At 47.3% G+C, this 143,557-nt stretch overlaps 1 protein-coding gene and 1 long non-coding RNA gene across 4 annotated transcripts in view; one reads left to right on the top strand and one right to left on the bottom strand.

The window, feature by feature from the left end:
- LOC128105874 (uncharacterized) overlaps window positions 1–787 on the bottom strand; it is a 3,325-nt gene extending 2,538 nt beyond the window's left edge. Inside the window, exon 1 of the long non-coding RNA XR_008216526.1 lies at window positions 505–787. This is a non-coding gene — a long non-coding RNA (uncharacterized LOC128105874). The remainder of the gene's footprint in view (window positions 1–504) is intronic.
- A 48,029-nt stretch (window positions 788–48,816) lies between these two features.
- Ptgfrn (prostaglandin F2 receptor inhibitor) lies at window positions 48,817–123,197 on the top strand. 3 transcript variants are annotated; one of them, XM_052730499.1, is made up of 9 exons: window positions 48,817–48,874; window positions 81,550–81,918; window positions 84,588–85,001; window positions 89,244–89,624; window positions 102,070–102,495; window positions 106,825–107,244; window positions 112,981–113,088; window positions 117,587–117,892; window positions 119,933–123,197. In XM_052730499.1, the coding sequence occupies exons 1-9, from the start codon at window positions 48,832–48,834 to the stop codon at window positions 120,097–120,099; spliced, it is 2,634 nt and encodes an 877-aa protein (XP_052586459.1). In that variant the 5' UTR covers window positions 48,817–48,831; the 3' UTR covers window positions 120,100–123,197. The 3 variants fall into 3 exon arrangements, with proteins under 3 accessions (XP_052586459.1, XP_052586457.1, XP_052586458.1); XM_052730497.1 differs by lacking the exon at window positions 48,817–48,874 and adding an exon at window positions 49,070–49,124; XM_052730498.1 differs by lacking the exon at window positions 48,817–48,874 and adding an exon at window positions 49,373–49,652.
- Window positions 123,198–143,557: the final 20,360 nt, after the last annotated feature.

The raw sequence follows: 143,557 nt of genomic DNA, 5'->3' as shown, positions 1-143,557 counted from the left end.
GTTCAGTGAGAAATCCCATCCCCACCCACAGGAAGACACCACTGTCAACTCCTGGCCTCTACACCATGCCAGCACATGTACACACTCCACCCACCCACACATCCACAAATAAACACATTTTTAAAGCTGTAATGGTCGACCACAGTGCTTAGCTCATCCAGGGCCTTCACTAGACAGTGACTCATCATGGCTTGGGAACTTTGGAACATCAATCTCATAAGTCCAAATCAGACAGGAGTGTGAGTCGCCCAGATAAACAACCGACTCTCAGGTCTCCTGCAGGAATTGGAGGGCTGACCCATGCCTGGACTCGCCATGTAAACAAAAGTCACAGCCATTTACTAACAGTGAAGATCTACTTCCCACTGAGCACTTGCAGTCGGGGCTCCAGGGCAAGGGGTCAAACATGCTCACGTGGAACCTGCTTTTTCTTCCCACCAGGTTCCGAGTTGCAAAGGCTCCCGGGCTACAATGTCATTTGAATGAGACACAGAGATTCCTCACCTGCCAGAAGCTGGACAGAGCTTTTGAGATGCAAACCATATCGGCCCTCTGAGATGAGAAGTGAAACCAGAGAGAGAGAGAGAAGTCACTTTCAAAGCACTGCCCACCTCCTTCTATACACACACGCTAAGCATACACCGCTTGCTCAATCTGCTACGAAAACAGAATTCTAAAATAAGCCGTAGTCTACCCTCTCGAGTTGGGAATCTGGAAGAAGATGGATTCCTGTATTTGGGTGAGCGTCACCCTGATGCGTGCATTCTCTACCCCCACCTCCGTTCCCACAAAGGTTGGCAGAACCAGTTAAGAACAGGAGAGAGACACCAATAATTACAAGGGCAGGCTGCAAGGGCCGTGAAAATAGAATGCACAGAAGCCAGCAGATGGCACTTAATCATAATTTTTCCAACAATTTCTATTAATTGTCGAAGATCCTTCATTCTGTCTACCCATAAGATGAATGATAGGCTAATGTGGCATAGTAAGTAATGTTTCCCCTTTGAGATATTAAATAAGCTTGTTACATAAAGGTTCCCCTCCCACATAACCAGCCCCAGACCCGCTTTTCTCATGCATATATTTATCATATCATAGCATGTCATGCATATGCATGCCCATATATCTGTGCACTTCCCAGCACGCTGCGAGCTTGATCAATGTATAAAGTCAAAGCTAACGCCTGGGTTTATCTCCAGAAGCGAGACTGAATCAAGGAACGGTTGTTTCTAAAACAGTGCCGAGAAACCATTTAAACCACATTGTTGGACAGAAATAGCAATGCGGAAATACCTTAGGGAGGCCACTGGGGCAGTTTCCTCCAAGGCTCTTATTACAAGCATTAACAAGGTGTGTGACCCCTTCCAGGCTGTTCTGCCTCACCTGCCAATCCTTCCCCCTCCCTCTCCTTACATTTCCACAATGCCTCTCCTTTTCTGACGTCTCGTTCCCTTCAATCTGCTTCTCCTGTTTTCTTTTGCACCCGTGTGTGTGTGTGTGTGTGTGTGTGTGTGTGTGTGTGTGTGTGTGTGTGTGTGCGCGCGCGAGAGTCTTGCAGGGACAGATGCTGTACCAGGCAGGGTTCTTGATTTCCAACACTACAAATCGACTCTTGGTAGAAAAAAAGAAAAATTATTGGACAGCACTCAAGTAGTTCACAGAATCGATGGGAAGCCTGGGAAATTTGGCTCAGTAAACAGGCAAGAACCAAAAGGATCTGGCACCCAAGAGCAGAGCCAAGGTCACACCACTGAAAACTACCCAGCGTGGCTGCCACTGGCATCCAGGCCACCAGTCACTAATGACCACCGCTGCCAGTTGACTCTGCGGAAGGGTGATCTACACACCTGAGTGAGGCCTTGCCTCGCCTCCTGCAATTCCCAGTCTGGGCTGGAGACCAATGCCAAGGTCTAGAGGGAGAGGCTTGCGCACAGCTTTCCAAGAGCAGGGTCAGGGCACGCAGCCCAGTGGCTGAGAGGCTAGCAGAGTGCAGGACACATTGGGTCTGGAGGGGCATTAGGTGTCACTGGCAGGGCCCAGGTTAAAGTCACCCCCACCCCAACCCCTCCCCGCCCCACGCACGTTCAAAGGTGTGGAGATCTGCACTTTCTAGCTGATGATAACTCTGGGGAGAGGTATTTGGCCAGACACATCAGGATTAGTGATGCCTCCTCTGGAAAGATAATGTCTAGTGAAATCCTGCTGAAGCTGAGGCCCTCCCAGCCCACTCAGTCTCTCCACACATACTCAGGCCCAGGCTGAGCAAGGCGCTGCAGCCGCTGGGCTGGGATGTGAACGCTCTTTGTTCTCAGGTTCGCTTAGCCACTTTCCAGTCCTGCTCTCAAGGACTGCTCTCCTGACCTCCCCACATTTTAACCCTTAATGGAGATGAGTTTCTTTCTAGGGAGTGAATGAATTTGCAACCAGATTCCTGGCCCAGCCCAGGGCCTTGCTCTCTCCTGCCAGCTGTTTTCAATTAGGAGCTGGTTTAAGTAATTTGAGCGACTGAGGGTGTCAGTCAACAGGAGTATTTGTTAGTACCTAGTTTCCCTTAGGATCCCAGCCCCACAACTAATAGATTCTCTAATATCCTGAATTACGGGGTGATTTTTGTTGGTTTTCCAAGGAAGGAGAATAAAATATATGAATAAAGTCTCTAAGCTGTGGGCCTGATGGTCTCTGCCGCTGCAGGGTGAGTGATGGAGGCAGTTCTCTGTGTTATTCTGACAAGGCTCTGACTTGGCCTACATTTCTCGGGCCGTTACCTCAATTCTCCTCCATGTTTTAACTGAGGGTCTCTGTGTTGCAAGAAGCTTCCTGGAAAAGGACACCCAGGCAGGGCTCTGGGGGAGCTCCGGCATAGCGTGAAAAGGACTCCACACACACCCGTGTTCACTTGGTTTCAGCCTAGTGTTTATTGAGCATCTATTACAGCTGAAATACTTGCATATTTTGGAATTCAGAATGACATGAAAGTCACAATTTGGTAATACGGACCCCTTCCAACCAGTGTCATTTTTAGCGGATAGAAGACCAGCCTTTGGCTATATTTGTCGCCAACTGTTTGCAATTGCCATGGCCATGGTGATGATATAGACCAGATGGCTTTTAGTTGGTTTTAGTATTATTTTTAAACTCTACAGACTAATATGGCCCTTATTGCCTGCACCTGGCTGGCTCCTTCCCCTGACTCCCTTCCAGTACTCACTGCTTTCAATCACTCTTCCAATTGACAGCAGCAGAGAAATGGAGGGAGAATAAATGTCGCCGGAAGGCGAGGGCCCTGGCTAAGTGGACTGTGCTGCTTGGCTGGTTAAACCGCTTTCTGTTGCTTTGGATCTGCATTTGGGAAGCTATCTGAGGCACTCCCTCCATCTCTACAAGCTGCTCCTATTAAGTACAGATGTATGCTCTGGGGACAGTCCACTCTTCTGGCGACACTCACATGTCCTCGAGGCACATTGTGAGCGGTTTACAAGTCAGCTCCTTTTGTCTTTTATTGTTTACTGTCTTTGGGCCTACACTGGTCTCACTGGTGGAATGTGCCTAAGCATGGTCTCTCCTGGAAGGACTCTTGTCAGGAGTCAGTCAAGGAGCAAATACTCGTGAGATGACCAAGTCTGGGCAGGGGCTCCGTGAACGAAAGCTGTTGTTACATCAGCATTCTGTCAGAAGATGTAATGCTGTGCTTACAGTTAAGGAGCGGTTTAAGAAAGCTGTAGAACTCAATTCAAGGTCATAAAGACAGGGCTCAGGAGTGATAGAGACAGCCTGGGGGACACACGGGACTGTGGACCCAGGTCAGCTGTCTAGATGACAAAGACACAGTTCTGAAAGATGGAGGCGGAGTGGGTGGATCATGGTCCCAAGTCTGGCCTCAACCACAGGGCCCCATAGTCACTGTCTTCTATTAACATTTCTGGCCTTTGGTACCACAATGACGCCCCTCAGAGGGGGGCTTTCTCCTGCCTTCATCTGCTCTGTATTTATTAATAGACCTTGCACTTTGAGAAATACTTTCTGCATGTATTGGTTCATTCATAGAGTTGTATCTGGGTAAGCACATGTGTTTGTATTTTATCAATGGATCTTTACTATTATTGTGACCCTCAGATTGTTTCAGATTTAGCCAGTAGAAGTCCCTTAAAGGCCGGGCGGTGGTAGCATACGCCTTTAATCCCAGCACTTGGGAGGCAGAGCCAGGAGGATCTCTATGAGTTCCAGGGCAGCCTGGTCTACAGAGCGAGATCCAGGACAGGCACCAAAACAACACAGAGAAACCCTGTCTCCAAAGAAAAAGTCCCTTAAAGCTGGTTTCAGTGTCCTTGTAATATTGTCGTCATTTGGGGGGAAACCTTTACAACATACAATCATGTGGTTTGTTGTTGTTGTTTTCTAATGTGTAGCTGAGAGGTAGACTGTCTGTCTGTCTCCCTGTCTATCTCATTATTTGCACTAGCAGCTTCAACTTTAATCCAGTACTAGTTGAGGTTCCGTCAACTGGCTTTCCCTTTTCTACATCTGTGCCTCCCTTCTCCAGTCCTGGGAAAGCAGGCTCCCACCATGTCAATCTGTTTGTACACAGCCAGTCTCCAGCACCCCGGGCATGCCCCAGCCTCGGTGGGTGGCATCCTCTGAACTGGCTATCTACTTCCTTCGGATTTGTTTTCATGAAGAAAGAGGCAAGGATTCTGAGAGTGGAAAGGTCTATATGGCGGTAGTGCCAGGGAGATTGGGAAAAGGAGAGGGTGTGGGGAGGTTGACCAAAACTAAGGATATATGGAAAGCTTTATGGAAACCCACTACTTTGTAAGCTAATTTTACAAATATAAGTAAAAAGGAAAAAAGTTTAAATGGCAGTATCCTGACTGAATGCATAATGCTGCTCCTATACAAGCTGTAGGTCATTAGACAAAACCCCAGTGTTGGGAGTGGATACCTCCCTATGGTCAGAGGGGTCCCAGAGGCTCCCCCAAACAACAGAGGCCATTGCTATTGTTTTGCTAGCTCGCCAGAATGAGATGGGAAGACCCGATTGCCGGCCTGGACAATTCCTTGTTAGTGAGCTCTCGTAGAGCCAGAATGTGCCACTGAGGCCGCTGAAGAAGAACAGTCATGGATGGGCTTACCACAGTGGTGGGCCATGCATGCTGTACTACTGACCTGCTAGGCAAGATGGACCTACTGGTGGAACAGAGACAACGGTTGTGAGGCTAACCAGCCACATTCTGGGTAGATATGAGGCCTGCTTCACAGGAGGGAATTCATGCCTGCTGCTGGAAACCTGCTCAAAAGCCCGTGGCTAGGAAGTCACAGGCTCTAGTGAGGGCCTGATGACTGTTGTTTTGTTAAATGGCCGTGTTGTTAGCTGCCTTCTCCATGTTAATGTTTATACTGATGTATTAGTGCTACTCTCAGCCTTGGTTAGAGAAGCTTCCTAGTGGCTGAAATGTTGAGAACAAGTGAGTACGGAGTGCTCAGTCCTACCAGAGCATCTACTTACCCCCTCCTCCCCGAAGACTCAAGGAACGTCCAGGAGGAGGGGTGGAAAAGGTGTTAGAGCTGGAAGACGGTGAGCGGTACAGTGACATGTCATCCTCTGGACATGACATGGGGGTGGCACACATGAACTCACAGCGCTGTGGATACCTGCACCAAGCCCATTAATAGTCCAGCATGGATGAAGGAGGGGCATATGAAACCCCGCCCCCAGCTGAGTTAGTTAATAGTTTCCTGAGGAGGGGGAGTCATTTTTCTTTGGAGGTACAGCCACTGGTGAATTACCCATGATGTAGGAAAACAAACAAACGAACATCTCACACCCATGCACATGCCAGCGACCTTAACTAGACTCTGACTTTGTTTGTTTATTTTAAAGACATGGACATAGGAACAGGAAGGTTCTGGGAAGAAGGGGTCCAGAGGAAGCAGGTTCAAAGTACATTATTTATATACATGTATCAAATCCTTAAATACTCAATAAGAAATTAATGGTCAAAAAATAAACAAGGAGCCAGTAAATGCTTTTTAAAGAGAAGAAGAGCAGGAGAAAAGTCTGAAGAGAACAGGAAGAAAAGAAAGGAAAGTGAACGACCTGAGCAGCAGGAGAGGGAAGGAGTGAGGAGGAGGGGGAGGGGGAGGGGGAAGGGAGATCTAGGTTCCATTTGCCTTTGCGTTTTTGAAGGGCATCCTGGAGGTTCTGAAGAGAAGGAATTGAAGGGTAAGTTCTCCTCATACTTATTTTCTCACTTTGTAGCCTGTTCTGTGGAAGGCACTGTCTGTCTAAGGATGGAAGGCAGAATCGCGTCTCCACGGTGGAGAACTCACAAGACAAAACCGTACTCAGTGTGTGTCTTCCTTGGGCTGTCAAGACCCTCTTAAGTGGCTTCCCGTGGTTTCTGGTGTAAGATTGGACCCATTGTCTGTGGAAGGGTACATCATTTTGGAGTAGATATTCTTTGCTCGGTGGCAAAGCGCTCATAGTCTGTTAGTTATATACATGTAGGTCAGATACAAGCTTTGTCCTGGGAGACATTTTGGCAGGGTTTTGTTTTTTTTTTTTTTCTCCCCTCAATCTATTTCTGGTCAATAGATTTTTCTTTTCTCTTTCTTTTCTACAAAAAGCTCACATTCCAGAAGTGGAGACCTATTTCCTTGAGAGCCCAGCGATCCTGGAAGAGAGAGGGTTAAAGTTCAGGGTCCTGCTCCCTGAGTTCTAAGCTGGTAGACAGCACAAAGTGCGGCTCACGCTGAGGCTAGAGTGACTAGGAAGCTGTAAGTCTGTGGTGTTTGGGAGCTGGCTGGCTGGGTCCTGTGAACTGAAGTTCTCCAAGGAAGCCCTGTCTCTACTGAAGACCTTTGGAACTGATTTATCTTGTGTGGCTGACATTCCTTCCAGAAGAGAGTTAGAAACAACATCTACCCCTCCTCCTAGGGTCCCAAGGGCAAACTAAAGCACCGATGAGTTCACTGGGCTTACTTAACAGAGCAATGGGTGAGGGGTTGTGGGCAGGAGCACGGGTGACCTGAGGGTAGTCACACTGGAAGGTCTGCACCCATCAGGGATGACAACTTCCCCAGGACTAGGTAGACGGGACTCCCTTTTTTCATCTTCCCCCACCTATATTCTCTAGTCCCTCCCCCAAGACAGAATTCCATCCAACTGGTTGGGAAGGGTGGCTAGAGTCTCAGGTGAGATTTCCATGACCCTCCCTGGCCCCTCCTTCTATGAGGGACCCAGCAGACTCCTGAAGACAGTGGCAGTTTGCCCAGAGGACAGTCTTGTACAACACCTTGGCTGACCATCTTGACTGTAGAGAGATGGACTATTGTAAATGGAGAGCTGAAGTCATCTTGGGCCCTCTTAGTCATTTACTATCAACTTCTGTTTCTGACCTAACATCATCCTGACCACTAGATAACATTCCTAGAATGTACCACTAAGCCTGCTAGACCTCTAGGCTCCACCAGGCCCCAAAGTAAGAATGCATCGAGATAATATCTGACGTCCAGAGAACACATCGCCTCACCTTGCTGTAATTGGCCCAGCTGATATTCCCACCGTTATAACTGATAAATGTATTCATTCCTGGCTTTCTTTTATTCTGTGACTACAAAGATTACATATAACATCTTCCATGGTGGGAGATGTCACTCAAGGTAAGTTGAACCTGTGTTCTTATATCACTGTCTTACTTCCTTTAACACAGGGTACACATTGACACTTATATGAACTCTTACATTTTCTTAAATTTAGAAAGCTCCTTGTTAAACGTATCCTTTAGTAATTGTCGAATTATGTAAACTTTCAACTAAATAACTAATTTCAAGCTGTGAGTGGATAAAGGTTCTGGCTGCTTACTACTCGGAAGCCAGTATTTAGTAGCTGAGAGCTAGTTAAAGGAACTGGGATTTTTAAAGGGACAGTAATATTGAGGAGATGGGGGTGGGTAACCTTTTCAAAGTTCTTTCTATCTTGGGTGTCTTTAGGGACAGGTCATAAAGGGCTTTTCCAGGAAGGGAAAGGAGGAACAGGAAGGCCACACACTGAGTGGGTCTCCATCATCATCATCATCATCATCATCATCAAAGCCCGTGTCTCTTTCGTTTTTCACTGGAGCATTGCAAGGGACTAACTTCCTCAAGCAAGTTCCTATACTTTACAGACAGATATATGTATAGAAAAAGACTTAAGGAAGGGTGCTGGAGAGCGAGCTCAGGTGGTGCAGTGCTTGCTACGTGTGCCGGCTAGTTTCACGTCAACTGGACACAAGGTAGAGTTATCTGAAATGAGGAAACCTCAATTGAGAAAATGCCTCCATAAGATTTGGTTGCAAGGCATCTTCTTAATCAGTGATTGCTAGAGGAGGATCCAGCCCATGGTGGGTAGTGACATCCCTGGGCTGGTGGTCCTGGGTTCTATAAGAAAGCAGACTGAGCAAGCCAGTAAGCAGCACCCCTCCATGGCCTCTACATCAACTCCTGCCTCCAGGTTCCCGCCCTGTGTGAGTTCTTGCCCTCGTTGCTTTTAATGACAAACTGCTATATGAAACTGTGAGTGAAATAAACCCTTTCCTCCCCAAATTGCTTCTGGCCATGATGTTTCATCACAGCAATGGTAACCTTAACCAAGACACCATACAAGCGTGAGGACCCGCCCTAGCTTGGATACTCTTGCTGTGATAAACACCATGACCCAAAGCAACTTGGGGAGGAAGGGGTTAATTTCATCTTACACTTTATAGCCTATCATCAAGAGAAGTGGTAGCCAGAACTCAAGTCAGGAACCTGGAGGCATAAACGGAAGCAGAGGCCGTGGAGGACGCTGCTTACTGGCTTGCTCTCCATTGCTTGTTCAGTTTGCTTTCTTACACACCTCAGGACAGCAGCTCAGGGGTAGCACCACCCACAGTGGGCTAGATCCTCCCATACCAGGAAAATTCCCCACAGACTTGCCTACAGGCCATCCGATGGAGGCATTTTCTCAGCTGAGTTCCCTCTTCCCAGATGAGTACAGTTATTGTTAATTACCATCATTCAGGTCTATAGTGAATCAAAAACAAGCGGAGAGGAAAGATGTGGGAAATGTGCAGTTCACCGAGGACAGGAGCGCAAGCCAGTTAAGGCTGCAGACCAGGGTGCAAACCAGCCAGAATTGTCCAGGATGTTAGTACCACTAAAGAGAAGCCTTGTGTTCCATGCTGGGAAAATAGCAGAGCTGGTCTGAGGACAAAACCCCAACCATGGACGAGTCCAACTTGTGAAAATAGAGATGAATTTAAAAGGAGAAAATCTATACTGAGCATGCCACCACGGGGTTGGGGGGGGTAGAGGGGGGTCTATTCTCAAAACACGTGTGTAGAAGCGCTTCCCCAGGATCAGCCTCAAAGGCATGCAGAGGCCACTGTATCTTATCGGCAGCAGAACTCGGCAGCATTGCCCACATGGTACTCAACTGATTTTTGCAGGCATGAAAGCTACAGTGGTTTACAGGGGGTGGGGACTTGCACCAATATTCTAGAAAACCCTTGAGCCAGAGTCAGATTTCCTGAGAGGAGCCCCCCCTCAATAGACCATTGCATGAACTTGGGAAGGTGAAACCCAAGTTTCAGTGAAGATCCTGGGATGTTGGAGATGCCTGGGATTGTGAGATGTATGTCCAGGAAGGCGACAGGCAGGAAGGGCAGCTGGTGGCCTAAGGGAGAGTTTGCATGTGTGGTAGGTGGCAGAACTGGAGGGCCAGGCATGTCCAAGCCATTGGAGTCCAGATGATTCCATCACAAGGACAGATATGGAACTTCAGGGTTTGGTATGTACCTTGTTGGATATGGATCTATCTTTGAGTCAATATTTTCTTGATGTGCCTCTATTCCTCCATTTTGGAATAAGAAATTTATTCTGGGCCATTGTATACCAGAGTATGTAAGCTATCTTTTTTTTAATTTTATAGTAGCTTATAGTTAAGAAGTTGTCTTGAGTTTCAGAAGAATCTACTTTTGAACAGTGATTGAAACCATTAAAGACTGTGAAGTCTTAAAAATGAACTAATTGCTTTCTGCATTACAAGCTGAAATTGAGTCCTTTGGGTCTTGGGATGGAATGTAAGATTTTAAGTGTTGTGTTTGGGTGTCAAGTGGACAGTGGGTAAGGTTGTGATGGCTGTTCTTCATTGTCAAATTGGCTGGATTTAGAACCATCATAGAAACACAGTTCTGGGTGTGACTTTATGGGGGTATTTCCAGAAAATTCTGACCAAGGAGGGAAGACCCCTCTGCCGAGTGTCAGCCACCCCTTCCCATGGTCTGGGGCCCTGGACTAAATAGAAAGGAGAAAGTTTGCTGAAGACCAGCATTCATCTCTCTCTGCTTCCTGACTCAGTGTGATGAGCTGTTTCACATCCCTGCCGTGGCCATCATGATGGCCTGGAATGTGAGCCAAAGCACGGCTTTCCTTCCTTTAGTTGTTTCTTCTCGGGCATTTGGTCACAACAGGGAGAAAAGTTACCAATGCATTGTTCCTTCACTACACGAGAGAAGCTGTCACTTCAGAGTCTGTGTGGTCAATGTCTGTTCCCTAAGACAATCTTCCCCTGGACAGCCACGTACCTAGCCCCCAACTTCTCTTTGCCCTTAATTCAAAAAGCCTGTTCTCAAGGGTTGGAGAGACGCTCAGCAGCTAAGAGCACTTGTTGCTCTTGCAGAGGACCCAGGTTAGGTTCCCGGCACCCACATGGCAGCTTACAACCATCCGTAACTCCAGTTCCAGGAGATCCAATGCCTCTTCTGATCTCCAAGGGCATGCATGCAGTACATAGATATACATGCAAGCAAAACACTTATACACATAAAAAATTAAATCTTCTCAGGGAGCCCTACCCTAGCTACTCACTCTTCCTATTCAACTTTTCCTCCCTATTTTTTTACTACACTGAGTGTGTGTGGGCGGGGGCACACATTGATTGGCTGTCTCTCTCTCACTAGCACGTGACTTCATAGGGCACATTTGTTTATTATCTGGGTTCTAAAACATTGCCTCGTTCATGGGAAGCATGCATTTCAACTCTCTACTGCTACATCATAAACTATCCCGAGACATAGGGACTTAAGGCAATAGTTTATCATCATCTCAAAGTCCCATGGGTTGAGAAGGATCAGCTGGGAAGTTCTTCCTTGGGGATGCTATGTAGTTGGGGTCAGATGACCACAGGGAGTAGAGTCACCTGAAACACATGGCCGTCCGTCACAGAATGCTAGCTGTTGAGTAGAGTTGACTAAAGTCTGTAGTGGCTGCATGAGGTGCTGCTAAGTCCATCAGAGGAACCATGCCTAAGAGTTGGTCACAAAACATCAGTGAGCATTTGGGGGAGGAAGGAAGGCAGGAAGGAAGGGGGTGCAGGAAGGAAGAAGGAATCTGAAAGATTGGAAACAAAGAAATAAGGAAGGAGGGGAGGAAGAGAAGGTGCAGAAAGGGGTTTCTGAGCCAACGGTAGCCTGGTAGCCCTGGAGTACAAGCCCTGATTGCCTGGCTCTATTTCCCATCTCCCTCAAGTTACACAACGCACTGGCTTAGAGGCAGAAATTCATCTCATATGGCCGATCAGAACTGGAGTGCTCTTGGCAGAATCTTTTACAATCTATGCCCCACGTTGAAAATCAAGCCAAGGCATAACTCCAGGGGAAGAACAACAGAGCACTTCATCTTGAGGTTGCTCCTTCCCCTTGATAAATTCAAGGCAGTTTTATAAACAAGTGCTATCATTGTCTGGGGAGGAAACGGAAAGGAACTGGTAATATTTAGGTAACGAATAACAAAATGCTTGAATCAACATACTGACATGATTAAGTAATTATGTGGAATCAGAGGCAGGCTACCAACTGCAGCAAATTAATAAAATATAATTTGGAGGAAAGAAAATGTTGGAAATTACACACACACACACACACACACACAAGTCAGTGGGCGAGGGAAGGAGCGAGACAGCAAAAGTAGACTTATATACAACCAGGTAGAGAGAAATGTAAACGGTGGAATGTTTAAAATGGACTAACTTTTAAAACAGTTTGGAAAGAGTCCGTCATTTTCCAGAGCCTCAGAGGGTCTCTGCCAGCTGGAGGCTTCTTCCTAAGCCAGCCTGGCAGGCGGTCCTCTAATAAGAGGCTTCGCAGACAAGCTTCTGGCTAACTTTCAGAGACCGTGGGCCTGAAGATCTCAGGTTTCACGGTCAAGATGGTGGATGTTCTCGGAGCTGCAGCCCTCCTCTGCCCTGGACGTACCCAAGATGCAGTGTTATTGTGCTTACTCTAACCTTTGTTCCTACTGCTCAAATAGGCTCATTTTGGGGAAAGTGGAGCAATTTTAAAAATATCAACTTCTCTTGTTTTAACATTAGACTTGGGGGTATGAGGGAGGACTCTATCCATAGGTCATTCACCCCATCCATCTCTGCAAAAACAAGACAAAACACCACAAACAAACAAACAAAAAACAGTGGATTAAGTAACTTACAAAGACTTCTCTTTCATACAAGCCTGGATATGAGACACAGACTATATTTTTCTTTTCTATCTAATCTGCATTTTCTAATCATCTGTGGCCCAGCGTGACTATGTGAGCCCCAGCTCTCATTTCCTCCTTCTATTCAGGAGAAAGAAGACATAGGTAAAGAGAAGGGACTACCTCCTTTAAAAAACAGTTGCTGTGAGCTACTCACATTACTGCCCCAGGCATCCCTGTGCCCACACCTCCATCACCTCACCTTACCTGACTGGCAGGGAGTCTGGAAGCCCAGGAAGTAGGGTCTTTGTGGTATCCTGCACCTGGCAAAGCATGAAGGATTATCATATTACAGAATAGAGAAAAATGGAACAAATATTTGCTTGGGAGATGGAGACAGGAAGATCAAGAGTTCAAGGCCAGTCTCAGCCATGTAGCAAGTTTGAAGGCCAGCCTGCCTTTTATAAGAACCCATCTCAAAAAAACTGAGAAAAGGTGGGGGAGGGGCACAGATCCAACAGCCTCTGCCACAGTTCTACCCTTTGTCATCTTAAAAATTCTTCTCCAAATAGGGCACACCCCCTCCCCAAGAGAGGAAATCACAAAATCCTATCAAGAGTAAGATGATGATGATGATGGCGAAGAGCAAACTTTTAGATACTGTTTCATCTCCCTCCTTGAGTCCAGACCACGATGTTATGCAAACCATCTTAGTCTTTTCAAGCTGCTTTAATAAAATGCCCTAGACTAGGTGACCTCTTATGCATACTAGAACTTTATTTCTCACAGTTCTGAAGACTGACAAATCCAAGATCAAAATGGCAGCAGATCTGGAGTTTGGTGAGGTCTCGATACTTCAAAGACAATGGCCTCACGGAGCCTTTAGTCAACAGCTGCCATCCTGTGACAACCATGTGCTCAGGTGCTCAGGTGACCCAGTCCTAGCTGCTATTTGATCCCAACTACATAGAGATTCCTAAGGAAAAACTCTCAGCTGATTTTACTATACCCACGGGACTGTGAGATTATGATAAACTGTTATCTTGTCATTGTATAGTAGGATAGTCTATGGTGTAGCAATAGATCTCTGAAAAGTGGCCAAACAGACCTCCTTATGCCCTCCATAATAAGAGTGGTCCTATTCACAAGGATTAAGCTCTCACAGGTGTGTTCAACCTTTTGACATTGCAGCATGCAACCAACACCCCCCCCAAAAAAAAAATTTATAATATATTAAGTGAGATTACAATTTTGGATTAGGCCATATCTATAACTATCCCTGGACACACGTGGCCCCAGGACTGCAGGTTAAACACATCTGAAAGTCTCCTTCTTATACTGTTGAATTGAGGATTAAGTTCTATGTGGATTTGGGAGAGAAAACATATAAACCATAATACAAACCATAAACCAAAAGACCAGTAATTTGTCCTCTGGTCCACTACATATACTGTAAGACAGGAAAACTATAGTTAAAGTTACCCTTCAGAAAATGCAAACCCCCAGAATGATCAGATACCTGGGGAATCTTAAAATAATGATCAAACTCTGCTGGTAAAGAACAAAGGGAGTCCTTCTAACAGCTGACTGCCCTGGGGGAGGTGCTCAGAGTCCAGCATCCTCTACTGCCATGTTTGAAGCAGGAAGTAGAAAGTTTGCTCTCTTGGGACTTCATAGTTTCCAGAGCCCACTTCCTGCTGATAGAGATTTCTTGGCACCGGGGCTGCCTGAGGTATAGAAACACCTTGGGCTCCAGTAGGTTAGACTTATGGATTTGGGTTCATTTGGCTCTCCTAAAATTCAAGAGGCACCTCTTCCATTTGCCTCCCATTATTTCCATGCATGATTAACAACATCCAAAGACCTTGTATAAAAATATTTTCTGAGCTTAAAGACTCAAGTCTTTTATCTATAGTTGTGTGCCCTCTGATCACCTTCCCCCAAGTGTGATGCTAGTAAGTTGAGACTATCTTTAGCAACAGGATTTGGAAGGGAAGCAACAGCTTTAATTGGATAGTTGCCATGAAGCTGTCACCCATCACCTCACAGAGAGATTTTCATGCCACTTGGATGGAATTTAGCTTTGGAGCTGCTACCTATGAATGTATCTTTTCAGGGTCAGCACATCTATCTTTTTTTACTTTGAAGTTCTCAGATCACTGAATTGCTAGTCAGTTTAGGTGACAGTTAAGACAGAGAGCATAACCTGTGTCACCTCCCTAACATAAAAATTGGGAGGTTTAGCTTTTGTTTCTTACCCTCCTGCTGCTCACAGATTTTAGGGTTTCATAATGATATTTCTCCATTTATTTTAGGATTTTGTAATGATACTTTACCACCCCACTCCTGGTACCAATTTATGTTTTGATTAGAGTAAACTAAATTGCTCCAGTAATAGACCCAAGGGCTTAATTGCTCTTCTACAAAATGAAAGTATCTCCTTTTTATGTAACTGTCCAGGATAGGTACTTGAGAGATTCAGCAACTCTGACTGCTAGAGTCAGTGTCTTCATACTGTGGATGATTGATTGATAAATAAAACGCTGATTGGCCAGTAGCCAGGCAGGAAGTATAGGCAGGACAAAGAGAGAGGAGAATTCTGGGAACAGGAGTGCTGAGGCAGAGAGACCCTGTCAGCTGCCGCCATGACAAGAGAGATGTAAGGTATCAGTAAGCCACTAGCCACCTGGCAACTTATAGACTAATAGATATGGGTTAATTTGAGATATAGGAACTAGATAGCAAGAAGCCTGAGCCATTAGGCCAAACAGTTTAAATAATATAAGCATCTGTGTGTTTATTTTATAAGTGGGCTGAGGGACTGCCAGGGCTTGGCAGGAGCTGGAGAGAAACTCTCTAGCTACATCTTCACAAGCAAATCACCTCATATAATGTCTGATGAAGGCCTCCTGTCAGACTTATGATTTATCTAGATTTAAGAAATCTAGATCTGTGATCTACACAGCAGGAAAATAGATTTCACTAAGTAGACAGTAAATAGAGTTTCATGCATTGACAATGAAGTGTCTGTATTTAAAAAAATGCCCATTTAACACTTCTCTCAGTCTCCTAATCTGAACCCCCAGCCTCATGGTGCTTTGAATAGACCTGCATTCAAATATCCACCCTATTACTTACTAGCTGTGTCTTTGGGCAAATTAGTTAACTCTTTTGAACTTCTGTTCTTAAATGTGGAATGCCGTTTAAGAAACCTACTCTCTCTGCAAATTTGACATCATACCCCTCAAATATACACATATTATTTACTATTTCATAAATGTTGAATAAGTGATTCTTACCCATCAAAGGAACACATGCTTAAGATGATAGAACTAGAGTTTAAATTTTTACAGACATGGGATGGATTCTCATCCTTCCCTCCCTTGTTTTATGGCCCTGGGAAAAACTCTCCTCTTGTCTTCTTCTCGTCTATAAAATAGCAACCATGATATCCATTTTTGGGGTCCATTCTTGTTTTTATCTTTTGTTTTCTAGTTAATAGGGCAATGTTTAGAAAACATAAATGTTATGGAAACATAGAGTCCTACTGAACACCAACTGCTTGGATGGAACTGGCACTATTATAGCTTTGTGATTTCATTTCCATCGTCCTTGGCTCCCAGGCTGTTACTTTTTACAGCTGAAGACCATGAGATGCCCTTTGGTTCTCAGTGAGTTCCTTACTCTGTGCTATGAAAGAGGAGCCAGAAGTCCCTGCCAGTGTGGAAAGAACTACCTAAAGGCTCCGGTTAATATATGTAGGGGCTCCCATTGAAGAGAGCCTCAGTTTGTCTAGACGGCCAGCCATCTTGGAAAGAGAAACTGGCCCATATGGGAATAGGAGATCCAGGGTTGAGTGTGAGTCTGTAACTCCTGAGAACAGACATTTGCCCAATTCACAGCCTCGCCTTGGGCTAGTTCTGCAAAGGGAACAGCTAGTGCTTATTCCACTCAATGGGGGTATTCTCATCACAGAGGGATTGTGAGATTTGGCAAAGATCACAAAGGGGGAAAAATGCCGACGGAAATACTCAAGAATTGCAACTCGGGATGGGACAGAAATAAAGCCCTGATTTTGATTCACATATTCTGTCATACCCAGTTGATCTGGAACAAAGATCAAAAATTTAAATTGGACACTTCCCAGCCAGAACTTATTTCCTTCCCAATGGGCTGTGTAGTATTAACAACCAAGGAATATCTTTTATAATCACCAGTGATAAGCTGATAATGGAAAAGCAGACACATTTGTCGTTTGTAATTTCTATACCTCCCCTTTTTATTATCAGAACCTCGACATTTTGCACCCATCTTTAAAATGTAAATTTACCTACAGCTTTTCATCCCGCCTGTCCTAATGCCTGTCAAACTGAGATGAAAGAAAGCTGTACCAAGGCAAGGCTGAGATCCTCCTCTCAATCAGTAAAATCTTCCATGGAACCTTGCATTACTCAAGCAAGACAGATCTGAGCTCTTGATACAGTCAGAAGAGGTGACCTACTTAAAAAGCCAGCAGCGTGTGTGTGTGTGTGTGTGTGTGTGTGTGTGTGTGTGTGTGTGTGTGTGATGAAACGAAAGTGAATTGTTTTGCTGAAATCTGACACTAAAAATAGGGCACTGGATCCTTCCCCTGCTGGAAAAAAAAAAAAAAAAGCATTAAAATGAGTGTGTCTGTATGTCTGGGAATATGTTTCCATAGCAACCATTGTCCCACCTCCCCTATCAGCAGCATTACCCTTCTCTACGAAAAGAGGGCATATGCACGCCTTTCCCAGCACCCCTCCCAATCCCTTACTCCATGAAATCTAATTAAAGAGTGAAATGAATTTTAGCGATGGTCCTAGAGGCTGGGAGAAGTCCAAGGCTGGGGAGGGAGGCACTTGGGAGGAGGCATAGGGAGACCTGCCCTTCCACACTGGAGGAGCGGCATGCAACTCCTTCCTCATTTTTAAAAAGAGCCACAGCTTCCAGGCTGAGGGGCTGCAAGGGAGCGATAAAGCCGCCATGCAATGATGTTATTACTTTAATGGATGCAGGACCGGTTGAGCACTTTATTTCCACCAGGGCTTCTTAGTTTGCAGCTTCTTCTCTTTATGCAGCATCTAGTTTTCCTCAGACCCTCCTTCTGTTATTAGTGAACGTTGTCCCCATTTCTTATGACACTTGGGCGAGGGAAGAGGAAGCATCATTGGAGAAAATACATCTGTCTCTAGAGTGAGGTGAGTCCATCACCGTTAGGAACCTCCCCCACCTCCAACCTTAAACACTCTTCATTTAGATTGCGCATAGAGGGGCACATAGGGCAGATACCCCAGGAGGTAGAAGCTGCTTTATAGGCAAAAGCTGCAAGGTAGATTTTAGCATCTGCTAGGGACATTCCTTCAAGTCCTTCTAGGAACCTGCTTCACCTCCTTCCTTCTCCCTCCATCACCCACCTCAATGTCTAGCCACCAGCAACCCAGCACCCCACCACTCCCTCTGAATATCCCTGCCCTTGGCTCTGTGGTCACATGGTCCTGATCCTTACATTCAAAAGTTGGCTGCTGGTCTGACTTTTGTTGTATAGGTCCCCTCAGAAGCAAAATGGCCCTCACACAAGCACTCGGTCAGGTCTGGACGCGTCCCCTTGACAAGCAGAAGTCTGTGGGGTCTTCTGGGGTGCAGGGGAGAGTTAGTTACTCATAGCACACAAGCTGGCATGTTTCAGAGCTGAGAGGCGCCACAGTCAGGAGAGCGGCTAGGCCCTGTCCTCCTTCCCGGTGGAATGGGCCCAGCGAGCTGTGTGCACAGGAAAAGTCAAAAGCTGTGATCTCACGCGGGGATGGAGTGGTTGGCACAGGGCAGCCGGCATGTGACTCCGAGCTCTGGGCAGAGCCAGCTGTGGCATCTGCGGTAGCGTCCACCTCAGCTGCCAGCCCTGCAGCTGCAGCAGCAGGCCTCTCCCGTCCTTGGATGGGATAACCAGCCTCCCTGCTGGGGCCACTGGAGCCTCCCTTCTTGGCAGCCAGCTGAGGCAGCAAGAGCCCCTTGATTGCCAAATACCTGTGAAGCCTCCTGGAAAAAAAAAAAAAGGATGAAAGACCCAGAAGAACAGGTCCCTGTCAGGCCAGAGAAAGTCCGATGACCTCAGTGCTTTTACCCAGGCTGACGTGGCTTAGAGCTCAGTGCTTGCTTGCAGTAGAATCGTGAGAACTAACATTTACTGAGCACTCACTCTGGGCCAGGAGTTTCTCTGAGCACGTCTAAGGGTGATTTACAAAGAGGGAAACAGTTATCATTCTTATCTGTGTTTGACAGACACGGCAAGATGAAGGCTAAGTTCTCAGCCCAGACAGTTTGAAGCCAGAGCACACAAGCAGTCCGAGAAAGCTGGTGAGGGAGAGACAGCAAGAGAATGCTGCCCATCCACTGGCAAGAAATCTTCAGTTTTCAGACCATCTTCATTTTTTTTCTCCCCCAAAGTGCTGAGGAATTTTTTGATATCCCCAAAAAATCATCATATAATCATTATGTAAATAATGTCATTAAATATTAGTGTTTGAATGAGAAGAAGTCACCATGAAGCTAACCATCCTGAAGCATCCATTGCCACCCCCACCACTTGCTTGTGCGTTCATGTTTCACACAGTGAAATATAATTCTCTACTCTATTTCCCACTGGTTTTATAACAGAGTGCTATAAGCGCATTTTCACAGGGTTGTATTTTAATTGCTGTATCATACTCATTCCTTCAAGTTCATGTACCGAAACTGACTCAGCCAGTCTCTTATTTTGGACTTTTAGATGATTTCCAGCTTGTCACCATATAAAAGTTACAAAAGCAAATCCTTTGCTTTTTTTTTTTCTTCTTTTTTATAGATTCTTTACAGATTGGGGAGGGCTATTCACTCTGTGCATTCCGGTGACTTTGATAACCTTTGGCCTACAGTCAAGGTTAACTCGAAGGTTAGAAGTACTCAGGCTGGAGGATTTCACTCAGTGCTGCCCATTGCCGAAGGTCTTGGAAGGAATGAAGGCGTGAACAGAATTACCCTCAGCACCACAGCACTACTGCCAACATGCTAGAAACGGCGTACACACCAGTCCCAGGTTGAGCAGCCATCCTGCCGAGGCCACATTGAACTTAGTAATAGATAGCCTGAGCTCAAAAGGCCAGGGCTCCTAAAATCAGCAGAACACAAGTATGTGATTCAAATATTCTCTCTGTAACCAGAGGGACGGACATTGTCCACTTGCCAAGGGCTGTTGTGGCCAGCGGTGATGCTACGGAAGCAAATACATGGCTCTGTGTGTGTGTGTGTGTGTGTGTGTGTGTGAGAGAGAGAGAGAGAGAGAGAGAGAGAGAGAGAGAGAGAGAGAGAGAGAGAGAGAGCTTTGGGATGTTCAGCTTAGCAATAACTTCTCTTTCTACAGCTCTTTCCTATCCTAAGTTGGGGCTCTTCAAAGTAAAGGACCATGAACGGGGTCCTAGCCCCAGCTGAGTTCAGTCCTTATGAGAAACCTCAAGATCCAGTATATACCTGGATCAAATGGGACTCAGCTTAAACCTCAGTGACAATCCATCTCCCCCTGTTCTCAAGCTCAGTTCTGGACAGTACATCAGTCTAAAGAGGCAGAGGGTCAAACTGAGTCAAAATGAGGCACATACAAGTGTGTCTAGTGCTCAAATCTTACTTTTAAAATGTGCTTATTTTTATTTTCTGTGTATGTGTACTTTACTGCACGTATGTCTGTGTACCATATGCAGATAGTACCTGTAGAGGTCAGAAGAGGGAGGTGGATTCCCTAGGACTGGAGTTAGACAGTTGCTAGCCACCGAGTAAGCACTAAGAATTGAACCCAGGTCCTCTGCAAGAGCAGCAAGTGCTCTTAACCTCTGATCCATCTCTTCAGCCCGACAGTATTCAGTTTTTAAAGAAGCCTCCTTTGCAGGTACTGACCCTATACCCGTGTGACCCTGAGTGTGAAAGTCATTTAAACTTTGTGTCTTAGGCATGACCTCACTTGCCTCAGCCCTGTCCTGGCCTTGCCCTAAAGTCACAGCAAGGCTCTGACTTGTACATTGCTGCATTTACCAAGTCCCTGCCCCGTTGGACTCTGAATAGCTCAGTAAACCTGGCTTCCTGGCATCAGCAGGTTAAAAAAAAGTAATAATAAAATAAAATAAAAAGAAAGAAAGAAAGAAATAGGTGGCTGCATCTATAACAGTAAGACAAAGGACGAGGCTGACCTCCTTTGCATGGTCAGCTGGGAAATGAAAACCCATGGACTTCAAGTGGCAGCCCAGGCCAATTGACAAAAGGACCAGACAACCCAAACCGTGAGTTCAGTATGGACTGGCACTTGTGCTCTTAATCCTGCTGAGGGAATTAGCATTGAGCAGCTGTGCGTATTCACACTGCTGAATGAGTATTGCACAATATTATCAGATGTCCTCCTACGCAGAGCGGCAGTATTGGCCTGTTGGGTGATTCACCAGGATCCCACACAAGCTGCCAGAGAAAGGGAACCATCCAGACTTGGGTGAGGAGAGAAACCAGAACACATGGTCGCAGAGAAAGGCAGGCCGGGTGGCTTTCCAGGCTGGAGCAAGAAAAAGCTTTGATAGGATGCATAACTTTCCTTTATCTAAATTGCTTCAGCTCCACAGATCCGTAGTCCGGTGTTTGGACCAATTCGAGGAGTTACTCAATCCTCAATAGCTGAGAAAGGAGAGGGCTATGAAAACTGAGGAGGGAGACAGTAAACTCAGGTCTGAATAATAGATAGCCTGCTAATATAAGTGCAGAGAAAGCCAGGGCTGACCCAGCTTTAGTCTCCCCCAGCTTAGACTCCTAAATAGGCCACAGAGAGCAAGGCTACTCTAAGACAAGACCCTTCAGCTCTCCCCTGTCGCCTGAGTCAGTGACCCACGGTGTGGGCAGTGTGCACCTGAATCTTCGAGAGCGGGGAGGACATCAGGGTTCTTTCACTCACTGCCTCAAGTCCTATTCTTGAATATTTTACACCGCACCTTTCCTTCATACAGGAGGAAGGAGAGTCCTCTGGACAGAAGGCAGGAATGAGATTCATTTTGACGGAAGTACTCCAAAAACTTCATGCTAATGGATTTCATGATCAAACATGTTTGGAAATCCCCCTTCTGATAAGAAGATGAAACCTCTTAGCCTGATGATGTTCAAAGTCCTCTGGATTTTACCCATTCAAACTCCTCTCTGGTTGATTCACTTCTCGGACCATCTAGTGCAATAAAAGGAATCTGGTTCTAGACCTATCTTCTTCAACAACAACGAACCAGTTTCTTGTTCTTTTTCTTTAAGATTTATTTATTCTTATTTTACATGTGTGAGGGCTTGTCTGGATGTATGTGGGTATGTGTGCTCTGTGTGCGCCTGTGCCTGCAGAGTCAGCCGAGGGTGTCAGATCCTTTGGAACAAGAGTTATAGATGGTTGTGAGTCACCCTGTGGGGGCTGTGAGTCAACTCTGGGTCTTCTGCAAGTGTCCTTAGCTGCCGAGCCATCTCTCCAGCCCCCGCTTGCCTGTTCTAACTCTTGGCCAATGGAACAGCAACAGATGAGGTCACACTGACAGATGCATTGAGCTCCCATCCATTTTACTCAGAGGAGTACCACTCTTGTCATTGGACACTCCTTCATGGATGAGCTGTCCAGGGGAAAGTACCACTATTGCTCAATGAAACACAGCCCGCCATTGTCTGCTCAGGGGGCCCAGGTGTAAGAACTTGCATACATAAACTTAACTTCTGCCTCCTCCATTGGCAGCTGTCCTACTTCTGATAGGCTAGAATCATCAGATTAATATCAATCGTGTACCACCACCACTCATCAGCATTGCTGCTAGGACTTGGGCAATGCCAAGCAAGAATGGTTCCAGATGGTATGGGATGGGGATCCAGAGAGCAGTTCCCCTACCTCTGTAGTTCACATCAGTGGATCTCCCAAATCAAAACTGCTGAGGGGGTCAGTGGTCCCTGCTCTGCAGACCTCTCATTACATAATGGTTCCAGGCAGACAACAGATGAACTCCTCCATCTACTGCTGTTTCCCCAAGGAACCTGGAAGAAAGGTGCTTCTTCCCAAGATGGCAGCCTCAATGGACCTCTCTTTCAAGATCTCTGACAGTGTGGCATTGACACTCTTCTTATGGAGTGCTGAGGTCAAGTACCACCTCTCTTTCTACTTGAGGATCTTATAATGCTTGGCGAAGATGAGAATGTGACTTCCAAGGCTGGCCATTAAAATGCCACGGCCTCTACAAAGGCTTCCCCCGTAACCACTGTCTGTGGCCGTTAGTGCTGTCTGCTCCTGAGGAGCTGTGTGACTGTGGGTCCACCACCTATGATAGCGGGCCTTCACTTTCCTCTCCGTAAACTGGGGATAATATTGACCTCTATTTCCTGAGGATTGAATAGTTAACCCATGCAAGCCTGAAGTATACTGTCTAGCATACCGTAGCTACACACTTTTAACAAGTGGTATCACTTCTTGACATTTGGGAGGGGACCAGTTAATATCTGTTCATTGTTTAGTCAAAATTCACAGTGTATACGTGGAAAAAAAAGGGTGAAGATCCAATCTGGAGACAGTGGCATGGAAGACTGCTTGTGTTCAGGTCCCGTCAGTGTCTCTGGTCTCAAGCCATGTACTAAGTGCCTTATACTAGTCACTGAAGGACATCTCTCATCCTAACCCCTTCTAGTTTTCTCTGGATTTCCCTCCAAATTCTATTTTGCAGGACTATTTGCTTTGTGGTTCTCTCCTCCCAGAAGGTTCCCTTCAAGCCCCCATCCCCCCTTCTGCGGATGCTCACTGGTGCTTCAGCCCACACACGGCCTTGGAAGCCTTTCCAGACCTTAGGAGTAAATAAAGTGTCTATGTTAGTAACTTTTCTCATGCCGTGACCTGAAAAGAAACTTCGGGGAGGAAGAGCTCATTTTGGCTTGCAATTTAAGAAGGAATGCAGCCCATCATGGTGGTGGTGGGGTGGTGGGGTGGTGGTAGGTGTGGTAGCAGGAGTGGGGAGCAGCTGGCTACACCGCCTCTGTTTTCTGGGGAGCAAAGAGCAAGTGGAGAGTGGGGCCACACTATCAAGCCTCAAGACCCCAGTGACTCACTTCTTCCAGCTAGACTCTACTTCTTAGAGGTTCCACGGCCCCTCCCAAACAGCGTTTGGGCCTCGGGGGGGACATTCACATCCAAACCTCAGTGGTGTTCTCCACCAGCAGCTGTTTATCACAGAGCAGCTGTGGCTCCTATCTATTTCCACCTTCTCCATTTTCTGGACGGACGTGGAGGACAGGGTTGACAGATTGCCTTTGGCACTGCTCTCCTGGAACTTAGGAATGCACAGTCAATAGAAGTCACTCAGCAAACACTTGACTAAATGGCTGCAGATGAACAACTATCCTAAAACATAAAAGAACGTTTAAAGAAAACTAACAGGGTCCGGTATCATCACCATGGTAGCTCTGTTTTTAATTTTTTTGAGAGATCTTCACACTGATCTCCATAATGGCTATATTAATCTGTACCCTCACCAATAGTAACTAAGGTTTCTTCCTCTCCACTCCCTCTCCAACATTTGTTGATGATAGCCATTCTGAGTGAGGAGAGGATTATATCAACATACTTTTTATTTGCATTATCCCATTGGCTTGGGATAGTGAACACTTAAAAATAATTTTTCACCATTTGGACTTATTCGTTTGCAAACTTTCTATTTAGTTAACTTGCCCATTCATTGACTGGCAGTTTGATTTCCTTGGTAGTTCATTTCTGGTGTTCTCTGTAAATTCCGCATATTAGCCCTTGTCTGAAGTGTAGTTGCTGAAGACTCTCTCCCGTCCTGTGGGCTGTCTGTTAACTCTGCTGATGGTTTCCTTGATGAACAGAACTGTTTGTTTTCATGTCGTTTCGTCTGCTGGTGCTCAGGATTAGTTCCTGTGCTGTTGGTGTTCTGTCTCACCCGCGCTTGCCTACCCCTAAAAGCTTGTGTTTTCTTCTCAAAGTTTCGGTGTGTCAGGTTTTGAATTGTACAAGGCGAAAGAAAGATACAGATCTAGTTTCCTTCTTCTGCAGGTGGAAACCCAGTTTTGCCAGCACCAGTTGTTGGAAATCTCTTTTCCAAAGCAGTTTTTGCCTTTTTGGTCAACATTTTTGTGAGCACAGCTCTACCCTCTTATTTGAGGGTTCTCTTTTCTATGCCGTTGCTCTGTCTGTTTTCATACCAGCCTGTCTTTATCCCTGTAGCTCCATGGTATAATTTGAGGTAGGGCATTGTAACACCTCCAGCAGTGTTCTTACTCTTTGGGATTGCTTGCTGTTCATGGTCATTTGTGGTTCCAGATGAATTCTTGTATTGTGTTTTCTAAACCTATGAAATATGACTCGGGAATTCTGACAGGTATTGCATTAATTCTGCAAATTGATTTTGACAGTATCGACATTTTCCCAATATTAATTATGCCTATCTAGGAACATGGGATATTTTTGCATTATCTGGTATCTTCTGGGATTTTGTTTTTCAATAACTCGATTTTTTTTTTTTTTTGGTTTTTTGAGACAGGGTTTCTCTGTGTAGCTTTGCGCCTTTTTCCTGGATCTCGCTCTGTAGACCAGGCTGGCCTCGAACTCACAAAGATCCACCTGCCTCTGCCTCCCGAGTGCTGGGATTAAAGGCGTGTGCCACCACCGCCCGGCTTCAATTTTTTATTATAGAGATCTTTCACTTCTTTGGTTAGATATCCTAAATACTTAAATTTGGGGGTTTTACTTTGAATGGAGTATTTTTATTAATTTCTTTCTCAGGGAGTAGAATGTTACTATAAAAGAAGGCTACTGGTTATGTGTATATATATTTATGTATAATATATTCTTACATATAATATATTTATATGTATCTATATAAGATAAATATATAGATACATATAAATATATAAGTATATATTTATATATGATCTATCACTAAATATATTTATTTATATATAACAGTAGCCTTCTTTTATAGTATAGTATTATATATAAATTTATATATATCTTATCTTATATAAATATATAATTTATTATATATAAATTTCTCATATAAATATATGTAAAAATAAAATATAAATAGATATTATACATGTGTTATGTATAATACATATATATATAAAACAGTAGCCTTCTTTTATAGTAACATTCTACTCTCTGAGAAAGAAATTATTCATATTTTTTTGGGATCCTGCCTAATTTACCATTATCACTTTTAAGGTGATGGGTAACATATTTTTAAAAGATTTGCATCAAAACAGATTCAAATATAATCTTGGCACATAATAGAGTAAGCTTTGGCTGTCTGGAGAAGACATTCACCTGCAGGGCTTCAGCAGAAGATGGGAGGTGAAGGAGGATGTTATTCTCTTGGTTTCTCACTGGCGCATCAGGTAGGCCTTGGAGGACAGGGCTGGGAGGAGTCGCTGCTGTCTGAGTGGTGCCACAGTTCAGGTCTTGAACGCTGCCTTGCCCTGTGAATATTTGATGACTGAAACCTAAGTTTGAAGTTGAAATGAACCTTGATGACCAGCTGAAGATTGATTGAGAACTGAACCATTACAACCCTGGGGGATGGACCACAGAGCTGTTCCTGCCTCATAGAGGAAAGGGACTCATCCCTCTACGCCAGTGATCTGACCCCAGGTGTCTGCACTGAGTGGCTTTCCAGGAACCCAGACGCCCTGCCAAGCCTGTGTTCTCCCATTTGACACTAAGGATCTTCATATGGAACAAGGAACTGTGCAGTGGTTTTTGTTGAAGTGTGTGTAGCACAGCATTCTGTGACATTCCTTTCCAAGGAAAGCATATCATACTTCACCTGCGAGAACACCCAGAATTTCCATTGTGAGAGATCCACCAGGGCAGAGCAAACAGCATTTGCTGACACCCCACAGAAGGTTCTGCCTGAGTTTGTCTGACCAGAGCCCGCTGGAGCACTGCATGTCAGGACCTGAGCTCCTTGATCTGCTGCTTGTTCTATTAACAAAATCCCAAGACTATGGCATAGTGGCAGTGACCTTTAGAATGAACAGTGAGGTTTCCTCCTAGCCTGGGAAAGTCTTCTGCTACACAGGCTAGCACGTGCCAGTTAGGACTCGTTTTATCTGCTTCTGCCCACGGATACTGTGGAGGCAGGTGTGTCCACTTACGACCCCACCTATCAATTCTAAACCTTCCTTCCTTTCTTTTCCAACAGTGCACACCTCCAGTGACAGTTCCACCCAATGCAGTCTCTGGCAGGTGATTCAGACACAAAGTCAAGTATCACTAAGTACACTATGGAGAGATGCCTGACATCCCAAGGGATGAGCGCGGCTGTTGTACAACACAGGGTCACCCTTCACACAGGCTATTCCGTCAGTGACCTGGGTTTGGGTGTTTCCCATTGTTGCTCAGTTCTCTTGGCACAACCATAAAGTCTCAAATGTTTGATTCCTGGCTGCTTCTCACCGTAGTCCACATCTCCTTCTCCAAGGCTCTGAACTTGGGAATTGACATTCCTGCTGGCATAAAATGATAGCGTCTGACTTTCTCTTGTGCATTTTATAACACGTGCATCCAGCAGTCTCCTGAGAGGTGGGCAGTTACGACTACCCTGGTTTTTTACTTTTTATTTTATTTTTAATTATGTGTGTTTGTGTATAGACTTGCACATATGAGCACGGTGTCCACAGAGGTCAGAAGAGGGCATCAGATTCCCTAGAGTTGCAGTTAAAAAGCAATTGTGAGCTGCCCAGTGTGGGCCCTGGAAATGGATTACAAGTGGGTGCTGGAAATTGGGTCCTCTGCAAGAGCAGTACACATTCTTAACCTCTGAGCCATCTCTCCAGTCTTAATATAATCCTGTTTTACAAAGTGAGAGAGGCCAGGGTAAAAGATGTCATAACTGGCCAGTGGTCCCCCAACTAAGTGAGAGCAGAGGTCTTGACTTCTAGTGTGTAATTTATTCAATTTGCACTATAAAAAGAATTATCCCAATGGTGCTGTGGCTGGGTTTCCAGTCACCCTGTCTTTCCTGCTTATTTTTAAGCCCCTAGGGGAACCGATGCATACATGTGAACAAGAGCCATCAGTGGTCACGTGACACGTGCCATCCTGTTGTTCCTCTGGTCCTCTGTCAGTGCTGCCCATTGCTGCTGCCTGCAGCAAGGAAGACTGAGCTGCTGCTGGGTCAGTCCTTTCCCACAGGGAGCAGGAGAAGGGAGGGCACCAGGAAACGTCCTCAAGCCCCTGCTGTTGTAGGCATGTAGAGAATGCCAGGTCCCATGACAAGCCTGTGTCTGACTCATCCGAAAGTCTCTCCTTCCAGAACCCTTCTCAGCCCTTCTTGTCAAAAGCCTACTGGTGGCCACCTCCATCTGGATTTCAACCAGAGCAGGAAGAAGAGGCCCTGGAGTGACTGCCGGCATACCAAAACTGGTGCCAGAGGTACCGGTGTGACCTGCGAGCCACAGCCACTTGATTCTCCCAGTGGTGTGAATACCGGTTCTTTCCCGGTAGTGCACAGCACCCTTGACAGGAAACGTACAACACGGTCGTGTTTCCTTTATCTCTGTGGACTACATGCCAGTGTACGTGGAAACGGCTTAGTGCAACTGTTCTGAAGCCATAACCCACCCTCAGGTACATTGTGAACCAGAATAGGGGCAGCGGTACTACACTCAATGAGACCGGATCATCCCATTCTTCTCATGTGTATTTAGACCCTTTCGTATTCACGTTGTGAAAGTGTCTTTCTTGCTTGGGAAACTGTGAAAGAAAGCTGCATTGAGAGCAACATTTAAAAACAGGATTGTACCTTGCCAAGTGTACCCAGTCAGTACCCAGACTCTGTTTGGGCCAGTGGAAATGGATCAATAGGAAAATCTCCTATAAAGAGCTTTTATCGATAGAAAAGTAATTTATTCTTGGGGTCACAAGCTAAATGTTGAACAAATATTTCAAGTATATGAACAAAATCAGGCTGAGCATGATGGCACACACCTTTGATCCTAGCACTCAGGCAGAGGCAGGTGGATCTCTGTGAGTCTGAGTCCAGCCTGGGCTCCATAGCAAGTTCCAGCTAGCCAAAGCTGCATAGACGAGATTGTCTTTTCTTTTCCTTTATTCCTTTATTCCTTTATTCCCTTCCCTTCTTCCTTCCTTCCTTCCTTCCTTCCCTTCCCTTCTCTTCCCCTTCCTTCCTTCCTTTCTCTTTCTTTCTTTCTTTCTTTCTTTCTTTCTTTCTTTCTTTCTTTCTTTCTTTCTTTCTTTCTTTCTTTCCTCTCTCTTCCTTTCTCTCTCTCTCTCTCTCTCTCTCTCTCTCTCTCTCTCTCTCTCTCTCTCTCTCTCTCTCTCTCTCTCTCATAGTTCCGTTTGTTTGATCCAGCCCTGGACAAGGGAGTGTGTCAGGGAAACTGCCTCCAGACTCACCTGGCCCCTCACTTGCTCTGGCATGACAAGAAGGAATGAAGATGGAGCTTAATCAGCATCTGGTAATGGAGTACCTTTAGAACCACAGGCATCACTGAGGTTCTTCCAGAAAGAAGCCCTCAGCTGGAGTCCAGAAATGTCCTGTGTGAGGGATTTCCATGGCAGTGTTGCTGTGGTAATGAGATCTGAGTGTAAGAAGCAGCCATGGTCCACTGCCCCACCCAGGGGGCCTGGATTCCTCACCTTATGAAAAACAAAAACCCAAACAACAATAACCGGCCTGGAGATGGAGCTCGATTGTGGTAGAGCAAGTACCAGCTGCTGGGTTACATGTTTGGTCCCCGACACTGAAAGACAAAGGCCTGAAACTCAGTTTCCATTTGTGCCTTTATGGGTTCTCTTGACAAGGAAGGGAAGGAGGGAAGCTGATTGTTATGATTTGAATGTGGGATGTCCCCTAGAAACGCTTGTTTGAACACTTGGTCCCCAGCTGGTGGCAGTGTTGGGGGAGGGTGTGGGGCCTTTGGGAAGTGGAGCCCAGCTGGAGGAGGTAGGTTGGTGGTAGCAGGCCTTGAGGTTTCTAGCCTGACCCTGCTTCTTGATCTGGCTCTGTTCCTGGTCTGCCCAGATGTGAGCAAGCAGCCTCATTCTCCATGTCTTCCCCACCATGACAGACAGTAAGTACTTTCAAACTATATGCCCTAGTAAACCCTTCCTCCACTACGAAGTATGGTGGTGCATTCCAATAATCCTAGCACTGGGGAGGTGGAGGCAGGAGGATCAGAAGTTCAAAATCGGCCTTGACTATAGCTTGGGCTACATAAGACCTTGTCTCAAAAACAAAAAATAGACCGTGAGGAGGATCCTGGGGGTGCCCACAACCCCCTTCAGAGACATGATCCCAATGACCTATACACCTCTCATGAAGTCCAACCTCTTGGAGGTTCTACTACCTCCCAAAACTGCCACCCCAGAGACTTTGGGCCCATCCATGGGTCTTTGGGGACATTCAAGATCCACACTACAGAAAGTGGCAGCATCTCTGGGAGACACAAATGTCCTTTACTCACTTCTGTATCCTCTGTCTAGTACGATGTTGGCATTTAAGGTCTCCACCGGAGCTTGCTGACAAAATGGATCAACCAATTGTGACATTCCACTTTTTTTTTCTGCAGTAGAATAAATGTAGCAAACATTTACCATTTAAAACACTTCAAGTGGAGAATTCAGTGGCGGTAAGAACAGCGTACAGCCAGCACCGTGTCTGTCCCCGGAAGTTTTCATTGCCCCAAACTGGCACTATTTCTGTCAAACAGTACAACCTGTTCCCGACTGCCCCTGCCCCTGCCCCTGTCTTCCATCTCCCGTCCCTGTGTCTGGCTCTTCCAACTACACCAAACAAGCTGGATTATACACTACCCATCCTTTCAGCATTGGCCCAGTTCAATTAGCTTGTCTTCAGCGTTCATCCATGTTGTGCATGGTAGAGGTCTATGCTGGGTAACCTCAGTACTTGGGAGGCTCGGACCAGAGGGTGACTTCACATTCAATTTCAGCTTGGGCTACGTAGTGAGTTCCGGGTCAGCCGGGCCTGCATAACCAGACCCCGTTTTAAGACACTTAGCCTGAATACTACTCTGTGGCATGCCCATGGTACACCTTGTTTGCCACTCAGTCATCCAGGGGTCCTTTGGCCACTTGCACCTTTGAACTGTTGGGAGGAACGCTGAGTCCCTGCCTTCACATCTTTTCAGTATAGTCCTGGGAGTGGGTTATGGGCTCATACGTTAATTTTCTGTTTAGTGTTCTCAGGAACTTCCTCATTATTTCAGTTTTGTTTTGGTGGCGTTCGGAGGCAGGGTCTTTCTACACACTTCACCATGGACCATCCTCTTTTTTCTGCCTCCCAAGTGCTAGGATCATCAACATGCCCTGCCCTACTTGGCTCTCTATTTTGTTGGTTTAGGACAGGTTTTCATTCACTCTGTAGCCCAACCTGGCCTGGAACTCACTCTGCAGTCCAGACTGGCCTGGAACTCCTAATTCTTCCCACTCAGCCTCTAGTGTGCTGGAATGACCGGTGTGAGCCACCATTCCCAGCTCTCAATTTTTTTTTTTTTTTTTTTTTTTTTTGGTTTTTCGAGACAGGGTTTCTCTGTGTAGCTTTGCGCCTTTCCTGGAACTCGCTTTGGAGACCAGGCTGGCCTCGAACTCACAGAGATCCACCTGGCTCTGCCTCCCGAGTGCTGGGACTAAAGGCGTGCGCCACCACCGCCCGGCCCCCAGCTCTCAATTTTAAATTCTAAAAATATCAGTATTTGCGTAGTCCAGGAGTTGGGAAAGTCAGTAGATTCTCTTTGCCTGGAGAGGCCTTCAAATGTGCTGATTGGTCCGAAGGTTCCCTCTTTTGGACCCTGCCCTGAGATGCAATGGTGACACTGGTAGGTTGGCTGTGGTGGTGAGACTGTGTGGGTCACAAGGTTTTCTCCACACCGGACAGGCCACTCCTCACAATGTCAGGTGGCCCCTGCCGAGTCAGGGTTTTCAGCAGCCAGCTCGGAGAGTCCCCCACCCTGAGAAGGAACAGGATGGATTTCTCTCACAGAACACCCGAAGAGCAGAGCCAGCCTGGATCCTGGAGCCAACGGCGGGATGTTTTCTACAAGCGGCAGCCCTGGCGGGAACATTTTTCCAGGGGCCGAGGCATTGTACTCGCAGACAGCCAAGACAGGCGCACAGCTGCCCAGAAGCTTGGGGAGGGCGTGGCTGAGGCTCCTGCAGGCCGGAAAGGCTGATCCACAGCTGGAGGCCCTTAAAATGTGGCATGGGCTCTCTTCTTTGTTCTCAGGGTAAGTTTAAAGCGCTACCAGCCTGTAGGGCAGGGAGTGAGATTCCAGGAACAAATGGGGAGACTGAGGGATATCCTGACAAAATCCAGACTTTGAAACACAGCATGCCGTTCTTCTAAAAGCTATTTATTGAAACAACAGACGTTTTAGAAAGCATCCAAAATACCAACCTTAGGTTTTTGGGTGATGGTGGTGATGGTGGGGTGTGTGGGTGTGTGGGTGTGTGTGTGACAGTGTTTTCATATATCCTGCTGCTGCCTCAAACTCGACTATGTAGCTGAGAATGACCTTGAACTCACGGTTCTCCTGTTTCCATCTGGGCCTTCTACAAGTTACCTTTCCTGTCTCCCCTTATGTCTGAGGTGGTTTTATTTACACTCTCATCATCTTTGGCTTTCTGGGATTGAAGGGGAAGAAGGTAAGACCCTTGGCTGCTGTTTCCAGCTGCGTGGGTGCTTTGTCCGAGTTCTGTGGGGAAGGTACCAGGTAGGGAGGAAATATGCCGGTTCAGCTTTATGCTGGGTCTCCAGTCTGCCTGGAGTGATCATTACCAAAGCCATGAGGGGCGGGGGAGACGCCTCAGACCCCTGACACGTACAGGAAAAAGCTGGCCAAGGTGAGCGTTCTGGAACCCTGTGTGGGTAGTAGAGACAGGCAGATCCCTGAGGCTTGCTGGCCAGATTGCTGTTGGCAATCCTGACGACCCGAGTTCCATCCCCAGGTCCCACATGTTGAAAGGAGCAAACCAGCTCCCACAAGCTGGGCTCGGACCTCCACCATGGCGTGCACGCACCCACATACATGCACAAATAAATCAATGGAGTTTAAATTGTTTAATAAGGTAAAGAGCAGTAGAGGAAAGCCCCAATGTCCACCTCTGATACACACACACACACACACACACCACACACACACACACACACACACACACACACACACACACGAGACGTGGGGACGTTCTCTTGCAGCTCAGTGCCAACCATTCCACACTGTATCAGAAGAACCCTTTTCCCGATCCTGATTGTGGATTTTTTTTTTTTCTTCTCGTCTTTTTTTTTTCCCCTTGAGACAGGGTCTCTCTGTGTGGTCCTGGCTGTCCCGGGACTTACTCTATAGAACAGGCTGTCCTCGATCTCACAGAGATCTGTCTGCCTCTGCCTCCCGAGTGCTGGGATTAAAAGCGTGTGCCACCCTCCCACCCCCCAGTGGTCCTGAGTTTTTTGAGTGACAGTTCAGGACAGAAAAACGAAGATGAAGATGCTCCTGACACCAGACGGGACTAAGAGCAGAAGTGAGCAGTAGGAGCGTCCAGTGAATCCCTGGGAGCCCTCAGCTTCCACCTACCAGAAGCAGGGACCAAAAAAAATCTGCAAGGATGAGACAAGCTTTTGAAGGGCCATAAAAAAATGCAGGCTCCGGCAGCTCAGCACACCGGTGGTCCCCAACATTCCTCAACATACAGGAGCCACTTGTCCTAGCAACAGGGGACCCTTCCCGATCTCTGCCTCTGGCCTGGCTCTGGCTTTGGTGTCCAGCACTGTGGTTGACCTGACTGAGTGCAACTGAGGCCATGACCAGCAATCCTCCATTGCTTTCATCTGCTGCAGAGCCCGTACCCATTCACTGTCCTTCCCATCAGTGGATGTGGATGTGGTGACATTGGACAATCGGACTTGTGACCCACTTGTGCCCCCTCTGCCTGCTGTCCCTGAGTGAACTCTGTTTCTAGATATCAGTGGCATCCCTTAGAGCTGGATTTTTAGGCTGTTAGTGACATTTGCTCTGTGCACTGTTTCTCTTTTCCTAATGTGTGAACGATAAACCGTGGGTTTGAAAAAGATAGCTATCAGCCTCTGTGATGTGGAAGTCACGTTCAGGGAGGGTTTCTTCCTCCCTTCCTCTCTGTGACAGCAGCTCTCAGAAGCTCCTCTTGCACTGAGTGGCTGAGCCTTTGCAAGAAGAATTACAGTGTTTGCACACGGCCATAACATAGTTCGTTTTTCACGTCTCCCAACGTCTTAAAACTGTGACTTTGGCGGCATTCCGAGCAGAGACCAGGAAAGATTTAGGGGCCATAGGCTCTTTCTAGCACCTCCAAGCTAGCATCATGCAGGTCTTGTGCAGAGCAGAGTCAGCACACAGGGCCTGGGGCATCCCCCCGTGGCTTTTGCCGCCCGTGTGTCTGACTCTGACCTTTCTTCAGTAGCACCCACATGCCCTGGCTACTTTATTTCATCCTCCATGCAAGGATTGGGGCCTGTCAACCCAGAAAAACACAGTTCTTACCTCAAAGGAAATAGGAGATGGTTTATTCTTAAGGCAAACGTGAGAGGCCATGGTCCAGGAATACAGATTCATATTGCTGGATCGATACATTCCAATGTAGACAAATTTTCATGAAGTTTTTATACTGCCTGAACAAAACAAAGTCATAAATCAGGTTATTTTCCAAATGCATTTGTGACACACCCAGTGAAGGAGCTTTAGCAAAGCAGGGGAGAGTGTCCTTTGAGAGTTCCAGGTGTTAGTTTATGATGCTTAGGTCTTGGGTCGGCGGAAGTAGTAATCTGCTAAGAACACAGTCTAAAGGTTTTACCCAATAAATGAAAGCATGTTAAGTCAGACACAGAGGTGGTCAATCAATGGCTACTAAAGAGACTAAAAATAATTTGGCTCTGGATTTGCAACATTCCAACTCTCCACAATTATGACGTTCTTGTAAATCATCCCTGTAGAACCTCAACATGGATTTAGCCTCTTTTCTTTCTTAAAGTTTACAAGACCTAACATTAGCTCCTGGTTGCTTATTCCTTCTGCGTGGGCTCAATTCACAAATCTCTCTCCTCAGAAGTGCCCAGGCAGGTTTAAGTTAGGAGAAATGGCACAGGCTAGAACTTTCTCTGTGTTAACACTCATTTGTAAAGTTCCCTTTTCTCGATCAAATTTTCTTCGAAGTAAAAAGAACTATGTTTCTGAGATTCAGAGAAAAGTAAAAGTTCATCTGGGGTCGGAGCCTGACTATGCCATCGATTAAACTTTGTAAGCTTGGAAATGTGTGGTTTCCTCAGCCTTGATGTGTGTGCACTGGGGTTAACACGGTTACCACCATACTAGGCCTGTTAGGAATTGGGAAGCAAAGGTGTGTGGCCCTCAGTATGCTGTCTGTTCGGTGTTCTGTCATAGTATCCAGAATTAGTTGCTAACGATGATCAAGTTAACACACTAATTTGTACTAAGTGGTGTGGTGATATTGTGTTCCCCAAAATATTGGGCACTCTAATAAACTTATCTGGGGTCAGAGAACAGAAAGCCACAATATTAAACATAGAGGTTAGGCAGTGGTAGCACATGCCTTTAATCCTAGCATTCCAGATGCAGAGATCCACCTGGATCTCTGTGAGTTCAAGGCCACACTGGAAACAGCCAGTCATCGTGACTCATGCCTTTAATCCCAGGAAGTGATGGCAGGAGGCAGAAAGATATTTAAGGTGTGAGGACGAGGAACTATAGGCTGGTTAAGCTTTTAGGCTTTTGAGCAGCACAGTTCAGCTGAGAGGCATCCAGTCTGAGGAAACAGAATCACCTGAGGAATTGGCGAAGTGAGGAAGCTGTGGCTTGTTCTGCTTCTCTGATTTTCCAGCATTCACCCTAATACCAGGCCCTGGGTTTGATTTTATTAATAAGACCTTTTAAGATTCATGCAACAAAGTGGGGTATGTTTTATTGCAAATAAAACCCAGTTCAATTGGCTGAAAACTTAAGAAGTTTTTTCTTACTCTGCCATGATTTTCCATGGCAGGATGGCTCAGTGTATACTTGTTGTCTTTAAAAACATAGGTAACGTCAGGCATGGCCACACGTGCCTTAGTCCAACCTGATACCTGGAGTTTAGGGCAAGAGGATTGTGGAGAATTTGAGGTTAGTCTGGGCTACATAGCAATATCCTCTCAAAAATAGACACACAGTACCTGATGGTGGTGGCACATGCCTTTAGCACCACTCGGGAGGCAGAGGCAGGCAGATCTCTGAGTTTGAGATCAGCCTGGTATACAGAGCTGGTTCTAGGACAGCCAAGGCTACACAGAGTAACCCTGTCAAGAAGAAAAGAAAAAAAGGAAAGAAAAGAAAGAAAGAAAGAAAGAAAGGAAGGAAGGAAGGAAGGAAGGAAGGAAGGAAGGAAGGAAGGAAGAAAGAAAGAAAAGGACATGCTTCTGTCTTTGAGCATGAAGAGTTGCCAGGGTCATACATGCCCTCCTGACAAAACAACTTGGAAACTAGACAGAGCAAGCGAACCCTTGGTAGGGGCTCTCAGGGCCACCCCAACAGACAGGCACCATACCAGTGGCCTTCTACCACCTGGTTTTCTTCATGAAGTCATTTCCTAGACTACAGAGAGGTGCAAAGTCCCCTGGGGAGCACTGTAGTTCTAAATTTGGGGTGAGAAACCAGGGTTTGGAGAGGTTTTAAAATACACAGTTCTGCCATTTTTCAGTTTCTGGGCTTGTAGGAGGGGAGTCCCTTCTTGCTCTGTTTGTAATGTGTTTTTATCTATCTCTCTGTGGGGATGGAGGCTGGAGAGGAAGTTTCACAGGAAGAGAAATCCAAGGACCATGCATAAAGGGAAGCTTGGAGTGTTTGGCTTAATATGAAGTTGGACCAATTCCAGCTGAAACCGCATAGGATAAGAAATCAAAATGTCTCACCATCTCTCTGTTCATACAGGAAAGAGAATTATTTGTATTTCATCTAGGTAAAAAGGAGAGCTGAGCATTCTCTAAGGGCCCCGAAGGGTCACATCTTCAAAGAGAGCTTCAGTTAACCCTACAGTAGAGGCCATCTTCCTCAACAAAGCTCAGCAACGATCCTGAAGAGAATCTAGACGCTGACCTGCAGGCCACTCGACTGTCCGCCCAGCAAAGCCTTTACCCTTTAAAGGAAGATAACCAAGTTCAGATAATCTGCAGTAACAGTTGCGATGCTTAGCAACCAAGAGCTGCCACATACACAAAGAAGCAGGAAAATAGGACCTGGACCAGGAGAAGAGGCCAATAGGAACAAACTTGGTTTTGAGAAGTCCCTCCCTAGAGAGATTTAAACACTGTCTACCCCCCCTCCTAAACTCCCAACGACCGACTAATGTAACACTCCACCAAAGGTCACTCTGAGAACCAATGAGTCTCTTGGGTTTACTTACAGAGCATGGGAGAGGAGCAGGAACATGGGTGACCCCCTAACAACACGCTAGAAGTCTTCACCTAGTGTGGGTGATGGCTTCCCTCCATAGCCACACACACACACACACACACACACACACACACACACACACACAGCCTTCCCCAGTCTGAGTACTCTGCTCCTCCAGAGTCTCTGAAGCCACCTGCAGTTAGGAATTGCATACAAATGCCTGGGATGAAAGGCTGGAGTCTTGTGAAGGGTTCAGTGATGTTCCCCATGTCAAACATATTCTATGAAGGGATGTCAGCAGCCAACACGACAGTTTGTGATGGACTCTTGAAAGCAGCCCAACTGACGTGACAAAAATGGTGAGTGTTCTCAGAGGGTCCTGTCCTACAACAGACTAAAAGTGACCCATAGAGGAATTCTCCGAAGAGCAAAGAGACACAGCACAGAGACAAGATGACCACAAACTTCCTGTCATAAGTCCCCAAAGCTAGACAACAATGAAACTATATCTTCAAAAAGCTGAAAGGAAAAGAACCCCCCCCCACACACACACGGTTTGTACATGTATTATAGATGCCACATATATAATATTACAAACTATAATTCTACATTCAGGGGAAATAGATTTAAAAAGTGACGACAGAGGCATCTTCAGGCAAACAAAAGCTGAAGGGAATTCTTCAAGCAGAAGGAGAATAAGCAGATGGAATTTGGGAATCACACAAAGAAACAAAGAGCTCTGCAAACGGAAACATTTTAATGACTACAAAAGATTTTTCAATGTGTTAAAGTTTCTGACTTTTTGACTGCTTAAAACAAAAACAGCATTAACATAGTCTGAGATCGACGTTCTATGTAGAAGGAACTTAAAGGAGGACAGTCCTAGAAGGAAAGACACAGGTCAGGGGTGCAGCCTCCCATCTGACCTGAGAAGGAGACCGGGACTGTGGAGAGGTAGGACTGCAGCCTGTAGACACAGAGGCCAGGTTATAAATGCGGAGGGATGGGTAAAGCCCAAGTGAGAACCCAGTGAACTACAAAACAGAACAAAGCTGCATCCAAGGAGAGGCAGAGAAGGAACAGATGGGGCATACGGAAAAAGTCATAGACCCAGAGATGTAAACATTCATCAGCAACTACGTTAAAGGTGAGTGTTTTAAATACTCCACTTACAAAAGAAAGCAAAATCCAACTACACAGTATTTACTAGACTCGAATTTTTATATCCATCTATTTATTTGTGTACTACTCCCATATCCCTCGTGTGTGTGTGTGTGTGTGTGTGTGTGTGTGTGTGTGTGTGTGTGTGTATGTGTGTGTGTACCCTGTACATGCAGATGTGAATACTATGCATGCAAAAGTCAGAGGACAACTTGCAGGAATCAGTGCTCTCCCTCTATCATGCGGGTCCTGGGGATTGAACTCAGGCTGCCGGGCTTGGCAGCAAGCTCCTTTACCTGCTGAGCCAAGAAAACACCTGCAAAATGTATCTTATTTTTTTTTCCAGTAGTGAGGATTGAACGCATGCTAGGCACATACTCAATCACTGGGCTACACTCCAACCCCCTGACAAATGGTTTATATTCAAAATATATAATGAACTCATAACTTATTAATAATAAACCAATTAAAAGTGGGAAATATTTTAACAGACATTTCCCCAAGGAAAATATCTAGATGGCAAAAAGCACACAAAAGGATGCTACACATAATTAGTCACAAGGGGGAATGCAAATCAAAGCCACAATGAGATCCCATGCTGTACCACAGAGTCCTTTAAAACTATCTGACAATACCAAGTGTTGACAAGGGGCAGAAGGGCTAAAATGTTCATACATTTCCACTGATAATGCTCAATAATATATTCCAAAATGTTACTTGGGGGGAATGTGTTATAAATCTAAATGTAAACCTACTACGTGGTCCTATGATTTCCACTCCCAAGGTTCTTCCTAGGAGAGTATGTGTTCACACACAAACTTGCTTACAAGCATTCATAATATCCTGGTTCATAGAACCAGAAGGAATCTAAATCTGCATCATCCAGTGAATGGATGAGCCAAGTGTGTGGCAGCTGCAGATGGGAATAACTCTGAGCACTAATAAGGAACGGTGCATAGAACAGCATTGGTAAACCTCCAGGCAGGTACGGGGAAGAGGGCCAGGTTCTAGGCCAGTGTGAGCTACACAGTAAGTTCCAGGTGGCCCGGGAGACCATTCGAGACCCTGACTCAAACAAAAATAAGTATATCTACATGAGTTGATTTATATAAAATGTTAGAAAAGAAAGAAACAAACAAACAACAACAACAACCAAAAAAAAAAAAAACCCCATGGTGATAGCAAACCAACAGTGTTTTCAGGGACTGGGTGTGGAGGCAGGGTGTTGACTATAATCAGGTGCAGGGAACTTCAGGGAGGAATAGAGATTCCTTATAACTGCGGCAGTAAGACTACATTTATCAAAATTTGTCAAACATTTAAACTGATAGATTTTATCTTGTATCATGCTTCACAATGAAAAAGAAAGCAAAGAACAAACTCCCCTCCTTGAAAAAAATAAAACAAAACTCCAACGGTCGTAGGGAAGCTAAAGAGCCATACAACAGAAGGCAAAGGCCTCTCTAAGAATCCTTCCTAGGAGACATCTCAAATCTCAGCGCCCGCATTCCCTCCCACGTCCACGCTTAAGCCGGTCACCGGCAAGGAATGAGGATTAACCTCTCTGTGTACAGTGCTCAGGTATATAAAAGTCAAAAATCACACCCCGGGCTGGGAAGGGAGCCAACCTCCCTTGAGTAGAGCTGAGCGGATCTGTGAAGAACACTGAGGCCCCGTTAGGAAAGAAGGAGGTTTGTTCCTGAGGTGACCGTAGCCATTGTAACAAGGGAGCCCCGGGTTTTGGTTGCTTACCACCAAGAAAACTTTGCAGGCCCCGTGTGACAGAACAGTCCCTGCAATCTTGACAGGACCAGCTTTCTTCTGTGTGGACTCTCAGGGGGCTCTGAGGAGTCGTCATCCTAGGCCTCTGGTTCCACCTAGTAGACCAAGGGTGTGAAGAAGCCAAAGAACTCTTTCTTAGCGTGGCCATCTTGAAGTTAATGCATACAACTTCTGCTCGACGCTGTGGCAAGAAGAACCCTATCCGGTCGCATCAAGGGGGTGGGAACTACTGCTTCTGGCAGGAAAGCTAGTTCCCAGTGAGGACTGCACATACTAAATGCCCGAATTACTGACAAAGCAACAGCTCCTACTATAGACTTTATCCTTCCTCAGTCATCCCCTAAGCCTTCATTATGTGGTCACTTTACACATGTGTGGCTTGAGGCCCAGGGGAGCTAAATAAGGTATCCAAGGTTGGATAGTTTACCCAACTGGCTGAGCTGGGGCATGCTTCCCAGGGTTCTGAGACCCAATGCTTTCTTCTATTAACCTCCTTTTTTTTTTTTTTTTTTTTTTTTTTTTTGGTGGTTTGGGAGTGGGGTAGAGCTTTACCATTTCTCTTCATCATTTGACATCATGGTTCCACTCAGGTCAGTGTCAGAAGGAAATCTTTTGGGGCTGGGCCACACAGACAGGGCTGGGCATCTGCCTCCCACTCCCTAACTGCTTTTGTATCAGCTACTCTTTTCCAGAGTAATGCTGACCCTTGTCTGTGCAAATAAAACAAGCTTAGTATGAGTGTGTCTGTCCAGATAAATCCTACTTCTCTCATTTGGCAGGAACAACTAGTCCCCAGGACTCTCAGGGAAACCCCCACCATCACTGTTTATTCCCCTGGCCTTTTATGCAAGCATACAGGGAGAAGTGGCATACCTTTTATTTTGGTAGGTTTGTGTGGAGAGAGAGAAAGTGTGTGTGTGTGTGTGTGTGTGTGTGTGTGTGTGTGTGTGTGTGTGTGTGCATGTGGGCATGTTATGAGTGTGCATATAGAGGTCAGAAATTGACTTTGTGTCTTCCTCAGTTATTCTCTTTTGAAACATACATATTTTTTTTTAAATTACGTGTATGTGTGTGTATCTATGTGTGAGTGTGTGCGTGTATGAGTGCAGGTGCCCTTAGAGTCCAGAAGAGGGTCTCAGAGCCCCTGGAGTTGGAGTTACAGGCAGGTGTGAGCTGCCCAGTGCGGGTGCTGGGAACCAAACTTGGGTCCTCTACAAATGAAGTATAGCATGCACTACTCTAAACCACTAAGCCCTCTCTCCAGCCCCCACCTTAGTTTTTGAAAGGGGGCCTCTTACTGAACCTGGAGCTCACCAATTTGGCCAAACCAACTAGCCATCAAGCTCCCCAGGTCTACCTCTCTACCACTCCTGCAGTGAGATTTTGGGTATGTGCTGCACATGTTTTTTTCCTAACCCTCTGAATTTTTGGTTTCCCTGTAATCTTTGAAAGTCCCTGGCATTGTGTGTCTTACAAATGTGTTAAAGGTAACAGGGGAAGGACACAGATGTAGGAAAGGGTCAGCATACTGAGGAGGTGGGAGACTCTAGAGGGATGTTCTTAGTGGAACATTCTAGAACTTCAATTTGACTTTAAACAAAGCCACCACTGTCTCCATGCTGCCATTGTCGCTAAACAAGTTGGAGGAAGAGAACTCTCAGAGAGTTTGCACTCATTCAAAATCCATGCTGCCTTACCTAGCATACTGTCCTGGTCACTGTTCCATTGCTGTGAAGAGACACCATGACCAAGGCAACTTTTACAAAAGAGAGCATTTAAGTGAGGCTTGCTTACAGTTCAGAGGTTTCATTTACTATCATGGCAGAGAACATGGTGGCACGCAGGAAGACATGGTGCTGGAGAGGTAGCTGAGAGCTTTACAACCATATCCGCAGGCAGGCCGGCAGGTAGAGAGAGAGCCACTGGGCCTGGCTTGGGCTTTTGAAACCTCAAAGCCCATCCCCAGTAATACAATTCCACCAACAAGGCCACACCTACTCCAATAAAACCACACCTCCTAGTCCTTCTCAAATAGTGCTACTCCCTGATGACTGAACATTCAAATATATGAGCCTACTGGGGCCATATTTATTCAAACCACCACACTTATAGAGGGTGAATGTCTTCCTCTTGGAGGGAAAGCCTCACTCATATTGCTCATCTCCTTAATCAGAGCTCAGGAACTTTCCAAGTTCATTTATTTCAAGCAATTTCCTGTTGGAAATTCAGCAGAGAGGTGGTCAAACCGTCCATCTCAAGTGTTAACAGCGCACACTGCAGCTCCAATTGGCTCCCTGATCTGCCTTTGGCTTGCTTTGTGGACTCATTTTAATATTCCACAATTACTTTAATGTGCTGTGTAATCTCAGATAAGTTGCTTAGGTTCTCTGAGCCTCACTTGGGCAAATTTAGTGGTTTCAGATGATTTCTCTCCCCACCACCCCCAAACCAACATCCATGTAGCACTCTGGTCTATAAAAATGATAAAAGCAGAACTCATAGCCAGACCTGAAGCATTTACTGAGCAGACCTACTGTGTGTTGGGCATGGTGCCAGAAGTGCAGGACACAGCCTCTTCTATCATCCCAGTGGAGGAGGGGTCAGACAACTTCTGGGTGCTGGGCTCAGGAGGATGCTGACCAGAGGGAGGAGAGTTGGTGCCACTGTGAGCTAACCTCAGAAGCAGAGTGGGGACCAGAGTCAAAGCCTGCAAAGGATGCTGCCAGGGCCCCTTTACAGGGTGGGGGCCCAGCAGGGCACACTTCCACAGCACACCTCATTGGTTCTCCAGCTTTCTGTCCTGCTTCCCTGCCGTCTCCTTGCTGATTTCTGAGATCGTTTCTTAAGGGAAGGACACAACCACATGGCCATGTGAAGAGGGAAAGAGGCACTGTCAAGGCAGGGGACAACGAGAGACAGCAGGGAGCAGGAAGGAGGTCTGGGCAGCTTCACACCGGCCAGACCGTCCTGATTCTGTGCTGTTAGCAGTGTGGAATTGGACTAGCTTGCCACCCATTGGCCTGGACACTCAGGCCACTCCAACCCCTCCATGACTGTGTGCTTAGAGAAAGCAAACCACTCCTAACATTTACTCACCCCTTGCAGATGGATAACTGTGCACGCTCTTAGGTTAGAAGAGGCACAGCCACTTTTGGCTGCTCCTGGAAACGAGGCTCTTTGTCCAGAGCTTGGTGGCCCTCTGTGGGTCCCAGTGCCCTCCTCACCACACAGGCCTCATCTCACGGCAGCCCTTCCCAGCCAAGCAGAGCTCATTGAGATGATTACCTCATTGCATGTCCTCTGCAAATGGGGAGTTCTGATTTAAAATGTCTTTTGAAGGGCAGGAGCTGAGGACTGGATTTTACAACAAAGAGCAGAGCAAGACAGCACCTACACAAGGAAACGGGAGTAAAATGGGGGGAGGGGACGCAAGGGCGGCGTGTGTGTGTGTGTGTGTGTGTGTGTGTGTGTGTGTGTGTGTGTGTGTGTGTAGGAGCTGGAAGGGAGGACCTGCAGGGGGTCCTGTCTGTGTGGTAGTGGGGAGTCACAGCTCTCACCACAAGCATTCTAACCACTGTGTACTGTGGAAAGGAAAACACCAACAGTTACATATTTACAGAGTCCAGGAGGCGAACAGAAGCCGGTCCCTACCAAAAGAGCATCCGAGCAGCTGAGACGAGAATGCCATTTCTGCATCGTTGTAGGCAGAGAGGCTGCTGCCTGGCGTGACAGAGGGCATCTGTAAACCTGTCCTGTGCACAACACAATGACAAAGTGCTCTGGGCTCTTTCTGAGGACATCCTTCAATAAGGGCTGATGGCATCATGACAAAGAGCAATCTGTAAAGACAACTTTATGGGGGTGCCGATGTGATGTATCCGAGTATTAAGTTCACTGACAGTCTCTTTAATTCATAACTCAGGGGAAGATCTCAGGGACTCTAGAATGTACAGGCTGCATCTTCTTCAAGTAATCTTCCATAAATATTGCTTTTTCTCGGCTGAGCTTTTAAAAAAAATATTGAGAGATAGTAAGTTTGAAATCATCTTCTGGATGTTGGCTGTTCTCCGTTGTGGGTTAAGCATAAAATCACTTGTTTTGCTGATCAATCCTCCCAGCCAGGGCAAACCTGCCATCACCTGGTGAAGGGCAGCTGGCTATGACTCGGAAGTAGGCCTCAGTGTTCCAATGGGCAGGGTACCCCAGAAAGTCACTACATTCTACCTCAGGCCTCACAAGCTCTGTGGAATAAGGTATGGATGTAGCCACCGTTGGGATGAGAAGTCATTCCCTAAGTACCCATAAAATCACTGACAGCAAAATACCCACTCCTATAGACCCTCCAAGACAGACAAAGAAGCAAATTGTACCCTGCAAGACAGGGGCTGGCTGACCTGGAGGGGACAATGAGTTACCAAGTAGTCAAAATTGTGGAGATGAGGGCCATGGAGATGGCTCAGTGGGTAGAGCCCACTTGCCCTCAAAGCTGACAACCAGAGCACCATCCCTGGGACCCATATGATGGAGGCAGAGGACCAGACTGCTCCTACAAGTTGTCCTCTGGCTTCCATATGCACCGTGTTCCATACGCACACATGTGCATGCTAATCATAAATTATATTTTTAAAAAAGAGGACTAAAGAGAAATGATTCCGTGGTTAAGAGTGAGTACGGCTCTTGCCTAGGACCTGAATTTGGTTCCCAACTCACGTCAGGCAGATCACAACTGCCTGTAACTCCAGCTCAAAGGGGATTTTGACTCTTCCGAACTCCATGGGCACTTGCAACTCACATGGACATAACCCCTGTCCCCCCAATTCCATACACATAATTGAAACAAAAAAAAAAACCCTTCTTTCTTTTCAGAGATGTGTACTGAAAATGTAGCTTGGGTTTCCAACAGTAATAGATGGGTTCTCTTATGTAGACGGCAGGTAGGTGGCAAGGAGAATAGACCTATGTCTTCCCAGTAAAACAGTTACAGATGAGCCTCTCTGTAACTAAAGCTGCAGGATGAATGCAGCTCAGCCCTTGCTTTTGTTATCTCAAAGAAAGAATAATTAGAACAAAGGCTGAACTTTTAGAGTAAGCTGGGTGTGGATGAAAAAACTGCCCATTTTAAGGAAAGGACATCCTTCAAGTTAGCTGGTCCGCGGCTCCTCCTCCTAATGCAGCAAATTGCTTAATGACTCCCTTCTCAGGAAGGCACTTAACTTAAGGATGAATGTGTTTTAGAGATGAAGGGATGCCACCACACAGGGTAGCTCCAAGCAGCTTCCAGCTAACTCTGGCCTTTACAAACTAGGCAGATTCTCTAGGCTTTTTCTACCAGAGACCCCATGGAATAACCCCAAACAAACAGGATTGCTTCCCTAAAATACAAAACTTCAAAACAATCTGAAGATGGCTTACTCAGAGAAGCCATATTGTCTTCTCCAATCCTTCAGTGGGATCCATTTCCATATAAGGCAACTCCTCTGTGGAAGAGGGTTGACAGGCTCAGCAGATAAAAACATGGGATGCTGAGCTGCACTGGAGTTTCAGATAAATGAGGGATGACTTTTTAGTATAAGTGTGCTTTGTATCATATTTAGGCATATTTTCCAGGCAGTGGTGGCACACGCCTTTAATCCCAGCACTCGAGAGGCAGAGCCAGGTGGATCTCTGTGAGTTTGAGGCCAGCCTGGTCTACAGAGTGAGTTCCAGGACAGGCACCAAAACAACACAGAGAAATCCTGTCTTGAACCCCATATATATATATATGTGTGTGTGTGTGTGTGTGTGTGTATACATGTATATATATATAGGCATATTCATACTAAAAAGTTATTGTTTGATTATTTGAAAATCAGATTTTAGTGGGCATCCTATCTCTTAGCCGATGACCCTACATTCTGTGTAGTCTACTTTGTAAATACTATTTTAAAGACTTAGTGCTTGGGACTCAGGTCCCACTCAGACCCTCAGTATAGATGGGGGGGCATGGGAACGGTGAAGGGAAGGGAAGAGCACACCCCGTTCTTCCCAGCCCTGTACCCCTTAGAGCTTATAGGCATAAGCAGGGTAAAGACTGTCCTGAGAGATGAGAAAGCTTTCTCCCTGGCTTCAGCTGGATGTGAAGGCAAGAGGTGGGCCAGAAGGGGTAGCCTTGGGTACAAACCAGCTATTCCTTCCTCTCTCCCTCCATGTTTCCTTCTGCCTTCCCCTCCCTTTGCTCCCCATCCCCACCTTTTCACTGCTGGAGAAAGAAGCCAAAGGCAAGTGTCCTACCTCTGAGCCATGGCTCCAACCCTTACATTTCTCTTAAATGAGTAATCCCTTCATTTCAATGGGGAAGTTACCTTCAGACACAGAAGGAAGTTTTGAGTGAAAGTGACTAATGGGATAAAATGTTGCAATAGAACACACTCCTTTTCCTAAGGCCCCCCGCCCTGGTGGTCAATTTGGATACATACCATGCATGGACTGTGGGCAGTAACAGGGAAACTTACCACATCTGGATGAATCTTAAGAAAAATCATCAAATTCACCTATTTGGAACCTTTTAACATTTCATGCTGAAATTTAAATGATACAGTGTTTTGTTGTTGTTGTTATTTTTGTTTGTTTTGACAGATTTCAATAGGAAAACCGTTTGAGAGGAGAGAATATGAGGTCTTTTGTAGGACATTCAAGGGCCACAGCTGCAGGCTGATATTCGTTATCAAGAGCTAATAAAGGGTGCTTGGTGCCCTTGATGGTCACTGTATCACAGTGACACCCGGGCGGGGATTCATTCTCCTTGGGCGTGGGGGAGGGTTAATGAGGATTACTAGAAATGCGTCTTGTTGCTTCAGGCAAGCCTGTGCATGAACTGAACAGAACCACTGGCTGGGGCAAGAGGCTTACCTGTGTAGAAAGTTACTCACACTGGCAAATAAATGTCTATCAGAATCGAAGCCTCATCAGATCCCACAGAGATGAATGGAGCTACTATGGGCCTCTGCAGCAGGTGCCGGGCTTCTAAGTTGGAAACATTGTATCTGTTGGTAGCCAGCCCGAAGGGTGGTAATAGGATCAAGTGTCTGGTGTTATTAATTTGTGCTTGTTTTCTGCTACATCAATGGCTCATCGGTGGATTCTCATGACACAGTTGACTGGCTGCCAATCAGTCAGTCAGGTGACAGCCATCCACTTAGTCTCCTTTGCACTCGCCTTGCCCGGATAGTCTCATTCATTCCTACCAGTCCAGTTGTTCACCACAGTTATTGCTGCGATTATAAAGTGTGCATTTGTTTAATAACACGTGGGTGCCGGGATGGGAGGAGAGAAGGATCTTCCATAGCAGATGTGTACCCTTTTGTTAACCTCATGTACCTCCCATTTAGCAAGCTCCTGGTCTGTAGGACTCACTGCACAATCATCCTTCTGTGAACTCTGTAAGCCTTCTCTGGCGCTGACCACTCCTTAGGTGTGTCGTGACTGGACTTTGCACCTGCTGCCACACTCACTAAGTCACAGGGCCCACTATAAACACCCCAGGGGCAGGAACTGACTCATGGCTGCAGTTCCAGGGTCTAGCTCAGAGACTCTGCACTCAGAGGGCTTTCCAAGGTCCAGATTTTTTGTTTGTGTCTTAAACAAAGAGCACAGGAGTCCTCCCAGCAATGTGAGGACGCACGATGACAATGTGCCAGCCTCTTCGGTCCCCGAGTTATGAGGCAGAAGGGGAAGCAGTATCCATCGTGTGCTGGAGCTCACTGTGAGCAAGTGACAAAATGTGCAGCCCAGACGTTAAGCATTCTGGGTGGTAAGAAAGCAGAAAGATTGATGAGCTGAAATCCGAGCTTCTGGAGGAGCCAGGCCTTACGTTTCTCCTTACTTCCAGCAGATTTCATAACTTAACATCAGGCTTGTATTCAAGACTGGTAGAATGGAGAGAAACAAAAGAAAATGAAACTTCCCTCAGAAATACTAGGAACAGGGGGTGGGAAGGGAAAAGGGATGATGGGCAGGGGTGTGGGTGGGGGAAGCTCTGGGAAAGGCTTGGTGGCAAGACTGAAATTAAAAGAAAAAAATTATTGAGGTAAACTATACTTAACACCAAAAGTTACCATTTTTAATTCTGCTTAACTGTTGTTACTGTAGCAGTGAGTAAATTCACCTTGTTGAACCACTGGGGCTTTGTTTATTTAGGTCTTGTGACCAAATAGGGTCTCATGAAGCGCATGCTTAGTCCTGAGCTCTGTTTGAAGCCAAGGATGACCTTGAACTGGTCCTACCTCTACCTCCGAAGCGCAGTGGAGGCCACCATGCCTGGCTGGAAATAAATTTTTAAGAGTCTCTTTTGGAAGGCTTCACACCTGGCTAGTCACATGTCAGTTAACAGAAATGAGAAACACTTGTGGAAATCAGAACAAGAGCGATGTTCTGCACCAAGGAGGGCAATTTCCCCAGGAACATCTGTGATTTGTTTGGCATGTATTAATGAAAGGCCAGGGCGAGGGGGGTCACTGGATACCAGTGAGCCTTTTTGAGTGTCTGAATCATCCTTGTGAAGTTTTAAACAAGGAACACTGATTTTTTTTCCCCCCAGCACTGTGGAGCCTTTTGTATTCAAATCCAAAGCACAAAACTCTATTGTGGGAGGAAAAAGAGTCTTTAATAGAAACCCAGACGTGTCCACTTAAAGCAATGAATATAGTCTCACGTGGCAGACATACCATTTGAGCACTACAGCTAATAATAGGATGCTGTGGGTTTTCTTTTTCTTTTTTTTATGGGTACCTTTGTTGGAAGTTGTTCTAATTAGTACCACAGGGACAGACCCTGGAGAGGAGGGAGGTGGGCCAGGAGGAAGGCAGGCCCACCCAACTACACAGTGGTGGACACTCAGGCCAGAGCCTTGGTGGATCTGACATGTGGCTGAGAGTCCCTGGACAATTCTTCCCCAGCACATCAGGTCTCTGGACCATGAGGGGGGTGGGAATTCACTGCCTTTGAAGCCCTTTCAATCCTATCTGAGTAATTATTTTTAGCAAGGGCTAAGCAGGTGGCGGGTGGCATGCCCAGCTGGGGACCGGAGGGTGTACGTGTAGGTTGCTGGCTGCTAGACACTCGTGGGGATTCCACAGCGAAGGAATGCCGGACGTCCCGGGATAGGGCCCAGGCGATGAGGTTTCCAGACAAGTCTTCCAGGCCAACTTTTAAAGGTCGGAGGAAAGTTTCTCGAGGAGTGGGGACCCGAGGGGAAGACTGGGTGGGCTCGGGCATCTCCTCCCCTTTAAGCGGGTGGCCCCGACGCCTCCTCCGTTACCTGGAGCGGGGAGGGGCTTGGGAAAGTTTGTGTTTGTTGCTGGCAAAGCGCCGAGTGGGAGGCGCGGGCGGGCGGACGCCACGGCTCTTCCTTTTTGCTTTCGGGAGGCGGGTCGGGCTGTGCCCTGGGATCGGCGGGGCCGGCTCCGGGGCCCGGCGACTGGCGGAGGGCGGGAGGGGAGGAGGCGGAGGGCCGCGCCGAGCCAGGTGCGCACGTCCGCGCCGGCGCTGGGCTTGCTCGGCCGGCAGGGAGAGCGGAGCAGGCGCGCGGCCCGGCGGAGCAGCCGACTCTGGAGCAGCCGGAGCTGGAGGAGGAGGAGGAGGAGCGGCGGCGGGGAAGGAGGAGGAGGCGGAGAGTCGCTCCCGCCGGCCGAGCATGGGGCGCCCGGCGCCGAGGCCCCTGCTGCTGGCGCTCCTGTCGCTGGGTGAGTGCGCGTGGGGCGCGGCGGGGCTCGGGGGTCCTGGGGGTGGGGGGCGCGGCTGCAGCACGGGGCCTGGGGCGCCCGGGGTGCCCGGGGCGGCTCCCGGGAGACCCGGCTCCGGAGTGCGGGGTCGCCGGCCGGGTGGGGAACGGTGTGCCGCCGCCGGGAGCCCGGTGCACATCCTCCTGGGCCCGCGCGCGGAGTACCCGGAGCCGCCCGGCCTGGCGGAGCCGGGTCCTCACGTGTGCCGGGGGAGTGGCCCGTGGCCGGTTCCCCGACAGCGCTCTCTACCTGTTGGCCGCCGGGAACCGGGCTCACCTTGAACTCCCGGCCCCGGAAGATGCGGGCGGCCCCGGCCCGCGTGCACGGCTGGGCGGAAATATGAGCCTTTGCTGTGCCCCCGCCGTAGCCGCGGCTGGTCCGGATCGCTCTGCACTCGTTAGCCCATGCTGGGTTGCTTTTCGAGGGGAGCAAGAGAATCCAACTTCCTTCCACGAAGGTCACTGGGTGGCCCAGAGCGTTACAGTGACAATCGTGTATCGTCCCCGTCATTTTAGTTGTGGCTAGATCTGCCTCAGGGTTTCCTTCCAGCTTTCCCTGAAGCCGACTAGGCTCTGATTTATACACAAAGACCCGAGAGCCCTGCTTCCCCAACTTTTCTACCTGTTACTTCCCTTGTTACTGCCCCTTTCTCTTCTACCCTCCGGAAACCCTTGGTGCCTTCCCGTGGTTCGGCCCAATGTCCTCCCCCCACCCTAGGAATCTTTCCTGGGCTTTCCCCCCCTCTCTCCATTTTCCATTCACTCCTTACACAGACACCATCTTCACGTAGATACACACAGGGTGATCTTAACCAGCCACGAGATGTATTTATTTAGTGCCTGCCATGGTACAGGAAGGCAGATCCCCAAGTGCGGTTATATGGTTGGATCCTTGTGATCAGTGTCATCTAGGACAAGCGGAATTCCAGACTCAGCCCTAGGTTCCCTTCCAAGCCTCTGCAGAAGACAGAGCTCAGTCTTTTTCAGGGCACGTGTTGTGTGTTGTCTATCCCAGCCAGGCCTCAGCTGCATATAGGCTAAATTACTGCACTTCTGGTGGCCTGAGGGTCCCAGTGGAGGCCCCCCTCCACCACCCCCTTCCTGCTGGCATTAGGACTTCACTGTCCCAGCCCCCATGAGTCCTGGCTGCCTGCAAACTAGCCTTTCTAGCTGCTAGTGTGGTACTTTACCTCTGAGGGCTTTTCTGGAAATGACTCCCTCCAAGAACTCATCTAGCCACAATTCTTCAGCCACAGCCTATGTACAGAAGGCATCCCGTGGTCCTCTGTGGTTTCTGATTCACGCTTTTTAAATTTTCCCCTGCTAGGCGCCTGCCCTTGTAAGTTCTGTATTTGTTGCACATTGCTGGGGATGGTCCACACCATTTAATTGGCTTATGGGTCTGGGTCAAGCAGGGCCACGGCCTATGGCTGCACAGATTGCGCAGGGCACCACCCACATCTGCTACTCACTTTGTGGTTTATGTGAATGACTTTCCCTAGAGTGGTCAGTTTGCAGTCTGTGTATGAACCAGTTAGGAGGGTAGCATGAGGTAGAAGTTTAAAAAGAATGCCCTTGAGCACGTTGGGGTTGTAGCTCTGTGGAAGAAGGCTTGTGTAGCTCTGCTGCACTCTGGATTCCATCTCTCATTCCAAACAAATAAACAAACAAACCACAGCCAACAACACAGGAAAAAAAAAAAAAAAGCACAGCTTGGGGAAATTGTGGTAATATGCTCATGCATCCAACCTTGATGAGACGTAAGGAATTTTGGGAGTCACTGGCTAGTGCGGGTTCACCAACAATTCTCTGAACTATTGATGTGCTGCCTGCAAACTGCCCCTTGGCACCTCACTGGGTTCAGCTTCCGTCTTGACCCCGGAGGCAGCCTCCCAGTGTTCCATCATTCTCCAGACACACTGAATCCGGAAATGGAGTGTGTTGGTAAGCACGATCATCTTCCCTCAGGTCTTGCTCCCAGGATAGAATCTTGATGTCACTGCTACTTGCTTGGTGGGCGTCTTCTGTTCTGTGACCTCCACCTGTACCCGGGCCCTTTGTTTTGTAGCTTTTCCCAAGCACAGGTTCAAGCTGTGTCCGCCTTCTGAGGGAGCCCCACACCCCACTCATTCCACACCCCGTCTTAGCCAAGGCCCTGGAGGTGCCCCACCAAGACAGCTTCTGACCCCTCCTGTTGACCTTTGCCTCCCGCTCCCTTCTAAGGTGACCATTTTTCTGGTGGATGATTTTGGGGCCCTCTCCTGTGTGCACTGAGCTCTTGTGATTTTCCTACCAGGAGACGCCTCTTGTGCTCGCTCCCTACTCTTTCCGCTTTAGCTATTTCGTTCTAAGCACCCGTTTGCTAACATTCATGGCCTCTGTTGGGCCTTCTAGCCCTCCTCCTGGCCTCTTCCCTGTGTATCTCCATTTGCCCCGAAGCTCAGGTCCCCCTTGAAGCTTTCTCACTAAGCCCGCCGACCAGGATCAGGCCAGAACTGCGCGGTCTCAGCTCCTTGTCTGTGTTGCTCCTTCATCCCTTATTCGACACACCATTTCTTAAGTGCCTACTCTCTGTGACAGTGTGCTGAGTATTGGGAGTCCTCCAGCAAATGACCAGGGTATAGCGCCTCATTGAGTGTTTGACGGGGCTGAGTCCTCAGGTGATAAAAAAACAATACCACCCCTGACACCAGCCCGGCACTGGGGGAGAAGCAGGGAGGAGGGGGATTCATTTTGACTTGGGTTGGGGTTGCTTTTGCTGAAGAGGTGACATTTGAGCTGAGCCTTGAGGATAATTAGAATTTTGAAAGGAAGGATAGAAGAGCATCTCGGGCTCTGGGGAAAAGCAGAAAGTGTGGGTGAGTGAAGTGTGTGGCTCCTTCAGAAATGGCACCCGGGTTCCATGTAATGGGATGGGAGGAGGATGAGATGATTGGGCTTGGGGGTGGGGTGGCTTAGGGGGAGGTGCTGGAGACTCTGTGTGCCGTGTGCACTAGTCTGGCCTGTGAATTGTTGGCTCCCTGGGGGTGGCCAGGCAGCCTGTGTTTTATGTCATGGCTTCCGTTCATGACACTGATTGTCATTGTCTGTTCCTGGGTCTTACATCTCCACCTGATTTATCTCCCAGGGGCAGGGACCCCATTGGTCTTGCTCTCTTTCTATTCTCTTAATAATAGGCTGTCTAACACATAGGGAGTGTTTGACCACCTGAACACCTGTAAGTAGGTAGCCATGAAGAGTTTGCTGGGTGAGACTAACACGACACCGGGGCGGCTAATTCCTTAACTGGTGTGGAGCGTCGGACCTAGAGATTGTGGCGAGTGATTAATATATTCTCTATAGCTTAAAAAAAATTTGCGAATCCACTGAAATAGCTTTTAAGTGACAAAAGCATCACATCCATATTTTCAAATTCAATTGCTGTAAAAGAGTATTATGCTAATTAGGCAGGTTAAACTGCCTTAGCAGATACACTCCCACTCCTACCTAGCACAGTGACTCAAACAATAGGACTTTTTTTTTCTGTAACAGTGACCAGGGAGTGCTTCTGAGGGAAAGCTTGGGTGGGCTCTTGTTTCCTCGACACTCTTCTGGTCCCAGGTTGGTGACCCCTTTAGCTCCTGGTTTTTAAGATCACTATATTTTTTCATGCTTACTTTTCCAGCCCCTCAAAGGAGGGAAGCAGCTTGGCTATCGTAATGGACACTTCAGAGGCCAAGCTTGGAAGCGATATCATTTTTGTGCATATTCCATTGGAGACAATTTAGTTCCGTGTCACACTAGCTGCAAGGGAAGCTGAAAAACACAGAGGAACCTGGCAGCCATCTGCCAGCCACTGTAGAAAACGGAAGGATGGATTTGGGATTTGGAGGGGCACCAAGCAGTCCTTGTCAATTATAGAGGGTGCATGGTACAAGATAAACTAAGTCCTTTTTTGGTGGTACTAGAGAATGAAACCAGGACCTGTACACTCTGCTATTGAGCCTCATCCCCAGCCTTGTTCTTTTCTGGTGGCCACCTGTGAGGGTTTTGCAACCTGAAAGGCACAGAGCACCACTAGCTATCACTTTAGTGTCAGGCTTTTGGATACGCCCTGGCTCTGTCAGTCATCAAATCTTGGGAAAGGTTCAGTTATTGTCATCTTCTAGATGAGGAACTAGGTGCCCAGAATAGTGGAATAACATGTTCAATCGTGGCCAAACTCCATCCTGTCTATGCTAAGGATCACCTGACCATGGTTCACCATGCCCATTATGCTGCAGACTGTTTGAGATTCATTTAGATGAAGAAAAGATGATCATGGGTAGAAAACAAAGCAGTGATTAAAAATAGGATCCGGGGTATGCAGGGCCCAGGTGCAATCCAGAAGGGAGTAGTGGTGTCAGCATGCACCTCTCAGATGTGACAGTCTGCAGCCCGTGCAGGTCCTCATGCCTGCTCAGAGGAATGGGGCTGATGTGAAGCTTGCTGCTCCACAGGGCACTGGATAAGGAGGAAAGCTCGCAGGAGAACCACGCGTGAATCCCTCTAGCTTAAACAGCCTTTGAAGTGCTGTGGTCTTCAGAGATTCCTTGGCACTTATTTCAGCCTTGTTAACAGAATTCCTGTATCTGCCAAGCTGATGAATGCTTGCCCTGGCTATAATTATTCTTATTAGTTTGCTGGATAGGAGCTGTAGCTGTCGGTGATACTCCTTACAAGGCAGTTGGGCTAGGCGGCTTTTATATGGCTATTTGGTTGTAGTGATGAGCTGCTGAGCTGATTTCTCTCCCTATAGCTGAATCTATACTTACGTATTGGCGCAGTGTCTGGCAGTGAATAAAGTGTGGGCTTGTCTGTCGGAGTGCGTCTGCATCTCACTTTATCAAATGAAGTTGGTGGAAGCTGTCAGGACCAGTTCATAGCTGTTTGGTTTAATTGCATTGGTTTCTTTAAGGCAGGGCTGCTGCTAGGCCATTTGACTCTGCTTTGGGAAAATAACTCGAACTGGCAAAAAATTCTAAATAATTTATCTTCTGGAAAAGGCGAAGTGCTGGAGTTGGCACAGTCGGTGTTTTTTGTGTTTTGTTTTTTGTTTTTTAGTTTTTTTTAGATCTTGGACTACCCCCCACCAGCACATCCACACATCAGTTGTAGTCTTTGGGAAGCAGCAGGCTCAGACCCAGTGGCAAATGCTGTCACATCCCGACAGTGTGATTTCCAGGAGACAAAAAGACAATGGAAGCGTGTATTTCTGTTCTTTGAATGCTGATGTCTCTCAGTGCTCCCGAAGTGTGTGTGCTGGATCATGGAATTGCTAAGTGGCACAATTCAAGTTTAAGCACGACATTCCGATGCTATACCTGCAGTCTGTTTTACACCTCTGTAAGCAGGAACGTGGAAGCGTTGGCATCACTTGGAAGGTTTCGGGGGATCGAGGGACTGGGCATCATCAGATGCTGCTCTATCTTGGGTGAAGCTGGCTGAGAACGTTAAAGAGCGTCCATGCTCACAGGTTCAAGGTTTGTTGCAGAGTGTGTGCTGCCATGGAATCTAAATGACATCGAAGCGCTTTGCGGACAGAGAGGTTACGTCTCAGACCTTAAAAGCAACCATGAGCCAAGAATGTCTTGGAAATGGTTCTTCCTTAAAGCTGGAGTAGGCCAGCACTTTGCAGCCTGTGGGCTGGGGTGAGGGATCCCTGTCTGTTTCATGTGGGTTGTAGGTATGTCTGTATTCTGGTGGCTGGCCCTGGGAGCCCATGATCAAAGGTGGTCTCTAAGCCCTTGAACCTTGTAGATAGTATCATTGCTGAATGCAATGATGAAGGCTAGTGGATATCGCTTTCACTTAGGGAACCTCAGCACTCCCACCCCTGCCTCAGGATGAGCTGTTTGAAGATGGAAATGGAGTCAGGTTTGATGGTGTCTGCTGCTAATCTCAGCTTTATAGAGGCAGAAGCAGAAGGTTCAGGGCTAGCCTGGGTTGTATAGGGAGACTTTGGGGGCGGGGCGGGGGGGGGGAGAGAAGCAGAAGAAGAAAGTAGGAAGGGAAGGAAGAAGCTAAGCAGCTTAGTGGCAGATCCTGAGCCAGGGTCGGTTACACAGGTTGGCATCTTGAGTGCTGGGGGACTCAGAAGTGACCAGAGCAGGGCAAATTCAGGTCTCCCTTACATGGTGACACAGTGTACTAGCTGTGAGGTTAGGACCTTCACAGAAAGTGTGTCCAAGAGTTGGTCTGACAGCAGATCAGAAGGGAAAGTTCTAGAAGTAGTCATCCGAGGGTTGGGAAAAGAGCGATGAGAGCACCCCCTTGGAAGTGAAGCAGAGATGAGTGGGAGTGTGCTAAAGAGGGAGTGGGGGTGGAGAGCACTGCCGCAAACCAGGATAAAGAGAGCAAAGCGTGGGCCCGGCGGCGTGGAGGTTCTCGCCTGGGGATGCAGCCCTCCCAAGGCTGTCCTTGGGTTGGGACCCTGAAGTTTGACTATAAGGTGGTATTGAAAACAAATGCTGAGGAGTCAGTGGGTCAAGGGGGACATTCTTGACACGGGGGGCCCTCTTAAGGAGTGACAAGTAGAAGACTGCTGTGGAGGTGGCATCTGTTCAGTGTGATCCAGGGGACACTAGCGTGTGGAAGAGGCACCTGGGAAACCAACCAGAGAGCGAGAGCGAGAGCGAGAGCGAGAGCGAGAGCGAGAGCGAGAGAGAGAGAGAGAGAGAGAGAGAGAGAGAGAGAGAGGAGTAAGCATGACTGAGTCCTAGGTGGACTCTAGAGAAACAGGGACATGAAGTTGGAGCCCAACACAAGTTCTTGGCTTTGCATGGTCCAGGAAGAGTTGGGGGAGGAACAGGCAGAATTTGTGAGGAGTGGTTTAGTGCGGAACATGGTTCCTGAAATCCTCTCAGCCTCTGAAGCCCTAGAATGTCCCCACAGTCCCCAGACATTGTAGGGAGAAGTTTTCGGTATGGTTTTTTCTTTCTTCTCTGCATGTCTAAAGTTTTTGGGTATTATCTAACGTCTGAATCAGTAGAACTAACTTACTCCCTGACAGTTATTTTTATGTCTTGTGGGTGTGCGTGCATGCATGTGTGCGTGTGTGTGCACATGCATGCGTGCGTGGCTTGCTGGCTCCAAAGCCCCAGGGATTCACCTATCTTCACCGTACTAGTGCTGGCATTACTAATGTGCGTCACACCTGGCTTTTTACTTGCGTCCTAGGAATCAGACTCAGGTCTTTGTGATTGTGTGGCGAGTCCTCAGCTTACTGAGGCATCTCATTTAGCTCCCTTGGGTGAGTTTTGGAAAAAATATTTTAAAAAGAAGAAAGAAAAGTGTTTGTGGTACTGGGCATCACACCCAAGGCTTTGTGCATGCTCTACCACTGAGCCACGTGCCCAGCCCATCAGTGCCATTGTGTAACCCATCTCTTTTCTGTCTGTATTACCTAAGAAGTCTTCAGGAATTTGTTACAAATGATTACACGTATGATCTAAAAACTCTTTCTGTACCCAGTACCCTTCCCATCCCACCCCAACTCCCAGTTGAAAATAACATGGAGAAAAAAAATAATTAGGTCTAGGTTTTGGAACCAGCCTCCTCTGAACCCTGCCTCCTGGACTGTGGACTGTCGGCAAGTTTCTTTACTATTTTGAACCTCACTTTCCATCTCTGGGAAATGGGAAGAACGCCTCTCTTGTAGGATTATCATCAGTATAAAAATTATATTTAAAATGCAAGCATTCCAGTTAATACATGTACATTTCTAGTGTTGTCTGGGACCACAGCCGCTCCCCGGGGGACTTTCCAGACCCAGTCTAATCTGCTGAATCTGAGTCTGCCTTTGAACATATTCCTAGGAGGCTCAGCTGCACACTAATGAGTGGGAAGTCCTGGTCTGTGAGGGTGCTTAGCACACAGACTATATGGCAGCCAGGCTTTCTTAGTGAGCACTGGGGCAGAGGTCTTGGTGGTGGCAGGAGTGGGTCAGAGCTGGGCTTTGTGGATGTGGGAAGTATTCAGTTAGCAAGAAACGATGGGGATAGTGTGGGCACGCAGCGGAAACGACCAGCTTGGTTTTGTGTTTAATCCACTAAATTTGGCACGTAGAAGGGATGACATCATGCCTTTCCATGGAATGAGGTTAGAAGGAAGGGGGACCAAGGACTTGAGGGAGCTGCTGAGAACATCACAGGGAAGGTTGGCCAAGGAGAGCAAGCAGGACAGACAGGTGACTGAGACTTCAAGGCTTGGTGACTTGGTATGGGATTTGAGGGTCCAGAACCCAGAAGCTCCAGTATTAGAAGTCTGTGGGGCGATAGATGGGACAGCCAGTTGTCTAGGAAGCATTTCATCAGTCTTGCTGCTGTTTTGGTCAGTTTAGCTCCAATATCAGGCTAGGGTGGGCCTCAGATATGTAGGCAAGAGCCATGCAACTTTTTAGAAGCCTCAGCTCCGGTTGTGGTGGGGAAAATGGTGAAAACTGGTGACTGTGATAAGCCGGGGCTGGGGAGCACCCGATACAAGAATTCCCTAGGAAATCCCTTCTCTCCTCTATATAGTGTTTGGCGTGGACCAGGCTTTACACTTTCCCATGTACTGACTTGTTGAATAGGCTTTGTAACCGCACCATTATTAACCTCACTCGGTAGGTGAGGGAACCGAGGCACAGTGAAATAAATTGCCCAGGGTCACAATGTAAGTGACAGCTGTTGAAACAAGCTCACACATCAGTCAAATGGATCTCTACACACTTTGAGGAGGAGGAGTTGATACAAGTAGCTAACATGTGCTAACAATCGTCTCACTGTCTTTTAAGACCCGAGGCTTGGATCCTGGCCTCATTCCTTCTCCTCACTAGTTTCTTGACCTTGAACAAATTGCTGAGTAGCTCTTAGCCCCTGTGAAAAGGATTAGTTGAGCTGGTCCTGAAGGGCTCCCCTTCCATCTCCAGACTTCTTTGAGCATGCTGACTCCCGCTGTCGGCCATATGGGCCTCTTGGTTGGCCCTGGCTTTGCTGGCTGGTTGCCATCTCCCCCAGCCCTGCTCCAGTCTGCAGCCCATGCCTGGGTGTTGTGTCTCGCTTGGCTGGCCTGGGGCTGGTCACTGGTTGGTGCCACCAAGGACTCTGGCTATTTTCTGCTCTTCTGTCTGTGTAGTGTAGAAGCCACTGGCCCTCCTCCCAGCTCATTTCCTGTGCTGTGAGATGGGATCTCTTTCTAGGCTCCCTAGGGTTCAGGGGTCCTCATCCCCAGGTTAACTGGGCTTCCAGACTGATTTCTAGGGGGGGAAAAAAAAACCAACACAGAAATGGTAAAACCCATACAGTATTTGAAAGTGGCTGACTGTTAATTATATTACTGCCCTTTTATGTGTTGGTGCTGTAAGTTTTGATTGAGGATATTCAGTGTTAGTAGGTGGAGATTATGTGATTAAGTCCCAACCTTCCGAAATGGAACTTGTGTCGTCTTCTACCTTTATCCTTTGGGTCTCCTACAGAGCCTGATTGATGGCTCTGCCCTACAGGAATGTGCTTGCGCCTGTGCGCTTACCCAGCTGGTGCCCTCTCCTTGTTTATCTCCCTCTCCCCTCTCTCCTGCTCTCTGCTTCCCTGCCCGCTCCCGCCCATGCTGGCTTCAAATGCATGGTGTCCCTGCTGCAGCCTCCCAAGGGTTGCAAGCGTGTGTCACCATGTCCGTACAGCAAGAAGGGATACCGGTATTTAGATGCGTCTCAACACTGACACTGTTCTGGATTTGACACCCTTCCTGGAGGGGTAGGAGCGTTCAAATTCTGACAACCCCTCCCTCCTCCCACAGGAGCCCTGGGGTTCCTGAGGGTTTTCCTTCTCCCTGGGTCTGAAAGGGGAGGGTTCAAGACTGTTGCTAGGCACCAACCCACTGAGGGAGGCGTCCTAGAAAGCTTGTGAGATACTGGGAGGAGCCTGTGCTCCTGGCCTATCACTTGATGCGTCTTGGCTGGTGCCCAGTCCTCCCTGGCTGCTTTGAGGTGCAGCTAAGTCCAGCAATGCTGTCTCACTTGTTTTGTGTGCTGATATTGACAAAAGAGAGCCCCCTTTAGGAGTGAATTCTGTGTGCTAATAGCTTGCTACTTTGCCCTGCTCTAGAGGTGATGGGGTCAGCCCTGCTTTCTAAATGCATTGTCTCCCAGGATGACCAGGGGTGACGTTGGACTTGGTGTTGATCCAGGGTGTTGCCTCTTAGCTTATATTGCAGTGAGGAGCAAAAAAAAAAAAAAAAAAGCACTTGGCACAGCTATTCATTTTTCCATTTTTCTGAAAGCTGGCACATCCAAATGTTTTTTATTTATTAGAAGACATTACAGTCTGTCATCCTTGATTGAGAAATCCATACTGTAAATCCAAGTTAAGACGATGATGCCTGACCCAGGGCCGGGTACATGGCGGACACTTTGTCATGTTCGTCAGTGGGCACAGCTGTGGCTCTAGGAACAAATGATTTGTGCCTGACTGCTGGTCTCCTCTGCAATACAAGGCATTCCTGCTTTCCCTCAGCAGCACCGGGGAATGTTTACCATGTTCCTGACACCGTGACACATTACAAAGGAATTAAACGCAACTCCAAGAAGAAATGGAGCCAGTTGTAACTGAGCAGAGGGGTGGATCCTAGGTGATTTCTAAGGGTCTGAGCAAATCAGTTATTAGATGGCTGTGCACATGGCCATCAGAATTAAAGGGGTGTAACTGGGGCCAGGGGCTGTTAGGGAACAGTGTCCCAGAGCAGGTGGGCCAGAGAATGGAGAGGTGTTCAGGTAGGAAAATGACCCCTGGGAGGAGATGAATGTGTCCAGCTTGGCATCCCATTTAGGGATTAGCTGACTTAAGCTGAGAAAGTAAGAGACCTCAGGGGCTGTGGATATTAAATTCTGGGAAGGGGAGTGGGTGGAGCGGAAGACTGTGTGTGCAAAGTCACCCTGAAAGGTGTTGGCAGCATCGTCAGCGCCCACAGAGCATCCTGAGCCACATGCACACACACGGCCTGTGAAGTCTTCTGGGGCTTCCAGGAAGCAAGCCTGTTAAATGAAGGTGATAAGTCAAGCCATAAGCCTATTTTTGGTTGTTTCTTACAAGGAAAACAGCTCACCAAACAATTACTGATGTTCCCCTTAGGTCGTTTAACACGGCGTTTCTTCAGAGGACTATCACCCGAGGAGAGGAAGGCTGGGACGTTAGTTAGTTTTCTACGGAAACAAGGTTTATGTAGTCGCGTAGGTTATTTGTTGGAGTCCCACTTTAATAACCATTTATCCCACAAACAGGTTTATCTGAAACATCGGTATGAGTCCCAGGAAGTGCAGTGTGGTGCCTGGTGCATAAGCAAATGGGAAGTTCCTCTCTTTGGGCATCCCTGGAGGGTCACAGAGGCAGAGAGGCTTCTTGCTCATCTAAGTGTGTAGTGGCACGAGTCTTTGTATGCTTGGATGTACTTATATGCTTTGAAAGTACCTCAGGTTTATGTGACTGTTACGTAGTATTCATATGGTACGTACACACAGCATATGTTTTTGTCTTGGAAACTGAACCTCAGACTTCACCCAAGCTAAGAAAGCACTCTACCACTGAGCTGTATCCCTAGCCAACACTTCCCCGCCTTTTGATTTTGAGACAGGGTGCCCTTACATTACCGAGTATTTAGGAAGAATTGCTTGTGACTTGATCTCTAAAACAAAAACTTGTAGAAGAGGAAAAATAGAGTCTACTCATGGGGAAAAAAACCCAACAAACAGAGAAGATCCCCAGCACTATACATGAGCGTGCGTGCACGCGCACACACACACACACACACACACACACACACACACACACACACACACACGCACAGTGAGAAAGTCTCCATCCTTCCCGTGGATCGCCTCTGTTCTCTTGGCGGCTGGTGTGTAAGACGCTCCACTCTTAGATTCTCAGTATTGTCTCCTCACTGTCCCCACCCCTTCCTCCCTTTGTGGGGTTGGTGTACCCTCTCCCGCCCTAACAACAGCATCTCACCCCCCCCCCCCACACACCTCCCCAAGCCTCATCATGATGTCCACAGTGAGGAGAAGAGACTTCCTTCACCCCAGTGCTCACTTCCAGCACCTTGTGGCTCGGTTGGTCCCAACCACAGCTCATTTTCTTGTCATCGCTGTTGTAGCACGCAGCCAGCTCCGAGCCACGTCTCAGGGCAGCGCAGTGAGGCCGCTGCCTGCAGCCTGTGCCGCGTCTCACTGTCCGCCTCATCCAAACCCATTATTTATTATCTACCCAGTGCCAGTCATTATTCTAGAACCTGGGGCACATAAGGACGTAGACACGGTCCCCTGACTCCTTAACTGACAGGTTTGACATCCATGGGAGGAGAGGTGGCATTGGAGAAATGACCAAGGGTCATTAAAGACTGAAAGTTTAGAAACAGTCAAGTAGTGGAGTGTTCTGCTACTTCAGGTGGAGGTGCTTTTGCAGAAAGGCTAAGAAAGCAGGTGTGTAGCTGGATTTTTCTTTGGGTCTGCAGCTCACAAAAAAACAAAAACAAACCAAACAAAAAAAAACCACAAAAAAAAAAAACCAACACAGAGACATCTTATTAATTATGAAAGATCAGCTTTAGCTTAGGCTTGTTTCTAACTAGGTCTTGTAACTTAAAATAACCAATTTCTATCAACCTACATGCTGCCACACTGCTTATAGCTTTTACCTCTCCTCCTGCGTGCTCCGCAGGTATCCCCCACCTAGATTCATCATCTCCTTGTCTTTCCTCTCTGTCTGGAAGTCCTGCCTAACCTCTTCTTGCCTAGCTATTGGCCATTCAGCTCTTTGTTAAATCAATTGTTGTTGTTTGTTTTTTGCTCTTTTAGGGGGCCTCCACCCAGCTCCCAAATAAATCACACACAGAAGCTTAGTCTTAATTATGAATGTCTGGCCTTAGCTTGGCTTGTTTCTTGCCAGCTTTCTTTAAATTATCCTGTCTACCTTTTGCCTCTGGCCTTTTCCTGTTCTCTTCTGTAAATCTTACTCTTACTCCGTTTCTTGCTGTGTAGGTGGATAGCTGGTCCCTGGGTCCTCCTCCTCCTCTGGCTACTTCTTCTTCCCAGATTTCTCCTTCTATATATTTTCTCTGCCTGCCAGCCCTGCCTATCCTTTCTCCTGCCTTGCTATTGGCCATTCAGTTCTTTATTAGGGCATCAGGTGTTTTAGACAGGCACAGTAACACAGCTTCACAGAGTTAAACAAATGCAACATAAACAAAAGCAACACACCTTAATATTCTACAACAACCATTCACAATGACACATCTTCACCCCGTGTAAAGGAATAGTCCACAACACAGGTGTGCTTCTTTGCCCATTTGTGTCACTGCTAGGGCCACCTCTGCATCTGTCCATGCATTCTAAAGGCTTTAGTGGCATGCCCATGGAGAGAACCTTTCATTATGACTCTAAGCACTCAGGCATTGGCTGTTACTATCTCAAAGACGAGTGCTATGACATGGTGGGGAGTTGGTGTTGAGAACATTGAGACTGACCAGATGTCACTTGCTGTGGTGCTTGTAGCCCATCTCATTGACTCTGCCATGTGTCATACTTGCTCCAGACATGTGCCCTTCACTTCTTGTGATGAGCTCAGCCAAGAGCTTGGTTGAAAATGTCTTAGTGAGGGACTGTTTCTAAAATTAATGAGATTAAATACTCCTATTAACCCACCTGGATGAGGAACCAAAGGTCCAATATTCCTTTGAAACTCCAGGAACTCGTGGAGGTAAGAGTGAGCACAGTTACTACATCATCAAGCTGGGCTGGGGATGTGGTGTGCCATCTGTCCCTCTAGGTCTCACAGCCAGCAAGGGTGGGAGACAGACTGCTTCAAGCCTGGAATGCTGACGGGTGGGCGGCTCTCTGCAGCCACTTTCTGAATTCTCCCTGGGTGGGGGCTGGGGCTTCAGCAATGTGGACTCCTTTGCGCTCATTAAGTCATGCTATTCAGTAGGTTTTGTCTGGCTGAGAAGAGATGGGTTTTCCAAGCAGGTGGAAGAATGTGGGGGAGAGAAATACCCTGATTTATAAATGCTTCTTAGCTTTTTTGTTTTGTATGTGGGTTTTTTTGTTTGTTTGTTTGTTTTGGTTTTGTTGTTTTGTTTGGACAAGGTTCCCTATTTAGCCCAGGCTGGTCCTGAACACATTATATATCTCAGACTGGCCTTGAACTTGTGCGCTTTCTGTCTCGACCTCCCAAGTGTTGGAATTCCAGGTGTGTCCCATCCCACCCGATCCAGAGCTTGCAGCTGAAATGAAGAATGACTTGTAGGCAGGGTGTGTGTTGTATGCAGCCAAGGAGAGCCGTGCATGTGGCCCAACACAAAATCATAAACTAACTGAAAACATAATAGATTTGTATTTTAAATTTACTTATTTACTTACTTATTTTTTTGGTAACTTGATCTCATGGTTTCTGAGCTTGGGCTTTATGGAAGTCATTGTTCTTTGTCAAAAGGGAAAGGGCTGAGGGTGGGGAAAATGTCATATGATTGAGAAGAGTTCCTCACATCACCTGAAATGCTTTAGGTCCCTCTGTTCCTTTAACTACTTGATACTTATTGCAGGATTCCTCTGCCCCAAGCTGTGCCGTACCACTGTCCTGTTCATCAACCACCAGGGATCCTACCAATTCATGTGGCTCTATACACAATAGGTGTGCAGTAAAGAGTTTGTGAAGGCAAGGCATTTTCACCCCTATCTCACTGATGTAATCTTTTCTTTAAAAGCTATGCAGACTAACCCAGAATCTTCCCATTTAATTCCTTGCATGATAAACAGTCACACTCAGCCCTTTACTGCGCCTCATCAGGGAAGCTGGCATAGACCCCATGCCACCCACGGTACCTGGCAAAGTCTTTGAACCTCAAGAACAGGTTCTAGGTCCTGCTGGGGAGAAGGGACACACCAGTCAGGAAGAGGAGAGACTGGTTAAGAAACAGTAAGGCAAAAAAGCTAACCAAGTAGTGAGTGGGGGAGTGTTGCCCTGGAATCAGCGCAGGTGTCTTTCATGCCTGTCTGCAGGTTTAAGCTCGGTGCTCTCCTGTTCTCTTTAAACACGCAGCTCAGAGGAGGACCAGGTGTTCACACGGAACTTGGCAGGCGAAGCCGGCCAGTGTGTACGTGGAGAGGATGGAGGATGGCTGAGTAGCAAGGGATGCTAGGCAGTGCCTGGGCCCCTGGCAGCTGTTAGTTTTGTAGAATGTGCTGAACTAATCCTTGTGGGTAGATGGTGCTCCAGCCTTTTCCGTCTGTGGTCCATGGACAGAGAATCAGTTTAAATCATCTTGTGTTTATTGGGTTATTCTGTTTAGTCAACGGTACAGATTGCCTCGAAGTGGTATTTTTAACATCTCTCTCTCTCTCTCTTCCTCTCTCTCTTGCTCGCTTGTTCGCTCTCGCTCTCTTGTAAAACTTATCATTTGGTCATATGACTTTTTGGAACCTCAGTTGCCTTATTTAATCCTCTCCAGGGTGAGTAGTAAATCCTGTGAGCGCAGTGTGCAAACTGTAGGGAACAGTGCTCCGTCAGGCGGTTCTGCTTGGTTCTGAGTCCTTAGGGTGTAGATGTCTACTCAACACTTGGGTAAGTTCCAGCAGGCAAGTGGAGCGATGATGAATATTATGGGATAGGAGTTAGAGTTCACACAACTACGACGGGAAGAGCTAGAGTCTCAAAGGGGAGCTGGAAGGTCGGAAGCCAGTCACTGATTGGCCCTCCTGTGCTTGGGTGGGTGGACAAGTTGAGGACTGCGGAGGAATCTGGAACCCAGCAGTGTGGAGTCTCCAGGGGGATCATTGTAGGGATCTGAAGGGTCTCTACCTCACTTGTTTGCATCCAAGTACCCAGTGTTTTGGGGGGTCATGGGGTCCATAAGAGCAACATCTGGGAAGAAACAGGAGAGAAAGAGCAAGGGCAAGCTGAGCTCAGGGTCTGCTCTGTCTCCCTGCCTGTCACGTGAGGACTGCCAGAGCAGAAGGCCTGCAGCTTCTCTCCTACTGCCCAACTCCCACATGAAGCCTGTCTCAGCCACCTCTAACCTGGAGTTACAGAGAGAGAAGAGGATTCTGGAAAATGTCGTTTGAGCTTAGCCAAGGTGACACAATCCAAACCCCACTGCTTCGTAATGTAGCATTAAAGATTTATGTGGCTTCAGCCTGCCACAGTCTCTCCAAGGCCCCAGAACTGGAAGCACAGTCAGGTTGAGTTCAGGCTGTGAGATGTGGCCCAAGAGTTTGTTCCTCGGCTGCGGTGGTCCTCCATCTCCGACAGTCTTCCTGCGGTGGTCCTCCATCTCCGACAGTCTTCCTGTGATGGTCCTCCATCTCCGACAGTCTTCCTGTGATGGTCCTCCATCTCCGACAGTCGTCTTCCTGTGGTGGTCCTCCATCTCCGACAGTCTTCCTGCGGTGGTCCTCCATCTCCGACAGTCTTCCTGCGGTGGTCCTCCATCTCCGACAGTCTTCCTGTGGTGGTCCTCCATCTCTGACAGTCTTCCTGCGGTGGTCCTCCATCTCCGACAGTCTTCCTGCGGTGGTCCTCCACCTCCGACAGTCTTCCTGTGGTGGTCCTCCATCTCTGACAGTCTTCCTGCGGTGGTCCTCCATCTCCGACAGTCTTCCTGCGGTGGTCCTCCATCTCCGACAGTCTTCCTGCGGTGGTCCTCCATCTCCGACAGTCTTCCTGTGGTGGTCCTCCATCTCCGACAGTCGTCTTCCTGTAGTGGTCCTCCACCTCCGACAGTCTTCCTGCGGTGGTCCTCCATCTCCGACAGTCTTCCTGCGGTGGTCCTCCACCTCCGACAGTCTTCCTGCGGTGGTCCTCCACCTCCGACAGTCTTCCTGCGGTGGTCCTCCACCTCCGACAGTCTTCCTTACCGTGGTTGTCTGTGATGCAGAAGGTCATGGCCACCTAGGCAGTGGAAGAAGCTGTGACTGTGAAGAGCCCATTAGTTCTAGTTCAGGTGGTTACAAACAGTCTCCGGACAGCCACGTCCTTTTCCTCTGAAGGACCCAGGGAACGTCGTCTGAAGGTGGAGAGACTTGCGGATGTAAAGGACAGCAGAGGACTGCAGACTTGGGAACTATTGTTGAGAGAATAAGGTTTTATTCTTTGGACCACCTCACTTCATCACTGTGGCCTGCTAGTCACACCACCCCTTCCAGCTGCCTAGTGGACATTTCAACCTGTCCGAACCTCACTGGTTTTCCAGTGTTTCCTTTGGAAAATAGTTTTTATTGGCTAATCGTTTCCCATTGACTTCTCTCACCTCAGTCCTTCAGCGCCGCGGACAGCTGCGGCCTCTGTTGGATCGTTCCCGTGGCTTTGACGCTCATCTTATTCTATAGAGGAGAGGACCCGGTGTAATCCACGGGCTCCCACATCTGCTCCGGGTACACACTCTACACATAGGTCTTTGTTCAGGCCACTACTCTTAGTCACCTTCCTCTTGCATGCGTCGGCTCAGGCTCCCCATTCACCCCGCCTGCCCGCCACTTCTGAAAGGTCCAGTTGGAATAATGACCCTGCCTGAAGCCCCCTTCACCAAACCCTGCGGATGGAAATGCTCTCGGCTCTGTTTTGCTTTTGTGGTTTTGAACCCCCCCCCCCACAGCACTTGTTAGCACTTCCCTTCATTATACTGCGTACCCCTCAAGACTCCAGGCTCACCCCATGTGCCTATGGCCTAGCACAGGGCCTTCTTGCACTGTGGATGTTTATTGAATTAATCATTTATATTTGTCTAGTGTATCTTAGTGAGTACATTGGTCATTTTTGTTGTGTGACCAAATGCCAACAGGAAGCAATTTCAAGAGAGGAGGGGCGTTGGTTCACAGATTCAGTTGATGTGATGGAGGGTGGCAGGCGGTTCAGTGGCCGGAGTGTGCATCTGCTAGTCTGCACCATCTCGCTTCTCGGTGGAACAAGAAGTAAAAAGCAGGCAGGATGGAGAGCCAGACTCTACTTCCAGCTAGGTTCCACCTCTTAAAGATTCCACAACCCTCCAAACCCCACCATTGTGTTGAGACACATGAGCACAGAGGAGACATTGCATGTTCACACCACCGCAGTGAGGTCTTAGCTGAGCTTTGTCTTTTAAAGTCTGATTCTAGTAGAACCATATTTGCTTTGGAATGGCATTTTTCAAGTACTGGCCATGTGTGACTTTAAAATCACATTCTCTGCTGGCTGTAACTTGTTTAATGTGTACATTGCAGAGTCCCATCACTTAGGGACTGTCTCGATGAACATTGGCACGCTCCCTCAATGCCAGGTCTCTCAGGGCAGGCTTAAGGGAGACAAAGGATTTTCATTTGTTGAGGCAGGAACTCCAGCAGAGGCATTCACTATAAGGTTTGTAAGTTGGTGCTTCTGTGTGTGTTCCTGTCTAGCTCACACAAGGACTGGGACATCCTTGTGGGACTCCATGGGCCCCGGGGCTCCTGCAAGGGCAGCTGGGGAAGAACAGTTTCGGTGTCTTTGATAACGGAAGCACCATGAGCTCCTCATTTCAGGGCTCAGCTTTACCGGTACCACTGTTGTCATAGCAGCCGATCCATACCTTACAAATGGCTCCAATCTGAAAGCCAGATGATAAAAATTTGCGCAATAATAGGAACAGATTGCAAGAATGCTTTGTAGCTAGGCCGCACTCTGCAGGTCTTGATTTAGAATAATGTTGGTGATAACCCGAGAAATAAAATTATTTCCCGTGGCTATCGGGGAGGTGGGAAGGGATCGATAAATAAAGCTCGGTCTTTATCGTCTCTTTGCTCTTAATGATTCCACCGGTTGCCGACAGAACTTACCGACGCACACGTGGCATGTGTGGTTGTTTACCTTGAAAGCCTTGCCTGGCGTTTCCTGCCCCTCCACAGCTATTCCAGATACAGCCAACCCAAAGGCATCTAATTACTTTCTTGACTAGTCTGAAGGGAGGAAAATGGTAATCTGGAAAGAGTCGGCTCTCCATTGTTAACTGTCTGCTGCTGAGATGTCAGCGCCTAGGGCTTCCAGGCACCCTTCTGAGAGGACTCTGAGATATGGCTTGCTTTACTTTTCCACTGTGTGTGTGTGTGTGTGTGTGTGTGTGTGTGTGTGTGTGTGTGTGTGTGTGTGTGTGTGTGTGTTAGAGCACTTCCAAAACAAAGTGAGCATAGGTGGGGGAGCAAAGTAAAGAAACTTGGGATTATTTTTTGATTTTAAATTGTTTTTATTGATGTCTATGTGTATGCACACGTTTGTGTGGGTGCCCCTGGAGTCCAGAAGGGGGAGTCAGGTGCCCTGGAGCTAGAGGTACAGGGGCTTGTGAGCCACCCAACGTGGGTGTTGGGAACCAAACTTCAGTCCTGGAAGAGTGGTAACCAGTGAGCCATCTCGTCAACCCCTGACCCTTTCATTTCTCACCTACCTACTTACTAGAACTCTCCTCTCCTCTTCACGACGCATTTTTCTGTTGCTTTGTTACCCACCTGCTTCACACTGCCATTGGGGAATAGGAAATATTTCAGAAGGAATGTCCAGCTGTGCCTCTCCTTCCCTCAGAGCAAACAGAGCCAACAGAGGCAGAACCAGCCCAGCTTGTGGTTGCTGGATAGCTCAGTGTATAAGCAGCTGGGGCGGGGACTCTGGTCCTCACTTAAGCTGGCTGGTGCTCTTCATCCAGCTTCCTCCTAGTCTGTGGCAGGCTGGCAACACCTACCTCCTGGTCTGTTTGCAGGACTGGAGGTCTCCTAAACAGTGCCCAGCTCAGAGCATGGCATATCAGAGACACACAGACCGCATATTATGACGTCGACACCTGAGCGATGCCGCAGTGACGTCAGGTGGAAGTTTGGGTATCTTTCTCTCCCTTCTCCACTCCCCACCCTCGGTTATTGTTTGGTTGTCTGAGATAGACTCTCATGTAGCCCAGGTTGGCTTCTAATCTTTCTGCCTTCACAAGTGCTGTGATTTCAGATGCACCCTGGCCCCAGGCTCAGCCTTTCATCTTTGCGGTTATCCTAGAGATTAAAACACACACTGTTACACATGTAACCAGTAACTGTTTCAGCCACATTTACCGTTGGCTGAATGAATGCAGAAATGTTGAAATTGGCTAAGCTTTGTATTATGCTTGAATGTTTATGAAATGTTTAACTAAATGTGTGGTGGTGTATGTGTGAGCCCACAAGGTCGGAGACAGTTTGCGGAGGTCAGTCCCCAGACCTAATTCAGGTCATCAGGATCGGTGGCAAGTGTCCTTACTCACTGAGCTGTCCTACCACTGAACTCTTTACCACTTCTGGGGTAAGGACAGTTCATTGACATCTAAGCTCCAGTTCACTCTACCCCCTACTACTACTTTGTATACTGTGGATCTCGTATATTTTTATTAAGCATATAGACTGAAATCCAAAAGATGTCACTGACATTATTTGGTCAGACTCTGTAGTGCCACCCACAGAGTCATTTCTCTCTTTGCCTCCTTGTGTTTTCATGGTTTCAAGATGAACCAGCTATTTCTGTTTGAAGAACTCCATTTAGTGTTTCTTTTGGATGCCAATTAATTATCTTTCTTGTTGTGGATTGGTTAAAAGCATATCTATTTTGCTTTCCACTTAAAAGTAACCCCCCACACCCTTTACTGCATGTGCGACTCTAGGTTGGCAGTTACGTTTTAAAAAATCTCTTGAAGACTGCCATTCCATGGTTTTCTGAGCATTGTTTCCATTGAATGGCAGTTATCACGTGTGCTGTGGCTCCCTTCTCTGCCTCTCAGCAGTCTTCCCGGGCTGCACGCGGAATTTATCCTGCTTGAGATATGAAATATAGCTTGCTTTTGCAGCAGAGTATCGTTCAGTTTAAGAAAAATCTTCTTTTGAGAATTCTCTGTTTAGCTCTTTAGCCCATTTTTTAATTGGATTGTTCAGTATTTTGAAGTCTAGTTTCTTGAGTTCTTTATATATTCTGGATATCAGCCCCTCTGTCAGATGTGGGGTTGGTAAAGATCTTTTCCCATTCTGTTGGCTGTCTTTTTGTCTTATTGACCATATCTTTTGCTCTACAAAAGCTTCTCATTTTCAAGAGGTTCCATTTATTAATTGTTGTGCTCAGTGTTTGTGCTGCTGGTGTTATATTTAGGAAGTGATCTCCTGTGCCAATGCATTCAAGAGTACTTCCTACTTTCTCTTCTATTAAATTTAGTGTAACTGGATTTATGTTGACGTCTTTGATCCACTTGGACTTGAGTTTTGTGCATGGTGACAGATATGGATCTATTTGTAATCTTTTATATATTGACATCCAGTTATGCCAGCACCATTTGTTGAAGATACTTTCTTTTTTCCATTGTATAGTTTTGGCTTCTTTGTCAAAAATCAGGTGTTCATATATTGACATCCAGTTATGCCAGCACCATTTGTTGAAGATACTTTCTTTTTTCCATTGTATAGTTTTGGCTTCTTTGTCAAAAATCAGGTGTTCATATGTGCATGGATTAATATCAGGGTCTTCAATTCAATTCCATTTGGGTCTGTATGTTGGTTTTTATACCAGTACCAAGCTGTTTTTTATTACTATAGCTCTATAGTGGAGCTTGAGGTCAGGGATCGTGATGCTCCAGAGGTTGTTTTATTGTACAGGATTCTTTTGGCTATCCTGGGTCTTTTATTTTTCCATATTCTCAAAAGAAGAATTACAAATGGCTGAGGGACATTTAAAGAAATGCTCAACATCCTAAATCATCAGAGAAATGCAAATCAAAACGACTCTGAGATACTACCTTACACCTGTCAGAATGACTATGATCAAAAACACTAATGACAATATATGTTGGAGAGGATGCGGAGCAAAGGGAACACTCCTCCACTGTTGCTGGGAATGCAAACTTGTATAACCACTGTGGAAATCAGTATGGCAGTTTCTCAGAAAATTGGGAATTGATCTACCTCAAGACCCAGCCATACCACTCTTGGGCATATAACCAAGGAATGCTCAATCATACCACAAAGATACATGCTCAACTATGTTCATAGCAGCACTATTCTTAATAGCCAGAACCTGGAAACAACCTAGATGCCCATCAACTGAAGAATGGATTAAGAAAATGTGGTACATATACACAATGGAATACTACTCAGCAGAGAAAAACAGTGACAGCATGAAATTTGCAGGCAAATGGATGGAACTAGAAAATAACATCCTGAGTGAGGTAACCCAAACCCAGAAGAACAAACATGGTATGTACTCACTCATAAGTGGATACTAGATATAAAGCAAAGAACAATCAGACTGCAACCCACAGAACCAGGGAGGCTATATAGCAGGGGGGACCCTAGGATGACTGTGGCTTAGAATAAGTTTTGGTTTTACTCAATTACTGGACAAGCCTCAATGAAACATTTCACTATTAGGATAAGAATTTATACTGTATCAAGCTGATAATAGAAAAATAAAAAAATAAACAAACAAATAAATAAATGAAAAAAAAAGAAAATCTTAACCATTTACTCCCTCTCACACCTTCTGGGACTTTGGTACACATATTTGTAACCTTTTTACTGTGCCCCATATATTTCACATCCTCCCTTTTTGGGTTGTTTTTGGATTTTGGTTTGTTTTGGTTTTGTTTGTTTGTCTTTTGGTTTTTTGAGACAGAGTTTCTCTGTGTAGCTCTGGCTGTCCTGGAATTCTCTCTGTAGACCAGGCTGGCCCTCAAACTCACAGAGATCCACCTATCGGCCTCCGGAGTGCTGGATTAAAGGTGTGCACCACCGCCACCGCCCAGCCTTTGTATGTTTTTTATCCTTTTTCCACCCTGGAGTTCAGGTGGATTACTTACACTGACTGCTTTTCTGCTGCCTCTAAACTGCTATTAGAACCGCTTAGTGAACTCTTTAATTAGTTACTGTATTTTTTACTTCTAGAATTTAAATTTCCATTTTAATGGATCCTAGTTTAGCAGGTAAAATCCTGCTTGCTACTTCTTTAATAAATCACGGTTATTTTAATATCCGTGTCTGCATCAGTATGTCTGTCCCTTCGGCTCTGTCTCTCCTGTGTGCTTTTTCCCTTTTATTTTTAACTGTTTGGTTCTGTCATCTCATTTTTTTTAAAAACTTTTGTTTATTACTATCTCTCTTCATACATATGTATGTATGTTCGTCTGTGTGTATGCACGTGTATGAGCAAGTGCCCTCAGAGGCCAGAAGAAGGTGTCCGATCTCCCAGAGCTGGAGTTACAAGTGATTATAAGCTTCTCAAAAGTGGATGCTGGGATCTGAACTCTGCTCCTTTACAAGATCAGTACATGTTCTTAACTGCCGAGCCATCTCTCCAGCTCAGTATTTTAATTTAATCTTTGTGGTAGTGGGGATTGATCCCAGGGGCCTTTCACTGACCAGGCAGCTGATCTCCCGTGGAGCCACACCTCCAGCCCTGGCTCTAGCATTGTGACTGTCTCATAAGCTGCAACTGAACAGGGAGCAGCTGTCCAGTCCCTGGATGATCTCATCTTCTCCCCAAGAAGATAGACATTTGCCCTGGTGCCCCAGTAGCGCAGGAAGCGTCCCTTTTTCCTATGAGGAGCTCGGAGGCTGTTGGTCTGGATTTCAGTTCTGCTGCCTCGACTTCCTTGTTCAGCGTTGCTTTTGATCCAAGAGCATGGATGGGGAGAGGCCCTTCCAGGCTTATAGCTAAAAGTCAAAAGATTTGCCCACCTTGCTTTGTGGATTCAGAATTGCAGTTTTGACGTCCTCATGCTGTGAGTTGGTTTTAAAAAACACTGCTGAACGTGCTTGGTAAGCAACTTGTTGCTTGAAGCAGGGTCTTACTCTATTGCCCAGGCTGACCTGGAATTCACTATGCTTGGCCTCAAACTCTTGGGGATCCTTCTACTTCAGCCTCCTAAGTGCTGGGAGCACACATGTGGTTTAACCTTTGGTTTTCCTTTTGTGATTAGCCTCCGGGCCACTTAGCCTGTCCTCGGACATGACCTGTCTTTTAAGATATCCATTGTGTGAGAGGAGAAGCCCTGTATGATGCCAGCGTCACTTCCTGGCTGTCCCCCCCCCCCATCCCCAAGTAGAATCTTGGCTCTTCAAATTAGCTCTCTGTGTGTTCCTGAACTTGCGAGTTAATTTTTGGCCCCGTGAGGTGTTCGAAACTCTGTGTTTAGACATATACTTTGTGGCCTAAACCACTTGAGAATTGGCATATTTCTAAAGAGCGGGAGAAGCATGGGGCATCATTGGGATCAGTGACTGATTCATCCCTCAGGAGACATTGATCTAGGCTGTTCCAGTTTTAACCTGACTACCATGGCTGCTTCTCAAAGGCGGCTCTCTGATCTACACTACTCTGTTATACCAGAAACAGTACAAGGGCAAATCTGAGTTACCCACTTTTTAGATTTATGCCTACTTACCTCTCCCCCAAATGTTTGAGGCAACTTACAATGAAATACACGGACAAGTGCAAAGAGAACCTTGAAATAAGATAAAAAAACTAAGCTTACAAGGTAGCATGGGAAGTAAAAAAGGAGATAATTATTTGAAATTTAAGCTAAATGATTTTCATAGTTGAATGTCGTATTTAATACTGATGTTCCTTGAAGGCAGGATACAAAAAGAAACATGAATTGTATTTTATTTTATTTATTTATTTATTTTTTTTTGGTTTTTCGAGACAGGGTTTCTCTGTGTAGCTTTGCGCCTGTCCTGGAACTCACTTGGTAGCCCAGGCTGGCCTCGAACTCACAGAGATCCGCCTGGCTCTGCCTCCCGAGTGCTGGGATTAAAGGCGTGTGCCACCACCGCCCGGCCGAATTTTATTTTTTTTGGGGGGGGAAGATGACTTATAAGTTGGAATAATGACAGATGAAGTTAGCAGTGGTTGTATTAAGTGATTTTTCCCCTATAGACTTAAGAAAAACATTTAAATGGGATTCTGTTTACTGCTGTAATTGGCAGTGGGACCTGGGAGAATGGAGCCTAAAAATGAGGTGGACTAATGGTTCATGCAATAGCTAACTTTTTCCACAGCATCAGACCAGTTATATTCTGAGGGTTAAGAAGAATCACATGAGTGAAGTGTACAATCCCAAGGACAAGCCACACGTGACAAAAACATGTTTTTTTCATAGAGGCATTTAATTACTAGCAAGCAGTAATGAATAATCTGGAGTAAACTCAATCCTATCTGCTACAGTTAAGAGGAGCATGAAAACACATCCCAAGAACAATTCCAGGTTTTGAAGAAACTGAGGCCACAAGAGGCTTGTTTTCTTGACGTTTTCTCACAAGCACTGAGAATTCCATCCTTGGACCCCGTTCCACCAAGAACCCAAAGGCAATGGGTACGGAGGCTCGAGGGTTGTGCAGCTCACCTCAGGGGGTCTAAGCTGAGCAGGTTGTCACAGCAAGTGCAGGGTTCTTAGCCATGGGGATTGGAACTCATTTGGTGTAGGAGCCTTCTTCACATCCTGGGATAAAGCACCCTTATTTCTTATGATCGTCTGAGAACATTTTAAATCCTAAGTGGCCCAGAAGGTCAAAGATAACTGTGTAATTTATGTTTTCTGGAATACGAAGATACAGTTGTCCTACAATTCTGTTTTGTTTTATTGTTATTCTGTTTGGGTGTTTTTTTTTTTAAACTAAACTTTAGTGGGTTTTATCAGGTGGATTTTTGTAATGCAACATGATAATATTCTTGATAGTACTTTATTCTTTGAGGCAAGCTCTTTTGTAGTCTAGGCTGTCTTCTGTAGTCTAGGCTAACTTGGCTGTGGAGCTGAGGATGGCCTTGAACTTCTGATCCTTCTGCCTCCAGGCTCAGTTTATTCGGTGCTGGGGATTGAACCCAGAACTTGGAGCCTGTTAAACAAGCACTCTACCAGCTAATCCCCTGTAGTACTTTTGAAGTTAGTAGAAAAATGGGCATGGTCACACAAGCGCTTACTCCCAGAATTCAAGGTACTAAGGCCAGCGTGGACTATAAAACAAACCAAACAAAACTTTAAATGGCTTTCATATAAAGGGTTCTTTTACTCACCCTGGGAAACAAATGAAACCTTCATTTAAAAAAAAATTTATTAAAAAGAAAAGAAAACGTGGATTACTACTGTGTACCCTCCTGTCTGTGTGTGGGCACATGTGCCCCAGCATGCAGGTGGAGGTCAGAGGACAGCCTGTGGAGTGGTTTTCTCCTTCCACCTTTACAAGCCCTTTGAGGATGGAGCTAGGTGGCCAGACTGTCCTCAGGCTGAAGAGATCCGCCCGCCTCTGTGGATTAAAGGTGTGCGCCACCACTGCCGGGTATCCAAGACCTTTTTATGTGGAGTTCTGGTAATATTGTTTTGGATCAGAAATGTTTAGGACTCTTGATTCGAAACACTGGTAGCACTTGGAAACTCGGAAGAAGCTTGTCTTTTCCTCTTTCTCTGTTATCAGCTGTTAGCAAAGGTTGTGACAAAAATTGGCAAGTGTGGCTCTGAGATATTCTTCTTGATTTGAGAAAAGCCATATGCCTTCCCTTTTACAAGTTATATTTATTTTTAAGTATCGTTTGCCGCTATTTAACAATATTAAGGGGAATCTGTACTAAATACCAGATTGCTGCTGGCAAGTTGAAATTCTGCTACCAAAGTCTTGGATCTCCGTATGCTCGGATGAGAGGACACCCTGGTTCTTACATGCATGACATTGCTCAGGCTTATAGGTTTTCGGATTAAAATCTGCTCTTTCAGGCATCTGCTTCTACTGTGGCACCGTGACAAAGCTTCCATCCAGGTACTTGTCCACGTTGGCATAGAATTTGAGGAAGGAGTGTGTGAGTGATCCCAGGAGAAGGGGTTGCCTCACTGAGGAGAAAGTGATACTGAAGTCTCCTCTTGGCAAGAGGATTGCTGGGAAGGCATGCTGGCCGGAGGAGACAATGAAGCAGACCCTGGGTTCCACAGGGCATGGTGGCATTTCCAGAAAGGACGGTCGTTTGGCTTTGTTGAAGTATAAGCATGAGCAGGGAAGGATGTTAGGAGATGAAGCTAGAGTGGTAGACTCGGGCCAGGTCATGAAGAATCCTGTGTGTCTTCCATTCATCAGGTACTTACTGGATAGATAGCTTGTGCACCAGGCCCTGCTTAGACACACAGTGCTCACAATGGGAAGAGATAGATGATAAATAGGAACAGATGAGTGCATAGGAGATACATTAGTGACCACCGGTAAGAGAAGTTTTGAAGTGAGTAAAAATAGGAGTTACCATATTAGGGGGTCAGGAAAGGTTGGTTAAAGAACCAGCAGGGTGAATGACTTTAGTGTTCAGGCCTAAAGAGAGATGCCAGTGCCCTGAGGTTGGGACTAGAGAAATGACTCATTGTCCGAGTTCAGTTCTCAGCACCCATGTTAGGCAGCTCACAACTGCCTGATCCAGGGGGGTCTGATGGGTCTACCCTCCATGGGTATGTAGACGCGCGCGCGCGCATGCGCACGCGCGCGCACACACACACACACACACACACAAGCACACACGTGTGCGAGTGTGCATAATTTTAAAAAATTTGTTTTTCAAAGCCCTGAAGTTAGGTGGTCTCTAGCCTGTTAAAGGAACTGTTAGGAGTTAAGCATGGCTGAATGTCATGAGGGGGAGGAACAGAATAGAGGACTCAGGAAACAAAGCAGGGATTTGGGGTGAAATAGGAGAATGACTAGAGAGTTTGGCACTGAGGAAAAATATAATCTACTGTATATTTTTAAAAGATTGCTCTGTAGTGGATAGAAAGCCAAGAAACCAGTGAGGGAGTTATTTTAATAATCATGTGAGAGGTAGTAGCTTGAAAAAGGGTGGCCACAGTGTAGGGGAGGCAGTTTTGCCATATATGATAAGCAGTCATTGACGAATTCTGATCCATAGGACTGGAAAGATGGTCCAGTGGTTAAGAGCAGTGGCTGCTCTTCCAGATGACCCAGGTTTGATGCCCAGCACCTACATACCATCTCACAACTGTGTAACTCTAGATCCAGGGGCTCCAACACCGTCTTTTGGCCTCTACAGACACCAGGCATGCACATAGTGTACAGATATACATGTAGACAAAATATTCATATACATAAAATAAAAATAAATGAATATTAAAAAAAGAATTATCCATGGAACAACAGGTTATGTTTGTTTAAAGAGAAAAAGAAAGAAAGGTTCTGGTAGCCATGTGGGAGAAAGCTTGGCAAATTGAGATAATGAACTGGATTCATTTTTAAAAGTTCAGTCACTAGGAATAAAGATAGAAACCTCAGAAGGGAAGTAGGCTCAGGCCCGAAGGCCCTGGGAACCAATTCTTTGCCAAGGGGTAGAAATAGGAAATAGTTACCCATTTGGAAAATCTTTGTGAGCCTTGCAAGGTGACATTATGGTTAGGTTTATTCTAGAGGTATCCCACCTCAAATGTTACCTGCGATACACCACATGCCGGGTACTGTTGTGAGTACTGTGTATGGGTTCATCTGAACCTTACCATGGCCCAGGGATGAGGTCTGGGACAGAGTGCCAATCACGGTCCAATTTTGTTTTTCATTTTCTACATGTGCAAAGTGTATGTGTATGTGGTGTGTGTATGTGTACATATTCTTGTGTGGGAGCGTGCATGTATTCAGGTGTGCATTCATATGTGTGCATGTGTGGAGGCCATAAGTGTGTATTGAATGTCTTCCTCAATGGCTTTCCACATTTTGGGGTTAGAGTCTCCCACCACTTAGCTAGACTGAAGCTGACCATCTACCCCCATCCCACCCCACCCCAAACACACTAGATTACCCTTGTACAGCTTTTTACGTGGGCACTGGGGATCTGAACTCAGATCCCCATGCTTGCGTGGCAAGTACTTCATTGACTGAGGCGTCTCCCCAGGTACTGTGGTTCCCACTTTATAGAGACTTGGGCAAAGGGCTGGGTGGTTCTCTGTTACTAATGTATCTCCTATGCACTCATCTGTTCCTGTTTATCATCTGTCTCTTCCCATTGTGAGCACTGTGTGTCTAAGCAGGGCCTGGTGCACAAGCTATCTATCCAGTAAGTACCTGATGAATGGAAGACACACAGGATTCTTCATGACCTGGCCCGAGTCTACCACTCTAGCTTCATCTCCTAACATCCTTCCCTGCTCATGCTTATACTTCAGCAAAGCCAAACGACCGTCCTTTCTGGAAATGGCACCATGCCCTGCAGGTTCTGTTTTTGAGCCAGAGTTTTGCAATGTCAAGGAGCTGCCAGCTCCTAGACTCAAGTGATCCTCAACTTCTCGACTAGCTGGGGTTATAAGCATATAATGCTTTTTAATTTAATTTATTTTTTAAGCTTTATTTTTGGTGCTAGCAGCCCTGGGCCTCACAAGGCAGACAGGCTAGTGCTGAGCTGCATACCACCCCAGCCCGACTTTGATTTTTAAGGACAGTGATGTGATTTGGGGGTTCCACAGCCTTTCTTAGGTTGGGAACTTGTTTTAGACCTACCCCCAGCTCAGTTAGGACAGGAAGACAGTTGGTCCCTCCTGTCTTAGGGTTTTTATTGCTGTGAAGAGACATCATGACCATGGCAACTCTCATAAAGAAAACATTTGATTGGGGCTGGCTTACAGCTTCAAAGGTTCAGTCCATTATCATGATGGGGAGCATGGCAGCATGCAGGCAGACGTGGTTCTGGAGCTGAGAGTGCTACATCTTGGAGGTAACAGGAAGTCTACTGAGATACTCAGTGGTATCTGAACATAGAAAACCTCAAAGCTCACCCCCGCACCCCCGCGGGAACACACTTTCTCCAACAAGGCCACACCCACTCCAACAAAGCCACGCCTCCTAATAGTGCCACTCCCTGTGAGCTTATGGGGGACAGTTACATTCAAACCACCACAGTCCCCTTCCCTGAACAGTGTCTCGCACTGTCTCCGTCAATATTTCTCTTACACAGTTGCTTCTTTTTTCCTTTCCCAAAGGAAATGATAGTTGATAATGCTTTTGAGGTTAGAGAAAACGAGAGTTAGGTTTTAAAAAAATGGCCCTCAACTTTTTTTTGTCCAACCCTGACCCAAATTTATGTCAGGTTTTCATCACAATCTGATTCACACATACCTTTGTTTACCTAACAAAGTGCTGTAGCTAGCAATACTTATTCCTTACCAAGTGCATCGCACTCTAATCGCTCCTGTTCATTTAAAATTCCATTTTTAAAAGCGCACACAACCACGATAAATTCATTTTGGAATCCACTAATAGGCGGCCACAGAGTTAGAAAAACATGAATTACACCAGCAATAAACAAGCAGCCCTGGTGCGCTGGGTTCCTGGGAATGATGCTGTCTCTAGACTAGGTGGCTTAAACAAGAGACCCTTTTCCCTGCAAGCTAGAGGTCAAAGCAGGGTGGCCAGAGTCTGTGCCTTCTAAGGGCTGGGAGGGAGGATTGGGCCGGCCTCTTCTGAGCCTGTGTTGGCTGGCTGCCAGTCTGTGGTGTTCTTACCTCTCAGGTGCTTCCCCTTGATCTCCCCCCTCCATCCACTGTGCATTATTCTCCCTGTGTGTCCAAATTAGTTCCCCTTTAAGGACACCAGTCATACTGGCTCAGAGGCCTACCCTATGCCATATGACCGCATCACAGCTTGCCTGATGACATCCTCTGTGACCCTGTTCCCAATTAAGGCTGTGTTCTGACATACTGGATTTCAGAATTCAGCGTATGAATTTTGGGTGAGGCACACAGATCAGCTCATCACAGATGAGAGAAACACAATAGTGACCACAGGAAGCCCCATCATATTGAACCCACATTACATAGAGGACCCTCGGTTATACCGTCTTATCTTATTTTATAATCAAGGAAGCCAAGCCAAGAGAGATTTTATTCTGATCTTGATTTAGAGCCCATGTTATCTCCTGACTCATGACTCTACCTGTTTGCAGAATATCAAGAGAGGTACAGTTAGTCATTTGGTCTAAATGGAAATGCAAAATCCAGGTCGTAAACACTACAGAATTGTGCTGAATGGAGTTCATTGTAGTGAGACCCTCTAAAGGGGCAGGCAGGTGCCTGTCCCTGAGGGCCCTGCCCCAGAGGTCTGTGGATCACAGGCTGTCCTGGCAGGTCATGCCAGCCAACCGTTGGTTCTGTCCACTCCGTTCCTTCTCCACCACAAGCTGCTGTATTCTTGACAACACCAGGCGGCCTCCCTCCCTCCGAGCTTCCCCACCCGCCTTCTGAATTTAGATCAGGGTGAAGAGTACAGGGAAGGAAATGAGCCAGAAAATAGAAAATTAATACTTGGTGGAATTGTCATATTTTAAAAATAATTTATAACCAATGTCAGATAACAGGAGTTAAATCATTTTATCAGCAGGCTGCTCGAGGATTTGAAAATTGGCATCCATCATTATAAATCGGGTCTTGGGAATGGTCTCCAGGGATGCAGGTTGATGTGGGATGGGCAGAAATGTAAATATGTGCTGATCTGGGTCCTTTTCTTTCACACAGACCCTTCCCATATCTCATTGCATGATTATGGTATGTTAAACGCTAACAGGAGAGACAAAGCTATTTGAGGCCATAGTTAGCCCACTTTTCATATTTAGTCCGCCTGTCAGCTCTGGGGAACTGGTTCTGTGGAAGGCATTCATTTCAAGGTGCTACTTCCAACCCATAATTTCAGGAGTGGGTTCATCGTCTTCTATGGGGGTTCCTTTTTTTTTTTTTTGAGATTCAGATGCCACATTCTACCCTTGGGCCCCTGAGCAGAAGTGTCCTTCAGAAGTCCCTTTCCTACTAAGAAGGGCCTCCATGATTAAAGGTCCACCTTTCATTTCCTGTCGTTACAGCTGTTTGCCGCGGCCGTGTGGTGAGAGTCCCTGCGGGCAGCCTGGTTCGCGTGGTGGGCACCGAACTGGTGATCCCCTGTAACGTCAGTGACTATGATGGCCCCAGTGAGCAAAACTTTGACTGGAGCTTCTCATCTTCGGGGAGCAGCTTTGTGGAGCTCGCCAGCACCTGGGAAGTGGGCTTCCCGGCCCAGCTGTACCGGGAGCGGCTGCAGCGGGGCGACATCCTGTTGAGGAGAACCGCCAATGATGCTGTGGAACTGCACATAAAGAACGTCCAGCCCTCAGACCAGGGCCACTACAAGTGCTCAACCCCGAGCACAGATGCCACCGTCCAGGGCAACTATGAGGATACAGTGCAGGTTAAAGGTACAGTCCTCACACGGGGCCAGACCTTCCTCTGCCATTCTGCTGCTGCAAAGAGACTCAGTTTCCCCTGTCCATCGCAGTGATGGTGTCTTACCTAATGATAGGCAGAGGGTGGATCAGGTGACCCCTGGGAGCCTCTTTTCCTTTCCCAGTATAATTCTAAGGCATCCTGTGGCCGGTGAATGGTAGGCACCGTGGTGTGGTCACCCGTGAGAGCCCGGCTCTGGAGCCAGCTTGCCTGTGCCGTCGGCTCCTGGCTCTGCTACTCGTCAGCTAAATGGCTCCTGGCTCACTCCATGCCTCAGCTTCCTCTGTCCAGCAGAGCTTGCCTTAAAAGGTGTGGGGACAGGAGAGCTAACCATGCCAGGCCTCTCCGCCATGTCATAGCAAGTATTCAGCTTAAAGACAAGCTGGAAGGCATGCCTAGGAGGTTCAGCTTTATGGGAGAAATAGATAGTTCAAAGTTCCTGTCTTTTTCTCCAGGACCCTCTTGAGTTAATGTCTGTTTGCAGCAGAAGTTGTACTTGCTGTTTATAGACGATGAGACCACGTGGTTACAGCTGTTTCGTGAACCCAGCTGTGCAAAGCTGACATCATAGGTGTCTGGAATATCTTGGGTTTGGGTTTTCCTTGCTTTGTAAGTGCTGTTGGACTTGCTCCCACGTTCAATTATCTGAATTGAGTGAAGAAGATAGGGCAGGCTAGTTCCCTCATTTACACATGAGATGGGAGTGCATAGGTTAATTACTTGCTTAAAATGACACAGCTCATTAGTGAGTGAGCAAGAAGAAGCTGTTTTCATTTGAGGCTAGCAAAACAAGAAACATAATTATTGTTATTATTAGTTGTACATTTATTTGTGCCCTGCTTTGTTTCTGAAAATATTTGTATCAGGGCAGGAGTGTGTATAATTACCTGGAAAGTAGAAAATGGTAATAGAAAAAGAGTGGGCTGATCCAGGCACCCACCCGGCCATGGTTGGTAGAAACCGATCCTGCTCAGCTGTTGCTGTTCCTTCACCAAACCAGGAGGGGATGAAACGTCAGCCACACCCATCAAGTAGGAACCAAAGCACTAAGCCACCAAATCTACCTCTTCCATCCTCCCATGAAAGGTACAGAATGTAGGTGGGTGTGGTGGCATGCACCTGTAAACCTAGTGCTTGGGAAGCCGAGGCAGGAAGATTGAAACTTTGAGGCTAGCCTGGGCTAGTTCAAAGCCAGCTTGAACTACATAGTGAGACTCCATCGGGGCTTGGGGATTGGGGTATAGGAAACTCGAAAGTTCAGTGGTAGACTGATTGCCTAGATATGTAAGGCCCTGGATTTGACTTCTAGAATTGGGGGGCGGGTAAATCCTGACCTTTTTTTTTTTCCTTGCAAGACTTCCCCTAAGGCACTTTTGCGCTGAGTTAAGCAGACAACAGATCACCCCTCCCTCAGGTCGACACTCTTGTGACTTCACTGTAAGAAGTGGAGGGTGACAGAGCCCCTGCCCCTCCCTAGCATCTGCCTGTTTCCTCACCCGTCTTTGAAGGCAAGAGAGGCAAGAGGAGGCTTTTTCTTGGCTCAGGCTGGCTGGCTACCCACAGAGAGTCTCTGGCAGGAGCCAGACGTGGTCCAGCATCTGTCTGGCCTTCAGCTTCACAGGTCCTGAAGCTGCCTCAGTGAGGAACTGGCCTTGAGAGTGAAGCCGTGCTAGCCACACTCACAGACTGATGCATGTACTGGAAGGCCACTCTATTAGGGCTGTAGAAGAGGTGGGCCTGTGGGAAGTGTTCTTCTGAAGGGGCAACGTTCCTGTTATCTGAGTGTGTAATCAAGGGGAAAGCCAGAGAGATGATGAATTGTGATGCTTGAAGAGCCACACATTAGCTCCTGGTGAGCTTGGAAGGTTTTCCCAGCCCTTGGTAGACAGCCCCCACCTGACTCTCACCAGATCACCTGCATTGGCCGCCATCACTTCTCCTGAACCCGCCCTCTTTTCTAGACTGTGGCAGTGGTGGCTTCTCCCCCGTTGGTGCTAAGAATTAGCAGCAGAACGGTCAGCATTTCTTGGCCCCTTCCTGTCCTGTGGATGTATCCTACTCAGGACACGAGCCACAGGCAGCTCCTGCCATCATCTCTCCCTGGAGATCTTGAGTTTGGCAGCTTACTTGTCTCTAGAGTGCAGGCTCCCTCCTCCAGTCCCGTGCCCTAACCAAAGTATTGTTTGGACATTGTGCCAGTCTGTTTCATCCTGGTGCCGGGCACTGTCCTGTCCTGCCACTCAGTTCTAGGCACTGTCCTGGCATTCACTGGACTCCTGTTGGCTCCGTGAAGCAGGTACAGTCATCATCCTCCTTTCTGGGAAACTGAGGCACAGAGCTCAAGGTAAACCTGCATCATGGTGACCGAACAACACTCACAAACCCATTTTAGCTGGAGTTTCATTATTGTCTCATTTTTCTCTTTTGCTTTTCCAAGTCGGAAAGTCAGTTGAGATTGTGGGTAGATCAGAGTAGATGACTTGCCTCTCTAGGCCTTAGAACCAGAAATGGAGTGGAGGAATCTTTCTTAGGTAGCTGCCGTGGCTCAAGGCCAGAGTCATGGAATAGGTAGCCAGTTCCTTCCTTATGGGATAGGACCAATGGTGACCCCTGACTGACACCTTCCCTCTGTCCTTCACAGTGCTGGCCGATGCCCTGGTGGTGGGCCCCAGCTCCCGGCCTCCTCTAGGCCTGAGCCTGCGTGAGGGGGAGCCTTTTGAGCTTCGATGTATCGCGTCTACCACGTCACCGTTGCACACTCACCTGGCCCTTCGGTGGGAGCTACACCGCGGCCCAGTGCACCGCAGCATCATAGCCCTAAGCCACGAGGGCAGGTTTCACCCAGGCCCTGGCTATGAGCAGCGCTACCACAGTGGCGATGTACGCCTGGACACCGTGGGCAGCGACGCCTACCGCCTCTCTGTGGCCCGGGCGCTCTCTGCGGACCAGGGTTCCTACAGGTGTGTGGTGAGCGAGTGGATCACAGAGCAAGGCAGCTGGCAGGAAATCCAGGAAAAAGCTGTGGAAGTGGCTACCGTGGTGATCCAGCCGACAGGTGAGGTTTTGAACACGGGTCACTCAATGATCGGGACCAGCGACCGGGTACCGGACTAGACCAGGAAAGGGCTAACCCCGCTTCCCCTCGTTGGGTAAGGGGAGCAGAGTGGTGTTGATAGCCTGGGGGAGAGTGACTCTGCTTTGAGCTGTGTGCTGGTACTAGCTTTGCCTTCCTGCGAACCTGGGAACCTGGGCTGTTGCTCACCTTGCATAGGAAGGTTGCTGACTGACTCAGAGGCAGAGAATGACGTCCTGTCAGGGCCCACCTGATGTTCCCTGGAGCCGTGGGTGGATTCGCTCACACCTGCTGCTTTGGCTTTTGCTTGTTCACTATTTCCTTGAGTGAGTCCTTGGCTGTGCCTCCCTGGTGGCTGTGGTGGTGTGTGTGTGTGTGTGTGTGGCTGACTCCAAACCTCTTGCCAGTGTGGCCCTCCTGGACGTGCCTTTCCACCCCCATCAGGTGCACCATCCCCGGCTGAGTGACACACTCCCCATGGATGAGGTCTCTTCTTGCTTCCTGTGCCATGTATACTCCAGAAAGTCCAGCCATGGTCCATATAAATTAATCTTTGTCCTATAATTTGCAAATATACCCCCTTTTAAAATCTCCGACTACAGAAACAAGACAGAAGAGACGTATTACGGAGTACACAAAAACAGAAGAAAAATGAGAGAAAAACCATTATTGACTTAGCCTTCAACAAGCATTAGGAGGGAGCTTACTGATTTCCGTACTGTGCTTGGCCCTGGGCTCAGAGCTACTGCAGGCTCAATCCCAGGTCACTGGAGCCTGAAGCTTCAGTGAGGACAGAGTCCAAAGAAACTGTGGCAGGTTAATGTCACTGCTGGGGATATCTGGGCATGCTTGGTTGTCTAGGAGTCTAACTAACATCTTCAGATCACAGTCTCCCCTGCCTCCTGGGAGACCTTGGCTGGACTCACTCCCTGCACAAGAATGTGAGTGTGTGGCCTGCTCTGTTTACTGGGAAGGAAAGTGGGAAGCTGTAACCAGTGATTGTTTTTGTAACTTGCATGGTCCTGGGCAGCATTCCCCGCATCTGAAAATGAGTGTGACTGTCTTCATGAGTGACTTGCGGCAGCCAAGGTGTGGCCATTACTGTGGGCCTTGGCTCCCTTGGCTGCAAAAATGACTTTCCAGATGGACTAAGGTCACCTTCTTTAGCCAAAGTGACTGTCTGGAGTCTGCCATAGGAAACCTCTAGCTATTCAGTGTTTACCAAGCAACTACTTTACTGAGGCAGGAGGGCTAAGAACTTAACTTGGCCCCGATTCACCGTTTAATGGAGGGATTTCAGTCAGAAAGGTGGTGCTTGTTTCAAACATACCACAAACCCATAGCATCTAGTTACATGACTGGGACTCAAGACTGGGTCATGCAGCTCCATCCTGAGGCTGAGGCTGCACCTCTTTTCAAGTTTTGAACTCAGAGCCTCCCACTTGCTAGGCAAGCACCTATGGCTTAGCTATATTGATTGCCTGTAGATGTAACCAACCGTCTTATTAAATAAGAAACACAGAGCCGATTCAGAGAAAAAAGCCAAGAGGTCAGAGCTAAGATCCTCACCCTTCCTGATTCAGCGATCCTCTTCAGTCAAGAGAGCTCTCCGAAAGGGACCTACTTCCTGTGTGTATGTCTTTATATAGTCTAGCTGTTCTGCCTTCTCATTGGTTGTAAACCCAAACATGTGACTGCCTTGTCACTCACTGCCTGTATGTACCGCCCTCCAGGTCCTTAAAGGCGTGCGCCACCGCCGCCACGCACTTGCTATGGCTCTAATAGCTCTGACCCCCAGGCAACTTTATTAACATACAATTAAAATCACATTTCAGTACAAGTAAAATACCACCACAGATTGCCCTTTTTATTTTGGGGTAGGACCTTGCTAAGTTACTCCAGCAGGCCTCGAACTTGTGCTCTTCCAGCCTCCGCTTCCAGAATAGCGAGGATGGCAAGCTTGCACCAACATACTTGGCCTTGTGATCTTTTCCTGTGTGATGGGCCTCTTTGACAGCCTTGTGAAGCCCGTAACTCTCTTAATTCATGAAACATAATACATAAGGTGACGGGAAAGAATTATACTGGAGTGGTTATCAAAATATCTTTAAGACAAATTTGTTTTATACTAAATTATACTTCATTATTAACACATGAATAATAAGCCATATTGGCAGGCTTAACAGCCCTCATAATTTCTAGGGAGCAGTGAATGCAAATGTTGTTTCATATGTCCACAGCTCCTGTCAAGTGATGTGTGACGATCTGTTATTTCTGTTGAGGACCAAGCCCCCAAGCCATCCTGTCCTGCCTTGTTGCTTTTATAAAGGGAAGATTTGTAATGTGTCAGCAAAGGTTCATGAAAATGAAAATAGGAATGGATCTTCCCATCCACAGGCCCAGACTCCATGTGTAGTCCACTTGGTAATAATGTGTAAATTCTCTGTGCACTGCAGCTTAAGATTCCCTGTGCGCGAGGGCTGTGAGCTCACTTGCCCGTGGCCCCCCCCCCCCTTCCCTCTCCTCCTTCCTCTCTCCCTCCATCCTCTACTTATTTATGTGTTTAGACAGGGTCTTACTGGCCTCAAACCGACAGGCTTATCTTGAGCTCACAGAGATCTGCCTGCCTCTGCCTCCCAAGTGCTGGGAGTGCAGACACGTCTCACCATCCCCAGCTGAGGGATGGTCTTTTGTTTATTATCAACCTGTGCATGGGTCGCAGGTGCTTGCTCACGTCCTCTGACCACAGTGGCGTTGTGAATGGCGCAGAGCCGCTTGGGTAGCAAAGCTGTGTCACCCATGTGGTAGGTCCTCCCTATGGTGGGAGTGGCTGGTGATACAAATCTTAGTATGTAACTTGAGGATGTAGCAGTAGTCTACAAGAGAAAACCTGGATTGCCACAGGCTTTACCCAGGTCTCCTCTTGCATTCTGAATCCTTGAAACTGTCGCCCCCTCCCCCCCTCCCCCACTCTAGTTCATCTCCCATTGCCAAACCCTTCAGTCTGGAATACCAGGACCCATGGTTACCGATCGGACAGGTATTTAGCCGCTTTCACCGAGATAGTGGACTGCACAGCTGAAAAGCCATTCCTGCCCATATTCCTGGACCCTAGGAACGCATTTCTTGATCTATACAGAGGAGAGAGCGAAGGACGAACCAGACTTTTAAATTCTTTTTCCTCATACTGTGTCTACCCCATTCTCTGTCATGTGTTGGGATGGATGTTGAACTTGGCTTGAAACAGTTATTTGAAATATCGTCAAGATTTGGAAGTATTCCTGTGGAAGCAGTATCTGTTGGAGGGTATGGGCTTGGTGTTTTCTGGACACCAGCCTTTGTCCCTGAGCTTCCTGGCAACGGCAGTGGACGCTGAATGGGTTCTGCTGGAAGGGGGGGACTGTGTCTCAGTTGACTTCACTGGGAGAAGTTGGCTGTCATTGAGTGACAGTTCCCAGAACATCATTGTAGCGTGAATTTTTCCACTCTGATTACAGATGTTCGACATTTTAAAAACTCCCTGAATAGAATAAAATATTTCCATTTAAAAGCTTTGACAGTGGAATACTAAACAAGACCTTCCTTGAGTCTGTGACACCCAATACTTTAAGGCTTCCCTTAAATATAGGTTACTTTTAATTGTCCACAGTCATGAGAGGACGGTAGCATGGAGAATGCAAAACTCACTGGGTTTGGGGTTTAGGGTATGTCTCATGCTTGACTTTCAGCTGGGCATGTCTAATGAAATGACAGTCTACATGCATCACATTGTGAAGGACTGACTCACGAGGAGAGTTGTCTGGTTTCACTTTCCTGGCTCATCTGTGCAGGGTTTTCCACCCCCACCCCCAGGGTGCTGGAGCCAGTGATGGTAGAGGAGGGCTCTACCATGGAACTGCTGGGCTTCAGCCTCCGTATCAGTAAGATGACCATAACAGTACCCACCTCACATTGTTAATTTCAGAATTAATGTCCAGTAAGTACATGAAAGCAATGTAAGTGTTTGCTGGTGTTCATTGCTTCTCTTTCCCAAAACCAATTTAGTGTGTGTCATGAATTTATTCATTAACTATTCCTCAAGTGCTTTCAACTGCACAAAGCCTTCTAATTTTAACACAATAAATCAGCTTAAAAGGAGGTGATCTAGAGGGTGGTAAGGGGAAGGGAGGGTCTGGAAAGGGCAAACCCCTTGATCACTTGAGGGACTTGTTTTTCCTCTTTTAGCTCTGCAGTTGGCTGTGCCCAGGACAGTGTCTGTGACTGAAGGAAAGGACCTGGACCTTTCTTGCAACATCACAACAGACCGCGTGGATGATGTCCGACCCGAGGTGACATGGTACTTCAAAAAGACACCCGATGCCTCCTTGCTTGCCTCCCACATGCTGGCTCGGCTGGACCGTGACTCCCTGGTACACAGCTCACCACACGTTGCTCTCAGCCATGTGGATACCCGCTCCTACCATCTACTGGTGCGAGATGCTAGCAAAGAAAACTCTGGGTACTACCTTTGCCTTGTGGCCCTCTGGGCTCCTGGACACAACAGGAGCTGGCACAAGGTGGCAGAGGCCATGTCTGCCCCATCTGGTGTAAGCGTGACCTGGCTAGGTGAGTAGCTTGAAGAGCGCCTTTTAAGCTGTCTGCCTAATCCTTCCTGTGCACTCGGGAAGCCCGTGGTATGCTGGGCATTCTGCCTCATTTAGATGTTTGGATCAGACAAGTGTCCTTGAGCTCCCCGTCTCCCGGGCTGGAGGGAAGCATGACGGGCTGAAACAGCCTGGCCAGCAAGGGAAAGCGTGGTGATGTTTGTTCTAGTACCTTTGCTGGAGAATGTGGGTTCCTTTGTTGTTAAGAGCCACCTGCCTGTGAGAGCTGAGCTGAATGACTCTTGGCAGTGGCTCTTTGTTGAGGGGAGAGACAGCCATCTTCTTCTCCTTACTTAGGCCTTTGTGCCCTGGGCCAGTGCGTCCTGAAGCGCAACGAGAAAGAGCAGTCGCCTCCTCCAGCTACCAAGAATGTCCTCCCCTCCTTCCGCCCTGGAAGCCCACAGTGGTTTTCTCTGCAGATGCAGTTTAGAGTAGCGACCATCCACCTCCCTGTCCCTCCTCAGGCTCTCAGCCCAGGTGCTGCTCCCTCGGTGGAGGGGCAGAGGTGCCATCTCACCCTATGTTTTATAGCCGCTTGTAACATGGAAAGATGACTGATGTGTCTTCATAGTGTCACCCCATTGTCATGCATGTGATCCCTTATCACATGTGTGATTGTGGTCATTGTCAAATGTCAACTGATAGATCCTCATCTTGCCATTGTGTGTGCTCCCTGAAGAGTGCTCACTTTATCATGTGTGTGCTCCCTTGGGACTCCTCACTTTACCATGTGTGCTCCCTGCTGTCCTCACTTTACCGTGCATGTGCTCCCTGCTGTCCTCACTTTACCGTGCATGTGCTCCCTGCTGTCCTCACTTTACCATGCAAGGTGTCTTCACCTTGTCTTATATGTGATTGCTGTCTTACGTGTGATTCCCGCTATGTGCTCGCCTTAGGAATGACTTGACTCGACTTCCTGCGTGCCCTCTTCCTCATCTCTTTTTTCCTGTGTCTGCTCACAGGGAGGGGTGTGTCCTAGCCCTTCCTGTTGTTCATCAAGGCCTGTAATTGCAGTCCGCCTTAGGAGCGATGGGCCTGTGGGGTGCGGCTCGCTCGCCACGGCATCGTTTCCCAGCGGCCAAGCCTGTGGTCAGCTCTTCTGTTTTCAGTGCTGTGGGCCTGACAAAGGCATTTGAGTTTTCTTTAAGGAGGCAGCACAGGTCTTAAAGGCCAGGAAATGACTTCCCCCTCTGCCTGATGCTACACCTCCTCCTGCATGTGCACGTCTTCAGCTCCCATATAGTTCTTCTCTACCTTCCAGAGAGGTCCTCTACTAGCTCAAGGGCGAGCTCCCTGTCTGGCTGTCCTAACAAGCCTCTCTTTGGCACAGATGGGAACTTGGCAAGTGGTAACAGGGGGTCGCAGGGGGAAGAGTCCTTAGAGAGTAAGCAGTAGGAAAAGTCAGGGCTGAGACGGGGTGAGCGGGGTGTGGGGGTGCTAGTCAGCCCCACGAGCAAAATGGAGCTTTGATATCTGGAGGGCGAAAGGAGCAGGCTTATCTGGAGAGCTTTCATTCCCACAGTCAGAAGCCTGCACGAGCGAGGCGCACTGTGAAGTCCTGAGCTGGAACAATGCTGGCCCAGCTAGGACTCTCCTTAGCAACCTTCAAAATAAAACAGATGTTGTCAGCACCAAGAGCAGAGTTTTCATCTCTGGAGTTGAATCTGTCTCCCGGCTCTGATCCTAGTGCATTGTGTGGCTCTGTCAGATTCCCACTCTGGCTCTCTCCCCTCCAACTTCTGAATCCTAGCTCCAGGATTTTTTTTTTTTTTTTTTTAAATTCTGCCTGCACTTCAATTCGAGGGCTTCTTTGAAGTCCTGGTGTATTGATCCTACATACCCTGGGGGAAGTATAGGCACTGTCAGACATCAGGGGCAAGCTCTGGGAGGGAACGGGCTTTGTAACTGGAAGGGATTTGTCAGTGACGTGTTCTCCAGAGATTGAGAGCAATAAAGAGGCTAAACTGTGGGAAAGACTCCTTTATTATCCCAAGGATCCTGTCACTTGTTTTCCTGCAGAGTGCCGGCGCCATTGTGGAAGTCATCTGTGCGCATCTCCAATGCGATAGAACTCCAGTAGAACCCATCCTTTCCCGTGCTTTACACCGAATAGGTGCTCCATCAGCATTGGCTGAGTGGGGGAGAAAATGTCAGCCCCAACCTACAAATCACATAAAACCTATGCATATAAAAACCAGAAATGTATGCGGGCATAGCCACGGCTTAGAATATTCAGAGACCCTTGTGCACACGGGAACTCACCAAGAGTGTAAATACCATGGAAAACAACTGTGCTCTTCTCTTTCTGCCTCTTAAGTCTTCCCCCTCTCCCCTGTCTATGACTCATGCTTTGCAGCTGCTTGGACACTCGTCTGGAGACGACTCAGGCCCGACTACAGCCACAGGCCTTTAGTCACAGTCTGCAGACTGCATTCTCTGCCCAGAAACTGAGGCAACCAGCTGACTTTAAATGTTGTCTCTAGAAATGTAGTTTGTGCATTCCATCAAATACAATTGAGCCTGTGTAGGATAATGAAGATGTGACCAAAAAAAAAGCCAGGAAGATAGATGACCTGCTTAGTGTTGTGTGACATGGACTGTTGTCACAGAGGCATTTTTGGGGGGTGGGGGTGGAATGAGACAGGGCTTCTCTGTGTAACTGCCTTGGCTGTCCTAGAATTTACTCACTCCATAGACCAGGCTGGCCTTGAACTCACAGAGATCCGCCTGCCTCTGTCTCCTGAGTGCTGGGATTAAAGGCGTGCGTCCCCACTACCCAGCTCACAGGGGCACTGTTAAGAAAGTTGGACCCCTGTGCAGATATGACACAGCACTCAGTTTCGCACTGGACATGTTAAGAATTGTAATTACCGTTTATTGGACACTTACTCTTTCAGGCACTGATGGAGAACTTCATATGCACTAAATGATCAGGCAGGAAGTGCTATTCCAAAGCCATCTTTGGAAAATGTACCCTTCCCCCAGTGGGAGCTAAACATGAAGCTAATTTTTGTTTGAGACTCGCTTAGAATTATGGCCTGAGTTGTCTGTCCTAAGCATTGTTGTCGTATGTGGGGCACATCTTTGGCTTTGGAAATCAGCTTCAACGCCTGAGATGGCCAGCATCAAGTCTTCAAGATGAGCTGTTCCTGTCTCCCTCTTCAGAGCTGTGCCGATTGATGAGGGGGTGGGATGGTCGTCTCAGGTGGGTAGTGTTACATGGGCCTGATAGTGATGGTCTGAAAAGTGAAAGATCCTTCGTAGCAGGGCAGGGAATTTTTTTTTTTTTAAGAGGGTTTAAAAAAGATCTTTTGCTACGATTTGTGTCCACCTTTGAAGGAGGAAAAGATGTAAGTTGGTTTGCAAAATGAAGAACAAAGCAGCCGACATAAAAATATAATCAAGATCAAAAGGGGCGAAGAGAATCTAAGAATAGATATTTCGAGGTGGTCGGGAGGAATTAGTTGCTGCATTTGAGCGCTGAATTTGTGAGTTTGGAAATCGAGACAAAAAAGAGACGTGATTATCCAGTTCTCTGAGGAAAGAAAACATAAACTCTTTCAGAGAGGCAAACTTTTTCTTGGCACTGAATTTGTCCCATGCTCTTTGATTTCGGGGGCAGTGGGTAATAATTTAATGGGCAGTGCTCGCGACTGTTCTTTTCCCAAAGGCCTTCGGTGATTGTTCAAATGGATGTTTCTTATACCCACACTGTCTCAGAGCTGAGGGTATGAGTTCTGAGTGTGGAAAGGAGTTTTTCTCACAAAGAACTTGAATGGCTTCAGGAAACAAATGTTGCTTTGTGTTGATCCAATTTAGTGTATGGCTAAAATGTGGAGAGCCGAGCAGAATGGCCAGTTAATCTGCACATTAAGCCATCTCTCTCTGCTATCAGATATCTTAAACGAGCCTTTGGCAAGAGTTGGATACTAATCAGTTTATGGTTGAGCTCTCTGCCCAAAGTACCAGACTTCTGCGGTGTTAATTAGAGATGGTTCCAAAGGCTTGGGATGGGGCGGGAGGGGGGCAGAGCTGAGCTCCACTGTTCAGTCTTAAGAACCTGATTTGCATTCTCCCCCACTGGAGAACCATCCCCTCTTCAGCAGTGTGCCAGCAAGGAGGGTAATTATTTTTTCTTTAAAAGGACTGTTAATCTGCTAAGTGCTTAGAAGAAATTCGAATTCTGTGCTGTCTCTAGGACATCCTGTTTAGATCTATGGAATTTATAACATGGCTATTGCCCATGTCTGTCCAGGATTATTCCAGAAGTGTAAGTGGTGGAGCATTGGTGTCAGAGAGACTTGTGTGGTTTTCTTGGTTTAATAGGAAAATGCATCAAGTGCTTAGCATAGTAGCTGGTGGTTATATGCTTGGTACATTCCTTGGTGGTAGTGGTGATGATTTAGTAGTCCTTGAGGGTCTTCTCCACCAAGTCGTTAGCCAGTTGGGATGTAGGAGTATGTGTTTGGGCACCAGGGATTCCAGCAGGGAGGAACTGGGAGTGTGTATCCTGGAAGTAGCATTCCCAGGAGGTGCTGGGGCACAGGGGTTGAACTAAGCACACCCAGCCCTTCCTACTGTGCTCACAGATCTGGATTTTTATTTCCCTCTCTGAGAGGAGTAGATGAGGAGGAAGAGAGTCGAAGGCATAGGTGTTCCATTTGAACCATCGTATTGCTCTGAAATGGCTAATGCTGACTTCTGTCGTGATAATAATTCTGCTTAGGCTCTGCAGAGCAATTCCCCCACCACAGGACTGTATTTGTAGCCACCTCTGTTTAAGTATTAGAGAATCTTTATTAGACAAATGACCGTGCTAACTCTTTGACAGTAGGCTGTGCGTTTGGCTCCTCTGAAGTACCTGTCCGCTGCAAGATCCACAGACGGAGAATGTTTCTCTAACTGGTGCCTCCCATCCTTTCCTCTCATGAGCCATACTGAGAGTACAGTTCGAAAAGGGGTGCTAGAACATGCCCCTGTGGAACACAGTGGGGGGATCAGAGCTTCTCAGCTATCGCTCTAGGCTCCTGGGAAGGAGCAGGCAGTGAGAAAGCCTTGGTATCCCAGGGGTGGAAAGAACTTGTCCAGGTAGGTTGGGTTGGGAGCCAGGCCATGTAGAGATAAAGTCTCCCCTGTAGTTCTGCTCAAACTCTATGCAAACATTCTCTAACTTAGCTCGCCTGGTTTTCAGTCTTGTTTGTTGTTTAAAATGCATAGAGAAATAATACTAATCCCGTAATGTTGTTGTAAAGATTAATCAAAATAACAAGGAAAGTATTGTGTTCTGCTGCCTGGGATCTATCTAGAAGGCCTTCAATAAATGCTAGTTGTCACCATTATTATTACTGTAGAATGAGGATGAGGTTATATTCCTTCTCTATAGAATTGTTAGAGTAAATGAAAGACATCTGTATACCTTGCTGACACACTGTAAGGAAAGTGGGCAGCTCGTGAAAACAATAGACACAAAATACTTGAGTCTGTAACTTAGCCTGTGATTCTCAAGGTGTTTCATTGTTTTGAAAGTTACAACAAAGAAATGTAACGATCCTTGTTTCCAGTAGAATCTTTCTTCTGAGGAGGGTCACCTGGGAGTCTACAGCTTTGGAGACAGTGTTTGTGTGAGCAGGTGTGGACCTGGTACCCAGATTATAAAGCGGGTCCCTGTTTTCACATGCTGCTGGCATTCGGCTTGGAGTGACTCCGTGTTCTGTAAAAGAGCTGATAGCGTGGGTTGTTGTTTGTTTTCAGCTTTTCAAAACAAATTTACAAACATTCACAGTAGAAGAAATAATCACCAGCTTTAACTATAAGTATCTTGCTCATCTGATTTCAGCTCTCTTTCCTCCCTTGGAGACACACCCACTCATACACATACACATACACACACACACACACACACACACACACACACACACACACACACACACATACACACATACACATACACATTTTCTCTCTCTCTTACACTTTCTTTTTTATCTGCATGAGCATAAACCGTACCTGAGATGCCATATCTTTTCTTTTTTGGACAGGATCTCTTTCCTTCTATAGCCTACACTGGCCTTGAACTCAGCACCCTCCTGCCTCTGCCTCTCACGTGCTGGAAGTACAGGCGTGTACTACCACACACAGCCTCCAGATACCACTTTACTACTAAATACTTCAGGATGTATCTTATCTGATGAGCATTCTTCAAACATAACTCTCCTTGCATTCTTTAGCTGATTTCTTGATGAAATCAGGAAGAATGTAGCAGTAATCAGTGGTGAAATACCATGCCAAAAATGAGCATTTTTATGCAAAATATTGAATTTAGTCCAATTCAGCCAGTATGCTAATATCTTTGATGTAGAAGGCGCTTTATGCATAGCATGTGCAGATGGATGCTCTGGGTACTCCATAGCCTTGGAAGGAGTCCTGTAAGGTTCCATGAGATATACATACAAATAACAGAAGTTCAAGGCAGTCTTCTAGCAAAATCTCCAGAGAGTGAGGAACCTGGCAGGTGGGAGGATCTCTGCTGAACACTTTCTGAATGAGAAGTGGGGATATGGGATGATGTGCCGAGTGAGATCAGAGGAGGCATTCTGTGTTGCCAAGGTGAGGCCACAAAGAAGGGGTGATGTACCAGAGGCCTACAGAAAGACACAACCTCCACAAACCGTGTTTAAAATTGTGAAACAGAATAAAAGGACACCTTCTGCACATGCACAAAACAGAACGAAACAGGAACCCACACCCTGGCTCCTGTCACTCTTGACTCCTGATGTCATAGGCAGCATCCTGTCTTCTCTGAGAGTGTTCATCTGATATTGACTCACAAAGCTGGTAGACGGCTCAAACTAACCTGCACTTTGTCGTGTCACAAGCCAAGAACCCACGAGTCTGTGCATTCAATCTGAGGCTGTTTGTGGCGGAGGTGGGGCTCAGGCTAGCGTCAACGGGAGTAGGAGAGCAGCCACCCACGCCACACTTTCCTGTCCTGCCAATGAGATTCTTATAACCGGATGTGAGTGCTCTACAGCCTTACTGTCTTGTGCCCCCCTCCCCATCTCCGGGAATCACAGGAGGGTGACAGATCCCTTTCAGGGTGGAGAGTGGAGTAGAGCGGGAGAATCTGTTCAGCTGTTTCCTCAACAGCACGCGGAGCAGGTGCCCCAGGTGATGAGGTCGAGGGTGTAGCAGGGAAGGCAGCAGAAATGAGGAGCACCGGAGTGCTGAGAGACTGGAGGGAGGCAGTGTTGGCGTTAGGTGGGGTTCAAATGGTGAAGGTCTTGAATGCAGGCTAGGGCACATGCTCTGAGCCAAGCAGGTGTGAGGAGGCCTGGGAGGTCTGGCTGTGACTTGGCAAGTCTATCAGTGTAGAGGGCCACAGTGAGGGCGGTGGTCCCCGTGATTTCACTCTTAACTGCCACGTTAGGCTTGGAGTGGGAAGAGCGGGAGGGACACTGAGGAGGCTGACTCTCTTGGGGTGTGGAGGCAGGAGGAAGAGGGAGAGTGGGAGGTGGAACACTGCACCCACCCCGGGGCGGCCAGGAGAAAGGGCAGTGGAGATCTGGGGAGGGGGAGCTGGCTGTGCTGCTTTGGAGTGGGTTCCAGCTGTGTCCTCCCCCGTGTGCACACTGGTGAGGGAAGATGAGGGCTGAGGTGGGTTTCATTGTGGCCTGGCTGCACTTGGGATGCTGCGGAGCCCCAGTCAGTGTGCCTGGCACAGCTCCGCACCTGTGTTGGGTTGTGACGTCTATACAACACTGAGTGAGTGAGTTTGGGGGAGAGCCAGGGAGGGAAGGAGAAGAGGGTAGGGGAGAGGTACCCGGTGGAGCTCTTTCCCGCTGACCACTAAAAGGTCAGTTAGTCATGTTTCCACTTCTTAATCTTCTTTTTAATTTAACTGACTGACCAACTAAAGTTATATACACATATTATACATATGTGTTATGTCTGTGTCTCTGTGCGTATGTGGTTTTGGTTTTGGTACTTTGGTTTTGTCTTTACTTTTGAAGCAGGGCCTCACCATTGACCTCTGGCTGGCCTGGTACTCACAGTGATTCTCCTTTGCTTTGGGAGTGCTGGGATTAAAGATCTTCACCACCACATCTGGCTTAGCATTGTATATATTTATGGTGTATACCATGATACTTGATACGTGTTTGCAGGGTGAAATGGCTGAATTAAGCTAATTAATGTGTCTGTTACCAATGATTATGCTGACTCTTTGTGTGGTAAGAACATTTAAAATCCATTCTCTTAGCAGTTCTCAAGTACCTATAGACAGTCACATGTTGTAATGAGCTTTCTGGATTACCTTCTGTCCAACAGAAGTTTGACAGCCTTTGACAAACCCCTGCCCCTTCCCTGCCCCTTCCCTGCCCCAGCCTCTGAGAACTACCCTTTTATTCTTTGATGCTATGAGTTGGACGTTTTTAGGTCTATGAGGCATTTGTCTTTCTGTGTCTTTCTTTTTTTGATTAACACAATCTCTATTGGGTTCATCCACGTCATTGCTGAGGACAGGATTCCCTCTGTTTTAAAAGCCGCAAAGTACTGTCGTGTGTGCGTGTCTCCTACACTGCCTTTCTCTGTTCCTCTGTTGACACTCAGGTGGACTCCCTCTCCTGGCTACTGTGGAGGGTGCTGTGATGAGCATCCCCTGTCATTCCTCATCATTTTAACAGCCTTTCGAAAGGGGTCACTTGGGAAGAAAGCGCCTGTGGGTGGAAGTAAACCATGAAAGACAGGAAGGTTTATTATTAAAAAGTACATGATCTGGGAACAGAAGACCTGAGGGGAGCGGCAGGACAGCGCACTTCCTCCGGTCAGCCGGGCCAGGGTTCAGGCCCGTGGGAAGCCGTCCTCTGGTCACATCCCCTGTGGCAGTAATTGGCAATGCCATGGGCAGCACAGCCTTCGGTGTCCTGAAAATTGTCCTGTTGAGTGGTAGAGCTTAGAAACTGTAAAGTTTGGGGGAGAGCAGCTTGGGCTCCAGAGAGATGCTGGTCTTGAAAGGTAGGAAGGATACAGCCCTGGGACTAGAGCTCCCACCCGTGAGCCATGTGAGGAAGTCACTGGACTTTGAAAGGTGTTCCTTCAGGGTATGAAATGGGAACTGTGAGCAGTAAAGAGTGTATGTGTGTGCTCGTGTATGTTGGTGTGTACTCCAGGAACCAGGCTAAGCACCTTTTTGTTATTTTATTATTTGTGTTGGGGGGAGGGTACAGGCACAATCATGCCACAGCTGATGTGTGGAGGTCAGAGAACAACCGTCCTTTCCACCTTGTTGAGGAGGCTCTCCTGCTGTTTCTGCCATGATGTGTGCTCCAGACTAGCAGGCCTGTGAGCCTCCAGGTAATTCTCCTGTCTGTGCCTTCCATCTTGCCATGTAAGTGCTGGGATTTCAAATGAGTACCACCAGCCTCTTTGCATTGCTTCTAGAGATTGAACTCAGGTTGTTCAGTCTCGCACAACTAGTGTTTTTACTTGCCAAGCCATCTCTCTGCCCCTCTTAGGGATATTTCTAATCCTTATCCTTGTGGTGATGCTAGGCGGTATAGTTATAGTCATTGTCTGCATCATTACAGATGAGGCATCAGAGAGCTTAAGAAATGTGTTCAAGATTGCAGGTCAGTGGCTGAAGCAGGGTCAGCGCCCGGTCCGCCTGCTGACCCCTGGTGCTTCACAACTGCAGACCATCTTCGTTGCTCTCCATGGCCTCAGGAAGTAGTGTCCAGGTTGATGCTATTGCATCAGAAAGTGTTACCCAGACCATACTCCAAGGAGACAGAGTTCTGTAAAGGGCTGCCACACAAAGTTGAGAGCAGTGTCTAGGGTAGCTGGCTCCAAGCTTCCTCCACACTTGCCAAGAATCTCATGCCCCTTGCTAGCCTTCCTTCTTCCTCCTGTCCCCTCCACATCACCCGAGCTTCTCCAGTCGCCACACACTCCTGCCACTGTGGTGCCCCAGTGTGTGGGGTGCTCTGAAGCTTCAATGTCACCAGCGGTGACACTTTTCCTCTAAGCTCCCTTGTGCTCTCTCGTATGGCAGTTGCCCACTCCGCAGCGACTCCACTGTTCGAGTGTCTCATCCTCAAGCTTCAGATATATTGCCTTGTGCACCGCAGGCACCCAGCGGATTTGCTCATTTCACGCTAAGGTTTCTAGAAAACGGTGTGCCACCTTGCTGTGTGCACAGCCAGGTCAACTCTGTCATTTCCACGTGGGATGAACTTGTTCTGTTCTGCTTTTCAGTCTGAACCACATTTGGGCATAACAGAAGGGTCTAAAGCCTTGAATGTGGGGAGCTGAGGGTCTCGCGTGTCCTCTGCATATGGCAGCTTTCACAAGTTCCTGGGAGGTTTACCCCGCCATCACTTGCTACTGGGAAAGCTTATGACGTGTTACCCCCCTTCGGGGAGGTGGGAAGACAATCTCAGAGCCCACCCACCCCCTGCACTGCTGCCCCCACACACAGTGAAGTGAGGCAGCCTGGTCCTCTCTACCACTGATGTCCTAGCAACCTACGGTACCTGCTTACACAGCATCCACACCACAGCAGGATTGCTCACACAGCCCCTCAGGGCCCCTGTGGGTTTACTTCAATGGTGGAGCCTAGTCGAACACACAATTAAATGCTTGTGAAGATGACATTTGAGAGAATTAAGATTTTGAGTTCTTTCCATTTCCTAGCCCTGTTAATCATTCTCGGAGAAGTCATGATGTTATAAATTTCATTAGAAGTGTAAATCACAAAAGAACAGTTCCTTGACCTCAGCAGTTTATAATCCATGTGAGTCATAAATAAAAGCAGCAAGAAATAAAACAAAATTGCTAAAGGTGATGGAGATAAAGAGAGCACTGGAAAGTGGAAGGCTCCGTTTAAGTTGAGTGATTTTTTTTTTTTTTCTCATCGAAGGCAAAGCGCTTGGAGGGGAAAAAAATGTAGACATTCTAATAACCTTACCATCAACCCAGGGGATATATCTTGAGTTCTTACTGTGTTCCAGGGATGAGACTTCCAAGCAGAGAGTAGTTGCAGAGTGGCCAACTGGTGTAGGAAAGCATATGGGAGTTCAGAGAAAGAGCGCCATCCCCAGGGACACTGAGGCTTGCAGAACATCCCAAACACTGTTGTACCCCAAGGGCATCCGCCTGTGTGGTGGTTGAAAAGCCTGTGGAGGGGGAGTGGGGAGAAAGGCAGGCTTACCAAGGTTCTAATACAGGTTCCTTAAGGAGGCAAGTGTGGAGGAGGCCTGCAGCCGGTGACGGTACAAACACGGAAACACGGTAGGGAAGTGGTGGTGATGTTGGGCAGACTTACCAGGGCCGGGTTCACTGTGAGGTGGTTTCACGGTTGGCAGAGTTACAGGGTGAGTTATTTGTGGCAGGGAGAAGAATGTCCTTTTGGGGAGTCTAAGCTCGGGGGTGTTGGCTGACTGAATACAGATTCAGTGGAAAATAGCAAATGAGGATAAGAATATGTATGAGGATAGGGACCTGGGGGCCTTGCATTTGGGGCACAGCCAGGAGTGGTCAGAACCTGAGTCCTCGTGGGCCTCAGACTGTGGGTTGTTCTCTAGGGTGGAACTTGGCATTACTCTTCCTGTGGCAGCGTCGGAGGTCTGTGGGCTTGCATGGCATCCCAGAGACAGTCTTGATAGAATGTGGACACTAAGTTTCTGAGATCCTTCCCAAAGACTCCAACTGCCCGGAGCACCTGTTAGTTTCCTTCATTCTGTGCAAAAGTGGGGCTTCTGACCCAGGACATCGGGCTTCTCTGGCCGTGGGCATTTTCTTTCTATTTTTAGTCTTATTTTTTTTTTTTAATGTGTATGAGTATTTTGCCTGTATGTATGTCTGTGCACCACATGTGTACCATGTCCTCAGAGGCTATAAGAGGGGATTGGGTCCCCTGGAACTGGAGTTACAGATGGTTGTAATTGCAGTATGGGTTTTGGGAATTGACCCCAGGTCCTCTGCAAGAGCAGCAAGTGTTCTTAACCTCCAAATCATCTCTCCAGCCACCTTGGCAGTTTCCTTAAGGCAGATCTAGAAAGAAGTGATTTACAAGCATTGAGAAACACTCTTTTTTTTTTTTTTTGGTTTTTCGAGACAGGGTTTCTCTGTGTAGCTTTGCGCCTTTTCCTGGAACTCATTTGGTAGCCCAGGCTGGCCTCGAACTCACAGAGATCCGCCTGGCTCTGCCTCCCGAGTGCTGGGATTAAAGGCGTGCGCCACCACCGCCCGGCCCGAGAAACACTCTTAAAGGATCTTTGCTGCCCAATACAAAGACGTGATTTCTATCCCAGAAGCTGGCAGGATGGACAGTTTGTCAGAATGTGAGCGGTCCTAGCTCGTTCCTTTGGCCGCTTCTTACATTGCTGTGTGTTTTTTCTCTCTCTCTCCTTCAGAGCCAGAATACCAGGTCTACTTGAATGCGTCTAAGGTCCCTGGATTTTCGGATGACCCCACAGAACTGCAATGCAGGGTGGTGGACATGAAGCGCGTGGAGGCTGGCGTCCGACTTACCGTGTCATGGTACTACCGAATGAACCGTCGCAGTGACGATGTGGTGGCCAGTGAGCTTCTTGCAGTCATGGACGGGGACTGGACTCTGAGATACGGAGAGAGGAGCAAGCAGCGGGCCCGGGGTGGAGAGTTTATTTTTTCTAAGGAGCACACAGACACATTCAGTTTCCGGATCCAAAGGACCACAGAGGAAGACAAGGGCAATTATTACTGTGTTGTGTCTGCCTGGACCAGGCAGAGAAACAGCACCTGGGTAAAAAGTAAGGACGTCTTCTCCAAGCCTGTCAACATATTCTGGGCCTCAGAAGGTAGGAACTTCAGGCTGGTCGTGGTTCAGTTTTGTTTAGTTTCTTACTCCATCTGCCTGGGTCTGTTTCAGTTACCACCCCTCCCCCCACTCACTCTGGAAACCCATGTGATGCTCTAGGGAGCTGTGGTCACCCCACGACCCTCTTTAGACTCACTGCCACTTCTCCTGTGTCCCCAAGCTAAGACCCTGTCAGGAGCAAAGCTTTGCATCTCCTGAACTCCATTGTTTCTTTTTCTTTCCAGTCACCAGCCTCCCCTCTGAAAACAGTTGTCCCAGGAACCCTCCTAAGTGGTAGTGTTTTCTTCCCACATTCCTTCAAGAGGAGTCAGGTACCCTCCTTGTTCCTCAGGGCAGTTTCTACCATTTCCCTTTGAGCCCCAGAAGTCCCTTGTGCATCTCTTTGCCCAGGGCCAGACCTCTTCCTCCTCCCTCTTCCTCTTCTCCACTCCCGTCAAGAACTGCATTGACTCCTGGGTCTTCTGCTCATTTGCCGGAGATGCCAGCCTGGCTTTCACGGCCACTCTGTTACTGCTCCTGGCTGGCTGGCTTTGTTGAAGTCATCCTGGGAGCTTTCAAAAAGAAAAGATCCCGGTAGAAATTGTTTGAATTGGTCCGAGGTATGTGTGGTCTGGACACTGGTATTGAATCGTCTAGAGTAGCCACTGTGGAGAACCCTGGCAGAGACAAGGCTTTCATTCTCAGTCCCCTGTCTCCGTCTCTCTAAGTGTCACATCCTCTGTCCTTTCCGGTCCTTCACTCCTGATTCTGGACATCAGACCGGCTCACTTCTGGTAGCTGAAACCCAGCCCCTCCATAGCTGAAGCTTCTCATGCCTGGTTCTCTCTGCACACAGTCTTTCTGGATTATTCCCTGTAGTGCTTCTGTGCTGGTGATCCTGCCGTCTGCCATGGTCTTTCCTCTCACTGGGGCTTCACTTCTCTCTCACCAGGAAGTCCAGCATGTACCTGTAGTGCTCCCTGATGTGTGTCCAGGGCCAAGGGGTAAGGAGAATTAGATGATCACCGACTGATGTCTAGCCTCAGTTCCCAGTCAGTCATGCCCCTCCTTGGCATCCTTAACTCTCACGCCACTGGCTTGGTCTACCCTATATTCTGCTTACAGCACAGCCCGATTCAAAGCCAGCTTGGCTGTCTCCTTGGCTGCGTGTGCAGAGCTAGATGCAGTCGAAGGAAAAAAAATTCCAACAGTGGTCTGGTCTCTCTTGAAATCTCCAATCCCTTCTGTCACATGGGCTCTCAACATGGAGAGCCATTCTGGTTCCCTTCATGTGTTTACTTCCCCACTCTCCTAAGTGCTAATTGCATGCCACCTGCTCTCTCTGCAAACATCCTCCCCCAGCCTGCATCAGCTTCTGGACTTGCCTCTCCACCCCCTATAAAAAGACAGTCAAAGGAGAACTTACATCTGCCATGTCCAGCATCGAACCTGTTCCTCACCCTTGTGTCTTCGCAAAGGTCAGCCCCCTCTCACAGCTCAGGCCCATGACCCTCTCTCTCATGTCTTCCATATTCTCTCTCCTCTGGTCCTTTCCCACCAGCCTGTTAACAGTGCTGTTAGGGACACTAATTTTGATCTATCTTCTTCCTCCATCTTTCTGTTTCATACAACCCTTGCCCACCACTCTGTCCTCATGTGGCGGCGGATTTGATTGAGCTATATTTAATATCTCTAGTTTCTCCTCCATTTCTCTTTGGTACCGACTTTCCGCTTCACAGCACATGTTAAGATCACCAGACATCAACGCACTGCAGACACCTGTCGTCAGTGTCCTTCCTGGACCGGGACGGTTTCTTCCGTCCGGAAATGCTTTGGCTTTTCCCATGGCTGGCGGGCTGCCTTCCCCAGACTTGCTTCCATCCTCACTGGTTGCTGCATCTCAGTTTTCTTTGCCGCTTCCTGTCCGTTCTCCCAGTTCCCATACAGGACACAGCATCAGGACATGGTCCCTGAGTTCCTGCTCACCTCCCTTCAAAGTGTCCTCACACTCCACAGAGCAGTGCCTGACGCCCAGTTCTGCATGTTTATCCCAGCATGCTCTAGAACTCTAGACTCTGTGATATGCTGCCTGCTTGCCTGGCAGGCGCCTCTCAGACTTGTGTCCGAAGTGGAACCCCTGGCCTCTGTAACCTACCTTCTTCCATCTTTAGTTGCCGACCTAAACCTTCGCCTCTAATTCCTCATTCGCTTTATTTTGTTTAATGTGCTGGGGATTGAACCTAGGTAGGACCTTACAGGTGTTGTGCAAGCTGGCCATACCTGGACCCCTTACTTCCCCTTTAGGGTTGTTGTTTGATGATTTGTGGCCTTTTTGTTGTTAGAGGTAAAGTCTCATGTATCTAGTCATCCCCAAACTCACCATGTAGTGAAAGGTGGCTTTGATCTCCTGACTCTCCTGTAACTACCTCCTAAGTGCTGGGATGACAGACACCACCATGCCCAGTTCTAACTCCTCATTCTTGGGACTGTTTGGAGTCTAACGGCTTCTCCTGCTTCACTCTTAATGAGCACTGCTAGCTCTCACTTGTATTTACATCAGCTGCCTCTTCTCTGGGCTCCTTGCAGCCACCCTTAACCACACCCTCAGCAGCTGGACAGTGGTGGCGCATGCCCTTAATCCCAGTGCTTGGGAGGCAGAAGCAGGCGAATCTCTGAGTTCAAGGCCAGCCTGGTCTACAGAGAGAGTTCCAGAACAGCCAGGCCTACACAGAGAAACTCTGTCTCAAAAGAAAAAAAAAAAAATCACACCCTTAGCATCCAATCAGATCATGAAAGTCTTCCACCCTGAACCTTCACAGGTTCCCTATCTCAGAGTCCCCTCAGTGGCCTTGAGTGACTGTCCAGCTTCTGCCACAGCTCTCCTCATTCCTCTGCCCTTCCCATGGCTCCCCTCCCACCTGACAAGCTCTGTAGCTCACCATTGCTGTCTCCTCTGCCTAGAAAGCTTTCCCACCTCCCTCAGGGGGCAGAAAAATGTCGCCTTCTTAGTGGGACCTTCCTGGGCCACTCTGTCCGTACGTAACCCTACTCCCTTCCCCATATCCAGTCCGTGACACTTTCTCTTTCTTGTCTGTTTTTCTTCTGTGGTTGTTCTTACGTTCTTACCACCTAAGCACGCTGTGTGTTTCATCTGCTCGTCTTCCTCCACTGGTACATGAAGGGAAGGGTTGCTGTACCTTTGGCTTACTGTCCCGTCACCAGAGCCTGTGATAGGTAGGAAGGCTGTCAGTAATTATGTCTGATTCATGAATGGAAGACCAAACTCACAGGAGAAGCAACGATGAGTATGGCCGGGTCAGTGGCCCCTCTGAAATCATCTCTCCCAAGACAGGATAGCACATACTGATAGGCTTGATGGGACGAATTGTTCCCCAAGTCCCAGCATAAAATTCTTAACTGGATAGATTTTTAGATTAATTTTTATATTAAAAGATTTTTTTTTAGAGCCGGGCTGTGGTGGCATACACCTTTGATCTCAGTACTCAGGAGGCAGAGGCAGGTAAATCTGACCTGAGTTTGAGGTCAGTCTACAGAGTAAATTCAAGGACAGCCAAGGCTACACAGAGAAACCCTGTCTTGAAAAAATAAAAACAAACAAACAAACAAAAAAACAAAATAAAACCAAGACCGAAAGTCTTTTAAAGGAATGGGCATGATTGATTTCATCTTTTAGTGGCTATTTGAGTACCTTCCACATGCCTGACTTTGTCCCAGTGTGACTGATGAGACCTCATGTGTACATGCTGAGGGATTAGTGTTTGACGGAGAAGCCAAAAGGACAGGCAGATCCACTGGTAGTGTGGCCGTAGACATCGGCGCAGAACCGTAAAACCACGTCTCTGAAGTGGAAGGTGGAAACCAGGTAGGAGTGTTCGTATCTGCAGATACATTTAGTGATAGAGGATCAGGCAGAGAAGAGCCATGCTGCCACACAGGCTAACACTCAGCAGAGAAAGCTGTGGTGTGGCTAGCCCAGCCTATCTTCCCTGGCTCGCTGAGTCTTGAGAGATTAACTCTCTGAGTTCTCTCCATGAAACATCTCAAGGATTTGAAATTCCTCCAGTCTACACTTTCCCTGTCCATTGCACCTCAGATCACTCCTGACTGCTGCTTCCCCTGTGGCCGTTTTCAGCCTTTTCACAGACACGTTATTTTCTTTTGGAGTTTCCGCATTTTCCTTAGTGTTATCGTGTGGCAAATTGCAAATAAATCCCTATTTCCTGGATGCTTTGATTTTTTTTTTTTTTAGATGCATATCCGTTTTAACCAAATCTGTTGGAAATGACCTCCCTCTGATTCTTCACTCTAGATTCTGTGCTCGTGGTAAAGGCACGACAGCCAAAGCCCTTCTTTGCTGCCGGGAATACATTTGAGATGACTTGCAAAGTGTCTTCCAAGAATATTAAGTCACCACGCTACTCTGTTCTCATCACGGCTGAGAAGCCTGTTGGGGACCTCTCCAGTCCCAATGAAACCAAGTACATCATCTCCCTGGACCAGGATTCCGTGGTGAAGCTGGAGAACTGGACCGACGCCTCGCGGGTGGATGGCGTCGTGCTAGAGAAGGTCCAAGAGGATGAGTTTCGATACCGAATGTACCAGACTCAGGTCTCTGATGCAGGGCTCTACCGCTGCGTGGTGACAGCCTGGTCTCCCATTGGGGGTAGCTTGTGGCGAGAAGCAGCGACTAGTCTCTCCAATCCAATTGAGATTGACTTCCAAACCTCAGGTGAGCGGAGAACTCCGTGAAGTCATGGATGGAGCTGGAAGACCAGCCTGATGTTTTAATCCAGGGTCCTTATTATTTGTTTATTTTTGTGTATGTGTGAGTGTGGTGTGTGTGGGGAGTATATGTGTGTGGTTTATGTACACATGTGTGCTTGGAAGGCAGAGGAGGATGTCAGGTGTCTTGCTCGCTCACTCTCTGCCTACTTCCCTTGAAACAGTTTCCCATTGAGCCTGGAGCTAGGCTGATGGCTAGAAAGCCAGGGATCATTCCGTTTCCCCACCACTAACAACACGCGTGCAGTGCTGGGGTTACGGGCAGATGTGACCTCAGCCCGCTTTTTAAACGGGTGCTGGGGATTTGAACTCAAGTACTCATTATTAGGCGGCCATCACTCTTATATATTGTGCCGCCTCCCAAGCCCCATCCTTGCTTTTTTCAAATAGCTTGTAAAGTAGAATTTATATGCCACTTCGTTTATCTATAAGGTCCATAATTCTGTGGCTTTTCATATATCCACAGGATTGTGTGGCCATTGGTCACCATAGCCAATTACATTTCTGGGTACCCAAATGAAACTCGGACCCATTACCCAACAGTGTCCGGCCTCCCACCTCCAGTAACCACTCTGCTTCCCTTGTGTGTGGATTTTCCTGCTCTGTATACTTGACACATAGGTCACCTTTGACTCTGGCTGACTTGACTGGGCATAGCGTTTTCCAACGTCACCCATGTGGCAGCATGTTTCCCTAACGCTTCATCTTTATGACTGAGTACTGTCCCACTACATGGTGAGGCCACACTTTATCATTTCGGTCAGCTGATGGACAGTGTGGGTGTGTCCGGGTCCCCACTGTTTTAATTCATTCATGTGCAAGTTATTGTTTTTGTTTTGGAAATATATGTTTTTATTTTGAAAAAAAAAAAAAAAAGACTGGAACTCAGACTTCAGTCTTTGGAGAACATAGTGGAGAAAAAAGCACATGGCCTGTCAGAGCGGATGGTTCAGAGCGGGAGCCTGAACCTGGTCTCGTTCCATGACTTCCAATTCCAGGACTGGAGGTGGCGATCTCAGCTCTGGGTCCCACCTCTAGGAGTGTCTCCACCCAGAGATGGCCCTCAGCCTTACTCCTTCCCTCAGTTTGGATTGGATAAACTTCCTGAAGTTAGGTGTTAGCAGAGTTGCTGTGGTGCTATGCATCGGTGACTGTCAGCTTGGTTTGTTAAGAATGGTTATTGATGATGTTTCTCTTTGGTGTTTATTGTGTCTACTCAGAAAGGAATTTATCCTCAGCAGCTAGAATATTATCGTGTTGTAAGGCAGAAAAGCCTACATTTCTGGACTGCATAGCTACAAGGTGTATGTTCTCGAGTGGAAATATTTCACACTTACGTGTGACTCACGAGGCTCTGACACACCTTCTGTGTGTGTGTCTTTCAGTGGGAAGATGGCTTTTAAAGCTTCAAACCCCCAGTCTCATTTAGATGATCCCTGGTGAGAATTACCATCTGTGACAGACTGACAGTGCTCACTAGTGTGCCCTGCATGCTAGGTAGGGAGTTTTAGGTTTTTGTTTTGTTTTGTTTTATAGTTTGAGATTTTTGAATGCATACATTTATACTCATCTACAAAAAATCTGTCATTAACTGAATCAGTATAACACATGCAAGATGCTTTAATTAAACTATTCACATTTGGAGGGTGGAGAGATGGTTCAGTGGTTAAAAGCACATAACTGCTTTTGCAGAGGACCCAAGTGTTGAGCATATCATACCCACCAGTAACTTCAATCTTTTTTAAAAAAGAAATTGTTAAACCATTCACATGTTTATAGGTAAGTCAGAATCTGCCTGCCTTGGCCTCAGGGATGCTGGGATTAAAGGCCTGTGCCACCACCCTTGGCCCTTGTTGGGCGTTTTTGTCATGGAAAGACTTATCAAATAATATCCCCTCCCATCCCCTGTACTTGTGTTTGTTGAGATGGTTACATACTTATTTTTACATTAGTTATTTCAATTATGTGGAAGAGGGGAGATATAAAATCCTTTGTATGTTTTCTGGGTTAGGGATGGATATTGGGTCCATTTCTTAATTCTTTAAATCTCAGTATGGCAGCTAGTCATCTCTTTACTTCCAGGTTGAATAGAGTGCCTAAAAACTGTATTCTGTCTGTAGAATTGTCGGTTTGTCCCCATCTGAATTAGAAGCTACCACCTGATGATTGACCAGCCCAATGCTAGAGACCCAGATCACCACCCCCAGTAAACAACTGATTTGGTCCCAAAGAGCCTTTACTTCCTACACATCGGCACTCTCCTTAAGATCCATAACAAAGTCCACCCTGGCTCCACCCTCCTGTCACCCAGTCTCCAGCCTTGGTCTCTTGTTAGTGGGGGTCTGAGTTTTCCAGGAGAAATCTACTAGATCATGGCTTTTGCTGACCTAAGTATCAGGGTTAAAATGAGATTTAAGCATAATGAGGTAGGCATCATCCTTTTAAAAGAGTAGCAAATTTTTTCTTTTTAATATAGGAATTTGTAAATAGAGTGAAAGTGCTCAGAAGTTAAAAGCACTGGGCACTCTTCCTGAGGTCAATTCCTAGTACCCACATTGCAGTTCACAACTGTTCATAACTCCAGTCCCAGGGGATCTGACGCCCTTTTCTGGCCTCCATGGGAACAACACATGTGGTGCTCAGACATACACACAGGCAAAACGGGCATACACTTAAGATAAAAATAATACTTAAAAAATTAAAACAGAGCCATGCCGTAGAAAGTAGAGCAGTCACCCCCCACCCTCACCCTGCCCTATGAACGCTAATTTAGGTTGTTCATCTTTCTGGAGCTTTTCCTCTGGTGTTCTCTTCAGGACTTGGAAGTCTTGGCTGTAGGTAAAATTCTGTGCCCCCCTTCCTCCCCCTTTAATCTTTTTTCCTGTTGCAGTAAATGCCAGGTAGACGCTTGAGCAATGACTGCAGAGGGTAGCATCACTTAGCCGAGACCCCATGGCTGGGGGACCAGATGGGTTACACTGCTTGCTTACACAAAAATGCTGCCCTTCCAGCCTTTTTCTAGGGTGGGGATGGAACATGGTCGTGTCCATGTTTGTATTTAAAAGGTAAGTGGTCCCTATACTCTTAGCTGACTAGGAATTCAGGGACCCCTAGTGACTCTGGCTGTTCACTGAATTCTCAAGACGTAGTCTGTGGTCTGCAAAGTTAACCAGACAAATTCCCTCACAAAACAGCATTGCCACAAAAATTGACCATAATGAAAATATTTCCAAATACCCCATTATTCTGGGATAATGGCCATATTAACATCGAGCTATTGATTTCATTAGAAGGAAATCCACTACTGTGAGCTGTTTACCACAATGAAGGCCTTCTTTCCCAGCTCTGTCTGCAGTGTGAGATAGAGCACAGACCCTCCCTTGGTTCCCACGGCAGCCACCAGCAGGGAAATGGGAGTTATGACTTGTGCCCCAGAAGGCATTTGGGGTTCTCTTTGGAAATATAAAGAAAAGTGACATGTGTTCAAATTAGATAAGTCTTTCTTCATTGTTTCAGATAAGAAAAATACATATATCAGTTGAGCATTTCAGTGTTTGGTCACTTGGGGTCCTCTTAGAAGGGGCCTGAATACTTTCAAAGAAAGCCCTTAGCAGAGTTATTACAATGAAGTTTCTAATCTACGGGAAAATTATAATCCTCTTGTTCACCATGGCCACTGACACCCTGAACCGACAGAACAACATTCCCAGTCATTTCCACAGAACAGGTTCAGAGCAGTAAGGCTGACCCTGTCCTCCACACAGCTGTGGGCAGAGCGGGGCCAGAGCATGAGAACCCAAGGGAGCTGGGGCCAGAGCTGAGGCATCTGTAGGAGATGATGTCCCCTGGGACTGCCATCCTGCCATGTTCTCAGCCCCTCTGGAGTGAAGTCCCCAGGTCTCCCTAACACACTTACCTCCATAACCACCTTTTCTTTACCTTTCTCTCTGAACTACACAAATTATTCATATCCTTAGTGCTAGGAAAGCAACTTAATGACTTCTTATTAGTCATCAAATTGAAGGGAAAAGAGAGCCAGAGTCATTTCAGCTCATTGCCTCACGATGGTGTAACCTTTCACACACTCTCCTGAGCGAGTACCTTTTATGGATGCTTAAAAACACACTTTTGGGTACATTTTCCTTTCCAGTAATCTGAACAAGAAAACAGTAATGTCCCTATTCCTCAAGTAAGCTTTACCTCAGCTTCCCAGGCCATCTATCTGTGCTCTACTGAAAATCCAAGTAGAATCCCATAGCACTGATGTTCTAGAACATTCTTTCAGTTTTTCCTATTCCTAGATTTTAGAAGTTGGGATGATAAGGTTAAATATTAAGCTGTGGGGCTGTAGCTGAGATGGCTCAGCTGCTCTTCCAGGGGACTCAGGTTTAATTCCCAGCACCCACATGGCAGCTCACAACTCTAACTCCAGTTCCAGGAAATCTGACACCCTCCAAAGACATGCAGGCAGGCAAAACACCAATGCATATAAAATAAAAATAAATAAATCATTTTAAAAAAGCATTAAACTGTTGGGATCAGTTTGGCTTGAGCTATATAATGCCCTTAACCTAGGAGGGAATCACAGATAGGTTCATAGTGATCATTAGGCCACTGTATTCTTGGGGGGAGACAAAGCCTATCTCAGTGGTGGTTGAGTGTGTGTGTGTGTGTATCTAAGTTATAGTTCCACAGCAGAATTGACCCCAAAATATAGCGCGCTCCTATATGCACCCTGCCTCCCCCAAATTGGTTGGTCTTTTAAATGACTCTCCAGGCTGTCTCTGTTCCCTGAAATTCTAGTATTCTCTCAGTGCCCCCTACTATACTTTATCTAAACATTGTCATTGTTGGGGTGGTGTGTGGTCTGTCTCCTAACTGGGTTTCAGCCCTTTAACTCGGGGGTCTCTGTCCCCATCAGTACTGCAGAACATACTGAGGCGGTGAACATGTTCAAGGTCTGCCCCAGAGAGCTTGCAGCCTAGAGACACCCATGAAGACGGACAGACCAGAGGAAGGATGACACCATTAGAACTTTCAGGATGGCTCTGTAAAGCCCCTTCTCCCATTGTCCTGGAGATGAATGAAACCTTGCCCATGCTGAGCCTGTCCCAAGCTGTGTCCCTAGCTCTATGAATCTCTGTAGAAAAGGTTAAACTTGCCAACAGATGCCTCAGGATTGTGGACCCATCCCTCCTACATCCTCTGCTTGGTGCATTCAGCAGCCAGGTGACATCCCTCTCATTGGTTGCTCTGGTCTTGAAGGAGGATTCAAGACATTAGGGTGTTGTCCCTCTTGGTGGGCAGTCACCCAACTGAGACCAAAACCATGTGTGGTTCAGTTCCTGGCCCTCTGGCTCTAACCCACCCTGGCTAGTTTGAACTACATGGAACCAGGGACCAGCCTAAGCTTACCAGCGGAGGTGAGCATATCCTACCAAAGGAGCTGTGGTCGTCAGGCAGAGACAGTTCAGTTCAGATTTAGTCAGGACTGAATTCGGGGAGGGGTGCCCCATCCCAGTGTCTCTGAGTAGAGAAAAGAGATCTTAGAATACCTGTTTTATGATCTCTCTAGACCAGGTCCCAGGAAAGAGAACCACATTTGAGATGCTATTGGAGCTTCAGGAATGGAATTTGAACGTGTGTGAAAGAGTAATGCAACTTAAATGTCACTCTCTTCCAGGTCCCATATTTAATGCCTCTGTGCACTCAGACACGCCGTCAGTCACCCGGGGAGATCTCATCAAATTGTTCTGTATTGTCACTCTGGAAGGAGCAGTGCTGGATCCAGGTACCTCCCTCCGCTCTGTCCCCTCCTCCAGTTGCGTTCTGTAAATGTTTCCCTTGTCATTCTTGTGTCACTCAGGTGTGGAGACTAGGGTTTGGGTTGTCTGTCGATCTCCATGTGTCTTAGGTAAGTAGGGTTTCTGTTGCTGTGATGAAACACCATGACCCAAAAGCAAGTTGGGGAGGAAAGGGTTTATTTGGCTTACACTTCCACATCATAGTCCATCATTGAAGGAAGTCAGGACAGGAACTCAAACAGGACAGAAACTGCTCTCTAGCTTGCTCTCTATGGCTTGCTCAGCCTGCTTTCTTATAGAACCCAGGGGTGGCACCACCCACAATGGACCTGGCCTTCCTCCATCAGTCACTAATTAGAAAATGCCCTACAGCTGGATCTTATGGAGGCATTTTCTCAATTGAGGCTCCCTTCTCTCAGATGACTCCAGCTTGTGTCAAGTTGACAAAAGATTAGCCAGGACACCACTTTTCCTGACTTGGTTCCAGCTAGGGTCTGTGAGGCCGTGTGTATCTGCTGTGAGATTTGAAAACACTTTTCAGGGCAATCAGTAGATCTCTTCCTGGGTTATTGTGACCTGGCTAGAGACCCACTCACAGGGTCCTCCTTCTCTAGGTCATTCATTCGTTATTTCTGAGTTCCTTCAGTGCACAAGAGCAGCTGTAGAGCAGTGAACATGTTCAAGGTCTGCCCCAGAGAGCTTGCAGCCTAGAGACACCCATGAAGACGGACAGACCAGAGGAAGGATGACACCATTAGAACTTTCAGGATGGCTCTGTAAAGCCCTTTCTCCCATTGTCCTGGAGATGAATGAAACCTTGCCCATGCTGAGCCTGTCCCAAGCTGTGTCCCAGGCTCTATGAATCTCTGTAGAAAAGGTTAAACTTGCCAACAGATGCCTCAGGATTGTGGGCCCATCCCTCCTGCATTCTCTGCTTGGTGCATTCAGCAGCCAGGTGACATCCCTCTCATTGGTTGCTCTGGTCTTGAAGGAGCATTCAAGGCATTAGGGTGTTGTCCCTGTTGCTGAGAAGGACTGTACCCACCTTTGCCTTTTTCTCAAAGGTTCTGTGAAGAGCCTAGCTTGCTGAGGCCTGCCCTTCTCCCTTACACACATTGTAACCCTGACACTGTCTCACCCCACCCCATTCCTAACAAAGTCATACACTTTAGAGCAGCCAAATCGTGTGAGTTCTTGTGTGATTGTGTGTGTAGACCCCTGGAAGTATGGCCCTGGGGGCAGGCAGGCAGGATTTGTTCTCTGTGAAGTGCTGATACACAGGGATGGTGGCCCATGCAGGCCTCACCGGTGTCTGGAAGTAATCTACTGAGTAGCCCCCACTGTCAGGGTGGATGCCTGGCTCCTTCAGGACTATACTGTTCAGAGGTTCAGGTGGCTGCCAGCTCAGGATCTGCGCATGCTTCCTATGAAGGACCCAGTAGGAAATAGTTTGGCCTCTGTGGGTCATATGGTCGGTCCCAGCCGCTCAGCTCTGCCTCGGACACAGGGAAGCAGCAGTGGGTGACAATATAAACAAACGAGCATGGCTGAGGAGCAGGAAAACCGATCTCCAGAACAAGGTAGGCTGCATTTGACCTGCGGGCATGGTTTCCTGACGATACCAGCATTTGCTCTCGAACGTCCATGTGCTTTAGAGGTGGGAGAAAGGCGTTTGTAGAAGGAAAGGCAGAGAAAGAACCCTCTCCCACCCCCAGCACACACACTTGCACACCCAGGGGCTGCTTAGCTTGTTCACCGGGGTAAGGTGTGAAGCGAAGCGAGCGGCCCCTGCCGTCCAGAAGCTGGAAAGCATAGAGACACAAAGGTACCTTGGCACGTGGGAATGAAGGTAAAAGTAGAAAAGCTTGCCAGGGAAAGGCACGCGAAACCCCTTTAAAAGTCTGCCTCGGGCACTGCTGTTCTAAAGCTCATTTATGATGTGTTCAGAAATAAATCCTCCGAATGCTCTTTCTCAGCAAATTAATAGGTCGCTGGTTGTGCCTTTCATGTAAAACTCTTCTCTCCAAGTGTAATTGCAAAAGCTATAGGTAGCCGGTATCTTGCAAATCACAATTTTCCAGAACTTTGCACTCTTGGTCTGTGTGGGTGGAAGAGACTGAATAATTAAACACAAATTGTAATTTCTTTCTTTTTTTCCTTTTTTTCATTCATCCTATGGGCTCTGAGAGGGAATTCTCTGTGGGAAAGTTGCATAAGTGGGCCGAGAGCCAAGGCACTCCTGTACCAGGGCAGGAGGGGAGCAGCCAAGCGTGGGTGGCGCCATGGCCTGGCTATGCAGCAGAGCAGAGCAAGTATGAGTCATGGAGGGTTTTCTCCAGAGTGTGCTGTGAGGGTGCGAAGGAACGGAGTCCCAGCAGCCATGCTGATAGGACTTGGAGCTGAGGGCCACAAAGGAGCTGGGCTTTCATGTCCTTGGCGCTCAGTCACCGTCCAGAGGCTGAGTGGCGGAAGCTAACGGTGTCTTGTAGCCTCCATGAGGCATTTCTAGCAAGTAAGGTGGCTCTGGAGAGGTACAGTTAGAGAGTGTCAGCATCTAGTACCCACAGCAGTGTATGCGGTGAGATGAGGTGGCTCAGCACAGCAACTGTCTGCATGAGGGACCCACAGCCTTGACAGCAGAGAGTCATGCCCCTCCTCCCAGCAGCAGCTGCTTGTCTGGCCAGGTGTGAGGGCAGTCACTTAATTATTAAGCACTCTCTGTGGTCCAGGGGGGGTTCTTGCAGTATTTGCCCATGCTCTTAGATTTATTTTTTTAGTGTGTGTGTGTGTGTGTGTGTGTGTGTGTGTGTGTGTGTGTGTGTCTGTGTCTGTGTCTATGTCTATGTGTGTCTGTAAACAAGAGTGTGTGTGTGTATGTGTGTCAGTCTGTCTGTCTGTCTGGCTATGCAGCAGAGCAGAGCAAGTATGAGTCATGGAGGGTTTTCTCCAGAGTGTGCTGTGAGGGTGCGAAGGAACGGAGTCCCAGCAGCCATGCTGACTGACTGACTTCCTGTCTGTCTGTCTGTCTGTGGAGGCCAGAAGAGAGTGTCAGATCCCCTGGAGCTGGAATTACAAGCAGCTGTGAGCCACTTGACATGGGTGCTGGGAACTGAACCCGGGTCCTCTGCAAGAGCAGTAAGTGCTCCTAACTGCTGAACTGTCTCTCCAGACCCCTGTCAATTGCACTTTACCCCTGTCAATTGCACTTTACAGTTGCAGTGAACTAACATGGCTTGTTCAGGTCATGTGGCCAATAGGCTCTGGGGTTCTAGCCCAGGCTAGCTCCCCCCACTACCATCCTATAATGCACAGTGGGGAATACAGTAATGGGAACAGTTCACAGTGTTCACTCCATTTCCTGCCTAGCTGGTCTCAGAGACTTACATACTGGGAACTGCCGATGTGTGTAGGGTCGGGGAGAGAGATGATCTGCCTTAGTAGTGAGCCGAGAAGGAATTACCGTTTGGACACGTTAGGAAATGCCTGCTTTGAGTTCCGCTCATTCTGTCTTACATGGGTCTGGATAGTGTGTTTTCCAAAGTTATTGGTGTATTTCCACTGAATGAATGTGTGTTATTTTTTGTTGTTCAACAAAAACTGACATATTAAAAAGTCCCATGCCAGGGGTGTAGCTTACCAGCAGAGTGCTTGCCCAGCACGGCCCTGGGTTCAATACTCGTAGTGGTTGTTTTTTGTTTTTGTTTTTGTTTTTTTAAGGAATTTTGTCAAGCAGATTTAAGATGTAATTGTGTTTCTGATCCACAGTTCTCACATGCCTTCTGGATGAATTTCTCAGCTCAACAGCTGGTATTGGTTGGTACGGTCAAGGGGGGTCTGAGTTTAGCATGTGGCCTCAGTTTCCACATTCTCTGTAACCACGCCCTTTCTCTTTTGCCCATCTTAATTCACTTGAGGCTGTTGGAATCTCAGTTTCGCAGCGTACTTCATGATCCAACAGCTTTACTCTCTGGGACTATTAACTATGTTCAATTTTCTCAGCTTGATTTTTTTTTTTTTTTTGTTTTGAACCTAAAACACTTCTACAAGGAGGAAGAAGAAAAAAAAACTACAGTGAACAATAAAATCCCAACTGTCCACAGCTTTTAATTTGGTACCGTTCATTTTGTGTACATTTTGTTCTTTCAGCCTTCCACCCTTCCCAGTCTCCTGTTCTTCTGCTTCAAGTGCCCCGGGACCCTGCACACCATACCCTTCACACACAGGGCTGTCTGTGGGAGCCAGTGACCCCAGGTCTTCCTCCTGTGGCTCCTTAGGGCGGTGGTTAGGTTGGACACTTTGTCATAAGCTCACACACTGTGGCTGTGTGGCATTGCCACAGGGGTGAATGTGACCGTTCATCATCCCAGGCTGCCTGAGGCCTCATATAGAACAGACCCGGCCTGGGATAAGGGTTCCAGACATGGGAGTATGTAAATCACTTCTGCTCACACCCTGACCTCAGCGTTTTGGCTTGGTAATCCACAGACGACATGGCCTTCGATGTATCCTGGTTTGCAGTACACTCCTTTGGCTTGGACAAGGATCCCGTCCTCCTATCCTCTCTGGACCGGAAGGGAGTCGTGACTACAGGCCAGAGGGACTGGAAGAGTACTCTCAGCCTGGAGCGAGTGAGCGTGCTGGAATTCCTGCTGCAAGTGCACGGCTCTGAGGACCAAGACTTTGGCAACTACTACTGTTCTGTGACTCCGTGGGTGAGGTCACCGACAGGTTCCTGGCAGAGGGAGGCCGAGATCCACTCCAGGCCCATCTTTATAACTGTGAAGATGGATGGTGAGCTCCCTCGCTGAGTTTCTGGAGTATCTTCTTCTTGTGTTTTGCTGCAGCACATAGAATCTAGGTTTCCAGAGTTCGGTCCAGCTTATTTTTTTGATGTAGGGCCTGGCTTGGGCTAAAGCATTTTTGCAAGTTGCTAGCTTTGCAGTTCTGGCCTGGTGACCGCACTGGGAGAAGATTTTTAGGAGCCTTGGCTCTTCTGTGGTTCTGTGGAGACCCACTTCACTGTATCCTAAGGTTGGCGGGGCTTCTGCCATGTGGGAGCAGAGAGGTCTTCAGGCGAGGCTGTAGAGTAAAGACTGACTGCTCTTGTCCACCTGCTGCTTTTTGTTTTGGAGATGTGCTCTCATGTGGCCCAGGCTTGCTTCTTATTCACTGTCTAGCCCAAGACTGGCCTCGAACTCCTGATCTTCTCGCATCTATCTCCCATCACATAATGTTTTACTTCTTGGAAAAGAAAGGTTCCCCTAGAGCCACTAGCACAGAGTGGGGACCTCTTGGAACCCCGAGATAGGAGAGTGTCTCTTAGCTTTACTGACCCATACCAACTCTACCCCATCCCAACCAACCTAACCAATCAGATCTCTGCCCCTTGAGCATCTCAGAACTGGGCACTTGTCCCTTTATTCTCAAGAAATGTGTCTGCCCTGTGAAAGCTGCAGAAAGCTACTCCATTTGGAACAACTCCGTGGAGAGAATTGATTCCAGATGCTCCAAGGGTTAGGAGAAGCTTGGACCAAGAGTGTGTTTCCTTAGTAGCAAATCAGTTTGAGGAGCAGGGCCTTCCAACTCCAGCTCCTCCTCAGGTCCCTCAGTCTTTCTGCTGTGTGACCTTTCCTGGGGAGTCTACCTTCTAGTCACCGCCAATGAAAACAATGACTAACCAGAGAAACGATTTCACCAAGTCCAGCTTGGTGACCCAGTGAGTTCATTAGTGCTACAGGAGTATGGGCAGCCTACAGGCAGCTAGACCACTGAAGAAGAATTGTCCTCCCCCTCACACACACACACCCCACACCCCCACACACCCCACACACCCCCATACCCCACACACCCCACACCCACCACACACACACCCCACACCCCCCCCACACACACCCCCACACACCAATAACTACCACCCACTTACATATTGGAATAGAGGGCCTCATGAGGCACTCCTCCACCCTCTCCAAAAGGGACTGTTAGTAAGCCTGTTCTTCAGAGGGCCTCATGCAGGTGAGCACAGCCAGTCTGACTTGAAGATGGCAACAACCATGCCCAGCTTGGAGGACAGAGCTCCACAATACTTCCTGAAAAATGTGACAGTAGTCTCGCATGGGGCTGTTAGGAAAATTAGACCATTCTAAACAGTAGGGACCTGGCCAGAGGCAGCATCTACACCGAATGCTGGTGCTTAGTGGGACTTTGTGGGAGGGAAGATGGGATGGGAGGGGATGCTCCTGGGGTGGGATCTCAACTTCTGTCATCTCTTCCTCATTTGCATCTTCAATTCTGCTTGAAGTAACTCCATATGAAAACCCAGATTTACCAAACAAGGAGGGGAGCGATTATTCACTTTGCTCGATAATTTACTATAGTGTTACTTAAAATAGCATCTTTAGTACACTTCAGTTATTTGATGCATAGAATTGATTTATTCAGGTTTTTTTTTTTTTAAGGATGCATCTGCTGCTCAATGTGCGGTGCCCTTATACTGACTTTTAAAAATCAATCTCCTGCCAAAACCCTAAAAAGAAGTTGACATTCAAAGGCATCAAGTAAAATCTCTTTGTGGTGTGCCCAGCTCCGAAGAACTGAGTGGGGGACATTTGCTCGTTTCTTCAATGGAGCTGGGCTACTCCTTTCTGAATCATATGCCAGGTGCAGGATATGGGATTTATGAGCTCTGATCTCTGCAGAGACCCGACTGGGGGGTGGGGGGTGGGGGGGTGGGGGACACACAGATAGGGGAGGGAGGGAGGGAGGGAGGGATCCAGTGCTCCCTAGCACCCTCCCTCTCAGCATTAACCCTTCCACTTTCTCTGTCCTACCCAGTGCTGAATGCCTTCAAGTACCCCCTGCTGATCGGTGTGGGCCTGTCTACAGTCATCGGGCTCCTGTCCTGCCTCATCGGGTACTGCAGTTCCCATTGGTGCTGTAAGAAGGAGGTGCGGGAGACGCGTCGGGAGCGCCGCAGGCTCATGTCCATGGAGATGGACTAAGCGGCAGCCAAGACAGGGACAGAGGAACATTGTAGGAATGGTGGGGGGGTGAGAAGAGGACCAATGATATTTTCAGACAAAGTGTGTTACACTAAAACCAGTCCTCTCTAATCTCAGGTGGGACTTGGCGCTCTCTCTTTTCTGCATGTCAAGTTCTGAGCGCGGACATGTTTACCAGCACACGGCTCTTCTTCCCACGGCACTTTCTGACATGTAACAATCGAGTGTGTGTTTCCCCAGCTGCAGCTTTTTAATGGTTAACCCCGGTCTAATTAGTTTTCTCCTAGCGGCTTATTGACCCTCTGATTTGTGTGTGTTGATCACTTTTGATTTGAGGGATTGCGGTGAGGACGGGTGAAGGCATTCAGAGTTGGTCATCATGGGTGAGAGGGTACCTGCCCACCTGAGAGCCAGCGTCCACGAGGGCCTGGCATCTGTAGAGTTGCTATCTACTGCCCTCCACGCTGGCCCGGAGCTGATAAAGACCTGCTACAAGGCAAGCTGTGGCTTTGACTACCCTGCCCATCCCCCATTTTCAGGGGTTTAAACTATATTAGAACCTAAACTCAAGCGTCTATGACTTCTTGATCCACATGCCTTTTGTGTTTTCCCTTCTTCTCTAGCATCTTCCGTTTTTCGGGTTTGTTTCTGTGAGAATGAGGAAATGGCAGCCCTGGAGTCTAGAATTTGGCTTTCCACCAAGCACCTTATCTTGCCACCTTAGCCTTAAGAATGAGTATGAAGAAAAATCCACTGCCACCTCTGTCCAGGGCAGAAGGTCTGTGAACAAGAGGACACAGGGGACAAGGAAAGGAATAGATGCTCTCTCTCCCTGATAGTTCGAGGCCACTGTGCCCCCAGGGAGCCCGGGAGGGTAGGAGCAGAGGGCAGCTGAGCCAGGTGCCCTGTGGCTTCCTGAGAGGCGCTGTTGCGGGTTGCCACTGGAGCTGCCCACAGTGCGCCACACCCTTCCCTTGCCTCGTGAGCCCCTTCACACAAAAGCAGATTGCAACACTGACCGACTTCAAGGAGTCAGAAATTGCCGAGAGCAAACGGGTGTTTTCGGTGACCTTTTCAGTCCTTGAAGTCTTCGAGATCCCTGCAGGGGGTAGTGAAGAGGGGTATACTTTGTGGACGTTTGCCTTCCCATTAGGAATATGAAGGGAACCCAGCAATTTACTGTCATGTGAATGGCCTGTAAAATAGGGTTGAGAGCAGCTGGTACTGCCTGACTGGGCCCAGCAGGAATTAGGACAGCAGACAGACACGCCTTTCAGGTCCCCAGTGCCTGCTCTATCAGAGCCTCGGCCACTCGCCCCAACACAGCACTGGCCTTCCACAAGCCTCCCCTGGGTGCCAAGGCTTCCCTCTGGCTCCGAAGGATTTAACACTGTTGTCTTCCTAAGGGGGGAAGACTCCTTTGTTTTGAGCAATAAAGTAATACAAATAGATGGCCACTCACGGCAGCTCTTTGTCACTCTGGGCCAGGATGAGCTGAGCTCCCCTCCCCACCTCCTCTCATGTGGCCCACAGTGGCCTCTGTGTTCACCACCCAGTTTCCTCTGCTGGTTTTGCCCACCTGGGGACTGTTCTGCTCCTGTGCTGAGTTTCTGAGCCAGAGGGTCCAACCCAGGTGGGTCCAGCCCCACCAGAAGGGAGACAGCCATTGCACCCCACACAAGCAAGAGAGGCCAGCGGAAGAGGGGACGCCTTGGCAGATAAGGGTGTTTCTATATGTTACTTCCTTACTGCTGGTTCAGAGGTGGGGTACAGGTGACTGTACAAACAGGAATTAGGGGAGTAGAACCAGGTACTGTGTTAGTGACAGCCTTTGAGCCCTGCAGTTACTGAAGAAGATTCAGAGTCATTGTAGCGCAGCCCTCCTTAGGAGGAGAGAGAGACTTAGCCTTGGGTGAGATGGGCCCTGGGTGTACATACAGCCACTGATGGGCCTGAGCAGGCCCTTGATGGTGAGACAGATGAGTGTTCGGGCCTACCTTTCCCTTTCTCAACTGGTGTTGAGATTTGAGCCTGAGTTGCTGAGGCGTTGGCCTTTATCTTCTGGCCATGCCCAAACCCCCAAGTTGCTTAGGTCTGGGAGATGGGCCAGAAACCCCAGGACCTAGTTCCTTTTGGGACTATTAACATTCTGGGATGCAAGTCTTTTTAAGTGTGGTCAAACACTCTTGATGTACCAAATAGGGTTCCCCCATGAAGTGCTCTTCCTGAGCCACACTCCGCCACCCCACCTCCCCATTCCCCGGAAGTACTGGTATGAGGGAAGGCTAAGCCACGCCTTGGCAGATGAAATTGCACTTCTTAAATAGGAACTTTATAGAAGGTTGGGTTTTTTCCCCCTAATTGCAAAGATCCTCCCCTCCCCCCGAAAGAGCCTAAGCTACATTCAGATTGAAGCCTAGAAATTACTTTAAATTGTTTACTTTATGATGTTTACACACACGATTCACTTTTTTAAAAAATAAGAAAAATGCAAACTGGCTTTTTAACAACTTTTCAAATTTTTCATGCATGGGATATGCTGGCACCCTGACTCACCAGCTGGATTAAATCCTCATTTAGAAATGTCCCGATGTGTGTGTCTTCCCCCTCCCAGCCACAGGGCTTCCTCCTGCCCAGACCTCTGTCTGTCTCTCTGGCGGCTTTTGCCTCCTGCTTTGCAGACCGCCTGCAGCCATGATTTTGTGACGGCATCTGTGAGCCAAAGACTGCGCCTTTGGAGCAGGAACCATAAGCAATACTACACGACTCGCTACTTTCGGGGGAATTTTTTTTTTTCCTTTTTTAGCTTCACCGATGACAACAGAGGAAGAAGGGAATTAGGGTTTAGGTAAGTTCTCCACTGTGTGACACACACGTGTGCAGATCACCAGGAGAACAAGGTTGGGTTTCTTTTCTAGCGTATAACACGAGAGTCTGCAGACTTTTCCGTAGACAAAGAGGTCTTGTGTATTTTTGTCCATATCCAGTGTTATACAAACTAATTGTGTTGTTTTATACTGTGGCCACAAATATTATGCAATGCACCATTTGTTTTTTTTGTTTTTTATTTCATTAAAGGAAGTTTAATTTAAATTGAAGTTGTGTGAGGAAGTTGGTGTTGGCTTCCGCGGGCCTTCCTCTCACCAGCAGGAGGAATTGTGGCTAATTCCAGGTGCGACGTCAGAACCTTCTGATCTCTGCAAGTCCTGTGAAAGCATTGTCAGGCGAGGGAGGGGGTTCAGTCACTAAAAGTCCTTGCCTTGCGAGCATGGGGACCTGAACATCATCCTCTGAACCCCTGGGGAGGGGTGGCTGGAGAAATGGCTAAGTTGCTCTTGCAGAGGATCCCAGTTCAATTCCTAGTACCTGCATGGTGGTTTATAACCATCGGTAACTCTAGTTCTAGGGAATCTGATGCCCTCTTTGGACTTCTGTGGGCATTCCAAATGCATGTGGTGCACATATACATACATGTAGGCAAAACACTCACAAACAAAATAAATTATATAATGTATGTGTGTGTGTATATATATATATATAAAATGTATGTATGTATATGTATAAAGCTGGGCATGGTAACACACACTTCCAGCACTAAGGAAGTGGCAGGGACAGGTGGTTCCCTATCCAATAAGAGACCCTGCCTCAAAAAAAAAAGGTGGGCAACAGTAGAGGTTCCTCTGGCCTCCACATGTATATACAAGCCACACACACACACAGCATTGTAGATTTTGACCTACAATGAAACAAGTGCATTTCCTAGAGTCCACTGGGGTTCTCTACAGGAACCTAACATATAAAATGGATACACACACACACACATATAAAGGGGATTTATTAGAATGGCTTATAGGCTGTGGTCCAGCTAGTCCAACAATGGCTGTCTACAAATAGAAGGTCCAGGAATCCCATCTTGAAGTTGGATTTCTCAGCTGGTCATCAGTATATGATGGAATCTCAAAGAAGTAGGCTTTAATGCCAGTGAGGGAATGGACTTGCTAGTGAGAGCAAGCTTCCTTCTTTCATATCCTTTTTTATTTTTTGGTTTTTCGAGACAAGGTTTCTCTGTGTAGCTTTGGCGCCTTTCCTGGATCTCACTGTAGACCAGGTTGGCTTCGAACTCACAGAGATCCACCTGCCTCTGCCTCCCGAGTACTGAGATTAAAGGCGTGCACCACCACCACCCAGCTTCTTTCATGTCCTTTTTTATACAGGCAACCACCAGAATGTGTGGCCCAGATTAAAGGTGGCTCGTCCCACCTGAAAAGATCAGGATTAGAAGTGAACTTTGAAATTTATAATGAATACAATCCCTCACAGGTGTGCCCAGCAGCTTGGCAAGTTTTAGTTCCAGATGTAGTTACATTGACAACCAAGAATAGCCATCACATCCATGATAAGGTTCCCAGCAAGCAGAAAGGTGTAGAGGCTGGGATCTTGTTGCTCGGGGCCCTCTTTGTCCCCTGCTGAATTCCCATGACCTTTAGAGGTCTCTTTTTCAGGAAAGAGAAGTTGGAAACCATCCCCCTGTGCAGATGAGGAAACACACACTCACGTTCTGTGACCAGATTGAGACTGGAACAGGTGGTTTTTCTGACTCACTCTGCAGTCCCAGCTCTGGAAGGTACCAGCCTCTACAACATAAAAGCCACACTGTACCCCAGCAGATCTGGGCAGCTCACCTCCCGGACTGACACTCCCCTTGGCCTTGCTTTGTACCCTGTATTTCTATGTCCCGTTTAGTAACCACCTCATGTGAGTTACCCAGATGGGGTGTACGTCCCAGTCACTCACATCCTGCAGTTAAATGATCTGCTGTCAAAATGACCTGTCATTACATTCCCTTCAGTCCTAATGCTGATGCAAGCGGAGCCTGGCTTGGGCAACCCTTTACTGTTACTGAAACAGTTCCTTTCTCAAATGTCAAAAGCAAAACAAACTTTCTCACACACCTGCCATGTGCTCAAGCTCTGCTGAAGCTGGTCGCCTGCCACAGGCCTGCTCCTGGCCTGGGGTGGTTTGGAAGAAAATGGCCCCCAATGGAAGTGGCACTATTAGGAGATGTGGCTTTAGTTGGAGTAGGTGTGGTCTTGTTGGAGGAAGTGTGTCACTGGTGAAGCTGACCACCTGTTCCTGGGCCTTTCCTCACACTGGTTGCTGCAGAAATCTAACTTCTCCAGGGACGTAGCTCTACCCATTGGGTCTAAGAGGTTGCCTGACAGATGTCCTGATAGTCTGATAGAACCATGAGGATTGGAGCATTAGCTGCTGTGGCCAGTGCTCAGGGATTCTTAGGATGTGACCTGCATTGGAACAGTCACCACATCGATTGACCTCATCTTCAGGTCACCCTGAGGAGCTTTAGCACAGGTTCTTGAGTGGCAGCCACTCTGCTTCCTATAATGACAGGCCAGTGTTCATGGGATGCTGGAGTAATAACTGTGTAATGACTTGGGTATGGCAGGACCACCATACCAGCAGTGGCTGCCACTGAGAACATGGTTGTACTCACAGATGGCATTGGAGGATACATACTTGCATCACACTTGGAGGCCATGTGGGATGACACCCACATCAGTGAGGAGAAAGTATGTAAAATGGGCAAGATTCTATCATGTGTTAGTACACGGAAGGGGCGGGCTTCAGAGTGGTTAGGCACAATCATTTCAAGCTGTTGGGGGCACAGAGACCATCCCTACCTGTCTAGACCTAACCTTGGTATAGGGCAGGAGGAGGGTACCTCTGAGTGCACAATAGCAGGAAATGGGCTGCCTTGAACTGTGTGGCATGCTCTCAGAAACCATATTCTTCTCTGTCTCTGGTCAACCCAGAGAAATTAGCAAAACTTCAAATGTTAAAACATGGAAAGTTGTCAGATGATGGTGGTGCATGCCTTTAATCCCAGCACTCGGGAGGCAGAGGCAGGCAGATCTCTGAGTTTGAGGCCAGCCTAGTCTACAAAGCTAGATCCAGGATAGCCAGGGCTACACAGTGAAACCTTGTCTAGGAAAAAAACCAAAAACATCTAAAGTCTGTAAGGAAAACAGCATGATGAACACCCACATCCTATATTGAGAGCAGCTGAGGCCCTGCTCCACCTGCTCACCTGAGTCCTCCCTATTCTGTGCATTCTCAAACATAATGGGCCAGCAGCACTGGTTAGTATGGCTGTCTAGAGTCCTTTGATGGTTGGGGAAGCAATGGAATGTTGAGGTCAGAGTGTTATCAAAGCATGTTGATAAGACTGGATGTCCACATGCAAGAGAATGAAGTTGGACCTCACATCATATACAAACATGGTCCCAAATGGGTAAAAGCCCCAAATGTAAGATGAAAGCTATATTTAAAAAAAAAATCTCCAGGAGAAAATGTGGGGGAAATGTTCAGAACTTGGAATTTGATAATTATTTCTTGGGTATGACTCCAAAAACATAAGTAGCAAAATAAAAAATGGACAAATTGGACCATATCAAATTTTAAAATGTTCTTGTATGAAAGGAGAAAATATTTACATATCATATATGTGATACAGGGTTAACATTCAGACTGTTTAAGATATTTGATTATTGGCTGGACAGTGGCAGCACACGCCTTTAATCCCAGCACTCGGGGGGCAGAGGCTGGAGGATCTCTATGAGTTTGAGGCCTGGTCTACAAAGCAGATGCCATGACAGCCAGGACTGTTATACAGAGAAACTTTGTCTTAAAAAACCACAAAAGAAAAAGAAAAAAGAAATTTGATTATTAAAATTAAAAATTGGGAAAGGACTTGCATAGAAAACTGTAAAGAATACATATAAATAAGAAGATACCCAACGCCACTGCCCATAAGACACCAGGAGATGTCACCTGACATGTGTTAGGATGGCCACTCTCAAAGTACTTGGTGTTATTCTTGTGCAAGAATGCAGGGAAGGGGCTGAAGAGATGGTTCAGTAGTTAAGGGCACTTGATGTTCTTGCAGAGGACCCACAGTTTCTAACCCACACTGGGTGGCTCACAACTGCCTGGAACTCCAGCTCCAGAAGATCCAATGCCCTCTTCTGACCTCCAAGAGCACTCACGTGAGCATGCGTGCATGCACGCACACGCACACACACACACACACACATACACCCCATGTAAGTGAAAAATCTTTAAAAGATGCAGAAAAGTTGGAATAAGCTGTGTTGGTGTAGATGTAAAGTACAGCCATTATGCAAAATAGTATGGAGGTTCTTCAAGAGATTAAAAATAGACCTGCCAGATGATTTAGCAATCCCACTTCTGGGAATATGTCCTAAAGAAAATACGTTCTTAAAGCAATGTCTCCAAGAGACACATATGTTCATTATATTCACAATAGCCAAGAGGTAGAAGCAGCTTTAGTTTCCATCAGCAGATGAATGAGTAAACAAAATGGAATATTGTTTAGCCTTTAAAAAGAAAATCCTGAGGCTGGGTATATGGCTTAGTTGGTAAAGTACCATGCAGGCATGAGGTTCTGATCCTGGACACCATGCAGACACTGGGCATGGCAGCACATGCCTGTAATCCCAGCACTGGGAAGGCAGCGACAAGAGGCTCCCTGGGACTTTCTGTCCAGCCAGCCCAGCTGAATCCACCAGCTCCACTGTAAGTGAGAGGCCTTGCCTCAAAAAGTAAGTCAGAGAGTGATCAAGGAAGACCCCGATTGCTTCCATGTGCATGTTTATTCTCGCACAGGTGCATGAGGCCCCCATCCCCCAACACATACACACACACGCACACACGCACGCACACACACCAAAATACAAAGGTAGGTAGGTAGGTGGATGGATGGATGGACGGACAGATGGATGGATAGGTGGATAGATGATTGATAGATAATCCTTGAGCATGCTGCAACATGATTGAACCTTAATACTACTACACCACACGAAATACACCAGATACAAGAACTATTGTGTTGGATTCCTCATACAGAGCATCTAATGACTACAGAAGAATGGCAGGGGGTGCTGTAAAAACATGGAAGGGCTCAGTGCTCCCATGACACCACAAATATTTATTAACTTCTTCCACATTAAGGAGAAGGTGTTAGTGGTTGTGCATACTGCGAGACAGTAGATTCTAGACAAGTTGGACGTGGTGGCATACCCTTGTCATCTTGGAACTTGGGAGGCTGAGGCAGAAGCATTGCCAAGAGTTAGTTCAAGGTCAGCCTGCTCTGCATAGTGAGTTTGAGGCTGGCCTGGGCTATGTATCCCTAGAGTGGCTTGGAACTAGGGCAAAAAGGTGGGTGGTTAGGGTTGGCAAAGTGGCTGAGCGGGTTCAAAGCACTTGCTGCCAATGCTAACTCCCTGAATTCAGTCCACAGAACCCACAGTGTAAGCAGCGAACCTCCATATGGGTACTCCGACACATGTGCACCCCACCGACACACACAAATACATTTTAAAAACATTTTAAATCTGGCTGTGTAATACAATGGACACTTGAACTTTGCAGACTGAGAAAGCCACAACAGATGGGTGTTGGTCCCTAAGGGTGGGTACGGGATCTTCCTGTCCCCACTCCTTCCCTATTTAGGCCTATTCTGAGCCGTTTTCTCTTAACTGTACATCAAAGTTGCTTGTCAGTCAGGAAGTTTATGGAGTCACCCTTCCCTGGGGAATGTTCACTTAGCAAGAAATGACCTAGGAATCCCTGCTGTGGCTTCTTCCTGTCTTTTTCAGGAAGCCAAGTCTATCTCCAGCCCTCCACCCGCTGTGCCCACCCTGCTTCTGTGCCAAGCCCTGGCTGTTGCCTTTGCCCACAGGAATTCAGTCCACACTTGGAACACTTCTTCAGCCTTATAGTAAATGTATGAATGGAGCCAGGGTAGCAAGGAGTCGGAACAAAGGGGCGCCTTGGTTTCTTCTTCCGGGTCAGGGGAGGGTTGACTGAGGTCACAGTGGTCTCTCCTTGTGGAGTGGCTGGTATTCTGAATGTTGTCCTTTTTTTAAATGGTTGCTGCCTTTTAAGCCACAGCTGTCCAAATCAGCAAATGCAACTCCACTGCGGTCAGGCCGCAAGGGCCGTAGCCGGAGGGAAATCTGTTCCCTCAGGCTCCGACTCTCACAAAGCTCTGAAAGGAACTAAACTAAATCCCTGTCCCTCTAAAGAACTCAAGATTCAAAGGTTAAGGTGAAATTCTGCTCTTCAGAGGCTGAATAGCAAGTAGCTACCTCCTCTCCTTGCTCAAGTCCTCCAAAATGCCCTCCTGCTTCTCCCGGCCCCTCCTTATAAACCCTTTCTCACCTGGCTCCTCCCCACCACTTCCTGTCAGCTGGTTGCTGACACAGCCTCCTGACCGAAGGTGAATTTTATTTAATCAAACCTATCTTTGCATCATTAAACACATGTTCCAGAGTATAAACAAAAGTAACACACCTTGAAATAGTATTCTACAACACTGAACAGGTAGCCATGAGGCTTACCCCAGGCTGCCTGACATTAACAAGTCTGAGTTTAGGGGAACACAATGGCAGTCAGTTTACTGCTGCCCCTTAGGCCGTTCATTTTCCTTAAATTCCTCTTCAAGCCACACACTCACTATCCTACACTTGCCTTCAGTTAGCAACACATGACCTTAATTCCAGCACTTGGGAGGCAGAGGCAGGTGGATCTCTAAGTTCAAGGCCAGCCTGGTCTAAGGCGTGAATTCCAGGACAGCCAGGGCTACACAAACTCTGTCTTGAAAGAAACAAACAAACAAAAAAAAAACCAAAAAACCAACCCTCATCCCCTCCCAAAAATAACCGTAACAATAACAACAAAAATCCCATCATGACCAGAAACAATTTGGGGAGGAAAGAGCTTATATCAACTCTCAGATGACACTCCAATTCTCAGAGAAGTCAGGGCAGGAACTTGGAGGCAGGAACTGATGCAAGTGCCCTGAAGGAGTGCTGCTTACTGGCTTGTTCCTTCCTTGTGGCTTGTTCAGACTGCTCTCCTACCTCAGGACCACCAGTCCAGGGGTGGCCCCCACCCACACAGGGCTGGGCCCTCCCACATCAGTCACCAATTAGGAAAATGCACCACAGGCCTAGCTAGAGGGACATTCTCCCCATCGAGGCTCCCTCTTCCAAAATGATTCTAGCTTGTGTCAAGTTGACCCAAACCTAGTCAGCACAGCAGCCTTGGAATCCAGCCACATTTAACCTTGTGGGTTTCCATAGACGAGCCCAGGACTTGGAGCCTCCGTTCACTCCAGCCGGCTGTAAAGTGGGACCAGCAATGCCCGCCACCCAGCAATGCCCGCCCCCCTGCCACATCAGTCTGTGAAGCTGCCTTGCACCCGGTTTGTTTGGGGGCCCTCGATGCATATGATACAAGATCATAATGCTCACGGTTTCAGTGATTCTGTGGAACTAATCTGGAGGTGTGCCAGCCTGAGGGGAAAATAGAACTTTTTATCTACCTTGCAGGAAGAGGGCCAGCTGTTCTTCCAGTGCATTCTAAGCGCCCTGTTCTGACTGTTCTCCCTCCTTTGCTCTGGGAGAAACTACATCTTATACCTTTTCAGTAGCTACCATGCAGTGATTCCCAAGGCAGCAGAATAGCTGTCTCTCTCTCTTTTCTTTTCCTTGACAACACAAGCATGCTCTCTATGTCCCTCCCTCCCTCCCTCCCTCCCTCCCTCCCTCCGTCCTCTAGAAAAGAAGCAACATCACCCTGTCAATGCTCAATTCTGGCAGAATTGGAGGGAACTAAAATAGAAAGAGAAAAAATATTTTGGCAAGAGCCGGGAATCTGAAGTTGCAGTGCATTTACTGGGTCAGATACATTTCAGGGCTGCAGAAACTCTGTGTTATTGGCAGCGTGGTTCGTGCTTATTTCCAGATAATTCTCTCTTCACCGCACATGACAGATGCACTGATGCTCGAGTTTTTCACTCCACCCCTTTGCTGGGTCATTTTGCTGCTTCCTTCAACAAATCTATCACTTGCATTTGAATTTGGTCTTATGTTGTATGGCACAATTCTTGTAGCAATGATCCACTCATTGAAGATGGGGAACCAATGACAGACCAAAGTAATACCACCAAAGTCCAACTGGTGACCAGTGAGTTTATTCAGGTTACTTACTTCATAGGTAAGGGGTTACTCACAAGTACAGAGATAAAGCAGCTGAGTATGGAAAACCCATCCCAACATGGGTGGCAGTTCATGAAAGCTAGAATTCTGGAGATCTCTGCACCACTTAAAAGGAATCTCAAACAATTGGAGAGTCTCCTGTCCTTAGTATCCTTGCTGCTTATAGTGGGCATGGGAAGGGGCTTGTGAGTATGGTAAGTTTTCGGGACTTCCTGAGACTTGTGAGTTGTTTACTTCCTGAGTCTTGGGGAGCCCTCCTCTAGGATGGAATGTTTCTACTAGGTCTATGGGACCCTTTATGTGAAAATATGTAAGACGTGTGGCAAAGTACTGAGTTGTCCAACCCAAGGCCATCCTAGGCCATTATTGATCCCATCACCTGACACACTAGTGAAAGCCCACTCAGCTAACCCACAGACTCGTCAGTAAAAATAAGTATTTATCACTGGAGCCACCAAGTCTTGTAGCTCTTTGTTACACAGTAGTAACTGCGGATACAGTACATTTGCCTAAAATATTAACATCAGAAGGTGGCCTATGCCATCTCTAGCTAAAATGGTGAACAGGTTTCTGCATTTCAAGTTGTGCTGATACTGTAATTACTGGCTTGGAGGGTGAGTTTGAAATCTCAACCCTAGGCAGCCTGCCAGCTAGTGCTCTCCTACAGACAATCAGCATGCCCCTGCCTCTGTCTTTGGGATTTTACTTCTTACTGGGATCTCCCATCCTATCCCCTCTTACCTACTAGAATCCTTCTTGACCTGCAAGGACCTACTTCAAAGCACGTGTTTCCTAGGTGATCCTGGTGGCCATCCCTGCCCAGTCACTCCTAGTGTTTTTCTTGCCTGGCCATGCACCAGACTCCGTGAACCTGCTTCCTCCTATGACTTCTGTTGTTCCTCTGCAGATGTTTACTGAACTGGATTCTAGGTTCCTGAGGGGTGGAGCTTCTTTGCCCTTCCTTTACCCTCCAGGTCTTATGCAGACCTTTGAAGAGGGAAGTCCAGAATCTTTCACAAAAGCCCTTGCAGGTGAACTGACTTCAGAGAGCTAATTTTTAAGAGAGCACAGCTTGTGGATTTAACCAGAGGGCAGGATGATTCAGTGAGCAGGGATGGAGATAGATAAATAAAGAGTGGATGGATGAATTAAGTATCTCCATTCCCACGTTTGTAGATGTTCCCCTGATCTGTGATCATTCCACTGAGAAAATAAATTTTGCCTTAAAATGCCTTTGTCCTGAAGGCTCCTTTAAGCACTCACTCTTCTGAACTGGACATGCCCTACCTCCTACAACTGTAGCCATCTCCTAAGGGACCTCCACTGCTTTCCTCGGTGTGATACTCTGTCATGTTCTCTCCTGTTCATCTCCGTCAAACCTCACTGTCTCCAGTGAAGAGAGGCTGTACTTTAACATGAGGCTCTCCGGCATTTGGTACCTTGTCGTGTAGCGGGACCCAGTAAGTATCTGATTTTTCATCTCTCCATCCTGCCTTTATTTTAAATGCCCCAATTCAGGAACTCACCATAGGTGAAACAAACAATTACAAAAATCTATGACTGACATCTTGTCCATAGGCCTCTCTACCTCCCTCACCTTCCAGTCAGTTAACAATAATACAAAATTTTGTTTTCGAAGAAAAACCGTGCTGTATTCACGCTAAAAACCCTCCTGATAGTTCCTCTGCTCTTCAAGATTAGAGTCTGGCTGGCTTTCACAACCCACTAAGATCTGTCCCAGCCAATCTATAGACTGACTCTCTCCACACCAGCTCCAAGCATCATCATCAATAGGGACAGTCAACACCTCCCTGATAGGCTGGAGTGTTTCCCAACTGTGCTCCAGCTGTTTTAACTCTAGTTGTCTCTTTAGCCCAGTCCCGTCTACCCTGACCTCCCCTCCTGCCCACCAACCTCCTTCTCTGCATTTATGTGTCACATGGCATTGGTGGCCATCTGATTACATATTTTCTAGCTGGGCATGATGGTGCACGCCTTTAATCCTAGCACTTAGGAGGTGGAGGCAGGTGAATCTCTTATGAGTTAGAGGCCAGCCTGGTCTACAGAGTGAGGAGTTCCAGGACAGTCAGGACTTGTTACACAGAGAAACCAGTCACATACGCACACACACACACACACACACACACCCCACTATTTTAAAAAGGGCATTTCCTGAGAATAAAGGGAAGGTTGTGGATATCTTTATATGTGCAAGTTCTACCACAACACCAGAACATGGGAAGACAAAAAACAAAACAAACAAACAAACAAAAAGACTGGATGAATGGATGGACCTGTGGATGGATGAATGGATGATAGATGAACAGTGGGTGGATGGTAGAGAGATGAATGTATGAGGAGTGAGCAGATGGTGGGTGAATGGTAGATGGATGGATGATTGGCAGATGGATGGGTAGGTGGATGAATGGATGGATGGATGGATAGGTGGGTGGTGGAGATCTGGATAGGTGGATAGATGGTGGATGGATAGAACAGTGAAGAATCTACCTGTTACTGTGCCCTGAAACAGATTAATTTGCTACTAATCTACCTAAGTATGTGTTTTAGCAGGTCCTAGAGAACAAGACTAATAACTTCTGCCATCCTTGCTTTCTAGACCCACCCTGGGAAGATAAAAATTCACTTAGAGGTCTTCTGATGGTGATGATGGGGGCTAATAGTCATTCAACACTTACTGTGGACCGAATACTGTTCTAAGTGCTTTGAACCAATGAGCTTTCTGGCTCTCTTGTGGGGTGTGTGTTATGAGCAGCCCCGTTTTAGAAATGAGAGTTAGAAAAGGTTAGCTTTTAGAAGATCTCACAGCTGCTAACAGTGGAATCCGCCCCAAACCCCAGGCAGCCTAACTCTGGAGTGTCCATCTCCACACCTCTTGTGACCCTGAGTTCGTGTTTTCCAGGGGGCCCTCTCATACTTCCTCAAGAGGGGAGCAGATCATTTCTCAGTGCTCTTTATTCATTCAGTTTTCTGGAATTCCTTCCTATTTAGCCAGGAAGAGCCCCGGCTTCTCTGTGTCTGTGTGTGTTTACTTTACCACGAAGCTAACTAGTCATTTCACACCCAAATCTGAATGATGATGAGTTTTAACCACTTTTGCTTTCTGCAAGCCGTCTCCGTCCCTCAGTGGGCTCAAAACCACACCATAGCTTCCTCTTTACCTTTGCCGTGACAGCACAGAATTTTGTCACTCGGCTCCTGAGCGACTTCAGCGACACCGCCCTGAAAGGCTGTGCCGGTCCAGATGGCAGGCATCCTGTGTGTGGCATCTCTCTTTCTCTCTCTGGGTAAGTCTTAATAACTTTGATGTTTCTACCATCACAGGAGCTTGTCATCCAGAGGCTGCTGGGTGAGGAAGCAGGACAATTTGGACTTCACAGGAACAACTGAGTTACAGACTTCTGACTTTGTGATCAGCGTTTACTTATTGGGGACAGTTTTAGGCTTCCCTAGATGGCCTTGTGATCTGGGGCAGTGGAACACTTTGTTGTATCCTGGGTACCTAATATCTTTTTTTTTTTAAGTTTATCTGTCTTTGAGCTTCTCATGTCCCTGACTTTATGTCACCTTCCTATGGGAGAGGAAGAGGTTTTGCTGCCACACGAAGAGAACTCGAGGTTTGCCTGATGTTAGGGTATAACTAGAAGAGTGTGCCTTGTGGGGGTGAATGGGTAGAAGAGAAGGTGATGAGAGCACTCTGAAGTTTAGGCCAAGCTAAGAGAAGGTTCTGGGCTTCACTGAGAGCTAAAGAGAGGGACAGAGAAGGACTAAAATGATTAATTGGCTCTGCTAAAGGCCCTGTGAGGCCTTTATACATGTTTGAAAGGGATGAGGAAGGAAAAATTTGGAGGTAAAGGGAAGAAGCAGATGAACTGAGCAGGGAATAAAACATTGCCTTACTAGGTAGGGCACATACCCCGGATATTGTGTGCCATATACAAAGACCATCCCAGAATAACCTATAAATGCAGATTATAAAATGCATGGGACTAGAGAATTAACTGACCATATTGAAATAGAGCTATCAAAATATTTTCAATAGCCAGTGTGGGGGCATCTGTAATAACAGCACTTGGGAGCCCAGGAGGCCAGCCTGAGTTACACAGTGAACCCTATCTAAACAACATTAAAAAATAAATTAGAACGTATTTATTTCCTTTAGTATTTATGTGCTCTACAAGATCTGGAGGAATATCTATTAACCACCAACTTCAGAAAAGTGGTGGGTATGAAGAGAATGTTTTAATATGTCCACAAAAATTTGTCATATAATATGCAGATATCTGTGATTTTGTGTCTACAATCACTGAAGGCCATAGGATATTTTCATTGGAGATTAATGAAAATAAAAAATGTCAGGTCTTTTTCTCACCCTGGTTGAAGATCTCTTTAATCCTATCTGTGGGTTCAAGTTTAGAACTTTTTGCTTCCCAGAGATGGAGTGGAGTTTGTGCAGAGACCTTGATAGCTGGGATGAGGGAGGAACTGGGCCAGACTGTAGTCAGTGTGGCCAAGGAAAGGAAGAAAGAAAGAAAGGAGGGAGGGAGGGAGGGAGGGAGGGAAGGAAGGAGGGAGGAAAGGAAGGAAGGAGGGAGGGAAAGAAGGAAGGAAGGAAGGAGGGAGGGAGGGAGGGAAGAAAGGAGGGAGGAAAGGAAGGAAGGAGGGAGGGAAGGAAGGAAGGAAGGAGGGAGGGAGGGAGGGAAGAAAGGAGGGAGGAAAGGAAGGAAGGAGGGAGGGAAGGAAGGAAGGAGGGAGGGAAGGAAGGAAGGAAGGAAGGAAGGAAGGAAGGAAGGAAGGAAGGAAGAAAGGAAGGAGGGAGGAGCCCAGCGTTGAGCATGACCGGTTGACCAGCAAGCACTGGTGAAGTTGAACCAGGCTCGGCTCAAAGAGCATATGGGTGGAGATCAGACCAGCAGCCCGATGAGGAGACAGGAAGCCTGCAGAGGGATGGATGTTTCTGGGCCATTTACCAGGTGACTGGCACCTGCTAGCACCCTGGCAGGGCAGGCATTGACGGACAGGTGCCTTGGTGGGGTCCCACAGGAACTGCTGCATCTATGACCCTGTTCTGTCATCTAACGAGTCTGCATTCTTTGTGTTTGGTGACTGTGCATTTGCCTTGTGTGGGGGGGCAATGGGTTTGCATTGGACAGCGAGGCAGAAAGTTGCACAGACTTGTTCCGGTTTCTAGGATTTAGTTTTTAGTTGTCTGTTTTTGATAAGCATGCTGAGAGGTCTGGAGGAAGGACCATTATTAACCACACAAATTTAAGAAAGGAGAAGCTAGGCTCTTTCTCCTACCCACTGCCACGGTTGCCTGACCCAGGTTCTGCGTTTGTTCCTTCTAGACTTCGACTCCTATTAAGTTCTCATTTTGCATGGAATCAGTTTTTACAGGAGACATGTGTAAGTCGGGAAGTAACTTGAAAGCCTATGCCTCATTATAATTATAGAGAGGAAATGAAGGAAATTAATGACGATAAAGTCATCAATCACGTTGTTTGGCAAATCGAGTCTTTGTCCTAACTTTGTTGTGTTGTTTTATAGTGCGGGGACTAAGTCTCCAGGACCCAGCACCTGCCCGCCATGTCCTCCACCACTGAGCCACACTCAACGCCTCAGTTTATTATTTTAAAAAATTATTACTTGTGTGTCGTATGTGGACACACGTGGAGTCAGGGGACAGCTCTGTGGACTCAGCTCTCGTCTAGCTTTTCATGGGTTCTGGCGATTGAACACAGACTGTCAGGTTTACCTCATAAGTACCTTTACCTGAGGAGCCATCTTGCCAGACTCTTTTTATTTACTTCTTTTCTATGAAACCGAAAGACTAAGTCATGAATTGGAGTATGACGCTTGGACGCTAATGCAGTGGGCAACTGCTCCCGTGGACTTAGTAGTTGGGCTTGCCTGCTCCATCTATCACCTCCAACCCTGACCAGCTGCCCGACAGTTAAGGGGGCCATTAACACAAGAGGCCTATGGAGAGGGCCTGCCTTTGTGTTGCTGAGACTGTGTTCATGGAAGAACAGAAAAACTTACCACGCTTTTTCTGGGTGGATGATGTCCCAGCCCTCCCCACACACCACAAAACATTCAATGTGTAAGGAAAGAGCAGTTGTTTGGTGTGTTGGCTGGTCCCTAGGTCGGTTTTGTATGAGGTGGAACTACTCAAATCCTTTTGTTGGTTTTTGAGACAGGGTCTCACTCTGAGACCCTGACAGGGCTGCTTTGTGGCCTGAATGTTTGGGTCCTCTTGATATTCTCCTGTTGTAACTTTAACCCCAGCGTGGTGGTATTGGGAGATAGGGCCTTTGAAAGGGGGTTGGCCCAATGGGTTAGTGGCCTTTCAAGAGTTTGGCAAGACCCAGCTAGTCCCTTCCATGTGTGAGGACACAGCTAGAAGGGACATCCACGAGAATCAGGCTCCCACTGATATCAAATCTACTAGTGCCATCAGTAATCTTGAAATGCCTACTCTTTGTGGCTGTTCCTAAGGCTCTACACCATTTAGGTTTTTGTTATTGCTATGAACAAAGACATAGACCTTTTCAGAAGTGGAAGAAAAAGTGTTGAGGTTTCCCAGATTATTTATCCATTTAATTTTGCAGTTCTGGGGTTAAATTCAGGGCCTAGTGCATACTAAGCAAGCACTCTACCATTGAGCCATATCCCTAGCCAGTATATTTGAGATGGAAATAAATGATTTCCAGAGGCCAGTTCACAGGGATCGCACACTGAAGTGCCTAGCTGTTGTGTCTCTAAGTGCTATGTCAGGGCCTCTCTCTTCCTCCTAGAGAGGATGGTACTGCAGGGGACTGGCCGTTGCTTTCTCTTTTAGTAGACGGATGATTAAGCTTTTTGCACAGTGACTTTCATTCTTGTGGTCCAGCCTCTTCTTCCTCTTGCCCTCTCTGGCTCCATCTGTCTCGTCCCCTTCACCGATGCCTCTGCAAAGGTGCCCTTATCCACCCCACCGCTCACGACTGGTCCCTCAGTTACCCTTTCTAGCTGCCGTCCTGGTCTGTCCCCTAACGATGTCATGAAGTGGTTCATATGTCCCGCAGTCACTTCTTAGCCTCAAAACCACCGCTGCTTCTGCTTTCCTGGAATGTCTTACAAAGCTCTGCACAGCAATCTAGTCATCTGACTCAAAGGACTCCCCTAGTCCCTGCCCGCCAGCAGCACTGAGCAGTGCTGACCAAGCCCTTTTCTCTTGGCACCTTCTACGTTGGTTTCCAAGCCCTGTCTGATGGCTGCCTTCCCACCCTCCTGACTTCCCACTCTGCTTCTGTATGTCTCCACCCATTTTCTAAACAGAGAGTCTCCTTGGCCATCTTCTTCAGAGTCCCTAAAACTTCTGAATATTACATGTAGTGGACCTAGTCTGCGTTTACGACTCAGGTTCAGGGACTTGCCAGGGCAGTGAGAAACAGTGGGCATAGCCGTAGATCAACTGGGCACTAGCAGGTTCAAGTCTGGCCAAATCACCGTGAATTCTGACATTACTAAACACAGGAATAACAGAATTTTGAAAGGGTTGAATTACAAAAGTTTCCAAAGTCTACAAGAGTCTTTAAAGTAAAATACACGTATTTAAATATTTTCCCAAATGTCTTTTGATACCTTTACTGTTTATCACAGAGCATTCAACTCCCTGCCTCCAAAATTAAATGCATTATCTTCTCGCCCACCCTTGAATACACAGTAGTAATTCTCACTGATACTTTTTTTTTTTTCCTGCTGAGTGCCATTATTCTCCCAGGCACTTTTATCAAACATGGGTATCTGATTTCCTCCAACCTCCTGTCCCTATGTTCATACCTCTACACTGAAGCCTCCAGAGCCCTAACCTCTACAGATGTCATCTCCACAATAGCTCTTAAGTTACGGCCCCTCTCTTTCCACCCCTGCAGTTCATCCCCCCTGTCCTGAGCTAGAAGTTACCTGATGTCAATTTCCAGCTTCCACCATTCTCCACACAACCATCAGATTGCCTTCACTAAGATCCTTCTGACACTCTCGGTGGATTCCCTATGGCCTAGGTAACTACAAACTGTTAACCATGGTAGTCAAGCTCTTCCTGCTCCCAGCCAGGCTCACGCCCGCCCATCAGTCTTCTCGCATGTCTTTCCCCCACAGCTGACCACTTCCTATCTCTGAGCAGATCTTTTCAGTCCTACCCACACCATCGTGTCATAAAGTCTCATTCACCTCAAAGGCTCTGCCTCCCCTTGGCATGCAATCCTCTCCGTCCTCCAGAGTCCACTCCCGATGACCTTTGTGCTAGCTACTTTGTGTCACCTCGACACCAACCTGGACGTCCCTGGGAGGAGAGAATCACAACTGGGAAGATGCCTCCATCAGACTGCCCTGTAGGCATCCCCATGGAGACATTTCCTTGGTTGCTGATTGCTGTAAGAGGCCCAGCCCGCTGTAGGTAATCCCATCCCTAGGCAGGCGGACCTGGGCTCTGAACACGGTCTGGAACAAGGTCAGATAGCTGAATTTCTCCAGCCTCTGTTTCAGTTCCTACCTGGAACTCCCACACTGGCTTCCCTCAATGATGGACTGCGGGTTATAAGTTGAATTGCGTCCTCTCCTCCCCAAGTTGGCTTTGGTTAGGGTGTTTGTCACAGAAACAGAAGGAAAATAGAGCAGCGTCCCTTCCACAAGCCTCATTTATGTCCTCCTCCACCCCCCAGTCACGACATATCTGTTATCCTTAAATTTCTCCTGGGGTCCACTTGTATCTTTGCCGTAGAAGTGATTGCCGTTCTAACTGGCTAGCTGATTGAGGCTCAAGATCGGAGATAACTCCAAACTCATCTCTGTATGTCAGTCTCTCAAGGATCAGAAAGACTCTAAGTGGCCAAATAAATATTTATTGAATTGGCAAAGAAAGCAGGGGAAATGAAGTGCTGGTTTCCACAACAGAAACGTTCTAATGTGCGCTTATTTCACCAAGAAGTGATGGGAAACTTTGAAGAAGCATTGCCCAGCTGCCCACAATAAAAATAATAATATAACATGTCCTGACAGAAAAAGATTAATGGTGCCTCAAAACTATACTTAAAAAAATGTTTATTTAGCCGGGTGGTAGTGGTGCACACCTTTAATCCCAGCACTAGGGAGGCAGAGGCAGGCGGATCTCTGTGAGTTCGAGGCCAGCCTGGTCTACAGAGTGAGTTCCAGGACAGCCAGGGCAACACAGAGAAACCCTGTCTTGAAAAACAAAACAAAACAAAATGTTCATTTGTACATATGTATGTCTACGACCATGTGTGTACATGTATGTATGCGTGTATATGTGCAAGTGTATGTGTATATGTGTCCATATGTATGTATATGTGCATGTATATGTGTATGTATGTGTGCATGTGGAAGCTAATGTCAGGTGCCATTCTCAACCTCCTTCTACCTTTTCTTTTTTTCAATATTTTTGGAAATTAAAATATAATTATATCATTTCCCCCCTTTCTTTCCTCCTTCCAACCTCTCCTATATCCCCCTACCTCTTCTCAAGCTCATGGAATCTTTTTCTTTATCATTGTTACAGGTATGTATATATGTGTTTGTAATACATATATATGCATAAATATATAAATACAACCTGCTCAGTTATTTTGTATTACTTGCATGTGTATGATTTCGTGGCTGACCACTTGGTGTTGGAGAAACACTTAGGGGGCTCATCCCCGGGGATGAATACTTCTCCCGCTCTCAAAAGTCCTTAGTTGCCTGGAGCTCTTGGTCTATGACTGGGGCCCAGTGAGATTTCTTCCTCCGTGTGAGCACGTCTACTGGTGTTGTCTTTGTCAGGTCTCGTTTAGACACTTGTATTGCTGAGGTGTGGGTGAAGCTCCCCTGTCACTTCCAGAAGACACGTTCTCACAGCAGGTTTCCTGGTCCCCCTGCACTAACCATCTTCTGCCCCCCGTCCCCCTTCATTGATGTTACCTGAGCCTTAGATACAGGAGCTAGCTGTGTTGTTGGAGATGGCCACCTCATGACCACTTGTTCTTTGCATTTTGACTAGTTATGGTTTTCCGTAATGTTCTCCTTTGGTTGCAAAGAAAAGCTTATTTGATGAGTAATGAGACTTACACATATCTGAGAGTTACACGTATCTGTGGGTATAGAGATAAATATTTAGAACGTAATTGGGAATTATTCTGGCTTACCAAAGGGCAGTAGAAGGTTCTTCTCTAAGATCCATGACCTCACTAGCCCTGGGCAGTTGGCTGGGTTGCCAATACTTAGCAAGATTTCTCTCCTGTTCAATGGGCCTTAGGTCTGATTAGAGAGGTGTTGGTTGCTACCAAGATATGAGGGCCAGTATTGCATCCTTAGGATATCTTGCCAAATTGGTCAGAGCTGGCTGTCTACCCTATGCTTAGAAACAGGATCTGTCACTTCAGAGAGATGAGCTTGCCTACAAGTCCCTGGAATTCTCCTGTCTCTGCCTCCCCAGCATTTGGGTAATAGGTACACCATCACTGTGTCCAGCTTTTACCTGGATACTGGGGTTCAAATGCAGGTCCTTATGCATGCACAACAGGCATCTCCTCAGTTCTAAAAAAATATTCTCATGGTGAAATGTAGTATGTTAGAAAAGGTTAATAAAACATAAATGTGAAGTTTGACAAACAAGCAGAAAATAAATCCCGTGTAATCACTACAAGGTTCAAGAAATATCATTAGGTCCCTAGAAGTGCTCATCCATCCTGCCTGTACATCATCAGGACATAATCCTTCCCCTCAGCTCACTCCTGACTCTCAGAATAACCACTTCCTGACTTATGATTTTAACCCTTATGCATCAACTAAACAATACAATGTGGGTTTGCCTATTTTAAAAAAAATTAATTTTATGTGCTTTGGTGTTTTGCCTGCATGTATACCTGTGTGAGGGTGTCAGGTCCCCTGGAACTGGAGTTACAGATGGTAGTGAGCCACCATGTGGTTGCTGAGAATTGAACCCAGGTCCTCTGGAAGAGCAGTCAGTGCTATTAACTGCTGAGCCATCTCTCCAGCCCCCTATTTTTAACTTTATAATGGATAGACTTTCTCTACATAGTCAAAGAGATTCAAAGGTAGTCTATGTCTGATTAGATATAAGTCTACATGTTATTGCAAAAAGTTATAATTTTTATTTTAAATTTCTTTATATGATTCCATCTTATGGTCCATCACCACAGTGTGCCTGTTCTGCTGATGATGGGCATGTGGGTTACCCCTTGTTTGGGGTGACAGTGAATAGTGCTGCCGTAACTATTCCTTCATATGTAGCCTGGTGCACAGTGCCCCCATTTCACTAAGGCTGCCTGGCTGCAAACGTTTGAAACTTCCTGCGTAGTCCTTTTCTTGTAAGTAATAATACTTTTTCTAATGTGGTCTGATTCCTATTTATAGATATTCACACACACAAAAAAGTGTGATATCAATATATAGCATTGAGATTTATGAATACTTGAATGTATTTTCAGATTATTACTGGAAATGTGTGTGGTTGGCTATTGATTAGTTTCTTGGCCAGTTTTAGTTGAGTGTATTCAGATGCAGTTTTTAAGTTTTCAGATGATTATATCAAGTCATCACTTACCCCCGCGTGGGGGAGGAAGCCTCCTTCTGGGCCTTCAGATAGTTTCCACTTCTTCTCACAAGCTCTGCACTGTCTTCTCTCTCTCCCCACAGGAGTCTCCTTAACTCTTTGTCCCTGCTCTGCTTCCTCTGGAGCCTACACTGAAGGGCTCTATTCTGTCAACGCCTCTGTGCTGTCCAGAGCTCCTCATGGACCCTCTCTGGAGCCTACACTGAAGGGCTCTATTCTGTCAACGCCTCTGTGCTGTCCAGAGCTCCCCATGGACCCTTTGATGTTATTCAACCCTGTCTTGCCTTCAAGCGTTCCTGGACCCTTGTAGAAGAAGACCCTGTCCACCCCTTTGGAATCATTGTCACTGGTCTCTGCTCTTTCAGAAACACAAAACGAGATCCCTTTCAGTATTAATAAATAAACACGTAGTAGTTTCTGGGGGGGAAATGCTGAATTAAAAACATTTCTCTATAGAAACATGACCTTTTGGTCACGTTTTCTCCTTTAGACCTAATAGTCTGAGGTTTCAATTAAAAAAACATCCTAGCTGAAAACCATGAGTAAGAAAAGAATTCAACTCGGAGCAAAGAACCTGCAGGGCTTTATAAAGCATCCCTTTCAGAGTTTCCTAGAAAAGGGAAAGGGCCTTTCTAAGAAGTCAGAAAGCAAAACAAAGCAAAAGCAAATAGAAAACCCTTTGCAGACGACAGGAAGTGTTGCTGCCACTTCCGGCCCTCATTTT

The sequence above is a fragment of the Peromyscus californicus genome, unplaced genomic scaffold, assembly GCF_007827085.1.
Source record: "Peromyscus californicus insignis strain IS unplaced genomic scaffold, ASM782708v3 Scaffold_9__1_contigs__length_137607984, whole genome shotgun sequence".
Lineage (NCBI taxonomy): Eukaryota > Metazoa > Chordata > Mammalia > Rodentia > Cricetidae > Peromyscus > Peromyscus californicus.
The sequence above is the reverse complement of the archived record's forward strand: the minus strand, read 5'-3'. Positions and strand labels throughout refer to the sequence as shown.

Coding starts and splice junctions, on each gene's coding strand:
- Ptgfrn (XM_052730498.1), top strand. CDS start 49,604: ATGGGGCGCCCGGCGCCGAGGCCCCTGCTGCTGGCGCTCCTGTCGCTG. Junction 85,002..89,243: donor CGTGGTGATCCAGCCGACAG/GTGAGGTTTTGA, acceptor TTCCTCTTTTAG/CTCTGCAGTTGGCTGTGCCC. Junction 117,893..119,932: donor TATAACTGTGAAGATGGATG/GTGAGCTCCCTC, acceptor TGTCCTACCCAG/TGCTGAATGCCTTCAAGTAC.